A 144179-nucleotide genomic window follows, 5' to 3' on the forward strand; every position below is an offset into this window, starting at 1 on the left:
TGTCTCTGAGTTATTTATTCATCAGCAAAAAATTGGTGATACTTAGTGGAATACCACATATTTATACAAACACCATAAGAAAAAAAAAATTAGTAAATATTCCATTCAGCAGTTACACAAACTTTAAAAACAGCAACCAAAAAAAAAAGTTTTCTTACTTAAAACTACCTGGAAACCCAGAACCAGTGAAAAGTCTCATTTCAGTAATGTGAGACAGGGGTTAGTATGAGATTTGGGGATAGAAAATTTGAGGAGGAGGAGGTTGCTTCTGACTGCATGCTCTGTAACTGATGCAAATTGGAGAAAGTCAGGGTTCCAGTCAACTGACAGATGGTATAATGAAATCAAGATACATACTCAATGGAAACATTGAGAAAATGTTAAACATTGATACACACTTCCTTGACCCATGGTTCCTCCTTTGCTCATTACTTCCACGTGGGTTCAAGATTTCAGACTGGTATCGCTGTAATAGCGCCATGGGATCAAGACACCCTTCTGGGATTTGGGATTTTCCCTGGCACTGAAATGAAAGATTTTGTGGCAACTCATACAAGTATATACCACAGTACTCATGATAAGTGGAAGGGACAGCTGTATCTGACCCATGTAATAATAACTGCATATATTACTATTTTCCTCTCTGGAATTTCTCTCATGAACAGATCTAGATACTTATTATTCCTTCACCTCCTTATTTATATTAAACTGATTAATAATTGAAAATATTTTAGAATATATATGTACATCAAAAAGACACTGAAACAATTAATGTAGGTATGTTGATTTATAGCTTATTCGCTTTAGCTTAATGAAACATATGTTGTCTCACACTTCAATTATCTCATGCTTGTTTTCCTCTTACATATGTAGTTTTAGTTGTAAGTAGAACAAAGTATTCTGGAGAAAGGAAAATATAAAAATTGTAGTTAGAAACTGGTTATGGATAACTTAGAATAGAGAATACACTACTAATAACATGTTCCAAAACACAAGTGGTCTGCATTTTAGCAGCTCATGGGTATAATCTGATATTTTTTTCTGAAGTGTGAAAGAAATAGCACACATGGGCATACATAAAAAATAATGACACCTAGATGATGCTCGCAGTTCTTTTTAATTGTGCTCAAGGACAAACATCAATTGTATGGTCGTCAAAATCTTTTCAGGTCATTATTTCTAAAGGATTTTCAGCCAAACTTGGTCAAATTAGTACAAGACTTTTTTGCCGTGCCAGCTTCTTCAAAAAACATTTGCTGCTCTTTTGTTCTCAGGGAAGCAGTGGGTGCATCAGCATCTTACAGTCCCCACAGCTGTCACGTACCAAATATTCTTAAACTCCTGATATGACACTTCCAAGCTGATGATAGCTACACACATCCTACACAAAACTGAGGAGAACTGATCATTTTGCAGGCAGTTCACAAATGAGCCATCTGATGGTCAAGTAGAACGATTCTATGATTCTATGGGTGTGCAAGTCACAAGAACAAAGCTGACTCAGCAAGCCATAGGAGCATAGATAATGTTCCCCAACCCCAAAGCTAAGGGAAAGCGTGACAGTCCTGTGTGCCACTAATCAGTTCGCTCTCCAGCAACAGGAAGGAAATACTGGTAGTGCCTAAGAGCCACTTCTAAGGATGTCCTCTAACTGAAAACACTTAGCAATATTAATTAATTTGGTATTACACATAACAGTATATTGTACCTACTTCTTCTCTGTCCTCACAGTATGCACAATATCGCATACATTGTAGTTTCTACCTCTGTATCTTCTTTTGATAGAAGTAGTGAAATATGAGTTATATCTGCAACCAGAACCTAACTGAGCTACTCTAACAGTTAAAACCAGATGGTATGAATATCATCACTGCAGTTGCCTTAAGTAGGGCTGGATATGGGGCAGCTGAAAAGATGGGCAGGGTATTTAAGCTGGCTATCTGGAGACTACCTGCATGAACAAAAGCTTGCCATTGGTCACCATGGCATGGCTGCTCTTCAGTCCCTACTGGTGATCACCAAAAATGAGTGAAAAAGTTGATACAGTGAGTCTAATAATCTGTCCTTACAGAGCCATACAAATTTATCCTGTTATTCAAATCAAAAGGAGTTTTTAAAATATTTTCCAGCAAGGACTGGATTATCAGTACCTCTCATAAACATCCACTAAAAAGTTAAAATTCTATTTATTTGAAGGTTTCAATATTGGTAGCAATAAAAGTAACTAATTAACATTCCATAGGGTACTTCATATTCAATTGCCTGCTTAGTTGAGAAACACTATAATTTTCTAACTTTGAGTCCTTTACATAGACCAATAACAGAACACATTGGAGATCAGCGTGTAACATCCCAGTCAGACTTGAACTCTGACAAGAATTATCTAGAACGCTCCCAGAATCACAGCTCTGATTCCTGTAGTTTTCTGTAATCGTATGAAGCAACTCTTTCTTTGTAATATAAGTCCATAAATCTGAGAAAAAATCTTTTAATACTCCAATGCTAGTCACCGCAGCAGCTGTTTTGCCACATAAGTACACCCGCCAGAAATAAACTAATTATCTACAGCACCTCTGGTGTCAATCACAGCATCCATCTTCATAGAGGAAAATGTGAAACTGCTTACAGCAAAGAGTCAGACAAGCTAGAAAATTTGCTACTAGGAATCCCACACTACAAATATATAAAATAATACAGGGAGTGTAACCTGCAAATAACCTGACAGAAATACAACAGTCTTGAGATAAGAATTATGCAGAAATGAGTACACCTTGGTAAAAATGAAAATGCCATTATCAGGATAAAGAAATTCAACTGTAATAACCAAAAGATAATCTGCAGAAAGATTCCAAAGTGTTTCTGAAAGAGGTGTAGCAGAATTGATGGGTAACATTAAATACAATAGAAAGAAAAAAGGCAACGAGAGGTTTTTTTTATCTTGATATAGGTATATTTAGGGAAAAAAAAAAAGTAAATAAGAGTAGCTCTTAGATAACAACGTGGAAAGCATTCTTTTTCAATGAAAGCATGGTTCATTTATTCACAATCAGTGCATTAGTGTCAAGCAAATTAATGACTAATGGCTAAAAGAGCTTACTGGCATTGCTGGAAACTACCAATTGCTACTCAGCCAATGAAAATCCCTTGTTAGCTTTAAGTGAGACAAAGTTTGTATGGAAATGTATCACTTTTGGTCAAAATATCCGGTGCTTAATTGGAAATAAATTAAAAAAAAAAAAAAGACAAAAAGCCCACCAAAACAAAAAACAGAAGTTGAGTTCAATGATGTAATTTCATCTGCTGTTCAGAGTGAGCTGTTTGCAAGGGTTCAGATGAGGCTGTTAGCTGTTGTTGGGTGAAGTGTGCCCAATTATTGCATGTAAAACAGCAAGAGGCCTGTAGGAAGTGGATGTGAGGTTAATTGTGCAACATCAGAAAACTAGTGTTTCTACTGTGTGTGTAATTTTTAATACCCAGTACTTCCCTTTTCCTATCAGCAAGCAGACAGGAAGAAGCAAAAAGATGCAAAGATAAACTGAAATTGTGATGTTCTGGTTTTGTGTGACACTACTAAGTAAGATGATCTAATGTGTTTAATTTGGTCATAACTTTTCATGCTGAACCCCAAAGAAATAGTAATTATTTTTTATGTAATGTCATGTCTCAAAAGGGAATCATCATACTGCATAATGAATTGTGTTTGCAGGGCAACTTACTTGCTGACAGAAAATACAACCCCAGCTTTAACAGTATCTGTTGATGAAGTAAGTTAAATTATATCTATTTACTGTAAAAACTACATAAATGAGGCCAGCTATTCTGAGCTGGAAAAACAAACACTACATAATCTTCCAAGCAGTGAGAAAGGATAAATGCATGCACATCATGGACCATGGTTTCTGTCATGATCTAATTTTTCAAGTTTGTAATCAGCTTGCCATAACACGTCCAAACTGTAATGAATAAAATCAAATGGGCAGGAGTAGCTGCTAGAAAAGAAAAAATGCTATACAATGCAAATTTCTCAGATACAAGAATACTATTTATTCTACTGTTCATAAGATATTGCTTAACTGATTTTTTTTAGTTCTCCCATCACAAAGCAGCATTTAATCAGAGTTCAGCACTCTACGCTAAATATGCAGAGATATTAGCATATACTAATCTATTACAGTTGTTACAAAAGTGACACAATCAAAGAAAACGCTCTTGGGGGTGTAGGGAGGCGAAGAGTGGCCTCAAGGCTGGCTCTCAAAGGGGAGGCTTCCCTCAGAGCCAGGCCATGACCCAAACCTCAGCTCTGAGTCTCCAACAGCCTGGTCACACACCAACCTCACTAAGGGGCAGTTGCCATGTGATTTTGGAACAGTTTCTTTCACAAAATAAGTGTTTGAAGATACAAAATTTACAAAGTCTGCAGATTTTGTAGTATTTTCATTTCAGGCTACCAACAGCAGGAGTTGGGAGCACTCCACAAGAAGCATGGTCCAAGAAGAGCAGGAAAGGCTCATCTTGCTACTGCTGCAACAAGCGAATGTTGTAAGTAGAACATCCAAGATTAACGATTTTTCTCTCCTCGCTTTGCTGTTCGAAAGAACAACCAGCTGTTGTTCTGTCTCGGGGTTTTTCCAGTATGGCAGCTGAGATGCTGCAGGTGAAAAAAAGGACCCAAGGCGAGCGCCTGGGCGCAGAGGGTGAGTGGATGGCAACCCCACCACGGGCTGACGGACCGCTAACGGCTACTACCGTCTCCAGCGCGCGACACCGCCCCCACCCGCCGCTCCTGACTCAGGTGAAGGTCTGCGTCTGGCGGGGGGGGGAGGGCGGAGCCTCCTGTGACGCGCAGATGAGTGCGACAGCCCCTAGGTGACGTCACGCGGCGGTCCCACCAATGCGAGGGCGCGGCGGCGGTTTTTGAACGCCGGCGAGCGGTGTCAACCGTCCGGCTGTGCGCGGGGACGCCCTGCTGCCCGCGGAGACTGGTCGCGCGAGTAGCCGTTGCTGCCGTTGCTAGGCAAGCCGGGGCTCCACGGGAGGCGGGAACCGCCTGCTGCTGGGGGCTGGCGGCTGTTGGGGCGCGGGGGTGGCCGGGGCGGGATCGCTATCCCCTGAGGAGCGAGCGCCCTGTCCGTGCGTGGGAGGTGCCCGGCGGTTGTGTACGCCTTTCTGAGGAGGTACGGCTGGTCGGTGGGGTGGTGCCGCGAGGGTCTTCCTTTAGTGTTCCGTGCTTCGGGGGACCCCCCCCCCCCCCCCACCTCCCTCAGTACCCGTGGTACCTCCCCAGTGCGGGTGCGTAAAGGCGTCGGCCTGGTCTTCGTCGCGGCCGCCGTTGTGTTTTGCAGTTTAAATAAAGGGCAATAGTGACAGTAGCCGTGTTGCAAAAGTTGTTTTGAAATTGGCCACCTCTGTGTGACTTTTCATGTTTGTGCGAATGTTTGTTCTGTATGCGTATATTTTATATTTCTGTATGCATATGTTTTATATATTGAGGGTAGAAGGCTGCCCAGGGGGGTTGTGGAGTCTCCTTCTCTGGAGACATTCAAAACCCACCTGGACACATTCCTGTGTAACCTCATCTAGGTTTTCCTGCTCTGGCAGGGGAATTGGACTAGATGATCTTTTGAGGTCCCTTCCAATCCCTGACGTTTTGTGATTTAACTCAAAAGGCTATAAACTTTACTTGTTTCCTGTTCTACTGTGCAACACCAGCTAAATCAGTTCTTCACCCTTTATATTTCTGAAAGGTAGAAGATGGCTAAGTGCTTGAAAAAGCCCTTCAAAGACAGTCTGAATGACATAAAAGAGCGAATGAAAGAGAAAAGAAGTCAGAAATGGACAAGACTGGGTAAAATTAGCCAGATCTCCACTGTAAAGTGCAAAAGAGCAAGTAAGATGCTAAAATATCTTCAATAGTTTTAATAATTATTTCTGGTTTTGAACCAAGTTGAAATATTCACTATTCTGTTGCAGCCAACAACTCCATGCAAATGAAGAGCCTCCAAGCAAACAACAGAGCTCTAGCTCAGGCTTTGCAAGAAGAAAAGCTCAAACTGAAGGATGCCCAGGATACCATTCTTCACTTAAGGAAAGAGTATCAAGATCTGATGGTTCGGATGTTTGACTTGCAAAAAAATCATAGGTTCCAGCAAGCACAAGAATTTGTTGAGGTATTTTTAATAATAAATTTATGATTTAGTGAAGCTGGATATCAGAATCTGTGTGAATCCACTGATATCTTTATGATCTTAAATGTTTCATTAAACATTGACTCAGTATGTAGAACAAGTTGTTTATATTTTCACATAATGTGGTCATCCACTTTTTTTTTTCTGGCTACTCTTTCTTCTTTAATTAAAATCTATCTTCTTTGAATTTTGGTTTTTTATCACGGATGAAGATACATGACACAATTATCTTCAGGATTTAATCATCTTGTTATACTGTTAAGAAGTTATTATATTGGTAGTTGATACTAGAGTATAACAATAACAGTGCTATTTTCCTTCCTTTTTTTCCCGTAGAATCAACTTTCAGCCTTGAATGTGGTAATTTCAAAAGTTTCTCAGAATTTACTGGACTCCATTGACCTACTTGACCCAGTAAAGGATTTGTGTTCAATACATGTAGTAAGTACATTTTCTTCTTGAGGGGCAAGAAAAATTGTCTTTACCTACAATATGCTGTATGCTCACCCAGGGAAGCCTTGGACTTTCCATCCCTGGAGGTGCTTAAAAGACATGTAGATGTGGCACTTAGGGACACGGTTTAGTGGTCGGCTTGGCAGTGTTACATTAACAGTTGGACTCGATCTTAAAGGTCTTTTCCAACCTATATGATTCTATGATTTTTGTTAATTCTTACTCCTTCCAGCATAGATGCACTTAGTTCTTGAGATTTGAGCCTTATGACATGGGGTCCAGGCTGTGGGAGTGTGTAATAGGTTGTTAGTGGGACCGAGGCTCTGCTATGAGGTGATAGGGGCAGTCTGATTTTTCTATGGCTCTGCATCTTGGACCCTGTACTGTCCTCATAGTTCCTTCTCCTGTCCACTGTCTGATTGGGCTGGTGATTAATGTACTGGCTTGCAGGAGTGGAGTATGTGAGATGCCTCAGCACTTTGTATCAGCCAGCCAGAAAGAATAAGAGTCAAGGACTTCTTTGGCCTTTCTGTGGGTAACTTGGCTGTTGTCTAGAATTTGTATATGGTGCAAGTTTGTTTCAGCTATTTAGTCACAGTAAGATTTATTTTGTTGACAGAAAGAGAGAGCGCTTTCTTCAGTTCTTGAAAATAGTTCCAGTGTCGTAGCACAAATACATTCAGTGTAAGTATCTTTTATTAATACCTATTTATATTTGAAAACTGTTATGGTAGGCTTGATTTTCTGACTGGACAAAAGGAAGAAATCCACTGTAATGAAGCAGTGTGTTGTCAGAAAATATATTGCTGTTCAGTAAGTACTACCTTTGTATTTTCTCTAGAGGACCTCTGCAGTGTGCTGATGTAAATGATAAAATAGTTCCAAGTTGGATGGAGGCTGATTGTGATAGAAATGAGCTGGCTCGTGCTGCATCGGAGACCTGTGAGGAATCTGACACTGTCACTTCTCTAATCAAAATAGTTCCAGACAAAGGTAACTAAATCAAAGCTATCAGACATTGCCCTATTCTGAAACAGGAAAAAAATGTGAGTCCAAGTTTAAAATGTAATTTCTGCATTTGAAGTTAACTGTCAAGTAATTTTCCACTTATCATAAAGGTTAGATAGCATTGGCAACTGGTAAACTTCTTGAATGAAGATGCCTAGCAAAATGGGGGAGGAATTTGAAAATACTTGTCTTCTGTACAGCTGCAATCTAGTTTTATTATCTGCCAGACAGATCAACAGAGTAAATTCATCTTTAGTCATGCTTTATTGTTTATGAAATCAACAATTGCTAACATAGCAAAATACTCAGAAAAATAAATGACCTGTAAATAACCTTTCCAAACTCTAAGAATAGTCTTAATTTTTGATAGGTTCAGAATTTGTAGATGACCTTTCCAGACTGTTACTATTTAGCTTTAACATGACTTTTTCTCCTTCAATTACAAGGGCAAACATTTGATTTTCATCTGGACAACACAGGGTCAGAGCTGGAAAATGTTTCTTCAAGTGGAAAGGATGAATTTGGTAATGCACTACCAAAAGGTGTATCCACCAGGCGTCACTATTCAAAGATGGGAAGTCACTATGAACTTTGCACTAGTGTCTTGGACCATTCAGAAGCACCTGATTCAACAAGAGAGCTTTCTAAACAGGATGAAATTAGACTTAAAGAAAGTCTAGAGAAGTGTACAGTGGAAAACATAAATTCAGATATTTCTCAGCTGAATGAAAACAAAGTAAGTTCAGAGCTGGTATTGAGGCGGATAAATTCTGAAACTGCACAGTCCAACTTGGACAATAATTCTAATCTTAAACAACGTGAGTGTAAAAGCAGAGAAGACTCTCAAGTAAGGAAAGAGAAGCATAAGAAAGGAAAACTGGAATGGCATAAAAATACTTCCAGACAAAGGCCGAAAAAAAGACAGGGTAAAGAGGCAACCAAAAAAAAGTTGGATCTCTTGGGTGGCTCTAGTGATGCTTATGACTTTCATTTTGAAGAGAGTGTCCATGTTACACCTTTCCGACAAAATAAGGTGAATGACACAGATACTAGTATGGATGACAGAGAAGACATATCTGAATCTGATACCATTGAGTCGAGTGATACTGGAGAAGATTCAGATGACAGCCTCTATGAACCTTACAAGAGTAAATCGAAAAAAAGGAAAAGTTCAGAGGACAAGGAAGATACACCACCAGTCCATGCAAGGCGAAGGTCTAAAAGATGTTTGGCACAGCGTGAGCAGAAAATCCATAATGAAAAAGAGACTGAAAGCAATAAATCAAGTGACAAGTCTATTAGTAAGTGTAAAAAGTGTTTTGTATTTGGCTTAGTTTTATTGAGAGAGAACATTGTTTAAAGGATTTAAGCTTTTTTAATAAAGAGAACACTTATAAAAATCATTAGATTCATTCTTCTGTCCACTTTATTTCCTCAGCAGAAATTGGATTTAAATATGTTTTGTTTAAGAAATTGATCAACAATTAAGTAATACTGTATTTTAGGTGTGCTTAATGATGTATTAAAGCTGAGGAAAAAGAGGAGAACAAGAATATAAGCTGAGAGATAAGTGGAATAACAAATCATGCTTTACCTGGCACTACTTAGTGTTAATTTATTTTTTCCAAATTGAAATCCTGCATATTTGTTGATTCTTTTACCTACTCTTACTTAAGTGAAAAAATGAAGATAATAGTTATAGCTGAGAGTTACTTAATATGTTTGTTGACATATTCTTTTAAGCTAGCTTGCCTGAATTGTCTTAAGTGTGCCTAATTTTCTAACAGGGCAGCCTTCTGAGCCATCTCGTTTTCATCTTTGTGATGTTACCAATACTGCTTCATTGCTCCCCAGCACTGGGAATGCAACTGTTGTCCCAGAACGTGAGGGACCACAATCTCCAAAACGCAAGCGAAGCTGTACTCTGGCTGTGAGCTATAAAGAGCCAAGTATTGCAGGGTAGGTGTCTTCCTTTCCAGTTTGATATAAAGTTCATGATATTACATTACATATGGAGAATTTAAGGTGATTGTTTAAATATTGGAAACAAGTTCTTAACAAAACATTCAGAGAGAGGTCTGATGTTAGTAATACAAAATAGTTAAGGTGAAATTGTACTTAATAGCTGAAAGTTAGTGTTTTAAGTGAGGTGGGGAAAAAAACTTAATTTTGCCTTTTGTTGTTGTTTACAGGAAACTCAGGAGAGGAGATCCATTTACAGATACAAATTTTCTGAATTCTCCAATTTTCAAGCAGAAAAAAGACACCAAACGCCGTTCTATTAAGAAACAATCTCTGTCAAAATACAATGAGAAATTTGTTGGTTGTCGTTGAGATTTCCAGTCGTGATGGCAAAACCATGCTCACTCCATGAAGAAAGGAGGTCTTTTATCCAGGAAATTATTGTTGCACAATATCTTGCACAAGTATGTAGTTCTTTCTGTGTCTAACATTAAGGTTATAAAATCAAGGGGTTTTAATTTTAATCCAGTGACTTGTTTTTAATGATATAGAAGGCACGAGACTACTTCATAACTAAGGAGATTCCATTCAAATTCTTTTGGGAGGAGTAAATCAGAAATATCTGAAGGAAAAGATCGTGAATGTAATTTTATGACTTGTACCCTGCTTCATCTTAGAGTGGTTGGCAAAGGCAAACTTGAGACACTTAAAGTCAATTTTTTTAATTAGCATGTTTGTACAGATCTTGTTTTTGTAATGGTTGTAGTTTCATATTGAAGCTCATAATAAACATCTTAGCATTCAGAAAGAGCTCAGAGTTGGTTGGTGCTCTTTTTGCACAGTTTCTGTATTTGCTTTAAGGGCAGCAATGTCAGCAGTAGGTATACTACAAGCCATTCTCCGCCTTCCCCATCTTACCTGGCATAAGCATGGTTTAGAAGCAATATTGCCAGTTATATTTTGAATATGTAGCTGGAGCTCTCAAAAGCAGTAGTTTTAGGGTTGGTTGGTACTGCTGTAAATCAGCTTAGGTTGCTTTGTTCCTGACTAGTTATCTGTGAAGGCTGGTGACAAGTGCTCTGCTTTGGTGGAGTGTAAACTGCTATTATGGGACTTCACATGATATGTACATGGATGTACATCTCTTGAGAGGGGCAACGAGAAACAGGTGACCAGAAACTGACCAACAAAGTATAACATCCCATTCACGTGAATACTTCATATAAAAGTGGGAGATCATGAGGATCTCATCCCTTTTTCCTTATGGCTGACATTAGGTGAGGACCTTGCTGGTTATCTCTGCAAACTGAGGCCTAGTGACAGACTGAAACCAGCTCTGGTTGGCTGCAGAGTCCAATCCAGGACTTTGGGTGCTGGCTCTGCAGTTGCTGGGACTTTCAAGATTGGTTTTGTATATTTTGTATTTTCTCTATTCTTATTAATAGCATTAGTAAAACCTTTTTAATTTTTCCAACTCTCTTCTCTCTGTCCTTCTTTCCATCCCAATCACCTGTCCTTAGTGGGAAGGGGGAAGAGGGAGGGACTAAAGAGGGAAGTGGGGGGAGAGGGGGTTAACAATACCTCTACTACAATTTTATTGCCACCCCACAATCAAAACCTTGACATATAGTGAGTGCTCAGCTCAGCACACCATCCTCCCAGTCAACTCAGAGGCTTTTTTGCAAGTTTTCTAGTGTACTGGGAAGCTGCACTGACTGTGCTTTTGTAGATTCACTGTGTTCAGTTGTGAAATTGCTTCAGCAGGCATACTTGTAGTGCAAGAACTAATTAATGAAAATGGAGACCAAAATAACTAGGGTTTTGTACATATATAATTTAAAACTATTCTGTACCAGTACAATATATTAATTTTACAAATGTAAAGTTCATCAGCTGTTAAAGCATTTGCAAAACGACATATCCTACTGTAACTTTATTGCACAGTATCTATGAAAATATTAATTCTTAAATTAGAAAACAAATGTTTCAATATAGAAGAGACAATCTGATCAAAAGACAATAAGAAAATCTACTTTGAAAATAATAAAATTTCACAGGATACCAATCTTAACAGGTGCATCTGTAGGCCCAATCTACAAAACAGGATTATAGCATCCAGTACTGGCTATTTAAAAAAAGAAAAAAAACAAAAAACAAAAAACAAAAAAAACCACCTCACTGTACCTTTGTTATAGATCTAAATGTAGGTCAGACTAATCTCATACAAAACACTATGGCAAGTCTAGTGTTAACATTCTGAATACCTTGTGTACCACATTTACTATTAATACTTCCAAGTAGCTCCTGATATCTACTTGCTGAATCAACTTGTGACTTAACATTCACAGACATTTTGCAGGAACATATTCTTTGACACACGACAGGATTGGGGGTTTTTCAGTCTTAGAACTATTGAATTTTACCAGTGTAACATCTGTAAATATAAAACACCAAGAACAAAAGTTAAATCTGTTTTTCACAAAAGCAATTATAATTTAAAGTTACAAACTCTAATTAGAAAATGCCAAGTGACAACTTTTTGGCTTGTACTGATCTTCATTAGGAAGTTAGGTGTACCTCTTAAATGTAGTGTAAGCAGCAAAATATATATATGACATATATATAAGTGCTCAATTTGAAGATATACTAACGAGTTGTAAAATGTTAATAAGTTCCTGGGTCTAAATAATCACAGTTAATAAGCATTTACAATAAAGCTTAGTAGAAAATCCAGTTTACCACAGCGCCAAGTATATAAGCTATAGAAGCTGTCATATGTTGTCTTTTTTTGTGTACAATAGTTTTATCTCTGATGAATAATCTAAAGAATTTATCAGTGAAGAATAGTAAATAGGATAGACCACGAAGTGCATCAGAAACCTTAACTCTACTAAGCCAACTGAAATTGTCTAGTAGATGTTAATCAGATTCTCTGAAGTTATTTCGGGTACTTATGTCCTGCATAAGCCAAGTCACTATGACATCACACATCTAGCCAGATTTATTTATTTTTTTTAAATAGTGGTTATGAGATTACAATTTGCAGGTAAAATCTTTATCAAAACCCAAAATGACTAGAAAAACTTGCATCTATCAAAGATTACAGGCAGTCCTTTTCCAGAACTGGCTGCTCTTCTTTCACAGCTTCTCAACCAGCTGAGTGTTTCTTTTAAAAAATAATATCTTATAAAAAGACTCTACAAAGAAACAAATATTTCAGACCCTCCCAACTGTTGTTTTCCCTTACTGTTTTATTTTTTACTGGAAAAAAAAAATAAAACTTTATCAAACAGGTACTGCATTAGGTAAGCTATAACATTTGTTGTCTGAGAATTTTCTTCATATTCTCAAACATGTGCAATTTCCCACATGCTTTGTGGGGTTTCTGAGGTTGATAAACCTATTAAGAACATACGGTAATGGGCACACAAAAGAAATTTTCTGTAATTAAATACATTATAAAGCATTTTAATAAAATAATTTTTGTAACTTCAGTATAATACATGTTTGCAAAACTAAAAGGGTTTGTAAAAGTGCTAAGTATTAAACAGAAGTTTCTTGAAATCTTAAAGTCCCAAAACTCAGATATATAATGGCTTCCCCTGCCCATAAAGTAGGCACACTGATTGGTTGTAAAAAAAGTGTCACTTATCAATTAATCCAGCTTCTTTAATTTTTGTGTAGAAGAATTTCTCCAGTATATTGGCACATTTGTAGTATTCACTCTCGGGGGGGTTGTACTCTCTGCAATTTGTAAACACTCGCTGCAAGTCTGCCATGAATAATTTCTTAGACACGTAGTACCTATTCTTGAGTCGCTCACTCATTGTTTTGAGATCTGTACAGGAGAAAAATAGATTAACAATGTTTGATTCAAATACTTTTTGCATGCAATATTCCTTTAGACTGATTTGCCATTTAACATGGACTGGCAAAGCTAGGATTTGGAATTCCTAATCACCTTCATCTAAGGCTTGGTCCCTTTTTTATCTTCAACACCAACTGAGCCCTGGAACTAAGCAATATTTCCCCATAAGAATCATTTTATGTAGAGTTTATTTCTTCTTCCTTAAAAGATTAGGCGCCATTCTTTTGTGTTGTCATACTCCTCTGAGATTTCACAGGGTGTTAGGTGTCCCTAACCCTCCTCTAACTCCTCAGTGAGGCAAAGCTGTTGGCAGCTCTGCTGGAGGCGTCCTTAGGAGCGTATAAGCAAACAATTCAAACATCACAAAACATGTGTGTTAAGCTAAAATCCTCACTTCGCTACAAACACAACAGAGAAGAGATATCTGTCTATACTACAAGCAATACTTGCAGCTTTGAAAAAAGATTAAATTTTTTCCTCACTTATGTATCCCTTTTTAACAGTCCTGTGAGAAAAGATCTCTCCTGCTTTCAATACATCATACAAAACCTTTACTTACAGAACATTCTTTAAGAAATGTTTTCCTTTATACTAAAACAAATCATCCATAAAATACATACATAAATAATCCATAAAATACATAAATAATCTCAGTGTTGTTCACATGGTTGCTTTCCCAGTAATTTTTATCAGGCATTTAAAAATTTTATCTACATTACAAGTGTTCTAGGAGTGAGTACAGGAAGAGAAGTAGTGGGAGGTGTGCTAGATGCCTTGGCTTTTCTCACCTTAGATGCTCTAACAACTACTTTTTTTTTTAGCACTGCTTGAGCCAAGCTTCAGCAGTACCTTTGTGAAACCATAACAGAAACAGCTGAAATAGAGCAGACTTACTGCCAACAAGTATTGCAAGGAAAGCAGAGGAATCAGACCTTAAAACTTAAGATTTAAAAATATGGTTGTGGGCATTTTTGGTTTGGTTTGGTTTGTTTTTATGGAAGATTTGACTTTGGTAAAATGGAGAAAAACCCTATCAAACTGACAAGAGGGGATTATTTAAGAAAAGTTTGATGGGTGCTCTCAAATACCTCTTCCAATGATATATAAATTGCCATTCACTAGTGTTGCACAATATTTTGCAAAAGCAAAGGCTCATTGAGCTCCCATTAAGTCTGAAATTTAAGTGCCTACATTTAAACCAGATGTCTATAGACTATATTATCCAACTGAGAAGGCTGTTCAGCTCACCCTAAAGCAAACATTGCCTGGCTGGTCAGTTAAACTGCACTCTTCTAACTACAGTGAAAGTTTGTCTCCATCTGTCACTCACTTGTGCTGCTTTTGTACTGCAGATGAAAAGGAAAAAAAAAATCAAATGGTATTCCTTGAAAATAAGCAGCTGAAAGAGCACTTAAAAAAGGATAAGACAGCACTTATACATGAGAACTGACCTTAGAAGACACAGTAAAAAAATCTATAGCCATACCTCTCAAATATTGTACTATTTATTCTGTATGCAAACGTAAAGACAAATGCTGTATCTTGTACATGATAGTGTAAGAAAAGACAATGCTGTTTCTTTTTAATTGAAAGTATGTCTGAGAGATTTTTGTACAGTATCAGCATGCTGGCATTGAGAGCAGAAAGCAAGCAGAAGTTGATCATGAATCAAAATGTGGTTTAGTTGTTCTGGGTTCCCTAGCTGAAAAGACAAAACCTAAAATGAGAGCTGCTACCCCCACCTTTGGTGTGCACCTGAACAAGGAAAGGGCAGACAACATGCCTACTTTGGGCTTGCCAACCCAGGCAGAAGTTCTTTGTAACCACTGTTCAGATTAAAGAGCCATCAAGAACTAGTCTCTGCTCAGAGAAGCAGATGGAGAAAACTCTGCCATAGCAGGGATGCAACATTCTTTTTCTTCATTGCTAGAAAACACATTTGTGTCAGCGATACAGGAAGTGTACATATATGTGCTATTTGGAATCGAAAAATTGAATGTAAAAAATCTTTAAGCCAAATTGGTATACACAGGCTAGTAGCCTATGCCAAGCAATATGAACAAACACTTTCATTCACTGAGAAACTGACAGTAGCCTGCAATGAACATTAAAAGGTTCAGAAACTATAATCAGAAAGACAGAAGTGAGTATTGTATAAACAATTAAAAAGTAGCAGGATTCAGTTTTAAATCTGCTGCAATACAACTCAAAACAAGCTTCTGTTTAGAACAGCACTGAATCGTCATTGAAATTATATGACCCAGCAGTCAAAAGCAAAGGAAAACATTATTAGCGGTTGTGTACTTCCCTTTGCAAGTAATCCTGAATAAACAATAGCTGCATGATTTAAAAATAAAAATAAATAAGTAAATGAACATACCACCTTGGACAACTTTGGCAGATCTAACATACAAAGATAAAAGTTATCTTACAATCAGTTGCATGAAGCATTTTCCTAAACTTAAATTGGAACAAACTGTTAAGACTTAATTAGAAAACCCTCGTACTTTTGATTTAGGATCACTTTATGTGATTTAGAAAGCTTAAATATGTTTTTCAAAGCAATTTGAAAGCTCAGGTGTTTTTGAAAGTTTGTCTTGAGATTTTTTAACATACTAGTAGGATCTGCAATGACCAGTTACCACACACAAGAACGTACTTGTACAACTTACATAAACCAGCTCAGTTCTGAAAGTTTGTAGTTGACTGCACTGTTTAAGAGCTCTCTAGGGCATCCTAAGATTTTGCATGTATATGCTATACATGCTTCACAAAGGTCACAAAGCAGTCATAAATTTCAAATGACAGCATCGTACTCTTGGCACTTCAGAGCTGCAAGCTATTCAGCTGCAAGAAATATGTATCTTTGAACATAAAACAATCAGATCACAATTTATCTGCTATGTCTCCAGCTATAAAGATTTTTAAACTCTATACTTAAAAAATGTTAATGGCATTACCCATGGGAAACCTTATAACTTCATAATATCCAGGAGCTTCTGTTCTCTTCACAGGTTCCATGAAGGGCCAAGCGCTTTGATGGCTCTTTGGTAAAGAAAAAAGTAAGGTATCTAATATGGAAACTCCATATTGGAAAATATTTTGAAATCTTTACAGAAGGTAAACTAGAACTAGCACTCACCTTCACCTGCTGCAGGATGGTTTTTAATGTGCTGTAAAGTTGATCTGAATCCTTGGGCTCTTTACTTGAAAGAAAATATGAACACAAAAATATTAGCTTGAATCCCTTATCTTCATTCTTATGATGTGCATCTTGCCTAAAAGCAGCTCCAAAGTTTTGTGCATTTTGTGGAAGAAATAGATGTTTTAAACTAAAACCCACCTCCTGCCCCCAAAACAAAACAAAGCCAAACTCACTTAAGAACTCACCCCCTGCAGATTATTTATCTATTTTCCAACGGAAGGAAGGAAATATCAAATGACATTGTTTAAAGACTTTACTCAAAGGAAGCTCCAAACTGTTTAATCATTTTACTTTGTGCAGCACTTACCCTCTTTCTTTTCCGCTTGGTTTCCAGCCAGTCTCTCCTGTACACCAATAACATGAGAGATTACATGGGAACTACAGTAGGTCAAAGCATTATCTAAGTTATTGCAATTCTAAAAAGATGAGCCATTTCAGCACTGCTGCAGTAAAATGGGTTCATTTTAATAAAAGCTGCTCCTAACGAATAACACAACCATCTAACCTACAGCCCCATCCAATTTCCAAAATGCCTCTAGCTCCAGACTGCTGAAAAGTTTCTAAAATATTCCTACATGAAACACACATTTTCTCAAAAATTCAATACATATTTTACGACAACCTCTGTAAAGAATAATGATGTCAAAGTTATCCAATTTGATTCCTCTGAGACAGAGAATAAATCGCAGAAAAGCACAGTAGAAAAAAATCCCCCAAAGATGATAATTAAATGTTCTAATTCTGTTTTGCCCTGTACGTCCCTGTTTAGCACAGAACTCGTGTTTGTACAGGACTGCAGTGCATAACAGTGGTGCCAGAAGGAAATTGCTGACTACACTGCGATACAAATCAAAGAGGAATAATATATAAATAAAATTACAGACATGTACATAAAAGAGGAACAGCCTGGGCTGCCTTGGGGAAGTCTCAAAGACAGCAATTGTAATGGAAACACAACAATCTTCACAGAAATCAAATCAGCATACCAAAACAATTGCATTTTTATCAAGAAGAAATACATGACTACATCAGTATTTCTAGACTTGGACCTTTCCTGGGCTGTTCTCCTTCTGTTCTACGTTAAAAGAGGCTGATACATACTAATTCCAGGAATGCTTTCTATAGGAATCTGCCGTACTCCATCTTTGAAGCAAGAAAGGCCAGGATAAACTTTTCTTATCTGAGCTTGTTTCCTTTCTATGAGCTTTTTAATGATCTGTAATAAAGCAGCAGAGAAAATAAAAAATAATTAGTTTGCTCAAAAGTAACCCAAAGGATTATTGCAGAACTGTGATGAACAGGAACACTCTCACTTCCTAATCTTACAGTCTTTATGGATGTACTGAAGCTGGTAACGGGTGAGGTCCCTGGCCAAACACTGATGCTGCAGATGAGGCTACCGAGCCTCTCAGCTGCCTGTCTAGGCACAAATCTGGAAGAAAAGGAGTCATTGTTTGCTGTATTGATCATGAGCTGCACAGCTCCTGGGAAGTTGTAGCAGAGGTAGGAAAGGAAATTTCCTGGAAGCAGATTCATCAACTGGCTCTCATTCTAACCACTGGTGCTTCTAAACTGCTTCAGCAAAGCTTGTCAGAAATTTCAAGGCATGTATTTCAGTGCACATCTTTCAACGCACATATCTTTCCACATTTCAAAATTTTAGAAATACCTGTTCACCTCGAAGTCTCCATGTAACTGTAGGAGCTGCTTAGATATCAGTCAGAGATAACTCTTACCGAAGATTTTCTCTTGAGGACGTCATCATGATGCCAGTCTTTGGAACAGAAATTCTACTCTGTTTGTAAATGCCAGTAAATGCTTTTCCAGTTCTGGGGTACACTCTGTTCTGCTTTGCAATCTCATTACCTCAATTCTAAGTAATGTGCTTTGGTGCTCTTGATACACACTTAGAGGCTTACCTAAGCTTTGTGTGTCCTCAATATGTCACTTTCAAAATTGCTTACTTCATAACTGGGAGTAAACAAAAGCACAGACATTCAGACCAGCACAGTTTGAAAGACTGTTTTCTTTGTAAATAACAAGGAAGGACATATTTTTATTTCTAAGGACCTTCACTCCCTCACACATGGTATTTTCTCTCAAATAAGAGGAAAATAAAAAAATCAGATTTTCAACAGAGGTTACAAATGTTAAGAGAAATACCATATACAAGAGCACCATGGCCAGATTCCAGCATAATGTCAAAATACTTCCAAACTAATTGTTAAATCCACCTTAAACCCTTCTTATAATTTAGTAATTAGTGCCTCTTCCTGATTAAAACAAGCTGTTCAATCAGTAACACTGATTACTCACAAGTCAGCACGTCACAAGCCTTTGCATAAAGGGATTTTTCACAATTTTCAGAATGACTGTAAATGAGCTACAACTCAGGCAATGCAAACTCACAAATGGCGGTCTCTGACTAGTACCCAGCATTGGATGACACGGTCTTAGCAGCCATAGGCATATACTCTCATGTTTTAAATAAAAGTTTATATTACGTGAAAAGCTTCACTTCTAAGAGGACAGGACTAGAAAAGTCTGATGTCTGGTACCGGCCAATACCAGCAACAAACCAAATCAGTATGTAATCCATACTGTCAACATTCAAAATTCTACTTATATTTAGGTACCATCTTCATTGCTTTTGGTTTGGTCAGAGAAGTGAACATGCTTCATAAAGCTGCAGACTGGGAGGGCTATCTCTAAATTTCCTTGGAAGAAGGAGAATAAAAAGCCTGATCTGTCTGTTATATGGAGATATGAAAACTTTCCCAGTGAGTGAAATTAAGAAACCTTGTAAACTAAATATATAGCACTCAAATATTTTCTTTCTTTCTGCAGGCATGGGCCAAATAGTACTGCTGGAGGGCAAAATATTGTCTTGTGAAGATGCATTTTAGCAAAATAAAAATTCATTAATTTGACCATCCTTGAAAGAATAAATTATCCTTGTCATTTCTATTTCTTTGATAACCAAAGGAAGGTATATAAAATCAACTGGAAACATCTTAATTATTTTGCTAATAAACTGCCTTATTATATGGACTATTATTATGGAACGAATAAGTAAGAAACATCCTATGTAAATTTCAAAGAGGGACAGTCTGGAATTTAAGACAGCCCATCCTTAACTTGTATATTAAAACAGTGGCAGAAAAAATAATCTTCTTTCTTTCCAGTAAAATACAGGACATGCAGTACAAACACTGCATTCAAAAGTCACTCTAATGAACACCATTCTCATGGGGGGAAGGAAAAAAAAAATTGACAAAGCTGCAGAACAAATCAATCTCACAAGATTTTGCTTTGTTATCATCTATGACAAAAATTAGCTATGAAATACTCCTCCATATATCAGTACTTTTCAACACTTCTGTTATCATAAAGTTAGTAAAGTAGAATGTAATTCTTCAACTGCAAAGTTCTGGCACTGGGACTAACTAATAAAAGTATACATTCCAATGTTTTAAGCAGACTGGCACTTACTGAATTGTTTCTAAACATTCAAATAGATTATAATGTTCAGTGTTTCATTTCAGCCTTTACCTCTTTTTGCTTTTTAATGATAACAGAAAACTCCGTGTAGGGGATCCTTGGATTTAATTCACAACCCATTAATGTGGCACCCTCATAATCCTTGATGTAGCCAACATATTTTGCTTTTGGTACTTTAATATCTTTGGAGAAACCCTGAAGAATAAAAAAAAACAAGTCGTCATGATGCCATTTTCCTTTTATATTTCTTTTAACCGAAATACTATGATAACTTAGAACCAAATTCATCATAATGTTAAAATACAGACAATACAATGGACAAAGAGTTACAGACCATGTTTCATAGTGTTGCCAACATCTCATGGGACACACCTGATACAAGAATAGTTAATTGCTTATATGTACAGGAAAAGAAGGGAGCTAGTAGAGACAGAGAGATGGAGGAAAATATTTTTACTGTGGACAAATTTCTGGGATTTTTCAAACAATTTGCTATTTTAATATTAAAGAATGCCAGTCCTATAGTCCTCAGTCAAGGAATGTCGCTGTTGAAGTCAATGAGATGACAGTAGTTTTATAGCCAAAAAAAAAAAGATATTTTTTCTTTACTTTTGTATCTCAAGTGAAAAAATAACAAATCCTATTAAAAGTTCCAAAGTTATACTACAGTCTTTATACAGTTCAAAAGCTAATTGAAAAACAAACCCACTAAAGAATTAACAAAGACAATAAAAAACAGTGTAGGACTCTCACTTTGGCTGCATTTTATTCTTCTGTTACAGTGGTATCTATGAAATCTCAGTAAAAATCAGGAACCATACAAGGACTTCTGCTTGACAATTTAACATCAAGGCTTCAGATTTATATGGAGACTGAGCACTTCCAAATTCGGGTACGGACACTTCAGACATTAAAAGGGTCTGTCTCTACAGATCTAATAGTAGTATTGCAAGCCCAGCTTTTATTCATTCTGAATGCGAGAAGAGTGAATTGTATCAGTTTTATATACAGAATTATAGAACAGCTGAGGTTGGAAGGGACTTAAGGAGGTCATCTAGCCCCATCCCTGCTCAGAGCAGGTTCTCATCAGATCTGGTTGCCCAAGCCCATGTCCAGTCTTGAAGACTGCCAAGGACAGAAGTTCCATGATCATTTTGGGCAACATCTTCCAGTATCTCACCACCCTTCAGAGATGAAGGAAAAAAAAAAAGTCCTTCTATCTAGTTGCAATTTCCCACAATCCAGCTTGTGTCCTTTACCTCTAGTTCTATTGCTGTACATCTGAGAATGGTCTGATTCCATCTCCACCCTATGGCCTGATCAGATAGCTGACACTTGTCAACTTGTCAATCTGTCAAATCTATTTGACGGATTAGACATTGCAATCTTTCCTGAACTTGAACCTCATGTGTCAAATCAGGAGGAGCTGTGAGCACAGGTGAGGTAAGTTCTAGTCTGCCACAGGTATGTCTGGTACTTCTTTAGACTTTTTACAGAATCAGTAAGGGAATTAAATGAATGAAAAAGTAACCAACTCATATTCAACTGGGTTTTAGATTTGACAATTTACAGGCTATACCATACACCTATATTCAGCTGATTCCACCATAGTCAAATGCATTATAAGCCAATAACACTATACAAGATGAACACAGAGGACATTTTGTAGATAAAAAATATACACATGAAATTGCATTATGCATTTTATCCAACACTTTGTCATGACTAGTTGTTTAGTTCATCACTCCTAGATGTCAGCTATGTACACCAAATAATTTATTACATTGACTTACTTGTTTTTTGAAGTAGCCAATAGCATATTCATCTGCATATGTGAGAAAATTGAGAATGTTGTGTTTGATGTGATATTCCTTCAGATGGTTCATTAGGTGAGTCCCATAACCCTGTGTGAAACATACAAGGAAAAAGCCATTACAAAGCCTTGGGGGACTGTGCATATTAAAAACTGCGGAGCAAGGGTTATTACAGGCTGTTTTTCAAAATACAGCCTTTCCTCTACATCCCGTTTTAAAGATTTTCTCATAACTAACTTAGTGAGGTGTACTCAAGCCTCATAAGGGTATCTTTGTGACCCAAAAGGGAACACAAAATATCACAGCTTCTAGTGTCTTGTTCACTTTTAACCTAAAAGAGACCAAAACCCAGACTGTCTCTACAGGTAAAGTGTGGCTCTAAAGAGGTGCGTTGTCCTGAAAGTTGTAAATCAAGGTGCACACATTTTTTTTCTTCCTTTTAAGTTAGATATTGACCATTAATAGTCACATACAAAACTACCTATATTGTAATAATAATTAGCCTTATCACGTAAAAATTGCAAAGCAGTAGGAATATCAAAATAACTCCTTCTAGGGGAACCCATTCTGAAACAAGATCTCTGTTTTACTGGGTTCTGTGTACCTGTCGGAGCAACAACCTCTGTGTCAAAGGATTTATAATCTGAACTTATCACAGGGCATAAAAGGGAATCATGAAAAAGTTATTGCCATAATAAGCAGCAGAAAATTTTTGAGTCCACAATCAAATGAATGCCTATGCATTCCGACTGCACACAAGAATAATTTCAATTTTTATTCAATATCAAAGTAAACAAAAGGTACCATTTATTCACATTTCTGAGTAAGCTATAATCTTCCCTTTCTGCTGTGAGGTTAAGAAACGTAAAACAGACAGGAAAGCCCATAATAATGTGTTGGACCTGCATATGTTCCAGTTTTGACATCACAGCTAACAACTGGACATGGAACGTTTTCAGGTACTCTGTTCTTGAAAACTGAGGAAATTTTTACTTATGCACATAAATCGGAAAAATAATTTAGAAAATACATAGTTCTGATTGAATTCACAATTTAATAGCTTCAAACATGTAAAAAGCCAGATGAAAGCAAGTTAGTTTACTGTTGAAGCTCCATACAAAAAATTCCATAGTGACACATTTTCTCTAAAATCCTACCAATCTAGGTACAAAATTTCTGCATTAGCCTTTCCTTTCCAGCTCATGTTTGGAGTATCTGGTAATCAGACCTCATATTCAAAATTAAGACCTCGTAGGTATAAAGATCAGTACTTCTGAATTCGACAAAGCTCTTAAAGCCATATGTTGACTTGTTAAAGTGGGACACATCATGCATGGCATCAAATACAAAGAAGCAGTTTCACAACTGATGACACATTAAGTGGTACAGCATTTCATAGAACTCAGAAGATAATTCAGAGACTTTCTAATTGCAAAATTGAGTTCTCAAAGTCTTTGAAGAGGACAAAACATTTGAAGCAAAATTTTTAATGAAAAATGTTTTCCTTAAATGCAAGGTAGCAGTACATGAACAAGCCTTACTTCCCTTCTCATCAGCAGGGTGAAAGGAACATCCTATGAGAGACTGACATTTTATTTACACCTGAAACATCGCAATTCATACCAATAATTCCAAAGCATTTAATTTCGGAGGAAAAAAAAGGTCAACTTTGCATCTCATAGAAATTCCAGCAATTACGATGACAATTACTTCAAATATTTTCTGCTTGCCTATTATTTTTATAACCTTCAAAGGATTTACTCATTCACACAAACATTTTCCAAAGTATGACAATCCTGAAGGGAAACTAAGCCACATACAGTAAAATTTAAAGTAATTTTGTAACATAGCATCAAACTATCTCAAAAACAATACAACTTTTAAATATCACATACAAAGCAAAACAGTACCCATACTTCTTACTCTAACCTGAAATTGAATTAAAATAGGAATTTATTCTTCCCAAGAATAGGGAGTTTAACCATGTGTGAATGTTTAGTTTTTCTCAGTTACCTGTTGGGAAGGGTCACCTTACTCAGACAGGAATGTGGGAACGCAAATTTTCAGAAACAGGCAACTGATACAGCAAGATGCCCAGAGGGTAACAAGAAAATGTGAACTATGTGTGCCTATGCAACCTAGGAGGTTTATTTGCTCTATTTTTTTATGCTTCATTTATCTATTTTATTTGCTCAGATTTATTTTCTCTATTATATTCTGAAAGGCTATTCCAAGAGAATCACAACACACCTTTGGCAGCCTAACTTGTGCACTGCAGTTGGTTGTTTTGTTAGAATAAAAACACCTTTTACGAATTAGTCAAGCTTAGAATAGACATAACTTAAGCATATTCCATTGTTGCTTGCATTTGCTAAAACACTTCGGATGCTTTTATGACAGGCCACTGCTAAGTGCAGGGGAACGCTCCTCTCTAACACCAGAGTTCAATAAAATCAAATATAACCCAAGTATTAACAGTTGTCACAGGTTTTCAATCCCACTGTGTTACCTTTCCACACCCAGAGCTCTTCCCGTCAAAACAGGGCACACAATTTCTGCATGTTCAACTGCTACAAACGCTGAATTAACCCACATCTCAGATAAAACAGTTTCAACTGAAAAACAAAGCTATAGCACCATCTAAAGGCAAAAATCTGAATCAGATTGTCAGAAATAGTTTTAGTCCCTAGGAAAGCAAGGAGGAATCTCTTGTATTCATAGTGTTTTATATCCTTTCAACACAGTTGCTAATTCTCAACACTAAGAGAACATTTTATTAAATTAACTCAAAGAACAGTGTACAGAACAGACTATGTGCTTATTTTAAGATGGAAGATTAAACTTAATTTTTTTGATGTATTGCATTTCATTTGAAGTCATGTGACACCACAAAGTGATCAAATACAAATTACTGTCACACGTAAGCAATACTTATTTCAGTCAATCATAAGGTCTTACACTACAAGGAGAGACAATTGCTGATGACAGAGGAATAAATAATCCAAGAATGCAAGACTACTGGCCAGTATTATTGAGGAAAATGTATTTACTTAATTATGTACAAGTAATCCTATTATTATTCTGATGATTCTAAATCTGCCCATTTGTTTAGTGTATTATATTCAGAATGATTGTATCTTTCAAATTCTATTTCTGTTTCGCAACTCAGCAATATATTCAATGTGACTAACAAAATTAGAAGCATATGCAGTAGTGAATGGGACTCAAATACATTCAATAAACTCTAGCAGAGAATTATTTTTACCTTGACTTGCTCATTGGAAGTCACAGCACAGAAAACAATCTCCGTAAATCCTTGGGAGGGGAACATCCGGAAACAGATACCACCGATAACACGACCATCTTTTATTAATGCAAGGGTCTTGTGTTTCCTGGGTAGACAAAAATGTCACTTTAATTCATGTGCATAGTACATAAAGTGCCATTACGTTCCTTTTTTCAGAAACTTGATTCACTTCTTTCCATGATGCTAATGCAATTGTATATACCTCTGTTAAGTTAGCTGCTGGTATCTACAGAAGAGTTGCTATTTTAACATCATGCTTTGAATTTGCCATAAAATTCATCATACACGCAGCATGGTCCTGGTCTTGCCAAGTACTCCTAGTACTAAGGTAATGCCCAATAAATAAGAGTTGTATTACTTTCATTGACTCCCTTGCTAACAGTTATGCCATTGCATAGTTCTCAGGATGATTTTACCATGACTAAATTAGAAATTAATAGAGTTACAAGACAGTAAGGCTTTCTAAGGGATTTTTGTTTCATTGCATGCACACTCTATAGCTCAGCTATCAGTTTCAAATGCATCTGATGAAGCAAGAAATGATATTTCATATTTAGTGGAAACAAGACCAGAATGAATATCCATATCTGTTGTATTTACACTGACTACCAGGAAAGATATAACGAGGTGCAATCTGAACTCCCATGTCAAGGATTAAGAATGTTAGTGTCATCCTCAAGGTCTGGAAAGATTTATACTGCACCTGTTCTCTAGATTATTCAATACATGGTATCATACGGATTCCAGTTATCTTCCACTTGACGTAGGTTTATGTGTAGCCGATAGACAGCAGAGGTCCCCAGTGTGTGTCCCTATAGATTCATGGCAGATGCTGGGGCACTCTGAGCTGTCCAGGTAATGTGCTTCACGTTCTTTGGGTCAACTGTTTGGCACAAGCACATAAAGGAGGGCATTTTCTTGCTGTGGCAATATCCATACCTCTTTCTCAAGCACAGACTGCTCTCCAGACAGTTATCTCTGCTGAAGAGCACTTTACCACAGTCCTCTCGGCCTACTAGAAGAGATTTTTCCCAGCAGGGGAGAACGTAGAGAAATATGAGAGGAGGCCATGGCTCAACATCCATACTTCAAAATTTTGCTTTGGTGGTCGGTTATGAGAGAACCTGTCTTCGTCAGCCTCTGCTTGATATCACAAGCCTCTGCTTGATATCACAGTGCTGCTAAGGCTTCTAAACTCAGACAAGATACCGGTGCTGCCGCTCTTTCCCACCTAAGTGGTGCTTACCCCCACACAGGAGAGGTAAAAGAGTCTAGACTGGTGCTGGCCTTCACAAGAAAAGTTCTGTTCCACTCTTAAAAAGATAGAAGGCCCCAAGATCAGTCTCCTGTGCCTGGAGACCAAAGTCCTGTTCAACAGTCCCCAGCACTGGGCTGTTTGTGCTTCAGACCCAGCAGCAGCAGTGTTTGCTGGCACCAGAAGAGTGTTGCTGAGGGAATGTTAGTGAGCCTAACAGCAGAGGAGGTGGTTCCTGACATGTTTTCATAATCACTGCAGCTACAATACCAGGCACAGAGACTGATACCACCAGTGGTGGAGAAAGGCTCTTCCAGAAACCGTGCTGGGTAGCTGGCTGCAGTCAGCTCAGTCAGAGCTCCTTGAAATCACTGCTGATACACAGCAATGAGGCCACAGGCATCCTCCACTGTGAAGCACTGCGGTCAGCATAGCAAACACTAGGCTATCCTTGGGCATGGATTGCTCAGAGGCAGAAATTTTGGGAGAACATCCCAGTTGAGAGGAAGCAGGCTCTACAGGAAACACAATGGTGAAAAAGTGGACACTTCTGAGGAGAACCATCCTTTGAGCTTGAGCAGCTAAAGCACAATTCAATCAGGACACAAGGGTGGGTGGAGGACCATGTGCAACCTGTGGCTGCTGCTACAGCTACCATGTCTCTTTTCAAGTGCCTGTGGTGTAGAGTCACACGTGAAGCAAAACAAAAAACCTACACTGATAAAGAGAAAAGCAATGTGCTTGAGTGGGGAGTTATTCAAAGCTTTTTCCCATGCTGACTTAAATGCTGCTGTTCTTCATAAATCCCACAAGTTCTTCTCATTGAAAATCTTCAGTCTCTGCTGTCCTGTAGTTCATGATCTTCACAGAAGATGGAGTAGCCTGCAAGCTAGTGTGGGCCTGAAAACCACTAATAAGCAACATAATGTTGGCCTCAAATTGCATGAGGGGAGGTTTAGATTGGCTATTAGGAAAAACATCTTCACCAAAAGGGTTGTCAGGCATTGGAACAGGTTGCCCCAAGAAGAGGTTGAGTCACCATCCCTGGAGCTGTTTAAAAGACACATAGATGAGGTCCTTAGGGACATGTTTAAAGGTGGACTTTGTAGTGTTAGGTTAACAGTTGGACTCAATGATCTTAAAGGTCTTTTCCAACTAAGACAATTGTATGATTCTAGAATCGCTTTCTGACTTTCAGTTCTAGCATTCAAAAGTATATGATAGGACAGAGCCTTCCCTCCAGACTCACTTCCCACAACAAGAAGCCACTTGTCATTACTACAGCCACTGTGATGGTATTTGGATACAATCCAATTAGACTGACCAGGAGCTACAGGGGCTTTAAAAGATGGGAAAAGGATAGCACAGGCAGAGCTGCCCTCCACGCAACCTCGTCTGGACCCTTCCTGCACCACTGCCTGCACATCAGTGGTACTCACGGATCAAAGACCAAGCGTGTGATGTACTCCTTTGGCATTCGAGGCAGTTGATGGGAGAAGACGTTCTGCAAACCAACCAGCCACATCATGATCTTCTTGTTGGGCTTCTGGTTCAGGGAGTTGCCAACCACGTGGAATTCGATCACCCCCCTGCGCTCCTCCAGCCTCGCCGCCTCGTCCCGGGCCGAGTGCGCTGAGAGGAAGTTGGTCTGAGCCATACAAAAGAGGAACAAAATCATATTTTTGAGATTTCACATCCTCTGACAGAATGGCCTTAAGGAACAAACAAACAAACCCCCCTTTTTTCTCCAAGCTTTTTACAAAAATAGAGCTGCCAATTATTACAATTTTTTAGCAGAAGTGACACAAATAAGCTGGATATAGGTCTACACTACGGTGTGCAAAGGTTTATTAAAACTTATTTCAGTAAAGATTAGGTAACAACAGTGACGGTTATGACTCAACAAGGTCCAAAATCTCTTGGGGGACAGCACTTATCCAGTTGAAACCTATGCCACCAAGTCTTCACATTTTATTTAGTCTAGTCAGCTTGGACAAAAGTAGTGCATCTGCCTACACGTATTGGAAATCACGTATTTTTAATGGGAGTGCAGGAAAAGTCATATTTTTGCATCTTAGTAATGCTTTCCACTATCTATGCCACTATTGTAAGAGCCTAAAAAGAACATTTTAATTCCTATTGATTATCCTGTTACATATCTAGCAATTGCACCCCTATATTTGAATGGAGATGAAATTAACGCAGACAATTTATTTAACTTTTCTTTTAACAATCGTTTCACAACGCCAAAACATCTCTGCATGCACATACTGTTTACTTCTTAGAGCAAAGTTTGGCTGCTGGGTTTCTAGCCACTGCCAGCCCCAACAGCCAGACTGGCACAGCATTTGTAATATGCAGAGCCATCAGTAACAGTATATAGTTTGAGTAAGAAACGTAGGTGGTTCCAGATCTTCAGCAGTCTCTAGCTAAACCTTGGCAAACAAGAGCTGCTGGCAAAACATAGCCTGGCAAAGGGAACAGAAGGAGGAAAAGCCAGCCAAAAAAAAAAAAAAAAATAGTGCAATTCTGTACATGGCACAATTCTGCAATTCTGTTTGTTTTTCTCTTCCAGCAGAAAAAAAAGAGCAACTGTGGAAGACAGAGCAAATAACTCTTTGTATCAGCCCTTCTGCATTAGACAGAGGTTTTAACTCTGGATCTTTCATTCTGCTGCAATATCTGAACACCATTTAACGTGTCTTATGAGCTACATCTGTGATTAACAATAAAGATCATACTCTGGAACTGTTCTGTAACAAAAGTACCTTGCAAAATAACCTGAGATCTACATTTTTACTGTCACTATTTCCAAGTATCTTCGCAAACAGTACACAATGCATTAAAAAAATGCACAACCATTCTTCATGTTAATGATGTATTTCATCAATAATTTTTGCTCACCTAATCATACTCTTTGAAAGTCTCTGTTTTTCTTACTGACAGCATGGTAAGTTTTATGGACTCTTAGCTTATCATACTCTATCCACGTGAAACATTTATTGAAAACAAGGCATTTGCAAACAGACCAGGTCTATAAATTTCTCACCTCTGGCCCAAGCATTGCTGCAGGATCTGTAATTGTTGACATTACTTCATTGATTAACTCAATAGGAATGTCTCCTACAACCCTTGGTTTTTTTGAATCCTCCACAGAATAGGGTTCATTATTTTTTCTCTTTTCCCCTATAAAACAAAACCAGGACAAATCAGACTAGCTGTGAAGTCTAGCAGTTCTGTTACTTCCTTTAATTTGTATGCCAAGTTTGGGGCTTTTTTTTACTCCTTGCAGAAAGAGACAAAGAAATGCAATCTGAACAATACTTATCACTGCTGCAATTGTCTTTGCACTGGGATATTAGCATGAAGCAGGATGAGTATACATCTCCTTCTCCTATACCTCTGTAAATTCATAATGAAATTATTTCCTCTTCCTTTTGCCTCAACATCCTCTGCAGTGAATCTCTGTGCTGCTGTCTGGGAAGGTCAGTGGTAAATAAACAAATTATAGTGCATACTTTTGGATAACATGAAACCCCATTTGGGGATTCACTGGAATTAAGTATCCATTATAGATCACTTCCACCTTTTTTCTAAACCAAGCAGCTCACACAGTCTGACACGTCACACATATATGACTTAGAAAATCCATGTGAAGTTTCCAAATCAAAATATACCACGTTAATTATTAACTGCCCTATTAAGGGCAGACCAACATGTAATGTAGCAAAAGCAACAAATTCATGAAAGAAAAGTCCACCAAGGACTAGTGGGTACAATAATCGCGATAGAGTCAGCTGCTAGCTCAGAATTTATCCAAGCAGCCAAATACTAGGAAAGCATACAAACAGGAATATCACCCCATGGTTATCTTCTTCTTCTATCCTTTCCTTAAAGATCTGGTACTGGTCATTGTCAGAGGCAGGATGCTGAATTTTGCCTTTGTGATCAGGACTTAGCAGTGATATAATTCCACATAATTTTAAGAACTTCTTTCTGAAGTTTAGGGCCCATTATACCCACTATTTTAACAAATATTGTACAGATCATTTTTCCACAGCTATAGCGCTCTAAATATATGAAGATCGAACTGTTCGCTGCCCTTTTCCGACTTTCAAGCAGGACATTTTTTTCTTAGCAATAGAATTTTATTGTTAACCTCCCTTCACTGTGAAAATTGTTTATTCCTATTGTTTATTTCTTACTTTTTAAACAGTTATTAATATATGAATGGGCCCTCCTTCTTATTTCCCAAAGGATTAATTTCTTGGTTAAAAACAGAATTTTTGAAGCAATTCGTCAAAAGCTTTCTGGAAATCCAGGTATACAAAACTTTCCAAATGCTCATCACTTCCTTCATAGATACATACAATTAATGAGTTCTAGAAAAGGCACACTGAATTTCCACACATCATATTACCCACACATTTATTCACTGCATTCTTAATCAGTTTATTATTGTTTCTTCTAACTGTCTGAAATAGGAGACTTAAAATTGACAGTTTCCCAAATTCTCTTAGGACCTCTTTGAAAACTAGTTTTGCATCTATGTGTTTCAGCTCTGTAGCGCTGAGGGCAATTCAAATGACAGCTCAGCTGCACAACTTAATAATCAGTTTTGTCAATTCCATATTTCTCTCCACACTCTCAAAAGAAAAACCAAAACCACTCTTCTAGTGACTACTTACTACTCATTCTGCTGATCTGTAATAAAAAAAACTTCTCATTTCCACTTTTAAGTTCATTTCCCAACTTGTTCCTCAAAGAAAGCTGCAGTTTAGGAGCCACCTTAAGTCCCTCTGTAGCAAACACGGAGGCTAGGAATTCATCTAGATTTTCTGCTTCCTTGAGGAATTACTTTACATGAGCTTGTGATCATCTCTCTGACCTACAAACTCTCTTGACAGGCTCATTAATCCTGAGGTGTTTGAAAAAGGATTTATTAGCAGAATTTATGCATTCAACAACTTTTTTCCCCTCATAACTTTGCTTTTATATCTGACCTCACTCAGGTTTTAAATTTAACCTGTCTGGTGTATTTCTGCTTTTCTTTATTCCTCAACAGTATGAAATTTCAGTACCTTGAAAGATTTTAAAAAGAAAAAAAAAATGTGATGTCCTCTTCTACTCTGTCTTTATTTAAACGAAACCTTTCTTCATGGCTCATGATACAGGTACTTCAAGTAAAGTGTTTTTCAACAACCTCTGACACCGGCAGACTATTGCCCATTTTAAATGAATTTAAACAAACTATTTTTTTTTCAAATACAGTTGCCATTTCTGCTAATTAAACATTACCACAGTGGAGAAAAAATACATGTGCGTATGTCTTCCAGCAAAAACACCTCAAGGCTGCTATTGCAGAGTGAAGGCAATGGTCACCATATACTGCAACTGCTGATAACATTGCCAGAAACCCAAAAGCAAGTCTCCCTCTTGGTTACCTAGGTTTGGGTCAAGGGCAGAAGAAACTTTGCAAGCAGGACTCATATTCCCACTGTTGGGCTGCTCCAGAGACGAAGGACTTGCGCTGTATGAAACAGATCTTGCAACAGGAGGAGGACTGATAACTGCAATGGCATAAAAAACAAACACCAAAAAAATCAGGACATGGAACCCATTATTACAGTGCTGACTGAAGGACTGTCCCAACAAGGGACACAACTTCACACCTACCACATGCCAAGTAACAGCTGATGTTGTGCAACAGAGCAATGTCATCAGTTCACCAGAAGAGACATTAGAGCTTTATTGCAACATATTTTTCTAAACTTCTACCTAACAAGGGACTGTTATTACTGCTGCATGACAGAGTCAGCTTTACTTCACTGAACATACCAGGCTTCATTATTCTGCAGTGCAAGCTAAGAAAACAAACTTCCTTCACACACCTGCCAAGCCCATTGGCATTCAGCCTCATGAAAATGCTATTTGTAGGAGTCTATTGAAAAGCAAAATCTCTCCATTCAGCTTCAGCTGTCCACTTTCACCATGTTCAAAGACTGGCTGTACAAATCAACTTCAATAAAGGGAGAAGCTGTTGCATCGGTTAAGAGGATGAAACTATTATTTTAAAAGGCCATAGACTAACATCTCTCTCTAACATATTACAAAATATATATGTCCCAAATCATTCAGTTTTTATTTGTGTCAGGACTTTTGGCAGGCAGCTCATAGTCTGGACACCTGCAGTCTTTCTTTTTGCATGCCTCTATCCTGGTGTCAATACCAGCAACAGCTCTTTTGTTCCATATTCACACCAAGAATCCAGTGTTTAAAAGGTACGCATAAAAATGAAACACTGCAGAAATGTACATGATAGAATGAACTCTAAGAGCAACATGATTTCAGAGTTGCAATGAATTTGTACCTAGGGTATAATTCACCAGTTCACAGTGCAGACCAGGAATTTCTCACAAAAAAAGCCTGTATCTGTCACAGTGGAATTTCCCGGCTACACTTCAAAATCCACCATCAGATAAAGTGCTAACGTGATGGTTTTGTCAATTGATAACCAACAATTGATTCAAAATACTGAATTGTCACAAAAGATTGAATTAAATGCCTCCAGTCTTTGCTTCCTAAAATACTGAAAACTGAAGACAACTCCTGAGCTGCATAAGTGGATTTTAAATACTTTGGAGCAGAATGGAAGAGGAGAAGGGGAAAATGAAAAAAAACCCCACGTCATCAGTGCCTCCCTGCAATTTTAGGGATGATTTATACCTCAGTATCCTAACTGAGGAAAAGTGAATAAAGCTACAGAATAGTGGATGGGGCACATGAATAAGAAACAAAGCAAGGAAAAGCTATAGAAAAACAAGAATAAATCAAAAGCACATGTGCAAAAGCAATGGGACATCTGATGTGGAAAGTCACTGCCTTCCTACTGCCAAGTCCCTGCTGCCACAGAGCTGGACAACTGGCGAGGGTCCTCATGGGAGAGGACCACGGTCCAGCACGTGACCCACCACAGCCATTTACCCACTGACCATTCTCACTTGTGCACACCGAGTGCATTCGTGCTGCTTGAATACTCAGGTGATTTGCCTCAGCACCCAGCATGCTCCACTAGCACCTTCAATTTGCTGTATTTCATCATAAAAATGGGATCTTTATGTGAGGAAACAACCAGAGAGTCAGACACCTGTGCTTACTCAATGCAGACTGATTTCAGTATACCCTGCTATTTATAAAGCTGCATACTTAAAGCTCGTTCCTTAGAATTCATCACCTGTACAGGTTTATCTTTATATTCAGGTGCTCCCCAGCCCATCGCTAAATGCAAATTACCTGTCTGGATTCCCAGCTGTCCAGTTTGGGAACTAGACACCATGAAATCCTGATCCCAAATAGGAGAATTCTGGCTGTACACTTCTTCTTCCAGCATTGACAGAAACCTAGGTATAAAACCAGGTGAAATATTAACTTAATAGGATCACTCAAAGCAGGTTCTTTTTTTGGAATAAACATTTGCAGCCTCTTTTTTTTAAGATTTAAAAATATTTAATGAATCAGTAAGAAAATTGTTGACCAATCCTTAAAAAAACAAAACCAACAAAAACACACATGAAATCACAAGCCAGAGCAGACATTAAGTATTTGAATTCAGCAGAGCGCTTACAACTATGAAAATTTATCTTTGATTATAAGCAATATTTATCTAATTTGTACTAATAAATGCAGGAAGAAAGAGTTACAAACTACTTTTACAGAACGAAACTGTGCACTAATAGGAAAGCTATGAGTTGACAGATGCCAAGGTACTTCTGTTATATAACAATGACAAAATATGTCTATTTTGATAAACCAGTGTTTTGGAGATGCGCTCGCTTTCTACCTCTTACAGATTTATAAAATCCCAGTGTTAGTTATTAACAATGCTCTTAGGAAGATACTTTCATTTCTTTAAGTCTGCTACTGTAAAATTTAATTGCATGTTTGTGCTTGCATACCAGTATTTTTAATCTTTGGTACACTTACACAAAGTGTGATTTTAAACCTCTCTTAGTATTATTACATGTGAAAGAAATTCCATATATCAGACTATCAAGCACACCTGCCTTCACAGGGCTAATACATCAGTTCTCTCTCAGAAGCAAGACAGCTGCTTATCTTACATTGCACAAAAGGAGTTTTCAGAACAGAAGCTGACACGGCACATTTTTACTCTCTAGTCATCTATATGTACAGAAACTGACCAGCTGAAACCACAGGACTGTTGAGTCAGACTTTCTTGAACAGGATAAGGATTTTCAGGATCAAGTCCTACTCTGGTATTTTATATATAGGACATTTATACCTAAGCACAGCAATGTGCAGTGTTTCTTGCTATCTATACAGCTGATTACAGCTAAAAAGTTTGCAACAGCTATTTGACTATCTGTGGGGGAGCAGAAGCACGAATTAAACCTTAGCAAAGTTTACCTTCACAGGCAGCACAGGGACTCTGCCTTCAGACCCCTCAGTGACTTCTTCCTAGGTGCACACAGGTGTAACCTGTTGTGATGGACATGGTATGCACCTCATTATGCCTTAAACAGCTGTTTTGTGTAACTTCCAGCAGTGAGAAATAGATAAGTGCTGTGAAGACAGGACTTAAGTCTTCCTTGAGGCCTCCTAATTCTTTGCAAAATGAAGGCATCATTAACTGTATCTCTTCCTTGAGTCCTCATTAATTTGGCTTGAACAAAGGCAGCGTCATTCAGCAATCACTGACCAGCTAGGGGGAATAACAAATCACCAGCTATCCCTCAAGGACCAACCGACTCAATTCTGGGCATTTCTGGACCCATTTCTGGAACAATTTCCTCAACTAGCATGAGAAGCAAGCAAAGGAAGGAGATGAGCCACCCTCTCCTACCCTGCATGCAAATTAACCGAAGTATAAAAAAATTCTCACTTGGGACACTAGTAATGAAGTTTCATCGCACCCACCACCAAGAAAGCTACAGAGATCATCGCTGGATTGATGGACCCTCGGAGTGCTGAAATCTTACCTTTCTTCTGGTATCTTAATCTATCTCTCTTTTCTCTCTCTCTTTCTAACTTTATTCTGGGCCCATAATGGTAATACAGTTGTGAGTTTTGAGTAGTCTTGTCAAGTTTTATGATATAGTTACAAACTTTTGCCAAGCCACTATTTGCTGTAATTCCACTGAGTTTTTAGTGAATTTGTGCTTTAATCTAACCTCTTGAGTATTTGTCATTACTCCCAATTACTGCACAGAGCATTTAAAAGTTAACTCTGTCCTCACCCCACTGACTGGTACAGGACATGTGTGGGTGCTCCCTTTGCCCAGGAAGGTGCAGCTGGGAGCTCTGAACCAAATCCAGGCACCGGCTCTGAGCCACAGCTCCTCCACAGGGTTCACTCTTTATCACGTCAGCAGAGAGACAAACGCTTCAGACAAGTACAGCCCATGAAAGATTTAAAGTATTATTCATACTTCCCACAGATCATCAGCAAACAGTGCTTGTCCTTTTTTTTTTTTTTTTTTTCCCAGCAGAACATTAAAAGGAACTGCAGTGAATAATAATGCTTCTCAAATTACTTATCTAGGCTGTAAAAGGCAGTGGAAACATTGGGGGGGTGCACACCTCCTTCTGCAAATCTGCTCCTTGTATCAATCCAGTGTTAAATCCTTTTTTATACCTATATCAGGGCCAGATCATGATCCTATTCCCAGATGTACACAAACATTCCTGTATCCATAACAGTCTACCCCAGAGACAGTTTACATTTTTCAAAGTGGTAAAAGGCACTATTAATAACAGTAGAAGCAACAAATCCTGGCTTTACCCAGCTTTGGAAAGCTCCTGTTGTTCTTCATTCCCCTGAGCACTAACCCAGCTCCAGCCTCAGACAGTAGCTTGCATAGCATCAGTGCCATCAGCTCCCCTGTAGGTTCAGTGCCTTTGTTGTTAGGAGGGACAGACTTTTAAAATATGGGCTAGAGAGCCAAGCCACCCTCACAAAACAATTATATTTTTGAAGTGATACACTATTTTAACAGGAAAGCATACAATAAATGATCCTGTCACTGCCATCACCCTTAACCACCAGCAAAATGTTTGAAATTAAGGACTGTCAAAGTTGAGCATGTTTCAAGACAAGTCATTCTCCCTCATACAGCAATATGTAATTACTGTTGTTTAATTGTGAGAGATCGTCATCAATATTCCAACACTGGAAGAGGTAGTCAATATGAAATTCATGGGTTTAGGATTCAATGATGCAGTTTTATATTCCTCTTCATCAAATTAACACATCTCTTTTGGGGTAAGGTGACTACTTTGTTCCCCATTACAATGTTGAATTAAATAGAAATTCTTAAGTGTATACAAACACCAGTACAACACTCCCTTTTTCAGAGCGACATCACAAAAGCAGAAGCAAGCATATGGCTTTGGAGATCTGGACCTATGTTGCTATCAAGGACTACAGAAAAAGAAAGTGACCAACAATGCCTGCTAATAGGCAATAAGCACAATCCCCCAGCAAGATGAACAATCATTTTGATAAAGTAAAGCCCTAGCACAAAGGAAAACAAGCAGTTGTGTATGTAAAACATGCTAGTTCAAGCTATGGCAGAAAAGAAAGCAGCAGTATGTACTTGTTACTGAATAAATGGAGAAATTTTAAGCTGCAGGTAATTTTTCCATTTCCATGCCACAGTTGCATACTACTGGTTACCCTTCAATGCAGGCACATCACGATCCCTTACTTTGGAAAATGAGTGAGGATTAGTGTTCGTTTCTCTTGAGGAAGCTTGTCTTTTTCTTGCCTGGCCTGCTCCAGCAGCTGCCGTCTCATTACAGTAAAAACGGAGCGAAGCAATGTCCTACCAAAAACCTGGGTGGTTTCATACCGAGGTAGACTGTCACAGAACTGAGGGACATTGCAATAACAAAGCCACCTGTAAAGGGGAAAAAAGCCAGATAATTTTCACCATCTAACATATGAATTAATGCACTAAAACCACTACCCACATCACTTATAACACAGCTGAGAGCTCTACAACCGTATAAATCAGTTCTATAGCAAGTCTGGACAGAGTTAAGCAGCATTTATATTGCCCAGTTTTTTAAAGAAATGACAGCCAAGTACTTTTAAGTCTCCATATATTCTTTCTCTCTGCAGTCCAGTTTCCACAAAGTGTTCATTCCAGACAATAATTATACATCACATAAAATTCATGTTGATGTCAGAGATTCACTCCACAGCTCATTCATTCAACCTCCTACGGCTCTTGCCTGCAACTCCAAAGGCCATTAGCCTGGCCTGTATTTCCCCTCTTTAAACTTTTACATTTCCCCACACAGACACAAAAGGGGTGACACTTTCAACTAGTTCCATCCTAATCCAACTGGACTCCCACCCTGTTCTCCCACCAACTGCTTTCTTCCCACTACACTCTGACTTGACACACATTCATTTACCAGTAACTCCCTCCATAATGAGTTTTGCATTGAGAAGTACGTATGAAAACAGAGCATGTCATGTTACTCTTCTTGGAAAAGGGATTATGCTACTGAAGAAGTAAATCAGGAGTACACTATGTAGGTCATGATATCTGTTAATTTTATAAAAAAGTCTTCAGTATCTGCATGTAAGTGAACAGTCACTGCTATCTCTAACTCTAGCCGAATCAGACCAGAACCATTACGAAAGCTCCAATAATTAAAAGAAAATGTTAAGAACTGGATGCAAACAGACTGTGCTGGGTCCTGCACAGGTTTTTTCATCCAGACCCAAAGTACAGTCTGTCTCAAAACACTCTCCTAAACTCTTGTGTCTTAATCTTTGCAAACACGAGAGTTGCAAAAGAGTCACAAGATGCAGTCGTTCGCAGACCTCTACTTGCTGTTCTTGGCTGATAAAGCACACCTCTCAAAACACAAGGATAAGTGTGCAACTCTGATATAGTTTCACTGAAATCATCAGGTTTCCTAATGAAGCTCGTGACTGCAAGAACTCATGAGGTGCACCCACGACACACAGGGGCTTCCTCAGCACCCTGAGCAGCACCTGGAACACTGCGGAGGAGAGAAGCTCACAATGGTAGGTTAGGTCAGGTGGAAAGAGGTGACACTCTGGGTTGGAGGGAAGCTTAGCAACTGTGGGCAGGAAGGTTTGTGAAACCAGAGGTGACAAAATTATTAACAACAAAAGTCACCAAGCAGAGCCAATGCTAGCTATTGATTCCTAATAGAAGTTGACTCCAACCAACCCTGCCTATCTGACATCTGTATCCCAAACAAATGGAGGTCAAAGAGCCACCAAATACGGTCTTAAGAGCCCCATGGATTATGAGCAACTGCCCTTTATGCCAGGTGGTTATTTGAGGTGACAGGTCATCTGAGGGCATCCTGGTCAGACACAGACACAGCGCAATCTGCTGTATCAACACCCACAGTCTCAACTCACGTCAGGGTTTGCTGTCTCCTTCACGGAGCTGAGGCTTGTCAGAGGAAGGGCCACCAGGAGAGCAGGCAGAAAGCGGTGCTCATCCTCAGCCAGTGTCCCTGGCCGTTCCTGGGAACACACGCACTGACAGGGACGTTGGGCAACTGCTGCCTGTGCTCGGGCGGCACCTTAACTGTTGCCGGCACCATCAGGAACCTCAACTGCTGCCACTGCTCTAACTGAAAGAGGTGTTGCACTATTGTATTGAGACAAGGAAAATTAAGAGAGACCCAGCTTTTTTATCCTAGCTCTTCTTCCCCCAGTGACTAAGTCATTCCTTTGAATTCTGACAATGTATTAAAAGTTCGTAACAAAAAGTCGCATTTTAAAGAACCTAATAAAATCTATTAACCATTTAGCATTCAAGCACTTACAAAATTATTTTAATTTTTCACATCTTCCATGACTTTGTTTCAAACTGTGATGCTTTACAATGCTTAATGTTATCTTCATTCTTCTTTTTTTTCTTTTAAGCTGAATAACAAATTGCCTGATTTTTTAGTACATGAAATAAGGCTCTTACATGAGGCTTGTATCTTAAGAAGACTGAGAGCAACTTTGCAAACACAGGATGTGTAAGTGTTAGAAACAGATGTTGGTGACCTCTGCTCCCTGTTCTTCGTTGATAAAACACACCTCTCAAAACATAAGAATGCATGTGAAAGTCTGATATAGTCTCACTAAAATCCTCAGGTTTTCATATAAGCTCCATGACTGCAAAAAATCACAAGGTGTAACTATAGTATGTACATGCCATATTTGTAAACAAGACACATAACAAGTAAAATCAGCGTTACCTGGTATAATTCACTTTATACCCTGCAATATCATCGTTGGGTGATCTTAGTCTTCGTTGAGAAGGTGTCTCCAGGTGCCAGTAGTTAATGCGGTTTAGAAACATTTTAGCCAGTTCCACTATCGTTTGCCTTTCCTTTGAGGGTAAGTGGCTAAATTTGTACTGCACAAAATTATTCACACCCTTGAAACAGAAGAAAATTATGTTTAATTATTTAGCCATAATTTTTGCAGGAGTGTCCTTGAACATTCCTCACTTTACGTTTATTAATCCTGAACTTCCATTACATGGGGAAGAAAACAAATACTGGAGACCATGAACTCCTCACTCAGCTCCTCGTGTGCTGGTTCCCCTGTACACATCTGCAGGTTCATTCAGATGTTCTTATTCTATCCACCTTCAGAAGGAAATATCTTTATTTTTCCTTGCTTTTCAAAGTAAAAACTTTTGTCAGCAAATAGAGAAAGATATGGGGGGTTTTCCTCTATATGCTCACATAGGCACAATTTTGCTGATTACCATGCTGCATGATTTATTTCCTCTCTAATTGAGTATCACCAGAAAAACCCTCCAGCCCTTTTTCAGTCGTAGAGAAGGCCTTGTGGACTTCTAGTTAAGCTTATGTCTACACATCACATTATTTCTTCAGTAAGTGCCAGTAATTCACAAGTAGGTCACTTCATTGCAGTCTGTATACTGTCTACTTTTAAAAAAACTACTGAATATTTAAAAGGTGTGCCTGAAAGTTCTTCAATGCATATACATTATAAATCAGTAATAGTGCTGCTTAGCAAGTAATCTTGTGTGACTGAGCTGCTGAAATACTAAAAATAGTTGAAAATATTTGCCTATTTTAAGGGAAAATTATTTCAAAATAAACTGAAAAAAGAATTAGCCTTACATCTCTATGCTTCAATTTGTCAAGCAAATTAAACAGTATGAAGAATGTTACCAAAATTATATTGCACATAACCTTTTTAGTAGTATATTTTAAGGCCTAGGAGTGCATGGGGATTACATACACTTAATCTTTGTTTATACTCAAACTAAAGAATAATTTAAGGTGCAGACTTCCCAGAAATTCAGCAATGAAGTGTTTTGATTTTCCTAAATCATAAGAAATGAGAGTTGCAAGAAAATAATTATTAGATATAAGAGTCTTCACATTTAAATTGTCCTGTTTAACAATACAGCATCCATTCACACACTGATGAGAAAACACTGAGCTCCTGTTTCAGCAAGGTATGTGAACCTCTGCATAGCCTTGCTGGAGTTAATCAGCCCACTTGTATGCCAAAAGTGCATTCTCAGGAACTTGCTTAACGAAAACCTGATTTTGTCATGTGTTCTTTATCCACTGAGAATTACAAAAGCCTCAGTTATTCTTTGGTTTTGGCTTTGTTTTTTGTTGTGTGCCCTTTGAAAGAGAAGGCTATAATGTCACTGAATTGGACTGTAACATTTTCATTCATTTACAGAAGGCAAGAGTAATTTTAATATTTGATTTCAAAGCTTCAACAGCATTTTTCATCACTTCAAACAAAGAAAGATTAGAACTGCCACAGATAAAAGTAATATTTAAAGTTCATTTTCTAAAACCACAAAAAACTCCATTTCATTAAAGCACAAGACAAATGATGAGAGAAGTCGAATAATCTAACTATTGTACCAACACTAAAGAAGAAGCGGAAGACTTGTACACTCTCCTACTTTGTCCTAAGGAAAGAAACAAAACAAAACAAACCACAATGAACAAACAAAAAAACACCAAACCACACAACAGCAAATAAAATAAAATAATAAAAACAAACAAACAAAACACACACACACACACAAAAAAAAAAAAGACAACCACCATCCAAACCCAGATGTTGCTTGTTTACCTGTTCAATGCTAGGTTTCTCAAATGGGGGACTTTCCAAAGATCCTTCTACTACAGGTTTTCCCATCTGTAAAATGCACTTCCTCAAAAGCTGTTAAAAATATACAATTTTTTTAAAATTAGCATATTTGCATACACAGAGTCAATGGAAGTCACAGGTGCACAACACACTGCAAGCAGTGTTGAAAATGTCCTGGCTATATATCTGCTTACTTAGTCATCCACATTGATAGCTACTTTACTGTGAATTGCTGCATATCTTCTTTGAAATGTCTACAAGAGGCCTCTCTGAGCAAATGTAGGCAGGTCAGTCAGCATCTATGTCAATTGACTTTTCCCCATGTGTCAGTGAAGAGGGTAAGGCTTGCAGGTGGTCACATGCATAGTTTATGAATGGGACTCAGAGTCAGCTCCTGAACCATCTGAATGTGTTTTGGAATAAGGTACGGTACACTGTAGGTACCACAATGTCTAACCCACACCAGAGCATCACACTAGAGGAAAAAAAACTCTCACCAGATGAGGTCACTCATGCATGAGAGGCAGTGAAACTGCCTTCTGTGTGAGAAAGTGAAAAACCTGAGAAGATACTACACAAGTTCAGCTTACTTTGAATAGGTAGAAATAAACTTGCTTGGTGTCTGCATCTTCTTCTTTGTGGACACAGGTGAATAGATACTCCACATCCAATACAATCCCCAGGAGCCTGTTCATTTCTTCTTCAGACACATTCTCCAGGTGAGAAACATGAGCAGCTAAACAAAATAAAAATCCAAACCTGTGAAAAGCCTACTGAGAGAACCAATAGCACAAGTATTCCCCAAGATATCTCGAACTAAGCCTTAATAGTAAAGGCACTGATCCTGTAATAACCTATTTAAACAGAGCATGAGGTAACTGAAATAGGTGTCACATTGGAGCAACTAGTAAAGATAGTCCAGTGGTGGTAATTCTCACAGCAGAGGAATGACTGCTGGTTGGAATCACGGTGTCTGTTACCTAGAACAGACCACACAAGTCCTGTCTGCATTAATATGCTACAATACATAATGAATATATACATTTTTGTCCAGAAGTTAAGCTTTTGAGACAAGGTTTCTTGACTAAAAATAAATCCATAATTCCCATAAATTAGGTAATCCAAGTGTTGATGCAAGTAGCACCTTATTCTGTGAAGACTAACAAAAAAATCAGCTCCGTAAATAGGTTTTTTGTTTTAAACTGGACATTATTGGCTAAGTCTCTTACTTTCGTATCATGTAAGGTCAGACTATGCTTTGTGCACAGTACATTAACAAAGCTTTTAGAGATTGCATACGGTCATTTGTTCAGAATTTTACAAAACAGCAACTTTCAACATACCACAATTTCCAAGTGACAAACTCCCTTTTATCATCTCCAAAAGTAAATAAAGTTCCACATTTGTAATTTTCAAACACTTGAGGTTTGTACACATGAAGAGGGACATTCATTTCAAGCTAGTTTGAACAACTGCCTCCAGGAAAAGAGAAGGCAATTTAAAACAAACAGCCAATTCCCAGAAGAAGATGCTTTCATTACAAAAAGCAACAATCTTTGCTTACTCCAGGCAAATGGTATGTATATCCTTTGCTCTGAAAGGACAAAAAAATATCCTCTACAAGAAAAAGAAAAATATTTAAAAGGTTTGGCATATTAGTTTTTACACATTTTAATAATGGTTATCGATATTTACTTCTTAGATAACCACTATATTACCCTAGATGTGCCAGTGTGATTAGGACTGGTAAGAAATTTTCAGCATAAATCTGATTCTTTCAGGGGAGAGGAACTGGGGAGAAATAACACTTGACTTGAAAACTATCACATTTATTGCCCACCCAGCAAAAATAGTTTGTTTTGGAAAGTTTGGTACGACAGCTGACAAAACGTTTAAATTCAATAAATTTGTGCAGCTTCAAGCAAAAGGGACACCATGGCTCAGAACACTCGAAAGATGCCAACAATCATTTCCACTTAAATTAACATTTAAAATATAATGTTTTAAGTTCTGAGCATATTATCAGAACTGAAAGGGTGACGGCCATCATGGGCTTTCTTTAAGGAGAAATATTCAGCATTCTGGGCAGAATAAAACTATTCCATTTCTGTCCTTGAGTCAGATGTGAAGTTTTAATATTCCCAGCTGTCTGTTCTGATCTCGTAACAGTAATAAATTCCCTCCTAGACAAGCACTGCATTAGGAATTGATAACATACAAAAGAAAACCTTGCATTCAACTAACAAATGAATAAAACATCAGCATAAGAAGCCATTTCCATGCACTTTTCATAACACTGAAAGTTACCTTGACTACTTAGTGGCCATATTAAACACTTTATTAAACTAGAGAATTATTACCCATACTGTGTATCTAAAAGTAACGTAAATGTATCATCAGTATGTATTTGCTGCCAGTTACTATTTACTGCAGTCACCTACATTTGTACATCAGCCCAACAAATGATCTTGCTTCAGGTGTTCACAGCCCATTCCTAAACTGTTGTGGGAATTCATTAGTAAAATGGCTTGAAGATCAAAACATACCCCCAAAAACAGATGGCTCAAGCAAAACTAATGTTTAGGAATACCTTTAGAAGAAAATCATAAATTAAAAAAAAAAAAAGGCAGGAAAAAAAAAAAATGAACATCCTACATTTTACATCAGGTATGGATTAAACCAATAATGGAATTTCCACACTGCTATTTCAACAACTCTCTGAGGAAGAGAAAATACAGTACAGATGATAATCTGAAGTCTGCACACATTGTGGTCAGTTTGGTTTTAAAGGCATTCAGCAGGAACACAATGATTTAGAGGAGATGAGTAAGAAAATTATCTTGGAAAACACCACTGAAAGACATATTTATGCCAGTAGTATGAGGAAGCAGACAGCAGCTTATTTCAGTTATTTCAAATTAAACATCATCCTCATTAGCTGCAGATGGCAGAAAAAGAAACTTTACCTTCCCTAAAACCAGCAATAAATAAAAATATTGTCCAATAAGCTACAATTTCATTGGTACTGGTTTTACAGTACTGATTTTCCCTAGTTCCCTAGCTAATGAGCAATGTAAGATTTTTTTAACAGACCAAAAATAGTCTCAGCCTTTAGAAGAGCTGAGTTTTTCTACAAAATACATAGCCATCCACAAATTCTGCTGAAGAACAGGGAAATGAGAGACATGACATCTCAAATGATTAAAAAAAAAAAAAAAACCAAAAAAAAACAACCAAAAAACCTCTTTCTTCAAAGGCCAGAAATGAAAGGGATGGGTAACACAAGCTACCCTAATTGCAAAACTAAAAGCAGCACAGGGAAGCTGCATGATGAAAGGTTGAAACTAACTTGGCTAAAGCAACCAAACTTTCTGTGACACTGTGCATTTATTAATCTTCTCTTGCAAGCAAACCCAGAGATTTGCAATATCAGGAAAGAAATGTGCTGAAAAGCCCAGAAATAGATCAAATGTGATGAGAGCATAAAAAGAAAACACACAAAGTACAATATTGTTTTCAAAAGTAATACATAAATGATGCATTGTGAAAATTTTCGACTTCCTTTTTCTTATTTCACTGTCCTAAGTTTTGGACATCAACAAAAATTAAATAGCAACTTCTTCTTTTCAGTTAGTTCTGAATTTCATTTTAGCTAAATTTTTATTCAATATTTGCTAATGTATACAGAAAAATCATCAGCGCTTATTTTGGACAAGGACAAATTCCTAAATAAATAACACAGTGATTCATCACTCGTTTTTCAGGCTATGTTGGTAATGAATCATTATTTATCATCAATCTGAAAAAAGACCCGAACCTCACAACAGTATTTAACAGTGGATTTTGAGCAGTTGTTTTCAAGATACAGAAGCGGTCTGCACAATAACTTAGACAAAGCTAAGAAGTACAAGCTCAGTATTATTTTCAGTGACACGGAAAAGGCACAGCTCTTTTTATAGGTAAGAGTACCTGTTTTACCATTGTTCAAGAATATTTTATTTTTTATCCTATGGTAAGAAAACATAATACAGCCTAGAGGAGAGAGTCAGTTTTACAGTGAGAGTGGTGAAACACTGGCCCAGGTTGCCCAGAGAGGTGGTGGATTCCCCATCCCTGGAGACATTCAAGGCCAGGCTGGGCAGGGCTCTGAGCAACCTGATCTAGTTGAAGATGTCCCTGCTCATTGCAGAGAGGGCTTGGACTAAATGAGCTTTGAAGGTCCCTTCCAACCCAAACTATTCTATGATTCTATGATTGTAACTAAAGCATCTGACAGATAAAACAATGTGAGGTTAATGCTTATGTGACATGAAGTATTAAAATTGTTATGGGTAGCTTAAAAGTGCTTTTCCATTTTAACAGTTTTAAATGCCAGAGTTGTCGCAAGTTGTACCTTAGTTCAACTCCTTCAAAACCCACTTTAGGGTATTGTAAGTCAATTGACATTTATGTCCAATCATAACCCCCATTTCTAGGTCTCTCCATGGCATCTTGACTTCAGTCCCACAGGAGCAGAGAGGTCTGGGGGGAGCACGCGGGTCATGGGGGCCGGGGGAGCCTTACCCAGCGCGTGGCTGCAGCTGCGGCACGGCTCGGCCAGGCTGACGCCCGCCTGCCCCAACTCTGCCCGCGGTGGCGTGGGAGGCGGGTTGGGGTTCTTCCACCCATTGCATTTACAGGATTCCTCAGCCTGAAATCAAAGCAAAAGGGGGTATCGATCAACAGCATTTAGAAAAAACAAAATCAAACACAAACCAGGAGCTTGCTGACATGGAGCTATTTCAAAAGCAACAAAAAGTTACATTATTAATTTCAAAAGCAACAAAAAGTTACATTATTTATTTCAATTTTTTTTTGTTTGATATTTGTTTTGGGGTGTTTTGTTATTGTTGTTTTGTCTGGTTTTGGCTTTTAATCCACCACACAACTCGTCTTTATTTTTTAGAAATAATCAGAAACAGAATAGCACCATATCTAGAGAGATTAACATGGTTCTGGTAAGTAAACCGTGCTCAGAAAAATACAAAAACTCTGGCTAATTCCTTAACAGAAAGCCCTAGCTCCTATATGAAAGAAGTATTCAAACATTTACTAGTATATTGACACGTACAGATCCTGCCACCAAGACAGTTTTAATGATTTAAACACGAACAGGTTATCTAACAGGCAATGTGTTTATCATTGTCTTTTCAGCTACACCGGTAACAAAGAATCATGCAACTAAAAACAAGTCCATGACAACCCAAGCAGGGTTAATGACATACTGAAACAGGCAAACAATAACTGCAGTATTGGGGAAAGCTGGCTACAGCAAGGCCTGGCCACAAAAGCAAGGGGTGCCAAAGACACTGACCCTACCAATGAAACCTGCTGCTCACCCTGGAAGGTTTATTTCCACTCAGTGACTGTGGAATACCACCCACAGACTGCAGCTAAATGGGGTGACCATGAAGGAAGAGGCTGTGACTTGCGTAATCATGTTTCAAACCACGCAGAAGTTCTAAGTCCCAATTCTAGTTATCCAAAGAGCAGCCTTATAGGAGGGGATTTTCTTCTGCATGTCCAAAAGATCTTAGTTATTTTGATGGGCAAGTACTACTAACATCATTTGTGCTCCCATTTGAAGATCTGATTAGAAGAAAAGTGTGTTTTTTCTACTGTTCACAGATATCTGTGTACTGGGCTGTAATAAGATACTCATGAATTTGTAGTGCCAGGGCCTCAGTGAGGAAAGTATGCCAACTGCTGCATAATACTTATGACTGAAACAATCTTGGTAGGAAAAATTGTGATGTTAATATATCCAGCATTAATGTGTCCTTTTTCAAAACCAATTCTGAATATATTTAATGCAATTTATTTCAGGAATCTATTTCACTTTCCTTTTATGTTTCCAAATCCCATCCAACCCAGGAGAAGCAGAAAGTTTGACAGTTTGACAGCTCCTAAGACTGACAGCTTTGGAGATTGATGGTAAACTGTTCTTCCAAACTAGTTTAAATATTCAGCAACCTGACCACCAAGAAAACCGCTGCCTGCAGTTTCCTGCGCACCACATGATGTTTTTACCATATCTAATACTTTAGTCTTTCTCTGGCTGGGCTCCTCTGGCAGGCACCAAGGGGTACCAGTGATGCTGTCAGCACCCACAGCCACCAGCATGACTCAAAAATCCACCTGCAAGTGCCCAGCAAAACCATTTCCCATGGAAGTGGGACAACCTGCATCACCTGAAGCCCCTGGCTCTCCAAACTCAACGCGTGGATGCAGACCCCCTGCCACCCACCTATTTGTAATGTGGCATCAGGAAGGTTTCAGTATTAAAGAAGGGGAAGATTAAAACTATTTTTTTTAAGTCTCATAAAATGAAATCTGGATGGATTTGTATTGAATGTTATTTTTCTATCATGTTTTCTATGAGTAATCTGATTGGCAGAGAAGTGGAGATGGCTCAGTGTTATTTTACAGCAGAAACTGTCTCTTACAGTTTCACAGGCACTGAGCCAGTTCTACATTTGTTATCCAGACCTACATGACTTCTTAAAGTTTAATGACTAGAAAGAGAGATCAGTGATTGAGTGACACCTGTGAACCAAGGACTGCCCTGGTGTGGGGGCTTTGCACATCTATGAGATTATGTGAAACCACACTTTCAACTAGCATCTTGAGCTAGACAGAATAAATATCAAATAAGCTATTCACATTTGCTTTGTGGGAGAGGCAACGCTGCCATGAGTTTTTGCAGTTAAGACAAGGATAGAGAAACTTTCACAGGAAAAAAAAAAAAACACCACACACACACCTGTCAGAAGATGAGATTATTCCCAAAGAAAATTCAAGAGATGATCACAAAGAAGTTCTCAAACAAAAACTGATTGAATATTATTTTAGGGAAGTAAGGTGAGATCCTTCCCATGCAGCTGTCCGCACAAATGTTCAACACTCTAAATGACTGGCATAATATCATGCTTATTATTAAAAGCCTTAAATCATACCACAATAAAACATGTCCAAAAACACCCCTCAAACTAGGCACAAGCTTTTTGAGAATATTTTTCTCCAAGTGGAAGCAGTATTTCACAGAAGCTCACCATGCAATGTTTACTATCAAGCCTAAAAATTATAAACAGTGAGTAACTACACAAACTTTAGTGTCACACAATAATTAACAGCAAAGATGCAAACAAACAGATGCATGAATCGTGGTAACAGCTCAGTTAAACTGCCAAATATAAGTATCAAGCCACCCACAGAAGAATAAAAACAGCGTGTTCAACAGCAGATTTTTTTCTGCCCTCAGTAGTATTTCCTCGCCAGATCTTTCTGAAGCAGATGTTAATTTGTATTGTTCAAATTATTCCAGAGACCTTTCTCAAACAACTACTAGGGTGTTTTTTTCGTTAATCTCTCTATAAAACACCAGAATCAGCATAAATGTTCTGTTAACCACAGGAAAACACAACCCGAAAAGGTCCTCTTTAAAACTAAGCTTTCATTGTAGATGTTGACAGTGCAAGTATTTTGCAATGAATACGCAATGTGCATTCCTCAGTGGCTTAAATTGCTGAGTTGTTTTAAGTCTTCCAAAGCATTTCATTCAGTCAGTCCTTTCTTTGACTATCTTCAGCTTTTTCCTTTCTTCCCTCCTTTTTTTTTTTAATGTCACTCATCTGCTTTTCATTAGAAAATAAAGTCTGACTTCACCTCCACAAAAACTTAGTTTAAGATCAAAACAGTTTTGAGGGGAGGAAGGAAAAGAAGCATTTGAACTAGTACATCCAGTCCTTGGAGCCTTCTTTGCTGGGACATCTGCAGAGCTTTGATAAAGCCACTGGAGAAAGTTGGGGACTTCTGCCTTACTGAAGCCTGCAAAGTAATGACTGTCATCTTTGCGGGCCTGGGGATGACAGACACCACACCTTAATAAAATTGAATGAGTGCAGTATAATAAAACACAATCATTAGACACTGTTGCCTACCCCCACCAAGAAAAAAAAAACAAGCAAACAAACAAAACCAAAAACGACAGTGCAGAAATTATGTACATTTTGCACCATACAATATAACTGAAATAATTTTTGGCCCCTTCCACGTTAGGCGGAGCATTACAATGCGGGAAATCAAGCTCTCCGGGAGTTCTGGGCAGTGAAAACTGCAGCTGTGGGCAAACTGAAGTTCTGAAGTTACTGTTTCCTTTAAAATATTGAATATACTGATAGTAGGTCAAAAATGGACAGTGAAAACATACAGTACATTTTAACAGATATTGTTAGTATTTTTTTAAAAAGGAAGCACCTGAAAGTTACAACATTGCACAATTTGGCCCCTTTTCAGTGAGTTTCACGTGTCTAAATAATCACAAATAAATGAAAATATTACAGTGACTTATGGACTAAAACATTCCTCCATTTTTAAGATAGCGAAATCAGCATAGGAGCATGCAAACTCCAAACTAACTTAATTACAATTTAAAAGAACCCAACAATCTTAAAACTGAGTTTCAAGACAGCTGTTGTGCTGGGCTCTTCACAACTCCAAATCATGCAGGCTGCCCTGTCTGGTTACTGAGGTGCAAAGCAGACTCAACAGATTATACACACACATTACAGATCTTTCTATTTCCAGGAAATATAATTACTCTAGAAAAAAACATTGATCTTCCCAACACAAAAGCTGTGTAAAATATCCTGTAAGTTTCTTTCCTGCAAGCAGTAATCTCAAATTGACGCTTTTAACAAAGAATATCACACAAACCATACCAAATACATTGATGAACCTAAAATACATATTTTTCCTACTCAGATGTCCAGTATCCAGCAATCAGACAGTTAGACACTGCTTGGGGAGCTACTCATATGTATCAGGAAATTAGCTGACCCATTTGTCTTTAACAATACAAAATAATTAGTTCAATGTTCAGCTCTTAATCAATCCAAGTATTTCATTCCCTGTATTTTCCAGTTTCACTTACCAAATATGAAAATTATCATAAAAAAGCTTTAGATTTCTTGTATGTCTCCTATACACTCCTGCAGAAAACAACTTTAATGCATTTCCAGTTGAGCTTCAAGGAGCTGTACTTGCACTATACAGAGCCAAGCAGTAATACAGCCAAGTCTGCCTCATTTTAATCTATGAAAGCCAGGAAAAAAAATATTTCATTATGGAAACAGTGATACGTATTTACCCTATGAACTCTGTTTTATGCAGAAGAGCAGGAAAATGCCATAGAGGTCACCCTAGGATGAGATGCGGGAAGCAGCGCCTCTACCAAGGGTCAGCAGCTGCTCTGGAGCCTGGGACCCAGACTTTACTTCGACGTCTGCCACTTGCTCACTTGCTGCAGGGCCTCAGCCAAGTCATTTCATCATAATTCTTCTCACTCTCTGTTTTGTTTATCTAAAGCACAAAGTCTTTCCTCAAGAAGGATTATTCCCTGACACTTGTGCAAATGTCATAGGCTACTGGGCTCTAATTACATTCATAAGCATCCAGGCACTACTGTAAGATACACATAATGAGAAATAACCAATTTTACAGAAAACTTAGTGTACTAAAATAGTACATATTTCAACTTATTTATAAAAAAAACTCCCAGTGGGACTGAAGAAAGAGTTGTGTTTTCACATACTGTAAACCAATAGGGAAAGAAAATAAGCTGAGGAGACTTCCTCCTACATCTTCATTAAATATATTTATATGTGTAAGTCACACAGTGCTGCTTTTATATAGAAGTGCTGCAGGCTTGCATGCCTAATGCTCAGTTTCACACTGGACAAAACCAAAACGATGTATGCAGCCATTCATATGTGCACAGATATAGCAAATGCCAAATACAAAACCTTGCACAGCAAACAGCACTACTGTGGACTTCCAAAAGTCATGAAAACTGTGTCAACTCCTAATATATCCATCATTGCTTAGAACATGCTTTTTTCCCACCACCACCCCACAAACCTGGGCATTTAAGAAAGTTTGTTTGGTTTGTTTTGTTTTTTACACAGCAGAGCCTGTTCTCCCCCTTCCATCACAACCTTTTCTCACAGGGGAAAAAGTCAAGTAAAGCAGCTCAACAGCTACAACTTTCCTGTCCTAATTCTTTACCAGGAAAAAGAAACAAACCTCACATTTCTCTAACCTGGGCAGCAGCTCCCTAAACTTCATCCTTGTTCTGCTCAGAATATGTGCACACTGAAGATGTCTTTGCCAGCAGTCTTTGTCCATGTTTCCTGTGAAGAGAATGGATCACTGAAGAAGGACCAGGAGGTCCTCTCAGGGACTGAGCATCCCACCTCAGAGCAACACCTTCCACCCTCTTCTGCTTAGCATTTCTGCTGTTACCAGTGATATTCATTCTTTACATGGCCACCAATCACTCCATCTACACGAGGGAAGGTGATAGATGCTACGGATGTCATTACGTATTTTCTGCACTCCAACTTGTACAGCTCTGTGTAGATTTACACAAGATTCGCATACAACCACTACTTAATGCATATAGATGTTCCCTTCGGAGGTGGTGTGTTTGTCTTCTCTCACTCTTCTACACTCACACACAGAAATGCAAAATTAATGGAAGAGAAGTTGCAACCCAAAGTATGAAAAAGTTGGAAGTTACACTCTGCACTGCTACAGTTTCTTGCAAACCAATGTTACAAGTCAAGTAGTGTCATTTTGGAGCACCTGCCAGGTGTTCAGGAAGAAAAATAACACATTCTTCCACCCTGCTGGATCCTTCCCCCTATATCCCACAGGAGAAGCCACTTGATTAGTTTTCAAGGAGCTTCCCGTCTGCCTACTTGTTTGTTTTGAGACCTGAAAGAAAGCTGCCTGCCACTTAATTACTTCAGTGAAATAGCAAAGGTAGGTTTTGCATTTTAATCTGTACACAGAACAGCATTTAATGCTGTGGCTTTGCCTTGATCCTGGTGGGAGGAAGAGGCCCTGCGATGCCCTTGGCCCATGGGTCCTGCTCCATCCATCACTGGAGTGCCAATGGGGCACACACACAGGGCTTATCACAGAAGAAGGACAGTAAGGCCACCCCAGCAGAGCACCAGCAGCACGAGCTGTCACCACAGTGCACCCCACCACCAGAGCTCTGTGAGAGGGAAAGAAGGGCTGGCAGCAGGCTACAGCACGTCCTCCACACCTCTGAAATTGCACTTGTCCCCCTTCCACCAAAGCACCTGTGGAAGTGCACACATGGCGCTGGTGGGTCCCCAAAAAAGCCAAGGGTTTGAAAGGAGACAAGGCTGCCTGCACTTCTTCACAGCACAGCTACCTCTGTGGGGCAAAGCACCTCAGAAGAGGCTTTTACTTTTGCCCTCACGAAGATCATCTGGAGGTATATCAGAGGAAGAAAAAAGAACCAACCACAGAATAAAAAAGCAATTCACACACACACACTCTAAACAGCCCGTGACACAGCCAGCATCATTTAACAGCAAGTCTTTGTAACTTTACAATATGGGGGTGCAAAGGGGACTCAGCACTGGGAAAGCTTCAAACCATGCCACCCAGCCTGCAATGAGGGTCACAGGTTTCAGGTACACTAGCTGCTCTTTTAACTTACTGACACGGGTGTAATCTTGCAATGTCCTATGTACACACCAAAGCTGAAGTGGAGGTGCCTGCACACATGGAAAGAGCTAAAAAACTGAAATGTGTGGCTTCCTTAATTTGCCCTCACATGACAGCATTGCGCCACACCTTCAGCATACAGTTAAAGCTCCTCACACCACCAGACAGGACTACGAAGTCACAGTATGATGCTTCGCCATGTACGTTAGCATTTATTTTGGCCTTTCACTTACTGTTTGCCCTTTCGAGGCTTCCAAAGTAATGGAACAGAGAAAATAAGATGCACATTTCTCCCGAACAGCTATTTTCAATAACAAAAGCATTACTAGCAGACTTGACATCAGCACTGCCAATCTGAATATGTCAGACCTGCTGTGCATCCAGGAAATGCCCTGACAGCAGCACTGCAGCCAGCGGCCCGTGCTCCAACCGCACTGGTCCTCCTGTGTGCACCGCATGTGCACGTGCACAGATGACAATGCCAGTTGTTACAGGCTTCCAAAGGCAGGAGCGACAGCTCTGACCTGGCTTCCTCCGTCTCCGACAAACAGGCAAGTCCTGCTTCTCCCAGCAATTAGAAAATTGCAGGTGGAGGGAAAGTACTTGTGGAGGAAAACCCTGGGCAGCTCTGCCGAATATGAGAAGCGAGCACCAGGCAGGCACTGGAGAAGAGATCCCCGTTGGGGCAGGGTTCAGGCGGGCGGCGGTAGCCGCTGCCGACCCGGGCACCGGACAGCGCGACGTGACCGGCGGGGATACAACTTTCCCAAACCCGGAGGCCGCGCCCCTTCGCATCTCTGCCAAAGCGGCTGACGACGGTGCCAGCTCGGGGCAGCGGCTTTTGCGATGTCAACAGCCCTGCGCTGCGAGGCCGCCGCCGCGCCCCGGCCGACAGGCAGCCCCCGCCCGGGGCCGGGGGTGCGCTCCCGCGGAGCGGGGACAGGGCAGGGGCCGGGGGGGCCGCGTCCCATGGGCAGGCGGGTGTCCCCGCTCCCCGCCGGGGTGTTTACGCGGCTGGCAGCTGCGGCAGCGCAGTCAACCCAGCGCTCACCGCCGGCACCAGAAGCCACCCCGCCCGCCGCCGCCTCCCGCAGAAGGACGGAGAGACGGGCGCTGGGGTTGGGAACCTCCACTGCCGCCCGGCTAGGGCAGGAGGGAGGGCGGCGCTGCCCCCACAGTCCCGTCTTTGGCGCGTTTGGGCTTTACGTTTCGACTACCGGCCAGAAAGCTCCGGGGGAGCAGGATTCACCGGCACAGCCACTTCCGCGGGGAGCGTCGGGCTGCAGCCGGGCCGCCTCCCCCGCCCGGCACAGCCCTTCCCCACCGCCTCCTTCCCTCCCCTCCCTTCCGTCAATCCCCACCCTCCGTGGGCGGGTGGGCGCCCGCGGCCGGGCGGCCGGGTACCTTGCAAGCGGAGTAGACGCCCAGCTTCTCCAGCTTCTTGGCCCGCGGCGCGGCGCGCAGCTGCGCCTTCTTCCCCGCGGTGCGCGCCGAGCCTGGCCCCCCAGGGCTCTCGGCGGCGCTGCGGGCCGGGCCCCCGGCGGCCGGGGAGCCTTGCTGCGGCCCGCCGCCGCCCGCCGCCCCGGCACCGCCAGGCTCCGCCATGCCCGCGGCGCGGCGGCAGCCGCCCGTCCGGCCGGCCGGCACGGTGCGCCCGGCCCTAGACCCTCCCCTTCGCCGCGCCGCCGCCGGCTGCTCCCCGGGGGGGCGGGAGGAGGGATCCGCCGCTCCGCGGGCGGCTCCTGCCCCGCCGGGCGGGGGCTGGGGGGGGCCGACACCCGCCTCCCGCTGCTGCGCACCGCGGGGGGAGCGCCCGTGTCCCTGCGCAGGGTCGGGCGGCGCCCTGCGCTCCCGCGGAGAGGGTGGCGGCAGCACCCGCTGCGTGCGGGAGGCTGCAACGGAGCCATCCCGGCCCTCCGGGAGGTTGCGGAGAAAGTTGCCCTAGAAAGAGGCGACATGGCTGGCTGCGCGCACTGCGCTGAGCCTGGGCCGGCGGCGGTGGCAGCGCGGAGCGGCCGCGCTCCCGAACCACAGTGAGCCCGTGGGGCTGCCACAGGCTCAGTTTTCCCTCGTGGTGTCATTACTTTGTTTGGCTTAACCATTGTATTTCTCCACTGTGCACTTTGCGGCAGCTCTTAAAGGATTCATTTTTCCCCCAGATGATTTCTGATTCAGTATAGAAATACCCTTCAGTTTTAAATACAGGAGAATTCAACAACTCTGCTCAGTTCTTCGCATCATGTTTTGGGGGCTGGCTTTTTTTCCTTTATCCAGAAACAAGTGTTGACAGCACATAAACTTAAGTCTTAAAGGGATTGCCTTTTAATTGAAAGCTAAAATTAAGTAAATGATCCAGCCGCAGAAACTGCACTCGATGGACAGAAGCAAGTGCTTCGGTTTTGAGGCGGTTACACTCCGTTGCACATATGTAAAAACGTGGTTGAGCTGTGAGAAACCACAAATGGCAGTTCTATAGCACAGCACCACGGTTTCAAAGGTTGGGATTGAGACTGGGTGTTTGCATGTGATCTACAGCTCTTTGATGTGCAAACCTGAAGCTGCAATATTAGTTTGGAAGGGAACCCCAGCCTATTGAGCTCTCACAGATGCAGGGCCTTAACACCTTGCACGGGGAAAGGAAAGATGACTCCAGACTTCTGCAAAGTTAGGAGTGGGGAGGGGGATAGAGGGAAAACACTCTCCCTGTGATCTCCCTCTTCCCTCACCTTCTCATCTCCTGGGGATATATTCAAGCAGGTTATATGGTCAGTTGGTTTTCACATTAGATGATATGGGTGAAAATGGAATAAAAAGCTGTAGTATTTTCATGGAAAAGCAGGTCTGGGTTTGGTTTTCTTTGGGGGGGGGGGGGGGGGGGGGGGGGCGAGTATTAAAATCGACGGAGGGTTGATGGAGGGGGCGGTCGGGACCTGCACCCCGGCTTCCGGGGGACCTCGGTCCCGGGGAGATCGCGGTGGAGGCTGGAGATGGCTCGGGGCTGGCTCAGGGCTTCCCAGCAGCTGTGACAGCGACCCAGTAAGATGGCTGCTGCCATCCCCTGTGCTTTAAGACGGACTGTTAAGGTGGAGGAGCCGCTGCCCTGGGAGGCGGCTGTCCTAAGCTTTGCAGCAAGTTAAACGGGGAGGGAGGGGTGAGAAAAGTAGATTTATTTAAAATTTAACAGATAATATTTTTAAATTTTTTTAAAGTGACTAAATCATGTTTTAAAATAACAAATAGCCGCTGTATGGTAACAGCCACCTAAGAACATCTTTGCTTGCCTTTTTTCATGCCGGCTACGTTTCTCCTTTGCTCTCTGACTTGAAAATGAAACTGTTACTGCTTAGTTTCACTTTCAGCTTTTCAACTACTCTTCTTCGGTAGCAAACGTTAAAAGCGAAGAGCGCATCTAGAACAACAAATTGGCTCCTATGGACGACTTGATGTCCCTGCCTGAACATAGACGCTTAGTTCTCCTGGGAGCTGCTGTGGCTTTTAAATCGCCCAATATGCTCTGCTCTGCTCTTCTTTTCTCTTCTCTCTCCTCTTCTCTTTCTTTTCAAATCACCAGCTTCTCCTTTAAACGGTAAGCTAATGATATTTAACCCAGCGCTAAGTTTGCACAGCTGCATGTAAATGAACTAGAAATTTCAATTCTGAAAGTACGTTTACCATTTTCACACAGATAAGTAACTCCGCTGGTGTTTATTAACGCCACTCAGCATGTGTTTATGTCTGAAGCTGCACAGGTGAGTGTTCACAGGATCACAGCGTAGGCGAATGACCTTATTCTTCAAGGTCCTTAAAAAGCTGAGAAGTTTTTATTTCCATTAAAGAATAATCAAAGGTGGATGTTGTTACAAAGCAGATGCTGACTTTGGTTAAATTCACGAATATTTGTTTACATTTCATGGTGTGTTTATGAGGGTCTAATTGGAAAAACACTGCTGTATTGCATCCAATAAGGCACTGGTTAGTATAAAGGCAAATAATATTTTTATTGCGGTTCCTTCTTGAATCCTCAAGAGCACAGCTGTTCTACTATACCCTTTTTTTTTTTTACCTTTTTACCTTGCTGCTCACTAGATAATGAGAACAGTAAATCTACCAGCCTGTGGCTAGGGATACAGTTACTATAGTAACATTTATAAACACTAATTTCACAACACATGCCAAACTATCGCCTGCTACTGCAGAGGAACAGCTTAGAAAGAAATCACTCTCTAACTGCAAATAGGTAGGTCTTTTTTTTTTTTTTAACCTAAAGCCTGATTTAAATAATTGCTCTCATTCTAACTCTGTGCAAATATATTAAAAAAAAAAAAAAAAAAAAAGGCAGTGTGGTCTGGTGTTGAACTGCTTCCCGTGACAGGTAAAATATTACATTCACAATTCTGGCAAGAATAAGGAATGAAAAGATCATTAGCTGGCTGGAAACATGGGCCTATAACCTGGGCTGTATTGAGTTGTGGTGGCTTCAGTGAGTCTAATTGGGCCATGGCAGGTTACACTACATTAGGAAAAAAGAAAGTGCTTTGACATATGAATATATACATATAATTTTTTATTTAATATATCCAAGCTAGCTTTTTCTGTTGACTGAGTTTACCAGCAAGTACATATTCATTTTATAATTGTAATGCATGAGTAACTCTGAGCAACAGAACACAACAGAATCACTCTGGTGCTTATTTTTCACCATTAAACACACACTATGAAGATATTAAATTAGTTTCAAACTCCAAGCATTGTCTGAAAAACAGTTTTTTCAGTTCCTGTCCTTCGGGGCACATCAGTGGGTTTGCACAAGCCAAGCTGATTCTGAAGCTGGCATTTAGCAAGCGCTGGTGAGAGCAAACTGAGCCTACCTGCCTGTGCTTCTCAGCTGGCAAACTCAGATGAGGAGCCCCATGACTTCAGGAAGACTACTCATCTCCATCAAATGAAGCAAGCCAGGAGTTGGATAAGACCCGAGTGCCAGCTCCTGTGATTTCTCTGGTCTCTCACTGCTGACAGCCTTAAGGAGGTGCCTTCTCAGAGCTGGTTCTCCCAGCCAACACGTGCATCTTGCATTTGCTGCTCTGGCCCAAAATTCACTGTGAACACCTGACAGGCTTAAGTGCAAGAGCATGTGTGTTATTCCAGTAAGGGAGGCAGGTGCATTCTTGACGCCAAGTCACAAAAGAGGAAATTAAAATGCAGTTTAGGGTGTGCCTGATGCCTGGTTATTACCTAGTTATCACTTAGGGCTTTTGGGGCCTATCTTGGTCACATAAATTAAAGAATGACTCAACTAACAGCAGCCAAGTGCCTAACGCTGCCTCTCTGAGAGGGACCTCCCAGCCCACTGCTGAGCTTCGGGGCCCACCCCTACCCCTCATCCCCATCTCCCAGCTTAAGGGGAGTGAGCCTGCCCATCCCTGCCCTCTCTACCTCTCCTTTTTTTCAAGATGGGACTTTCTTCCAGCTTTTCCACCTGTTTTTCTTCTTGCCATTCAACACACAGTATCACAGTATCACAGTATCACAGTATGTTTGGGATTGGAAGGGACCTCAAAAGATCATCTAGTCCAATCCCCCTGCTGGAGCAGGAACGCCATTTCACAAATGTGAAAAGAGGAGCTCTTGCCCTTCCTGGGAATTTCTCCAAGTATAAAATCCTATTGTGTCCTTTCATTAGTGCATTTCTTGTGGGTGAAGTGGCCTCCTTCTTGGCTACCACATATTCAGGACTGCTATGAATATTTTGAGAATCACAGGAAGTATTAACAGTACAAAAGTTTTGTTTGTTATGCTGTCTCTAGCATCCTGTCAGCTTCCCATGGTGCTTACATGTGACTTAAATAATACAGATGGCAGACCTTCCCATTAGGCCTTTGTCTGTTATAAGGAATCTCACAGACCAATTACTCAGGTTTTAAAGGAAAACAATGTGGAAAAAAAAAAAAAAAAAACGCAAAAGAAAATGGAGAAAATGTCACTGCAACACTCATGGCTGTTTTAATAACAAACTTTTTGTTAGTGATGGAGCACTTAGCCAGTTATATTCACTTCTTCCCCTGATGATGTTCTTCTTGACTGCAGAGTTTTGATTTAACACAAACCAAGTGGGAAAAGGAAAGGCAGGGCTCACCCAGGACAGGACATTTACTGCCTTTGTCAGTACAATGTGAATTATGTGTGCCAAGTTCAGAAGCTCTTTGCTAAAGGTATCTAGCTATTTGCAGTTACTACATAGGCTAACACTGTGTTATTTTGTGGCAGTGAGCGCTCTAGATTACTTCATGCAAGCATAGGATGTACTATCTGTTTTTCCCTTACCTTTTTTTTCTTCCACCTCTCCGCATTTTGTTGTCTATTCCTTCCTCTAACATACTTTTCTCTTCTTCCTGCTACTTAATATGTGGTAGAAATCACCACAATTCTCTGGAACCTCGCTCAGTGTATTTTGCCTGTGCTTTGACAGTTTTGCTAAACCACCCAACTGATGGGGACAGACTTTTTAGCAGGGCCTGTTGTGATGGAACAAGGGGTAACAGTTTTAAACCAAGCTAGACATGAAGAAGGCATTTTTTTTTACAATGAGGGTGGTGAAACACTGGAACAGGTTGCCCAGAGAGGTGGTAGATGCCACACCCCCAGAGACATTCAAGGCCAGGCTGGATGCGGCTCTGAGCAACCTGATCTAGTTGAAGATGTCCCTGCTCAGTGCAGGGGGGTTGGACTGTATGAGCTTTGAAGGTCCTTCCAACCAAAACTATTTTATGATGCTACTATTCCTGTGCAGGGCGGGTTAGTTGGTGCTGGCAGCCTTACAGACCCCTATGCAACTGGCACAGGCTCACCTGACAGCAGGTGGGAGGGAAGGGGCTTCCTTTCTGCTACCTGCACTTGAGTAGCCACTGACCAGAACCCTTGATATGATGCTGATTTAAATAATAGAACTCCACATTGAAAATTCTTTTTATTTCTGTAAGATGAAGTTACACTGGCCTAAGCACATCTGACTGGGCCAAGCCCACTCCCAGGCCTTCCCCATATCTGTGTGGGAGAGCACCTGGAAATGCTAAGAAATATGGACACAAGCACCATGGCTACTCACTTGGCTAAACCTCAGAAACGAAACAGGTTAAAACCCTTCATTTAGACCAACTGTAATTGCAGTGTGTATGGTTAGGAAAAGTAGAGGAACCCCAGGAGTACAGCAGTAACCCCAGCCGTGGGTTTGTGGTGTGGAAGAGGCAGGGTGTCTCCAGGAGGAGAGTGCAGGAGGCAGTTGTATTATCTTCACCCATCTTCAACTTTCTGTCACAGCTTTCTCCTTGTGGACCCCTAAACCTCACCTGTCCTCTGTGCTTCCCCTCCTGTGCTGAGCACAGTGGGCTTGCCACCCCCCCGCAATGCTTCATACCCTCTCTGCACCCCCTCGCTCTGCCCCACACAAGTGCTCGGTGGGCTACAAACTGCCACCTCTGCCTCACCAAGACAGACTCAGCTACCAAAAGCAGGTGCAAAGATACCTGGGGTGTGGAAAGTACTGGTTTTGCTACTCTCATTTCCCAGTTTGATGCTTCTTCCCAGCTGCAAAGCTACACTTCTGCCCAAGCAGACAGTGTTACAAATTATAACTTGCACCTAAGAAGGCCTAATGATAGAGGCTGTTTCCACTTTATAGGATGACAGAAAACCAGTGGGCCTGGATTCCTAAGATTCTAGTTTTGGACAACACTTAAGAAGATAAATAAGGAGACTAATTATTTTAATTTATTCTATAATTATTTTAATTATTAATCACTTCCTTCTTTCTTGCCCATTATCAGGTCTAGAGGTGGGAGTGTTCCCAAGTCCTGAAGGCAGGCTCTGCCCCCAGCATGCTCCTATGACTCACCAGGTTCATCTTTATCTCTTCCCACACCTTTCATAACAAGACTTCCTTGAAGCTGCATCAGTTTCTTCTGAGGATACAGTAAGTAGGCTACTACACACACCTAAACTGACTCACTTGGGAGATGTCTTGTTCCTTTTGCATCATTCCTTCTGCAGATGATTTTGGAGAATGAGAAGACCAGCTCTGCTAAAACTGGTGGAAGGCATAGGGCATGCATTGTCAGATGAGCAAATGAGTTTGTCTTTTCAGGTGAAGAGTTTTTCCAGAGGCCTTATGTGAGTTTAAGAAAGGCTACATAAGGGTTTTCACATGAGATATTAGTTCTTTGCTGCTTGCTCCGGGCCAAAGGTGACCAGGTAAAACTGGGACCTGGTAAGGCAGTCCCTGCACAGGTGACAGTTCTTGCCTGTACCCTGGCTGGAGCTGTGTCATCGGTCAGCAGAGGAACAGGGCTGAAGGCATGGAGACAACAGAAGCCATATTGTGGCATCACAGGCATGTAGGAAAGGGGGGGTGAAGAGGAAAGCACTGGCTGAGGCATGAGCAGAGGAAAGGCATGGCAAGAAGTGAGGAAGAAGGAAAAGACAGGCAAGCCAATGCTCATTCATCAAGAATTTGCAGCAGTAAGGCCTGTTTATATACATTAGCTGATAATAGTGTGATGAGAAGCTCAGGGAGACTGTGACCTCAATTTTGTATCACACAGCCCTCCTCTGCTTCCCTGTCACCTGCAGGCAGGCAGGCAGGCAGGCACCTTCCCAGTGCTGCTTTCAGCATCAATAATAGTCACCATTTTCTAAGAGCAAATGTAGCAAATAATAATAAAACAAACCTCATGGAGGAACGAGGTCAGGACTAGAGATTGTGCAAGTTAACTGCTGACTGACAAAGGTGAGGAAGAAGCACACTCTGGGTGGAGACAGGAATGACATGTGTCAGAGGCAGATGACTGCATATGGGACTCCTCTCGATACAAACCCTGGGTCCTCAAAGCTGAATTAGTGACATCTTCACTAAATAAAAAATGAGATCGTAGTGCCAAACTGCAGAAACAGAAAATAACCTCACCTTGCTCTATGAACAGCAAGCAACTCCAAGTGCCTGCAGCTAGAGAGGGTTGCCAGAAATATGAGGTTTACTGAGATGATGGCCTCCTCTGCTATACAAGTCCCTGGCCTGCAGTCTTGTCCTCTCCCGCAGTTCTGTTCCTCTTACCAACAGGGCAGAGAGGTGAAACAGACTCCCTTCCCTAGTAGCAGGAATAAGCACTGGCCAAGAGGGTCTCTGTTGTGACACAGACAGTACATTTGATCTTTGCACTTGAAAACACATACAATCTCAAACTGTGGTTCACTCCCCATTCTTCTTTTTTTTTTTTTTTTAAGTCTGATTCTGTTTTCAGGTCAGAACATTCAACAGTGCTGGGTTTTGGCTCACTAAGCAGGCACAGGGAAAGTGCAGTGAACTAAAAAGCTGAATTTTATCTCTCGCTTTCTGAGGCTGAGAGCACTTCAGCTTCATGTATTGTGCTGTCAGTTAAGCTGACAACAAAAAACTTGAGAGTCTGTCTGCGTTCCTGATGAGGGAAATGCAAGGAGAGAAGGAAATACAGATTAATCTTGTTACTTCATAAGAAATCAACAAAGGAAATATTCCATTTTTTTGTTTCCTTTTTACAAAGTTTTCAGCTATTGACATATGCAGTGTATGCATACTAAAAATACATATATATATATATATATATATATATATATAAATGAGGGCTACCCTTTCAATAATTGTGAACAAAATTATTGCAACTGAAGAGTTGCAGCATATCTTCTTGTTTTACATGAGTTATTATGAATTTTATCCTGGTTACTTACACATTGTAATGAAGTGGGACTGTTTTGGTGCTCTGAAATTGTGATTTGTTAGCACTTACACCCACTTAGAGATATAAACATCTATAAATTATGTTTGTTATGAATTAAGTTTACCAAGGTCAAACTAACATTTTGTTAAGTTTTCAATTTCTTTGTCTCTAACGCAGGGAGCTATTATATATACTAAATGTAAAATAAGTTCATATTTAAAAGGCTGACAAAAAGCAGCTTACCAGATCTTGTGTATATATTAGTCCTAATTTTTCTCATGCCTGAATGCATCATCATGATGACAGCAGTGAAAAGGCTTGTGTGATCTCCCAGTCTCAAATTCAAACTAAGCAGAATAAAGGAAAAAGGGATCTGCACAAGCGTCTATTTCCCTGCTATTTTGATCACATGCCTCGTTATCTTGCCTCACTAAAGTGGTTGCAGCATTTCTAGAGGAGTCTGCTGCTCAACTCTTGTGGAGAGATGGACTCTCCCATAAACTGGTCCTACAGCAGATTGAGAGCCGCAGCCAGCTGCAAGCTCCTCTCTGCAAGAACAAGGTATCCTACAGTACCATTAGGGGTTTTTTTAAGTGGTATCACCTCTACTGAAGAGATCAATTATAAAATTTTTAAAAGAAAATCTACCTCAGCTGATCAGAGGCATTTGATTCTTCAAGACATACTGATCTGAGCTGGCAGAGGCTTTTTCTTTTTAATGCTCCTGTAATTCTCAAAGAGTTAAAGGAATTTTGTTAACAGTCACAACAGGAAAAAAAGTGCATGCCTTGAAAAACAAATCATAGAAATGCTTATAACCCAGAGGTGATGGACAGAAACAATGACAGAGAAGAAAATGCACTTCCCAGCTGAAATTCTGGAAGAGACAACAGTTGCAAAATAGCTGAAGTGTGGTTGTATCAAGTTTGAAGAGAGAGCCCCCAAAAATGGATGAGGCTGAAGCAGGATGAAATTACCAAAGGCTACTCTTGTGATGATGCTGTGGGATATTACTGCTGCAAAAGCACTGCTGTTTGCCCTGGTGGTGGATTAACAGCAGCTGACAAACTGAAAGTCAGAAATCTTTGTCTGGTATTTCTTATCCTTACACACAAATACTAAACACTAAATAGAATAAGCATAGTGAATTGAAATGTAAACACTATGTTTTCATACTTAGTAGACAGATGATGTATAGGCTGGCAAGCTGAGTTTCTTGCATGGTGTCAGGATTTTGTGTTACAATGGTGTCTGTACCTGCATGTTATGTGCTAATTAAGGGGAGAGGATGTTATGCAAGCAGTTGTAAGGCTGAGCTGCACATCACTTTATAGGTGAGAGCAGCCATTCAAACAATTTTAATTTAATCTGCTGCTTAAGCAATATAATATCTCCTCTGTATGTTATATACATGTTTTCTTATCCATTTCAAATGATAGGCAGAATTATTAGTACTGCTACCAATAGGGTCACCTCATGTTTTCCGTAACTTAAAACTCTGCTTAGTTCGGACGGTTCATACTGAAATTTCCCAAGCCTGATGCAGGATCATTTGAAAAAAGTTCGAGGTAATATGGTTTAGCTGTTTCTGAGAACGTAATTTGAAAATTGTTTGTTTTCTTGCATAAAACAAAATTCCAATAGCTATCTTATAGAGAAGCTCTAAGATTGCCAGGTTTTAAACTAGGGCTTAGAAATTTGGCTGAGATAGAGACAGAGGTGCACCTTTCATCATTCTTCTAAATTCACCCAAATCAGAGTAAGTTAAAATATTAAAGAGTTGTCAATTTGCTGGGGAAGAGTAGAGACACACTAGTGTGTAGGTGCTGAATTCAGGCAATCCCTTAAGCATCGGCTGGCCTCTATCAGGCAACACCTCACCAGGACTTGCTCTACACCTTCAACTCTTGGGTCTGTAGCACCAGGTGTCAGACGTAAGAATAATCTCATTTTTCATACTGGTTCTCAGTACTCCCTTTAGTAATAATGGGAGAAGACTGAAGGTGTTTTTAAACACACATATCCACACCACCAGCAGTAGGAGTGGTATTTGGAAGTAGATATGCAAAAGAACATTAAGTGTGGAGTATGGAGAGTCCCAGGACTTGAGAGACAAGACAGCATTGAGGAACAAGAATGAGATGAGACTGGGCTGAAGTTGGGGCTGGACCAAGGAGCTGAAGTGGGAGAAAGGAGGCACATGGGGACAGAAGGACGAGGTCTGCTTTGGCTGGGGAACAGGCAGAGAGGTTTATGCAGATGACACCCTTTTTCCTTGCAGTACATGGCCTTGACTCCACATTTTCAGTCTCACTGCTCTTCCATGAGCTCTTTTGCAAAGTGCATCTCTCCCTCTGTCCTGATGGCTGGAGAACACAGAGGGCACATGCTGCTGCTCGCAGATCTCAAAGCTCAAGCAGCAGGGCTGCTTCCCACAGAGACCTAAAAGCTCAAATGCTGCTTGGCCCATTTGATGCCACTTTTGTTCTTCATTATGCTTTCTTGATTTAGAAACCGACACATTGAAAATCCATCCTACATGAAAGGAACATGAACATTGCAAAATCTAGCTCTTGTAAGCAAGAAATACAATAGAATATTGTCCACATAAATCTAATTTATCTTCTGCGTGCCTAAATACAATGGTATAAAACAATTCTGTGTTTTCCAGTTGGCTCTTAAAAGTCCTCACAACCAAAACTGATGACAATGGAAGTGAGATTTGATTATATACACCAATGCTTCTGGCCCTGTTTCATGCAAGACTGGGAGATCTTTTTATCTTCTCGAATATGCCTTATTTTTTTGTGCAAGTAGGAATTACACTCCACTGCCATGTCTGGAAAGTGATGAATAGATACAGAAAAGCTGATGAGAAACTACTTCATATTTACAGTTCTGACAGTGTGGAGGATCAGGGCTATGCACAGAATCATAAAGAAGAAACAACTGATTGAGACCTCATGAGGTACCAGAACAACCTCAATTGTGTCATGAATTCTGTAATTCCAAACTCTTCACTTCTTGAATTTGCTCTAATTTTTAACAGTTATTAGTTACAATTTTCTATATCATCTCACGTGGGTTTTCCAGTTTTCTTGATCACATACACAATAGTAGACGATGCAATTCAGAGTTTATAAGAGAGTCAGAATAAGGCTTAGGTAAACATAGTGTTACCCAACATTAAAATATTTAAATATAAAAATATGAGAACTCTTAACATATTCAACTCCCTTATAGAATGACATGGGAGGAAAAGTCAGAAGACGAAACAAACCCACCTGATTTTGAACGTTCCAGAGATGAAGATGATCAGCTGGAGAAGGTCACAATTGAACCAGAGAACGATTCAAAGCACGTTTCAGTTCTTTGCTCTGCGTGTCAACAACCAATATATCCATACCACCTTTTTAATCACAAAAAAACCCACAAAGCCCTAACTTTGCTGGGCTTCGATAGCCCACAAAGAAAGACTGACAACAAACGACTTTTAGCTCATAGACAGAAACTTATATCAGAATTGACCCAGATTCCTAAATATTCTGAGAAACAAAGGCAGAAGATTGATTATTCATTTGAATTCCTTATGGATAATCGCACTCCTACATCACATTGGGATCTTCCTGACATTACCAATCCTAGTACTTTAAAGAAAGTAAATAATTCTTTAATAAATGCATTAGCAATTTGTCAAGATAAAAACTCCACATGGCAGAGAGACATGGAAGACAGATTTATTGTGCTCGACAACTACGGAAATAGGTCAGATACATGTTTTCTGGGGTTAGTTGATGGCTCTCATGGTGTGGCAGCTGCAGAAACAGTTGCAGCAGAGCTCCCACTTTTATTTCTTGACCAGCTTGCTCAAATGGATTCCTCCTACAAAAAGAGTAAGGATGAACAGCAAATTCTAGATTCTTTTGCCACAGTAATCAATGCAGATTACAAGAAAAAAGAGAAGATTTTCTCTGATAAACCAAGCAGTGGCAAGACCAACAACACCAATACTTACGAATGGATTCACAAAGCATATGCCAAGTCCTTTTGGAGAATGGATAGACTTTTACGACTGGGAAGGAATGAGGTTTCCAAAGTTCGCTGGAGTGGCTGTTCAGCTGTTACCTGTTTGGTGGAAAGAATCCCCAGCGAGGAAACAGATGTCACTGAGGAAGAAGGAAGAAAACATTCTGAAAACAACATAGACAGTCCATTAACCAGGACAGCCAAAGGTGCTGCTGGGTTACTGCACATTGCTAATGTAGGTACGTGCATTCCACACTGGGACACTTTTTTTTTTTTCGTCCACCCTATAAAAAGAGAAAACATAAGCTAATCTAGAGATCTATTTGCAGTAGATATTTGGAGACAAAAAGCTGCAATTGCTTTAACTTGATAATATGAAGGAGACAAGATAATTCCCTTGCAACTGATATTGGTATCAGACAATAAATATTATGCTTATCTAATAAAGTACCTTCAATATATTGAGTTAAAGCAGTAAAGTCAATTCACTAATGCAAAAGACACAATTAAGAAACATTCTGTAATACACAAGTGACCTCTGCAAGAGTAGTAAGGACAGTGGTTTTTTTTTAATTCAAGAGGAAATTTAAGGTGTCGTTTTAGGGCAGACAATCATAAATCTGATTTTAGATCTGGTAAATCCCTTGTGTCAATGAAACGTGCTTAAGATAGTCTCCATGAAAAAAAAAAGAATAAAAAGAATAAGTGACACTACATTTTTCTACCACCAAACTGAGAGCATGATCTGTGGGGATCATCTGAATTATTAATTTCTGAAATCAGAATTGGTTGTTGTTTACTATTATTATGGAAGATCTATTCAACTTGTTTCCTTATGAAGGAGAATCCTGCTTTGCCTTTCTGTAGTGTAGAAAAATCAGGCATTAATTACAATCAGAAACACTGATATATTCCTTATTCCTCTCCACCCAGCCCTGCTGCAGGCAACACTAGACAAAGCTCTTGCAGATATTAGCAGCTCTACTCATTTTATGTTCCCACTTGGTGATTTGTGTTACCAGTTAAGTTCCCAAGTACATAAGGCAGCTGTAAGATTACAAGCAAGGCACTTGCTTTCCCATAAAGGAGTACACATGCAGAATTATACAAAAAAAGCTGTTGGGTGAATAGTTTCAGATTTGTATCTAGTTATATTCTCCAGTGTCTTTCAGTCTCTGCTTGAAGCACATGCCCAGCACTATAATACTTTCCTATTACTCTCCCTAGTATTAGTAAGGACTGCACTAATACTGCACCTTTCCATCAATATGGGCACTCTCTCCTCCTCAGGTGAGTGTATTCACAAAACTTGTATGACTCATTCATCTTTCTTCATCTGGAATTTGACCAAAACTAGTCAAAAGGGCCAAAGATCAGTAGGAAAAGGTGATAACATTCAACAGGTTCCATTTCTTCAGGAGGAAAAATACAAACCAAAAATCAACAACAAAACAACAAACAAAAAATATATTCCACATCTGGAAAAACTGATTCCAGATTAAATAAAAAAAAAAAAAAGCACTTGACAACGGTAAGCAATCCTCTGCCAGTCTGAGAAACACTATAAACCAACTCAAACATGCACTGACACCATAATAGGTAACTGTGGTCTCCTCCCTTCTTTTTCTCTCCTCCATTTCCCAACACTTGTTGCTTTATCCATATTTCTCTACCCCCAACAAGCATTTTTGCAACCACTAGAACTTTATTGTTACTGGCACCAAAATTGGTAGTTTAGCATTGGCTCAGATATTTTTGCAGGAAATGGAGTTTACTGCAATACAGGAATAACTCACATAAAGGTTATAAGCTTTTCAGAGCTAACAAATGCATTTGTTTTCACCTAACTGGGGAAGAAATATATTTTTATTACAATGAACTTAAGAGGTAGGATGAAGGTAAGAAAATCTGGTGGAGAATTCACCCAATCTAAGTTCTCTGGTTCTTGTTACCTGCCTCTATCCTTCCCTCCCAGATAAGGATTTATGCTGGCTACAATCAGAGATACAGTAAAGTCAAGCTCTGCTTGAGTTAAAGCTTGAAGTTGATCAGAGATGCTTTAAGCCCTTTATGATTGAAGTCCACATTTTTGAACCACTTCTAAACACATATTTATTTAATCTAATACACTTAATTTTTCCACCAAATGTATCACATCATAGAAAAAGATTTGCACAACATCAACCTTCATTCCCACCCCCCCGGGAATGTGTTCTTACATTAGTACAGACATGTTCCATCAGCACCAGGTAAACAACTGAAGAGGATGAGCAGGAGATGGTGGCACTGGCCAACTTTGCCTTCTTCATTTAGTCCTGCATTGACAGATCAGATAGTTTTTGTCAATCCTTTTGCTCTGTCTCTGGTTCGCAGACAAGAGACTTGCATCCAAAAGCGACTAGATTTTGCTCTTTCTTGCAGTCAAACTGTTCCACATGGGTCATATTATGCTCTTTGTTAGGCTTACAGCTGGTGGTCTTACTCCGAGGGTTCAAAGGAAATTTTAGGCAATCTTCTAGCTCTCCATGGAAATCAGAGGAAGCAGGAGGGAGCAACCACAAGAAAACATTCACACAGCATAACTTACGGCATCTACATTCTATAATCAATAAAAAGGGTGTGTCTTTCAGTTTGACGTTCTGAATCACATTCTAGAGAAATGTGCCTTCACACAGCCTACACTTAGCTGTCTCCTACACCAGACAATGCCAACACTTCCCAAAAAATAGGACTACTGTATAAGCAGTACCTACTTATAAACACTTTTCATAGATCTGTGCCCTAGTCTAGACAGATGATATTAAAAATACAATTTAAATGATCACACTGCAGCCAGCTTAGTATCTGGAAAGATACCACCCCGCTCAAGTTTCTTCTGTAAGGCATCACTTTTGCCCTTATGCCAACACATGGAAGCAGATCAATAACCTCCCCTAACACAAAAATGGTCTTCTCCCCATGTAGCCACAGAGGATCTCAAACAATACATCACTTTGTTTCAGAGCTGCTTTCTTTTATGCTCTGCATTCAGTTTTGACAAGACTAGTCACATGCAGTGTTGCGATTTCCTAACATGTTTCATTCTCACCCTGCAGATTTCAAAAGTATTAAGGGAAAACTAAAGTACCTATTCCTATTAAAGGAAATGAACTAGTCCTTGACTTCTCATGATGGATGTGAGAACTCTTATTCCCTTGGGTCCCTTAACCAAGGAAGAGATTTAAGGCATCACATTAATAAACTGTAAATTCTACACACGTCCAAATTATTTTCAGGTACTAGAAATTTTATACAGCTAAAAATAGCCTGAACCTGAAACTTCCTGATGCCTTCATTCAGCCATAGTATCATAAAAGCACACACTCTCCTAGAAAACAAACAAACAAAAAACCACACCACAAAACCAACACTCCCCTCCCCACCTCAAAGAACAGTATTCGAGAAAAATATGCACTTCTGCTTAAAATACAGTCAAGAGGCAATATTTCCATCATACTGAAATGCCATTTGGGACTCCTCGTAAGAGTTCAGTTGCAGTCAGAAGAATAAGGTTCTGGAAGAGACTTCTGAATAATGAGAGAGGAAAAAAAAACACCACAGAAAACTTTGCTGTAAAATGTTAGTTGACGGATATATTGCTGCCTGTGGCAGTAGATAATTGACCTATGACTTCATTTTTTTCCCCCAGTCCTTAGCAAAAGGCTGTTAATGTAACAGTAGTATCCTTAAAAAAAAAAAAAGATCAATATGCTAATTCAAAATATCTTATTTCAATTTTAGGTAACGCACATGCAGTCTTATGTAAAGATGGAAAGAGTCACTGCCTCTCAAAAGAGCACAGTACTTCTAATGCAAGTGAGAGAAAACGCATACTTCAGAATGGTGGAAACATCAGCACTAATGAACCGGACGGATTAGTGGAGGGGTACCTGAGAACTACAAGGGGTCTTGGACATCATGGAGATCCAGTACTGAAAAGATCCGTTATACCTGTACCTCATACTGTATCTGTCCCTATTGATGATACTTGTCAGTTTCTTATTTTAGCTTCTAATGGGCTTTGGGAGGTTTTGGATTACAATGAAGTACTTGCTTTAACTCTAACAACATTCACTCAGTATTTGAGAACACATGAATGTGTCCAAAAAAATGGACCTTCTCCATATAAGTGTCAGTATTTGATGCCGCTCAGTGAAGACAATTTAAATGACTCAAAGGCTATTAAAGATCTGCAAGCTGGAATAGAGATACTGTACTTCACAGACATTTTTCTCACTGAATCAAAAGGCAATTTGGAACGAAGTAAGCCAAAATATTCTAGGATGAGCTATTTGCAAAGTGAAGATGAAGTTCCTAAGGAAAGTGATTACCACAAAAATCAAGCTGATCCAGAACTGTCTCTTTTCAGTCACAACAAAATAAATTCACAGAACGGAGAGAGAAAACAGTCTGATTCTAGCACACAAGGTAGCTCTGAAGCACTGAAAGAGTTTCAGGACAGAGAAGTTAATCTAAGTAACAGTTTTCAGCCACAGTCACAGATTGCAGTGCAAAAAGAAACAGATACAGACACTTTCTGTGCAGCAGGTCCAAGCTGCAACCATAAAGAGCTGCAAGAGAATGTACTGGCAACAGGGTCTGAAGACACAAAACAGCCCCCAGAAGACATAAAAGCATGCCTAACCGACTCAGGTCCACAACTGGCTGAAAAAACGGACGCCAAGATTTTTTGTGACAAACTTACAAGTTGTGCTGGTCAAGAACTGCAAAAGACTGTATCACCAATGGGTTCTAAACCATCACCACAGTTTGAAGAGGACACAGGAACATACCCATCCAATTGTGAATCGCAAACTGCAGGAGGAGGCAGAGTCACCTCTGAGACACTGTATGACAATGCAGCAAGCTACATCAGTGAACGACTTGTACAGACTGCATTAGCTGCAGGTTCAAGAGATAACATTACTATTTTGATTGTACTTCTAAACGGATGTGATAAGATACCCAATTACCTCAACATTTAAAAAATCATCATAGGATAACTGGAGTGGCACAGTAGATATAGGACAAGCTTACATTTAGCTGTGTCATGAATTTACTTGTAATAATATTAAATGCTGACCCATATTCAGACATCTTGTCTGAAACTGTTCAAATACAATAAAACCTTCTGAAACTCGCAATAAAAAACAGTAATAAAAAATCTATTTTTTCTTTTTTAAACCATTTTTATTCAAACCTGAGCACCTCAATATAAAACTAAACACTGGTGAACTGTCATTTTCCTTGCTAAACCCAGATTACCGCAAATTTAAAATCTGCACAAGTAAGTTTCTGCTATCAGTTCAACATTTAAATAGACTAATTCATCTCTTCTGACACACCTGGTAGATTTCATATAATGAAAATAACTAAAAGAATTAGTGCAATATACTGGACAGATCAAAATAAAACGTACTTTGGAAAACAAAGTTGCAAAGTTCATTACTGACAGACAGCAGTACTTATGTTACAGATACAGGAGCATCATTTATTACTGTTCTAGCCATAGAGGAAGAACTCAGAACCCCCTTTGATTAGAGAGGAAAAAAGTTAGCTTTAAGTAACTGTACATTCTGTATACCTTTAAGCAACTCTTAAATATTACAGAAAGTATTAAACAAATGTAGACTACAATGCAGAGTACCTATTTACAGTACATTAATACCCAAATTTAAAATCAAGTTGGATGTACATAATCGTTAGTGCACTATTTTTTTTTCCTTAGAGGAAAAAAACCCATAAAACTGTAATGGCCAGCAATGATCAAAACCAAGAAAGAAGTCACAGACACCAAGTTTGTTGTGGTTTTACTTGAAGAGCTCTTACAGTTTGTAGAGGGAAAAAAAAAAAAATCCTAAGTCATAAAGTTGAATTTAATGGGCTGTACCCTCTGAACAGATTAGAAATTAAGTTAAACTTGATTTATCACTAATTCCTTTAGATAACTAACTGGGTTGATACAATTTACATACAGTGTACCAACTAAAACTCCACTTTCCTGCAAGCATAGGGTTCTCAAAATTGTTAATGCAAGTATTATTTGTAATTAAATTATTAAACTATGGAATGTATAACTAAATAGTATATACCTGCAGAAACAACTGGTTGCATCAATACTGTGAATAAGTAATTTTTAGACCCTGTTTCTAAAAAGGTTTTAAAACACAACTGAGAATTAAGAAAAGTCCCAATCCTATTTATTATAACAGTAATCAGTACTGAGGCTACAGGAACTGGCCAATTAGGTCCACGGAAAGTAGTTCTCCTACACCCCTAATGGTAAGTGATTTTTAAAACCTTTGAACTGAAGGAAGTTTATTCTGCTTCCATCTCCCCTCTACTATTGAAACATTACAGCCAGCGGTGGATACATGCATGTTAAAATTTTAGGTCAAAAGAAAACTGTATCATGAACTTGACTATTATTGTAAGTCTCTTCGCTGTTTGGAAGCTGTACTGGGCCAGGTTAAGCACTCCAATTCCATGGTTATTAACAGTTAGGAAGCAGAAGAATATTCAGAACAGTTTAAAGCAATTGATGTTTTAGTTACTACAACATTGACTCTTGGGTGGTTGCGTGGGTTCAGTAAGGTCTACTCCTCTTCCTCTGGCAGAGTTGGCTCCTGCATTCTGTGGTTCACTCTTGGGCAATTTTTTTGCTATAAAATGAATAAGAAAAAGAGTTAAAACTGAGTTTGTGTACTGAAATTATTTAATCTTAGTGCAAACAGTCAACATTTTATTACTCCATAAGCATATAAATATAATCACTATAAAATCTGATTTGACTCAGTGTGTTGGTAATAAAAGAAGTTAAGACACTTAACTACTTAATGATTAACTACCTTATCTATGATTGTCAAGAGTGAAATACATTAGTAACCTGAGCAGTACAATTTATCTGCACAGGTATGCTATGCCAGCAAATGACAGCTCTTGTGGGAATTCACCTACACAGAACAGGCTTTAAGATCACAATGTTAGTGCCAAAAGATACAGAAATAATGAAAAGGCACAAAATAGAGACAGAATGGGCCTAACTACTGCACATCTACCTAGGCAAAGTATTTGCATACAACACATAAAATGGCCCTCAGCACTAGATCAAGTCTCTCCTCTTTTTTCAAGCTGCCTCTTCTCTCCAGCTCTTATGAGTCAACTGACTGTGATAATTTCTTTGTTGTCCTTGTAGCTCCAGGGTAGCTCCTTGGTGACAAATGCTACTCTTCTGAGCAGCAGCTCCTCCTAGCTTTCTGTCCATCAGAAGATTGCTAAGTCCCACATAAAAAACCACTTCAGTGAGGTTGTCTTGCCCATATTACCAGGATCCAACAACCATCCCTGTTCTACAGTTCGGCTGCATCCTTTGACTCCAAAGTGACTACTTTGGCCAGCTTTTTAAAGAACAACTTTTCCTAAAAGGAGCAAAATGCAAGTATTACTACCAGAGCACCAGCACAGTACACACCAAGATGTGTTGCGGTGTTACATAACCCCAGGGTGCTAGGTAATCTCAACCTAGGCTCCCTTTCTCACAGAAGGCTGGACCAGATGATCTTTTGATGTGCCTTCCAACTTGAGCTGTTCTACAATTCTGTGACAGAATCCAAGAGTTCATGTAGTACTAAGCTTTTGCGACAGTACAAAAGGACAAAACACCAGTAGAAAAATGCCCTCGAGCACTGGCATTTTGGATTCTAGATAAACTCAGGTTAACTTACAGTTCCAGAATGTAACTGGAAGTTCTGAATGAGCTCTAAAGCAGCCAGTTTACAAGCAGTTGTAGCCTGTATCCCTCAGTTCTGTTCATGTGTTCATTTTTCATTTTCTCCCATTTTTTTAAGATTTACACATGGTCCTGAGAACTGAATCCATGCTGTGCAAAAGGCCATTTCAAATTCCATGCAATACTTGTATTCTATTCAAGTTTTCTTTTCAGAGTCCATTGCTGCACAGATCTCTTTCTCATGTACCGACAAAAGCTGAATTTCACTCACTGATGTAAAAAAATTGACAACCAACCTTGCAGACAAAATACCCAGGTACTAATTGGGCATTATTTTCTCAAATTTACTTTGTATACTTCATTGAAATATGGACAGATAAGAATTATTGTTGAAATTAAAAAAATACCATATTTGGGGATCGATCTTTTTTTTTAAAAAAAAAGATACACGCTGCACCTTTAAACAAAATTATTTTAAAATTTCACTAGAACAGTGTAATTGAGCATTTCTGTATGATTAAATACAGACCTATCTTGATCATTTATGAGAAAAATATACTTTCCATTAATACAGTTATGTTTTTTTTTCCCAAAGTATTTATAGTTAATATGAAGCAAGTACTTCTTATAAAGTGTTGCTATAGTGATGATTTAATTTGCATCTGCTGGCAGTTTGAACCACACCACAAATTACCTTCTGCTTTACTGACTTGAAAAGCAGAAGATTAAGAGCTCTTTAGAAAGATTTAATTTTGATAGCAAAGCCGTTTTTCACAAAAAGTGGGATACAGAGGTAACTGTAGTGCAAAATATGAAACAGATTTAATAAGGTTATTTGACACTATACATCATTATTCCCCAGTAGCAGAGCCACTAGTGTCATTAAGGTTATTACTAAATAGGCTGGTAGCCAATCTAAAAATGCATGCTTTCTTTTTCCTCCACTTTCAGTGTTTTATTGTCAATGAAATACAATTTTTTGTCTAACAATGTAATTCAGAAAATTTCTTAGTAATTTATGTTGACTATTACATATTAACATCTTTAGAGAAATGCCTAAGATTATGTTAAGGCTAAAAAACATGTTAGTAAATTTACTTTTCACATGAAGTATCCTTTACTTACACTTGGATATTGAATTTAACCACACATATTGTTATCTTTGGCACAACTTTTGGATCGCTGCATTTGGAATTCAAACACATTTATCACAAATGTGTTATTAGGAAATATTTTGTTTAGACTAAAAGGAACACTTGACTTCTTTAAGTAAGCCCATTATTATTCTCCCATTTTGAAATGTTTCCGGCTTCAATTACCACTGTCTCAAAAAAGATACATTATTCCAGGCTCTGCACCTAAGGCAGTGCAGAATCCACTGAAAAAAAACGTATCATCAAAAAGCACAGATTTATACACTTACATTCTTACACTGACTTGCTTAACAAATGCCAAGTATATTTTACAAACAAGAAAAGCTGTGTAAAGCTTTTAATTGTTACCTATACCACGGAAGAGGCTTTTTTAATACAACAACTAAAGCTCAATTTTGCTTGAATTTGAAGCAGTACAAATTTTCATCATGGAGTCAAAACAGGTTCACAGAACTTGCTGACATAATTCAAAGGTAACCTAGCTTAGCTATTCCAAGTTAATCCAAGTGTTTTGGTGCTTGAAATAAAACCTGTGCAACTGTGCTTCAAGTAAATTTATCTGACTTCTGAACACCAAAAAGGATCTGAAAATGCCTAAGGAAGTTTCAGCACCATAAATGATTTAAGTGAAAAACAAAGGTCCTGAGTTAGGAAGACTACGGTGGTACATATCTCATTAAAACAATTCCCTTAAATTTTCCATTTGTTCATAAACTCACCAATTGCCATGAATATTTCATTTACGTTCATAGATGTTTTGGCAGAGGTCTCCATGAACAATAAGCTGTTGTCATCTGCATAAGCCTGTGCTTCCTGAAAGTTAAAATAAGAATGCATTACTTCATTTAAAAACAGCAAACAAACAACTAAACAATCAAAATCCAAAACACAATCTTTACACATTGTACTTTTAATGGCTACTAAGGAACAATTTCTATACCATTTTGAAAGTTTGCTGGAACACTCATCTGACAATGTGTTATCCATCAGCTATGAAGAAGTTACAATTCCATCAAGCAGTAAAACACCCAGGAATGCAATCTTAAAAAACATTACTCATCTTAAAAACATCTGGATGGAAAAATCTCAGGCAAAACTAAATAATAAATAAAAACGTTTCTTAAAAAGACATCCCTGATCTGTGACAGCAAGAACAAATAAGCTCCAGAAAATCTATTTTTACCCTGGAAAGAGGCAGTTTGTGATCCTGAATCTTTCAACCATTGAGGCAGACGGATCAGAACAGTTTCATTATCCTGAGAGAAATTCACCAACAAATAAGCAGTATTTACTATCCTACCACATTATCTCCATTTTCAGTCTGAATTTTGATCTGAAATACACTATCTATAAAAAGTTTTCTAGTTTTGGCACTTCCTGTTAGCCAATTCATCTGAGAATCCCCAGCTTCTTATGATTATGTAACTGCCTTTGCATTCAATAGGAAATCTGTAAAAAGCCAAACTACAGAATACCTGTGATAAAAAAAAAAAAAATCTACAGCATACTATATTCATTAGGCTGACACTTGCTAAGATCTAGGTGACTATATCTGAAATAGAACACTAACAAATAACCAGAAATCTAAAATGTGCTTTGCAAGGAAAAAGAATGTCAAACCTGCCAGGAGCCCACAGAACCACACAAACAAAAACCCCAAACATTTGAAAAATATTAAGATTGTAATTGCATGGATAAAAGGTAGCTCTACTATGGTAATTAAATTTGATTAAGTTTTTGACTACACACACTTATGTATTTTTTGTTAAATACCACTATTTTTCACAAGACACAAAGCTTTTCTGTCACACAGCTTTATGTTACAGTTGATATGGAAGTACAAAATTAGAAAACTGAGCCGTAGAATTCTGGCAGAAAAATACCTAAAACACTGTTAACCTTCATAGTCTAACTCCTATACACAGCAGTATCTCACTCAGTGACACCACATACAGATCAAATCTTTAAGAAAATTAATTTCTAATACAATCTTAATTCAAATTCAATCAATCAAGAATTTGCAGTAGGTTTTATTTGCTTCGAAAGCTATTGTCCGATGACTTGGTCAAACGTTTTAGAAGATAAAACACAGCAGTGAGAACACAGATCTATCCATTAAACCAAAAAAGAATGCCATGAAAAACACAATTAAAATTTAAACACTGCTTTAACAGTATAGCCTATGCAAGTCCAGCACAAACAATCAGCTTCCTATCACACAATAATCAAAATTCTCCTGACAAGTTAGAGAGAATGGTTTGCACCAAGAGTTACTGCTATCTCATCCTTTGAAACTCTAGTTACTAGTAATTTTGGGTAGACGACAGGGAGAGGTCACAGCAAAGAGCAGAAATTCAATTAGCTTTAAAGATACGCAAATACATTACTTATTCCTCAAAGTCAAACAATTATTCAAAAAAGTCTATTGGTACATATCATTTGTACAGAAATAGATTTTTCAGTGGCATGTGTAATTTAATTAGTCTCAGTTGATGTTTATATTTAACAGCATGACCTCTATAACAACTAGCTAGGTTATGCATATAAGCTCCTCCTACATTTATTTACTTTCTATTCCAACAAAATGTGGGGTTTTGTTTGTTTGTTTGTTTGTTTGTTTAATAAACAGAAGTTACGTACATACCTGGAAATCCACAGCTCTTTTGTTAGCTAGATCAGCTTTGTTTCCTGCTAAAGCTATTACAATGTTAGGACTTGCTTGTCGCTGAAGTTCTTTGACCCAATTTTTCGCTCTGGCAAACGACTCCTGTTAATGATTGCAAAATGATGCAACTGAGTTTTATCATCCTTTTGTACTCACCTATTATCCCAATCTCTGTTATCTATACTTCAGGCAAAAGGCCAACGCAAGGCTGCTACCTTTGTCCAAAGGCACACTCCAGCTTGCCAACTGAGCTTTTAAAATGAAACATTCCTACCTTAGTTCTCAAATGTGCTTAGTTGGGATAATGCTGAAAAAGTAAGTAAAGATAGGAAGATCTTTATGTAGACAAAGTAAGGAAAGAGAAGTGGCTCAGAGAAAAAAAAAAAAAGGGAATTTTAATTTCTCCTCTAGAAGAATAATATTTATGAGAAGCTATATTGAAATAGTCTCAAAATACTTTCTAATTACTGAGAACTGTTCATTACGGCACAGGGTTTCTGCGTTTTTGGGTCTTAAGTCTCATTTTACCAAACAAAGTGATGCTTATCTGATTTAAGTTAAAAGAAAAAGAAATCAAATAATCTTAGGTTTTGGTCTCAATGGCTTGTGTTACCTTTCCAGTCCTCACCTATAATTTGCAATAATACAATATTAAAATAATGTCCTTCACTATCAGAAATAAGCTCACAACATTGTTTATGACAGTTTAACACCTCAGTTCTGCTGAACTGATTTAAAGGTGGGTTTGAAACACCTCTACAATGGCATTTGTCTTTTTCTTTAAAAAAAAAAAAAAAAACAAAAACAAAACCCAAACCAAAACAACAACAAAAAACACCCCACACCACACAACAAACAAACAACAAAAAAAATCCAAACCCCCCAAAAATCAGAAATGGTCTTTCAGCAAGAAAAGTTTACAGATACAATTAAACCTTACGTAGCTAAATATGAAATAAGTAGCCTGATATAGTTGAAGATGTCCCTGCCCACAGCAGGAAGGGATTAGACTACATGACTTTTAAAGGTCCATTCTATGAAATGCTGAATTGATTCACACAAGTTAGTCAGAAAAATCAAGGAAAGATCAATTCAAGACTGCTAGCTTCCAAAGCCCCCTTGTGCCTCCTTAATACAGTACTTACCTCATTTGTAATGTCATACACCACTATAGCTGCTTGTGCTCCTCTGTAGTACATGGGTGCTAAACTGTGGTACCGCTCTTGCCCAGCTGTATCCCAAATCTCAAATTTTACCGTTGTATCATCAAGACATACAGTCTGGGTCAGAAAAGCAGCTACAAAAGATACAGAGGTGCTGAAACCAGAAGTCTGCTTATACCTCTATATTAATATAAAATTATGTTCATAAAGATGCAAATATAATTTCTTTGAACAATTCCAGCCTATTATTAGAATATAGCAGGTTTGAAGCAAGCATTAGCTGACAGACCGTAACTCTGATCAACACAGAACAGTTAAACAGCCAGCCTTTCCTCAAGCTAAACACAAAAGAAAGCAATAACTTTTTTGCAATAGTGAATCTCAGTTAGTACAAGCCTTCTAGATACATTTAATCCTGCTTCAACAGACTATACAGAGTACCAGTAACAGCATCCCATCATGCTATAATCCAACAGTTCAGACTTTTACAGTTCTACATATTTACATTACTTGAATAGTAACTGAAAGCCTTGATTTTCAGCTCCTGACAGCTCCACCTTAGCTAATGGGTATGGAAGAAAGAACCACTTCTCAAAAGTTCTTGTTCTTAAAGCAGCCATGTTTTTGATTTTGCAAGCAGTAACTAGAATTTCAGCGTAATTTTGACAGCCTGCAGTTTCAGGGGAAATGGCATCCATTGCCACTACAGCTCAATGCGTGACCACAAATAATGGTCTTATAATTACAGAAACCAGCAAGTAACTTATTCCAAGTCTTCAAACAGTTAATGCTAACAAAGACTGTCCATTCAGGTAATGGTACGTATTAGAAATAAAGAGGTGAGTACTCACACAATATAGAAACCCATATTACAAAACTGAGCTGGAATTTCAAGAATTTATTGGGATAAAAAAATCAGGAACAACAAGACAAAAACCAAACAAAACCAAACAACCAAACAAAAAAAACCCCAAACCAACAACAAAACACCAAACCCAAAAACCAAAACCAACAACCACCAAAACCCAAAAACACACACACCTCACAAAAAAAAAAAAACAGAGCAGTAAAAACCAAGATTTCCTTCTGAGTTCTCCTAACCCTTTGAGTTTTAACTCAGCCATCTGTTCTACCTTAGCTTTTGAAGTTTAAAAATAAGCACATAATGATTACAGTTGTCTGACAAGCTGTCTTGATTACCTGCTTTATAGTCATGTTGTTTGCCCACTTATAATATATACACAGAAAAAAACACAACAATTCTAAGAATTTAGAAGAAAGCTTGAGCAATCCAGCATAAATGCTTGCAGTTGTTTTCCCAGTCATGACAGACATTCAGTGAAATACTGTGGACTTGCTTGCTCTTGGTCCTTCCACAAACAACAAAAAAATTTAGACCTTCTGCTTGATGAAATGCTGAGCAAAACCCCCTACTTGGCTGAACTGGGAACTCTCATCACTAAGCATACTGACAGATTGTGACTGATTTAAATCTAATGTCTGAAGAGGCAATGACCCATAACCCTTGCATACCTGAGATGTCACCCTGTTCCACATACTCCATGTACAGCTTATGAATCATTCCAAGAGTGCTGCAACTTCCAACTCATTACAGTAAACCAAAAGCAAGTCAATCTTGCTTTACAAAGGACACTGTAACTAACATACAGAAGCTGACTAGTTAAGTGGTCAGGTGTTCATGCTTCAGGGGTATTAGCATCCATCACAGATGAGCAGGCAGGTTGGAGAAGGTAAAGGCTTTGATGTTCCAATGTTAAATCACCATTAATCTCTCTAAATGCTAAGTGTCCAAGCACTGGCAAAACAGGCTTCTTTTGGTAGCTCCCTAAGCAGCCCAGAACCAAAATAAAAGAGAAAAAAAAAAACCCTACGTACAACCTGTATCAGACTAAGGGTTTCCTCCTCAGAACCAGCTCAGTATTATGTTTCTCCAAGGCAGAGACAAGATGTCAAACAAGTGGAATTTGAAATTCTCACAGACATTATTCTCTTAGATGGAAGAATGTATCTACACTCCATAAACAAAGGGATGTACTCAGGAAGATAATTAAAACACAGGTTTTATTCAATAATATCCTCTTGTTTTTTTTGAAAGGAGCATTTCAACCACCACAAAATGCCAGCTTATTTCTGCAAACAAGGTAACTTTCTTCTATCTTGCAAGGCTATAGTAAACTGACTATTAATCAGCTGTGCTAATTATCTGAAAGCCTATTAACAGTCATAGTTTTGTCTTAAGCAACTAACAGGCATTGCTACACTAGTCTGAAGCGGCAAAAACACACCACACCATCCAACTTGTCTGCCTTTAACTGCACACTCTTTCAAGTGTTTTTATTCAGATTCACAATGCACATAAGCCTCTCTGTCAAAATTCTGTATACAAAGAAAATTATGCCTTAGGCAACTACAAGCTATAGAGTTAGACAGCTTTCTATATAGATATCATTTTCTGAATCTCCACACTGCTGCATTTAGCATCTCTCAGCTATATTATATTGAATTACCTTGTTTCTATTTTATATAGAAGAGATGCAAGTTAATAAAGAGATTACACTAAACTCTGTATATCTGAACTTGAACTTAAGCTCTTGCTTAAACTTTGTATAGATTTTAAACAGTGTAACAGGATTTGGGTTTTCCTTAGTTCTACCTGGGCACTAAAACAAGAAAAAAAAAGGAGGTTGAATGAATTGGAGATCATACAAACTGAACAAAGAACTTCACTTAATTTTAATAGGTTTGGGTGTTGTGTGGTTTTTTTGTTTGTTTTTTTAATTGAAAACCACACTGATATAGGGAAGCTGATTCACTATAGACGTTTTCAGAATGCTTTCCATATCACCACATAGCTGTAGGAGATAACAGGGAAACCTTTCACACTAACACCTATCCTAAAGCCACTATAAAATGCAGAAAGACAAAAGCAAACATTAGTAAGACGGTTAAAGGAGGAAAAAAGTGGTTCTCTATTTATGCTGGCAGATAGACAAAATAAATCCAGGTAACAGCTAGCAATAGGGTAAAAAAAATGACGCAATAAAATTAAATCTGTATTTATTTTTCTAAGCTTTGTAGACTTTTTTTTTTTTTTACATTTCAACAACTATCCATCTATAGAGAGACACACCACTGAAAGAGCATCACATAAATATTAAAACGAAACAGACTGATTCATGCAAGCAGTAACAGGGACTACTAGAGAATATTTATCGGTCCACAAAATCCAGATTTTGTTTAAGTGTGTATGCTGTTAGGTAGTTTTAGGATAATTTTAAATTTATCCAAAGAGGAATACAGCTCAAAGCACAAAAAACTTCAACATAAAATATGACAGAGGAAATCTGCTGGACAGGGAGCATAAAAATATGTTCAAAATGTAAAAACAGCACATTAAATTATGTGATTACTAACAAAAAAAAGGAATATCCAGAAATGCAGTAAGTTCTCCCAAACCAAAAGCAGGATGCAAAAATGACAACACAATTTTTTTGGAAGATGCAACACTTTGTGTCCATAGAAAGCAAGTTCTTAATTCTTATTAAGCAATTGTTTCATGCATTAAGCATACAGCACAATCAAAACAACCACAGATCAACCCACACACAATATGTAAAATAAAGCCCAGTTTTCAAAACTATGCAGTTCAAGGATGCATTTGCTTTTTCCACTTGACATGGATGCTTGCTACTGCCTTGTGCCAACTACAACTTTTAGCTTAGAAAGTTATAGTTCTCAGATTGATTCTTGCTGTCAATGACCCATTCTAGAAGTTCCACTACATTCAAGGTTGTCACGCGCAAGGACAATATAAACTCAAAGTAAAACAAATTAACAGGAAAACTTTCTTACCTCCAATCGTACTTTCTTGAAACTCATGAAACTGTCCTTTTACAAAACGAAGCACCAAACTAGATTTTCCAACTGCAGACTCTCCTAAAAGTACTAGTTTGAACTGGCAAATTTTATTTCCAGCATTTGGCCCATTGGGTCTTGTTGCTCCTCGATTAGCCATGCCCAAATTAGAAAGAAGTCCTTTGTTTCAAGCTCTCGAAAACAAGTTCCAGGATTCAGATCTCAGTCGTGCCTCTGCCAGTAACAACCTGTTTATGAAAAGACAATGGACAGCATTAGATTTACAAACCAAGTTAGAAAAAATCTAATTCACCCACGCAACATGGATTATATATAACTTGTCCTAATATTTACCGAAGTCAATAGTCCAGAGCACAGCCAAGATCACTGTTAAGATGTCAGCTACAGACAAAATCAGGGACAAATGAACCAGTTATCTTCTTCAATGCCTAGTCCTCCCATTAAAGTTTCAAATTAGGACATTAATATCCAATCATGTTTCTTCTTCCAAGACTTCAGGCTCTTCTTTCTTAACATATCAAGGCTGAAGTATAACAGACAGCCTGTGATTCTGACTGTCACATTATTAGTAAAAAAATCACATGACAAGAAATAGCATTTTTTCCTCATAGTTTTACTAATGTTAAGCAATATTCTGAAGTCAGCACCGCTCAAGTGTGTTAAAAAATTGAGCAAATAGTGAAAACTCAATCACCACATCAAGTTCTTTGCAAGTATCAATTAAATTCTATCACGTATATTAAATGCAATTTCCTTAAATAAAAGTACAGAAGATCTTGACATACAAATCACTAATACCTTCCCTAGATGACAACTGTCCTTTGAGAAGCAAAAATACAAAGTGTTCTATATGTACAAAAATGGATTTTCTTGACCACTAACAATTCCAGATGACTTTGTGCAAGCCATCAGAGAATTATCTTTTCATTTGGTTTGTTCAGCCTGGAGAAGATGAGGCTAAGGGGAGACCTCACTGCAGTCTACAGCTTCCTCACAAGGAAAGGAGGAAGGGTAGGCACCAAACTCTTCTCTTCAGTGACCAATGACAAAACCCAAGGGAATGGCAGGAAGATGCGACGAGGAGGTTTAGGATGGATGTTAGGAAAAGGTTCCTCACCCAGAGGGTGGTGGAGCACTGGAACAGGCTCCCCAGGGAAGAAGTCACAGCCCCAAGCCTGACAGTGTTTAAGAAGAGACTGGACAATGCCCTCAGACACATGGTGTGAACTGTGAAGTTGTCCTACACAGGGACAGAAGTTGGACTCAATGATCCTTGTGGGAACCTTCCAACTCAAGAGATTCTATGACTATGATACATTGATATTTCCAATACTAACACGTCCTAGCAGTTAATATTAACAATAGAGATCTCTTAAGAACAAGTATGAACAGTGTATTCCTTAGTCTACCTACCTTTCTTTCTAACTCCTTAAAAAACAAAACAAAAATCACATTATTTATTCATATGGACAGGGAAGCCTTTACCTCCACTGGTATCACTTCTGAGCCTAAAATTTATGTCCTTATACACTTAGCAGTAGAGATTAAATCTTTCTTGCAGGTAGGCATTGCTGTTATGAAAGACCAGCATCACAACTTTCTGTATTCTCCTTCCTCCCACTTTCCAAAACAAAATTCCCAGTGAGCCCATAGGAAACACATCTAAGTGACAGTCAGCTCTCAGTGAGAAAAACATCTGCTTCTGTATTCCCGATAAATAAAAACCAAGCCAGCCTATAACTTTACTCTATCCTTGTTGATTATTTTCCACAAAAGCTGTATCCCCAACAAGTGTGCACAATTAAAGTACCTAGGATACAAGCAAGTTAGTTTAGAGCACATTCACCTGATACAGAAAATGGTTTTAATGCACATATTGCAAAAAGGTAAGCTACTACTTTAAAATTACTTCTTGGTCTTTCTTCCACATGGTAAAGCAACTACATTTTAAAACCAAGCAGTAGCCTTTAGTCATTTTCCCACTTCAAACCACTTTGCGCATGTATCAGGCACTTGAACATTCCAGTTCGCTACACACCTAACTCAGACACTAAGCCTTCATACTTCTTTCTACCTCTACCTTTTGTAAACTTAACGCAAGTAATGAAGAATTTTCTTTTCTGGATAGTGCTTCTAGCACTCCATCAGAATCCCATCCTCCACTAAGATACTCCCTTACAAACTAATTTCCATGCATAAGAAAGAAATCTTAGCATTATTTCTTTACCAACATAACAGTTGGGGGCAAAAAAAAAAAAAAAAAAGTATTTTATCACTCACTGTAAACAGAACTTGAATATAGGTCTTAGAAAAAAAATACTTTCAACATCTTAACGTGCCTATTTGCTTATGTTGCTCCATTTCCAACACCTCTCAAAATAATTTAGCTGTTTCCAGTAGGATATTCCAACACTGTGTTCATCCCTGTCTGTCCTGAGTTTGTGTCCCATTTTACTATTATGATATTCTTAAAACAATATTTTTTTTTATTTGCACAACATGATCTAATAAATATCTAATTTTAGATTTATGTTCTTATAAACATGTAAAAGTGTACCATGGTGAAAGAACATTTCTATGAAGCAAAAAAGCCCCTGCATATCCCACCACACTTACTATGAATACTATGATAACTACATATTAGAGTTATTATTTTTGGTTGAATATTTTAGAATACAGGAATGGATCCAGTTATTTTAAAAATACCAGACCTTTCATCCTTACAGCATAAACCAATTCATGTGCAGCTGGTGTACTGGTTCTCAGGCAAGACTCCTCGCCTGCTACCTGTGCTGCTGAAATACACTACAGAAGCTGTGGAGCAATTTGGATAAAAATGGATCAGTGACAACTGTTAATCTCTCCTAATTATACTACAAGCAAGAAAGCAGCAAGGCATAGCCAAAATACAGGTAGCTCAGAATACTGTTATGCATTAGTTTATCTTTTTCTTTAGAAAAGTAAGGAAGACAATCACGTTATTTCTTCTTTACAATGAAAGACATCTGTTTGCTGCAGCATTCTAGTGTGTTTGGATAATCATGAAATAATGAAAACCCCTTTAATCTTAACTCATCCCATGTTTTTCTAGACTCTGCAGCATTACTAAAGACATAAGGGCTAAATCCAATGATTGTGTACATTAGTTCTCTTTGGAGAAAGTGATTCTAGATGACACACAGTGAGGAAATCAATCCACCACACTGGTAACTTGCTATGACTACATTTTTGCTTGCTGTCTTCCATATTGAGAACAAAAGGAGGCACAACAGAAAAACAGGTAAGATTGATTTAACTCTAATCATATCTATTTGTTGCAACTAGCCATTTACAGCTTTTAGTTCTTCAGATTAATGTCACTTTCAAGACCCCTTGCAAAACTCCTTTAGGACTCAAAGCTGAAACAGATTGTCAAGAAAAATACCTAATTCAATTTTTAGAGATATCCAAGCTACAGAAGCTGCAGTTATTAGAGAACTTCAAAGTTTACACCCTTAAAACACCTCTCTCCCCTTACCAAAAATCATTCTAAAGACTCAGACACCATGTACAAAAATAACCAGCAGTCAAGCTGTTAAGAAATCACACTACCTGTGAGGAAGGCCATCAAGTCCTGGAAACACACTGCAGACATCATTCATTCAATAGTCCCATTGATATATCTAATAACTTAATAATAAAACATACTACGGTCATACGACCCATTTTTTAACAGCTCAGGATTAAAAACAAAAACACACACACCCACAAAAAAACCCCCCACAAGACTCAAAACCCAATAGAGCACATCCAGATGACTTGGATATATTAAAACAAGTCACTAACACCTTCTATAAGTGTATATGGAAAACATAATCTCTTGAAGTTTCAGATGGTATTGAAACTGTTCAGTAAGCTTACAACATGGCAGCATACAAACATGAAACACAAACAAAAAAAATTTATTAATCAGAAGAGAAGCAGTACTACAGTCTAATGTAGCCATTACAAAATGGGTTTGGCCTGTTTTTTTAGATTTGTGTGCTGAACACAGATCCTCACAAGGATTTAAAAGTATATTTCAATGCTACAGATCCCATGCATGCTACAAACTCCAAGTCACATTCATCCTCCAGTTCCCTAAGTAATCTGTAAAACACTAGTAAAACAACACCACACAAAAGAGGAATACTACACTCAGTACCCTACACACTCTGCAAATTCAAGTCTTTTTTGACAAATCACTTGCAAGATAACTTTGAAGACTCACTTGAAGGGCTTAGGAGCCCTATCTATTTCTTACTCTTAGCTTTGGTGAAAAACTCCAGGAAAAGGTCCACTAATGTGCTCCCCCCCCATTTTTGTATGCTAATTAAAATTTGGAATCTATTGATGTCTTTGGAACATGTGAAGAAAGAAAACCTTGAAAAGACATTTTCATTCATCTACACAAAAGCAAGTATGCAGTTTTTGACTAGAACCCAGCTCTTAAACAGATATGTATGGAAATTATTTAAGGGAATTACAGATATAAAAAAACTGCTGAGGAAAATACTATGGAAGTTTCTTAGATGGATGGCAATTTTTTGGATGGGAAGATTTTCTTTAACGGAGTTTAATATGAGAACTCCAGCACATACTAAAAAGCAAGACCCATTTTGCAGTCCTGGGCTCTACAAATACATGGGTCCTTCTGGTAAGTAGGAACTTTCTCTCTTCTCATGAACATCCCCCAAAGGGACAGCAGCTCCATGGTGAAATGCCAGAACAAAGTTTGGAGCATACTCCAGTTAATCCTACCAAGTACTTTAGCAGATGCTGGGTATTCTCAGCACTTAAGATGAGAAATTTATATGCTGCTATATAGTCTTTGTTAGTAGTGACTTTTATTTATGAAAGAGTTACAAGTATTTTAATAGATGACCACACAAATTTTATTACATTTCAGTCTGTGTACAAAATAGCAACAGTCCCAGCCAATACCTAAAAACTCCCAATTTAATGGCATAATTCATAGGTGTCTAAGTGTTCAAATCAATGCCTATTTTAAACTACAAGCAAGTTAACACAGACATATCAAAATAACAAACACTACTGACAAAAACCTACCTACTAAAGAGATTAAGACATCTAACACTGTTACTACAATGAATGTGATTAAGTGCATTATCAAATACAAAGACCACAACACAAACTCAAGATACATTTAAAACTAGAACATTCTGCTGCTTTTATATTTCAGAGCAAATGACAGTGTTTCTTAAAATGAACACACTGCTATAGTATTTTCTATTAAACTTTTTCACACTTCATGACCAGTGACAGATCATACAATGGTGAGGTTGCAACCATTATCTATTTTTTTTTGTTTGTTTGTTTTTACACTGGGCTATCTTAAATGTTCTAAAAAGAAGTATCTAAAAAACCTTTCTTGTTATTCCCTTCCAGGTTTGGCAGAGTTAGTGTGACATCTTACTGCAGTATTCAAGACCGTGATACATACAACTCTCAAAATCCTTGTCACATATAAGACAGTTTATATTGAAACATAATGACACAGTAAATTTAACAAGTCAACACAGTCACTGCAAAAAAATTATAGCCTTCCAATTAAAGATAATAACCATCTCATAAGCTCACATGAATGATGTATACTACCAATTGCTTTCAGATAAACTGGTTTATCATGCAGGAAATGTAAGTAATGATGAATGTACTACCACTGTGTCCAGCCATCCCACTTGAGCCAACATCTACCTTTTTCCTGACATTTCTTGTTACAGAATAACAATACCAACATGCAATCTAGCCTGCTTGAAACTCTGAAAAGTCACTACCAAACTGAAAAAAAACCCAAATATGACATGTTTTTTACTTAGTTTGAATGTTATGTGGAAGAAGCTGATTAACTTCAGCTGCTTAATTAGCTGTTCAGCCTCTCTTTTCCATTCTCAGACTCTAAAAGAGGCATAAGGTAGGGGAAAAAAATGTAAAAACCAACAAAAAAGCTGAGAGAATAACCTTTTGTGGTCCTGTTGTTAGGAACATTTTGATAGTTCTTACACAACTCAGCCTTCCTCCAATACATAAGAGGGCATAGGCTTGCTCCTCCACTATACTCCAGCTTTATGTCTAGTTCTAACTAAGAGCATACCCAGTGCACTAGGCCTGTCGTGATACCGCAGATGGCGACGTGTTGTCTGAGCACTTCTCGCCGTATTCACCGTCCTCCCCCACCAGCCGCAAGTGAAAGGGAAAGCGAGAGACCTATCTCCCAATCTCTCCTACCATCTCCCACAAGCAACTTGAAGGGAACAACCCTGTCCTTGTAGCTGGACACAGACAGTGATAACGCACTACAGGAGAGCCCGCAGCGGGGGAGGATCCCCACTCTCTCCTACTCACTGGAGCCCCGCGCCCAGCCCTCCAACCCCCGTCGCCACCACCACCACCACCTCCCCTCCCCCGCGGCTCCCTTCCAGGCACAGGAATAAGGGGAAGTGAGAAAATCGGGGGCGCCATTTTGAGACGGAAAGGGAGAGACCAACCTCTTCTGCTCGCACGGCGGGCTACCCACCTCAGCAGCTCGCACCGGGGCCCAGGCTTCCCGCAGGGCCCGGCGGCGGCGCCCGGGAAGGCGGCGGCCGGCAGAAGCCCGAACAACAGACGCCCCCCTCCCCCACACCTGGAGATCCGCCGTCCCGCGAGCGCGGCCCCTCACCCGCCACCGCCCCCTCACCTGGCCCGGCCGCAGCGGCCGCGAGCGGGAGAGGGGGAAGACGAGGAGCCGGGGGAAGCGGTGGCGGCGCAGCGGCGTTTGTCCGTCCGGCGGGGCTGGCGGGCGAGCCGGGGCAGGGCGGGCGGAGGAGGGGGAGGGGAGGCGGCTCAGCCCGGCGGGGCGCGGGAGGGGGGTGGGGGCGGGGGCGCAGCGCGTGCCTCACCCAGCCCCGCCGCCGAGACTTCCGCCGCCTCGGCCCTGACCAAAACACACACTCACACACACGCACTTCCGCCGCCTGCCTCCACGTCACGGCCCGCACGCGGCATGCGCTTCCGGTTCGCCCGCCTGTCACGTGGTCCCATTTCTTTCCCACCTTTTTCTCCTTCCTCGTTTTGTTTCCTCTTCCCCCCGCCTGCCGGGCCGTCGCTGGTGGCAACTCCGTCCGTTTGATCCGCAGGGGGTCCCGTGCCCCGTGATTCTCCTCAGCGCCAAGGAGAAGAGTCTCTGGGAGCCACCATGCAGCTGGCCCAGTCCCCCAGGGACCACGGGTGCAGTGCAGCCTGAGGAGGCCTCCAAGGTGCCAGGGGTGGGAGCTGGGTATCACACAGAGCCACAAAATGGTTTGGGTTAGAAGGGACCTCTGGAGATCATCTATTCCAACTCACCTGCTAAAGCAGGTTCACCCAGAGAGATCACACAAGAATGTGTCCAGGCGGGTTTTAAATGTCTCTAGAGAAGGAGACTCCGCAAGCTCTCTAGGCAACCTCTTCCGGTGCTTTGGCACCCTCGGAGTAAAGAAGTTTCTCCTTGTGCTCAGATGGAACCTCCTATGCTTCAGTCTGTGCCCATTGCCCCTCGTCCTCTCACTGGGCATCACTGCAAGGAATCTGGTCCCATCCTCGTGACATCCACTCTTGAAATATTTATAAACATTGCCGAGATCCCCTCTAAGCCTTCTCTTCTCTAGGCTGAACAGACTCGGCCCTAGGCCCCGCTCTGGGCCCCTAATCATCTTCTTAGTCTGCCACTGGACTCCCTCCGATAATTCTTTGTCCTTCTTAAACTGGGAAGCCCAGAGCTAGCCTGTAGTTTCCTGGGTTGCCCTTCTTGCCGTTTTTGAAGACTCGAGTGACATGCAGAAAAGCCACAGTTTAATGGTTAATGGTTTTAACTAGTTTTCAAAGCTATGAGTCAAATGAGTTGAAAGAAGGAACTACACTGGAAAATCTTGAGTTACAATTGGGAATTTAGCTAACTTTTTAAAAAAATAAACAACCATTGATAAAGCCTTAGAGATAGACTCATTTTTGGAAGAATACTGAAACTTAAGAGAACAGATTGCTAACACAGAACAAGTTGTGATGGCTTAGTAGGTGGATACAATCTGACTTAGTACATGCAAATATTAACACACCTTACTCTAGGGATTGTTGGACAAGCATCATTGATTTTCTGTATTGCTGGTGTATTTTGTGAAGCCTCTGTAGTCCTGTGTGCCTTTTTATGTCTATAAGTGAGGAAGAATGCTGAAAAAAATAGTAATAATTTGGGGATGGCCTTTAAGAATGGTTAAAAGACTGGAAAAAAAACTTGCCTCACATTCGAAGATGTGAAGACCTGCTGACCTTGTAAGAGAGAAGAGTAAGGATCCCTTGGTCACAGGCTAAGTGAACTGTATAGGAAACAAACCAGTAATGATAAGTATTTCTTCAGTCTATCAGATTTAACAAGATCTAATAGTTGACATTTGAAGGAACTGAAAACCAGAACTGGCAAGACATTTAATAAGTTTATCAATAATGATATTTAATCATTGGTACAATTTAATGAAGATTGTTTAGATACTCCATCACTGGAAATACTGAATCAAGATTCAATGTTGATGTCTTCTCAAAATATGCTTTAGTTCAACCACATTTATTTAATTGAATCAAAATTAAGTTAGGTAAAGCCTATAGCCAACATTATACTAGGGCTGAGGCTCCACTATGTCATTCATTCATAAAATATGTGACTTTACCGTTAATTGTTCAGTCCTCTTGCCAGTGCAGGCTTAACTTCTCCTGTTTTAGCTGCTACTTTAGAAATATGCTGAGAAAAAAAAAAAGGTATAATCAATCATGTCACAGCATTTTTTTTTTAATCATCTCCACTCTGTAGTGCTGCTTTAGAAATATCTTGCTTCTTGTAAAATATTATAGCTGATGGCCATGTAGGATGAGAAGGAAATCAACAAATCTCATATTTGGCTGATTTGGTGGTTTTGAGGGTTTTTGTCGTTTGCTGGTTTTTTGTTTGTGCTTTTGTTTGTTTGGTTGGTTGGGGGGGTGGTTTTGGTTTTCTGTGTGTGTCTTTTTTGTTTTGTTGGTTTCGGGGGGTTTTTTTGGTGTTTTTGTTTGTTTATTTTTTTTCTTTCTTTCTCTTTTTTTTTCCTTCCCTAGTATGGACATTTCAATACTTCAAAAATTACTGAAGTGAATGGAATAAAACCAGACTTTTCATCTTTTTCAATTCTTTTCCGTGTACTTTTCCGTTGTTAGCAGATTGATCTCAGAGTAATAATTTCACCATTCTGCTTTACTAAGTAAAAGTTAATCACTTACATAAATGGTTTTTGTAAGGCCAAGATGTAATTTTTAAAAGTGAAAAAGACTTTGAGTCCACCAGTGATGTAGAATGCCAGACTAGCTCCAGAGAAATGTGTCTGAAAATATGTGAGTTTTCTGAGCTGTGAGCTTGCTGAAGCTTACCGTAAAGACTGTTTTTTAGAATATTTGTAAGAGTTGGCCCTTAAATCAGGTAATACTGCCCTAATGCACTGTTTATTTGCCACAACCTTCTGTCTGGTTTCAATATGTTCAATTGGACTGCAGGATTTGCTGAGCAAAACATCAAAATTCTGATAAGCAGATGTTTTTTACTTTATAAATTATCAGCATATATCCAAGCACCATCCAGCATCCAACTAACCTGCAGCTGCTTCCTCGCTCACCTCCCTGCAATGAGACAGAGAACAGAATACGATGAACAAAAGCAAGAAAACTCGTGGGTCAAGATAAAGACAGTTTAATAGATGAAGGAAAGAGATGAGGGGGAAAGGCCATATGAAGGAAATTGCTCACCACCCCTTCCCAAACAGACCAATGTCCAACCAGTCTCCAAGCAGCAGCTGTCTTGGAAGCCAGCTTTTTCTTCCTCTACCTGCAATTTTTATTGCTGAGCATGATGCTATAGGATATAGAATATGCCTTTGATCAATTTGGGTCAGCTGTCCCAGCTGTGTTCCCCTCCCAAGTTTTTTTCCCACCCTGAGAGTCCCCCCTGGGTGGGGATGATGACAAAGTGGGGAGAAAGGTAAAGCCTTGACCCTGTGCAAGGACTGTTCAACAGCAGCTGAAGTATTGCCGTGTTATCAACAAAGCACAAATAGTCACACATCCAAAACACACCACCATAGAGGCTGCTGTGAAGAAAATTAACTCCATGCCAGCCAGACCCAGTACATACACAAACAGTTTTGGATGAAAAAAGTAAAATACTGTGCTGTGAATCTTTAGAATGACTTAAATTTAGAGATTAAATGCTCATGTCATGTGTGGCATTTTATGTTTTACTTAGTCTGCTCAAATGAAGAGCCACCGATGGAAGCTATGATCCTTGTCCGTTTCTGTTTCCAGCTGCAACCTTGTACCTCTTGTGATACGCTACAGCTGCAGAGTTTGATCAACCACTGTTGTAATGCAAAAAGTTTCACCAAAAGACATAGTTTGGCTCAGCTGACTGAACCAACTCATCTGTGGCTGCAGATTCACTAGATCTGGTGCAGATAAGAGTAAAGGAGCATGAGTTGAGAGAGGACGAAGAGCCAAGATCACTTTTTTGGCAGTAAAGTTTGGTTAGGTGTAATGTGAAACCACATGCTCAATTTACATAAGAAGACTGAGAGAAAATACAAACCATAATGCAGTAATGTTCAGAAAAGAACTGTAACATTCCATATGTAGGGATCAGATATTCCATACTTCTAATATAAATAAGTAAATTCTTTCTAAAATCAGCATAATCTTTCAGATTAGCAAATGTATCTGAAATTCAAGGCTGAGGGAATTTGCGATGCAGGATTTATATTCATGTGATACAGTTGTACTAATAAAAAAGGCCAATGGAATAATGTATTGCTTTTGCTTGAGAGATAAGACAATTTTTCTCTTGAAAATCCTTCGAGCAGTCTTAAGATAACGTTGTAGTAGGCCATTTTGCTGAAACTACTAGCATGAATGCAACTCTCACATGGTTTTTGTCTGTTAAGTATATAGGCAGTCTGTGTTTTGGATTATGTGATGGATGCACTCTGAGACTTGGATCCTACAACAGCAGAGCTATGATACTGGTGTGCTGCAAGAAAGCGTGTGTTACCTGCATGAGGTTCCTGCTGGCTTGGTAACTCTGCGACTGCAACACTGAGCTATAGTATGTTTGTTTTGCTTTGTGAAACTCCCAGATTGTTCACAGCTAGTTGACACTGACATACAGGGTCAGCAGACAGCAAAGATTCACTGTGAATGTATGAAACAGAGGCAGGAGAAAGTGTGGCAGTAAGCAAGTGACCAAGTTCCAATTACTGTATTTTGGACTTGACTGGTCTGTGAATGTTAATGGTGAAGATGAGTTTCTTCTGTTGTGGTCTGGACAAATAGCTACTTAAGAAAAGCTCTGAAATCACTCAGATAGCTCTACCAGTGTTCATGTTTTCATATTTTATCTCATCTTGGGTCATACACCAAATACCAAAGTGAAACTGTTGGATGATGTCAACAAAACAAAAATTATGTTAGTATGTCATGATTGCACCAGATGGATTTCTTCTATTTCAGCATTTCTCTGCAAGAGTGTAATAATATGCTCTGTTCAGTCTTTTTGTGTTTAAATATGACTCTAGATGTGCGGTAATAAACGGAAGTTGGCTTTAGAGGACATGCCAAACTCTCTATTCTGTTTGAACTTCTCTATTTTTTTAATGTGTCCATCTGCTATAATATTCTTTTTTTTTTCCCTGTTTTCTATCTCTGCTTATGTATATTTTCTCTATACATCCATTGGTTTGGTCGTATCATAGCATATAGAAAGTGTGCAGCACATACAAAGCAGGAATTTTCTATCCATAAATGAGTTGAATAGAAAACATGAAACTAACCAGGCAATAACAACAGCAAAGTATATCAGCATGGTTACCATCCTTTAAGAGTTTCACAAAATTTGCAGCATTTTACATTGAGTTCTCTGGCCTTCAGAGACCTTAAGGCATTTACAAACTAGGTGTCTTGTCTGCCATAGTCAGAATGAGAACCGTGTTGCAGAACATGGGGACTTTGTGCTTCATAAAGAAAGTAAAATGCAGGGGTTTAAGCAGTTTCCATTCCTCAGCTTTAGTGTGAACAAAACAGAAAGAGGCACTCTGTTGTGGGAATTGGATGTCAGCAAATAGTGGTAACTTTTGAATGAGGAATAGTGCTAGGTGAAAAAGTACTGCTGTAAAAGGGAATATTTTTTTCAGCTTTTTGCAAAACAGATTTCTCTAGATATCCATTTTTTTTTTTCCATAGGAGATGACAAAATCATGCTTTAGTCAAGAAAGTTTTTGTCTTATTTTCTATAATTGAGTTAATTTTTTTGTTGCTGTTAATTCATCAGCTTATCCTTACCATTTATAGATCTTTCCTACCCTACAGATATTCTTCCTGCAGACCAACTAACTTCCAGTCTAAGAAAGAATGAATATGTCACTGATGCCTAAAATGAGCAGGATTATAGGGAAAAGGGGCACCTCTCTCATTAGAAACATCTGCACAAAACTTTGAATTCACATTTTTTATCTGCACTGTGGACTTAAGAAAACACTTAGAAAATAGAAGTAAAAAACCCTAGCTTTTACTACTGTTTCTCGCACTGTGTATCCACAGGTAATATGCTGAGAATGCACTTAAACTGGCTTTGACCAGGCTGAATCTTGTCTACTTTGAATGCAATTCATATCATATGAAGGCAAAATATTTCCAAATATATTCACTACTATTTTAGTTTCATTTCTGTGACTCAAAGATTCACATTTTTAAGAATGTTATTTTTTTTCTGATGGGGGTGAAAATATAGATACATTTTTTACCACTTAATAATAGCTTTTATATATAGGAGGTGAAAGAAATGTGTTCTTCTGTACCTTTTCGCTGGCCGGTTTTCTACAGTATCCACAGTAATTCATAACAGAAGCAGCTCCTGCAGATAAAAATGTTTTCCTGCTTTCTCTGGCACCTTGATGTGTCTCCCATCAAAGCATCCCCCTCTTCCACAAAGAGGCTAGCAAAAGAGAGCATTTCTAAGAGCCGGTTTTTCGTCTTAGGGGGTTTAGGGCCTGCTTCCAAGAGATGTGGAAAGATAGCATGTATGTTGTTACTAGCTTTCAAATTGATTTATAGGGGCCTGCATCTCTGCTGCAAAACATGGAGGGGCAAAGCAGAGAAGGCTGAGGACTTCTGCTTTACTTGTTTCAGTAATAGTTATTGTTTTTAAATTGCAAGGTCCTGTTTTTCTGCTTTTGATGGAACCCACTCCGTAGGGGCTGAGTGGATTCTTCCAATTAGCAAGTGTGGCCACCTACTGGGGAAAAAAAAAACCACATGTAAAATAAGTCCAAAATAACAGAATGTACAAAATGGTAATAACTTGAGCACAGGCAGATAGCCAGCTAGAATTGCAACAAACACAAGAATAAAAACCTAAGTCTCAGTTTCCTGTGTCATACTATTAGAATATAATTTTTGTGATGCTATACTTAGCTCTTCCTATGTATAAATAGTTCCCTCTTCTGACAGCTTTGTCCTTACCCAGTTACTCCTCTCAATCAGATCAAATCCATCCCTGATTCCTAACACCTGCAGGTTTTTTTAAATCACAGTTTAGCCTTTACTAAATAGAAATTGCATCTGACAGAAAAACAGATCACAAGGCAAGAGGTAACTGATCACTTTATTAAACTACCAACAATTATTGCTTTATTTGGCAGGAGCACACTAAGTAACAACGAATATGACTGAAGTATAAATGAACTGAACATGGTAAGAGTTTACAAGAGCTTCCTTAGTTCCCAAGTGGTCATGGATGTTAGCAGTGTCACAGCTGGATAATAGCTGAAGATAGCATATGTTACCTGGAGAAGATTAAGCTATGTTCCTGTGTGCAAGAAGCTACCTGACCATAATACTGACATCTACTGTTGATGCCTCCAACAGCCAGAGCTGGTAGTCAGGCATCCCTACCACCTGGTGGCCAGGTCATGGGAGAGCGATCACTGCCCAAGCTTCCTGTCTTCTATTTGTAGGAAAGGGTCCTGAGAATTCAGTTTTAATTTAGTTTCCTTCATTTTAAATCCTAAGGAAACATGTTAGAGCTGAGAATAAAATGGCAACAGCTGGTAATGTTTGTTAATTAATTAAGGTTAAGGTCTGTGTGTTTATCTAAAATTCGTTTCGCCATCATAGGACTACAGAGAATGGAGGAGGATGTGATTAAATTTAGATGTTTTGCTGGGAAGAAAGGGAAAGTTTACTAAATGTCACCTGAGAGTAAAAGTCTTTGTAAGAGCTGACGAGCTTTAAACAGTGGTGAAACTTGTTTAGTCTTACCCATACTGCATTTCTGAAATAATCCACATCTGTTTCTGAAAGGCAAATGCAGTGGTTTAAGTAGGTGATGTGTTGACTCATGTAAGACAAACTGTAAGAACCATTCACCTGTCCTGATACATGGGTGGTGCTGACAGGCTTCTCTCACCCACCTCTGTGCTGTTGTGTAGATGGGAGTTGCAGTTTTCTCTAGAGGAACAGTCTCAGTATAAAATGTTTATGTTTATACATGTGACAACATTTGTGAAAGGGGCTGTAGTTTTTATTGGAATAATTAATAAAGATTTAAAGTTTGATCAGACTTTTGACCACGTAAGACCTTCTTTCAACCCAAAGATGACTCAACCCACCTGTCTGAAAGCTGATGGATTTTCAAGGACTTTAAATAATTGGTCTAAGCTTTAACTTTTCAAGGACTTTAAATAATTATGACCATGAGCCAGCACTGTGCCCTTGTGGCCAGGAAGACCAATGGCATCCTGGGGTGTGTTAGAAAGGGGGTGGTTAGTAGGTCAAGAGAGGTTCTCCTTCCCCTCTACTCTGCCCTGGTGAGACCACACCTGGAATATTGTGTCCAGTTCTGGGTCCCTCAGTTCAAGAAGGACAGGGAACTGCTGGAGAGAGTCCAGTGCAGGGCAACAAAGATGATTAAGGGAGTGGAGCATCTCCCTTATGAGAAAAGGCTGAGGGGGGTGGGTTTCTTTAGATTGGAGAAGAGGAGACTGAAGGGTGACCTCATTAATGTTTATAAATATGTAAAGGGTGAGTGTCGTGAGGATGGAGTCAGGCTCTGCTCAGTGACAACCAATGGTAAGACAAGGGGCAGTGGGGGCAAACTGGAACACAAGAGGTTCCACTTAAATTTGAGAAGAAACTTCTTCTCAGTGAACAGAACACTGGAACAGGCTGCCCAGGGCAGTTGTGGAGTCTCCTTCTCTGGAGACATGCAAAACCTGCCTGGACACATTTCTGTGATTCTGTGTAATTGGTACAGCTGCAGTTGAACCTAATTATTCCTTAGATCATAATAGTTACAAAATAGCCTGAATGCAATTTGTTTCCTGGATTTCTCAAGGGTGTCTAACAGGGTGAGGGATGGCGAGGGAGGCGGCTGCGCCGTCTGTCCCGCACGATCGCTCCTGTAGCTGCTTCCAGGTGACGCGGTGGCGCCGCCCGCCGCCGTTACCAGGCGAGCAGAGTAACCGACCGCCGCGGCCCCGTGCGGCCATGGCGGAGCAGTTGCGGCCAGTCTACGAGGGGAAGTTCACCGACAGGTTTCCCGAGCTGTCGGCCGTGAGTGCCTTCACTCGACGGGTCCCGCCGCTACCGCCTGCTCGCTCTCTGCGCCTTTATGTGGCCGGGGTCTCGCCGTGGGCTGGGGGAAGAGGCTGCAGGAGGCGCAGCTTGTGGGGCTGGCGGGCGCACCTCGCTGTGGTCACCTGTCTCTACCCTCAAAAATGCGTGTGGCTCTTGGTTTTTTTCCCCTTTTATCGAAACGGGGACAGTTACACAACGTCTCATGCAAGGTGTCAGATCCCAATTTGACTAGCTGTGCTTGTTAGTACAATGGGGTTGGTTATTCCTTGTTTTTTTGATGGTGTTTTTAGGCTGGAAAGTTGTTTCCCACTGGCGAGACGGCTGCGAATTGTCTCACTGAGGCTTTACCCAGGGTGAGTTTATTTTTCAGACACTCCTTGTGAAACTTCTGTCATAATTTCCCATTAGTAATTGTGCTTTGAGACAGACATTAAAAAAAAAAAAATCAGTGAAACCCTGGTGATTTTTTTTCTACATCACCTCTCTTTAGGAACTACAGGTAGTTTCTACAAAACACGTATAATATATGTAATAGCTGGTAGAATTGTAAAACATTTCTGGCAGTTTTTTTACACTCTACATGTTTTACATGATTTATCATGCCTGCGTAGTTGAGACTAAATAGAATTTTTTTGGACAGTTTTTATCTGGTAATACAATTATAGTGATTATTATTAGGAATTATTATTACTTCTGATGGAGGTCCTTCTTCATGAAGGATGCCCCTCAGAATTGTGCTTGCCACGGGTTGTTCCCCATACCCCTGAAGAATGAGAGAGCACTGAGATACAAACACTCCTTAATTAGCGCCTCTCCCTTTAAATGGGTAATTAAAAAAAACCCACAACAAACAAACAAACAAACAAAAACCAACAAAACAAAACCAGAAAAAACATGCCCCCAAAATAACCCCAAAATAACACCACAACAAAACCAAAATGAAGAAACAAAAAAACCACAAAGCCACCAAAACAACAAAAAAACCCCCAACCAAACAGAAAAACCCATCAAAGTTGTGGTTAAAGTAATTTCTGAAATTTTTTCATGGGTGGTGGAATCGTCAATCAGGCTGAAGGTTTCTGAAGGTAATAAATGTAACATCTACTTTTCATGAAATATACATGAAGAAGCTATTACCCCTTTTAAAGATGGAACCAGATAGTTGAAACTTACCAATTCTCTCATTACTTTGTTGCTGGTTTGATAAAATTTAGGCCGGGCCATGTTGACCTTATGCTCAGAATATTGGCTTCTTCAGGAGTGCATGCGTTATAGCCTAAAAAGGTCTTCATATTTTTTTCTTACCTCTGTGGAATCACACTGAAATTACTACAGTATATTTTCTTTTCATTAATATTTTGTGAATATCTGGTGTAAAATTGTTTTCGCTTTGCCTTGTACATAGCCCATTACTCCAACTACTGTGCGAAAGTTTCGAAATACAACAAATCCAGCTCCTGGTGTTGAAAGAATATTCTACGGCAGAGCAGATGATCCTGACATTGCAGCTCACTTGACACATGGCGTAGAGTCACGTACTTCGCCCAGTGTAAGAATGTGACTCATTTACTTTTATTTAAGAATGGATCACTTAAGAACATCCTTAATAAGTGCAACTGATTTCTTCATAGTCAGGGATAAAGCTACATTTACACTGTAGCATTTCACAACTGTTGTGGATTATCTGAATTCTGAGGTCAATTCATAGGATTTAACTAGCATAATTGAAACAGGAGAACACTTGTAGTTCAACGACTTTTCTGTTATCAGTGAGTTAACTTTTGCAATGACTACTGAATTACTCATTTCAACATTTAAGTAAATGAACAGTCTTCTACCCACAAATTGCGCTGCTTTCTTCTTTACTGATTACAGATGTAAACCTGTTGAACTCTTAATGAGAGCTGCTATCTGAGAAGGTGCTTAGAGTTCAGTGTAATGATTATGTATCCTTTCTTACCATTGTGTTGAAACTGATTTTGTTAGCTAAAAAGTGATGTTTTGGATATGTCAGACTATTTTGTGTGTATATAAATGCTGATTTTTGTCACAGTTATTGTTCAAATCTCTAAAAATAATAGTTGTGTTAGTAAAATACACTTTTATGATGCATTTAATCGGCTAGGCTTGTAAATGTATAGTTTTCAATTTTACAAATGAACTTGGGGAAAAGAGGAGTTCAGTTCTCAAAAATGGGTATTGAAGTTGAAACACGTAAGTCCTGATATCAGAGGATGTTGGATAGGACATTTATTAGGCATATCCAAAATAAATAAAAAAAAAAAATCAGGTTCTTAGTGCCATTTCCTGGAAGTTTTACATTGAGTGGCTTGATTTGTTTAGCCTGTACTGTCAGTGGAAGACTGTTTCACTTTTCATTATTAATTAAATAGTAACTGGAGGAAGAGTTGGAATCTCAGTGAGTTCTCTAAGTGTGGATTTGGATCCGTGTTATTTGCCACTACTTCTTTCTGTATTCCTTTTTATAGCGTTCAACAAGAGTCTTATACTATACCCTCTCTAGACTACCCATTACTTTGATGGTTAGCCTGAAAAATCAAATTATTTGGGAGTATCAAAATACCCTGTTTTGACATTTTTGAACTTTTTTTTTTTAGATTTTCTTTTTCCCCTTGAAGTTTACCTGATTTTACAATTAACTTCTATTTACCCAAGCCCAATGTCTACACTGAGAAGAAAATTTTGTCTAACCTAGTGCTAAACTTTGAAAAACCTGCTGAAGTAATTTCTGTTGATGTATCATTTTAGGATGTAATGTTAGTGTATATCTTGAAGTATTATGTTTAAATTTTGCATTGGCATAACTGGGTGTAGCTGTTTAGAGAACAGATAGTCTTAACCACTAGACAATAGATGATTTTAATCATAAGCACCAGGAGACTTTGATCCAAAGATGTTACAACTATAATAATTTTCACACTTAAGCTTTTGGCCATATTGTAATTTGACTATAGTTTCTAGTATTCTCTGAGAACAGAAAGGCTGCAGGCTGAAATTTTATGAATTAACAAGTGGAAAAACTCACATAAAAGTTCTGTCTCACAATATGTATTTTATTTAGCTGGAGATTTAGCATAGCATTGGTTATTAGTGGTCTTCTCTCAAAATACAGTTTGTTTTGCAACTTAGTAGATAAACGTATGTAAGTATAATCATGTAAGATCTCAGAACACTTAACGATCAAAGTTTTGTTCCTCTGTGTGTGAGGGGTAGCCGTATTGAGGTGTGAATGATTAAATTCTGCTGCTTTTCCTGACTCTTGTGTTTTTTGTGATATCTTTAGGTAGCTTCATTGATAAATCCACCTCCTAAAACTAATTTTCAACAAAAAATACAAGACAAAAAAGAAGCAATCTACCTTAGTAATCGTGAAGCACCCTTGGGCAGATCACATGATCAATCTTCTATGTTACCTAAGGGCTTGGATATCATTAATACTACATTTGGAACGAAAGTCATCAAAGGTAGGAAAATTTAGCTTTAAAACATATTTCTTATTAACACAAGGTAATCTGGAATTTAGTATCTAGCACATATTTTGTGCTTGCAACAATTCCATCTTAATAGAAAAGTTGTTATTATACTAGTTATTGAAAGGCATAAAAATGTACTAGTATTTTTCAGTTATGCTGAAGAAACAAGGAACTGAGAATACTTGGTAGCTAATAAGGCTTTTGGCCCTGTTCTTTTTTTATTTCCCTGGAGATGTGTTTAGGTAGGTGAGAACTTACCTTCCTTTTTTCAACTATTCTAATAGGTCTAATAAAAAGATATTATCTTTACCTGTGAATCTTTCCTCCATAGACTGGAGCACATCACGTGTTTGCTGAGCATGTAACTGTATTGCAAAAATTATGGTCATCTTAGTTTCTCTGATAGTTTTATTTTTATTCCTTCTCCCTAGTCCCATGTAATTATGCTGTATGATTTCTATAGATTGAAAAGAAATGTGGTAAGAAGTATCATTCTTCCACAGTATTAGCACCTTCTCTACTAAGATATTGTTTAAAATTAAGATCCAGCCGAACAAAACACCAGCCCCTCCTTACCTACCCTAACCATATCTTTATTCCTTACTTTCCAGATGCATCAGCTGGAGAGCTCGTAAATCCACCAAAAACTTTTGAGGAAGTGGATAAAGAAGCCAGAGAAGGACATGATCTGTACATTGTGTCACATGATGACTATTATGCAGGTAAGTTCAAAGGCTGATAAGATACTGCATAAAGTTCTGATATAAATAGAAATAATTGTTTCTCTTTGAGTCTTTGACACATATTGTATGCTATTTTTTGAGATATAAACTATTACTTTTTACTACTCTATTTATGAAAACTTGTAATTTTATTTTCTTTCTTCCCCACCTTCCTTTGGTGTTTTAGTGGAATTGTTCATTATGTTTCTGTCTCTTTCGCAACTTCTATCCACAAGATCATGGAGAGACCAAGCCAAAATGAGACAGCAAAAAAAGGTGTCAAATATGTGCCCTGGTTTTGAATAATAACATAAAAATTCCATGCTGCCATACAAACAGAGGAAGCCCTTATCAGTAAGCGTGCAGTGAATAATATTTTTTGAAAGTTCTAATTGCCATATCTTTCAAAAGGTGATTAAAAAGAACTTGAAGAAACAGAAGGACATTTTTTTTTCTGTGAGAAGAAACGTGCTTGCAGCCCACTTACATAGACTACTTATGTGATATTCTTGTATGTGAAACTTCATTTTGTGGGCAAGACTGGATTAATAGATTAATGAACAATGAGGGTAATGTCTTGTTTACAGTGAAGTCAATGGTGGAATTTCCATTGAAATCAACATAGCAAGTGTACAATGCCTCAAAAACTTTTTTTTTTCCTTTTAGCATTTTTGGTTTTTAACAAATAGTAAATTAAATGGTACACGTCTGTGCTCGGGTATGGACACCCTCGCTATTTAGGCTGCCTTGTATTTTTTCACTAATTCTGTTGGGTTTGTCTTTAATCAGACATAAAAGGATATCCAACTGTTTTACCACCAAAGCAGTTTTTGCTTTATATTTTGCCTTTTATTGACAATGAGATTATTTCTAACTACTTAATAAACATGAAGAATGCAATTTAGTTGTCTTTAATTGAACATAATTGTTAATTAGATATTTGCTATTTTTTCTTCATTATTTTGTCCAAGATTGAACATACTTGGAAGTTTTGTGTTCCTGAGGTGTTTAATGCAGGTTGAAACACTTTTTCCACAGGAGAGGCAATAAATAGGAAGTATGACTCTCCAAACTTCAGCAAGTCTTTTCTTTATGGAATAGAAACCCCTCACTTTGATGATGGGCGAAATGTATCCAAATGCTTAAATTGGCTTTGTGATCTGCAATCGTAAGTTGCAATGAGTTCACTAGTTAATTAGTGGTGTGAGTTCTTAAGAAGAGTGAATCTTTCTATTTGAAGATAATTTTACATCTCACAATCCCGTCTTTAACTATATTGAATTGAATAGAAAATGCCGGGAGACATTTTCACAATAGTTTATCTAAATCAGTTCTACCGTAGTATAACAGCACTTGGCATGTGTTTAGCATTATGTAAAAACACCTTTCATTTTATATAGAAAGATTTTTCAATTACTAAATTTGTGTTTGTCTTGCAGAGGAGTTGCTCTTTCCTTCTAACATATATTAATATATTTTTAAAATATTATTGAGAAAATGGTGAATATTGTTAAATATGTAAGAGTTATTTTCATAATTTCTAGGAAGAGAGCAGCACAAATCATATCAAAACGAAGTGACGATTTCAAGGAAAAATTTCAGCCCCAGCTTGGAAAAGTCCTTGATCCGTAAGTGAGCAAAGATAACTTCCAAGAACAAAATTCACTCCCATTTGTGAAGTCTCCAGTGTCTTTCTCTGTCGTCGGTAAAAATTGTAAATGTGCACTCATTGCTTCCACTACATCAGTCAATTACAGAAAGCAATTTTCTACTTGCCCTGATTAGTCTGCTAAACACATAGGTTACTGATGAGGGCTGTATTGTGTCTGTATGGTGAGCTTAAGTCTTATTTGTTTAAATAGTCTATATCTGAATTGATCAGATTGATGTGCACCAGGAAAAATTACAAGCATGCTGTAACGCTTCCTTATTTTGCATTTAGGAAGGTTTGCAGGAATAGAAATGTCTCACCTATTGTTTGGGGATTTTACTATTTTTCTTACTCTGACCCTATTTCTGGTTATCTTTGTTACGTTAACTGTATTCTCACTTTATTACTTCCTTGGAAAAGGACATGTAATTAAATGGTATTATTATCTAGCTGCATATATCAACCCTCAGTCATATCGTTACAATGATTCATAAACATTGGGTGATCTGGAACAGCTTTTTAATTTTTACAAAACGGTGCTTATGAAGGGCTATAGTAGTCCTAATGTACAGTGTGGTCAGGATCCAGCTGTGCTCCAAATCTAAGACTCCTGAATATATATGAAGACTGCCTTTGCAGATGCTCCGGATTTCTGCAAAATTGTATCTGGAGTTTTGCAAACTACATTATTTGCGTTTAGCAAAATTTAATTTTAAGCTCAAGACTGCAGGCTTAAGTAACACTGGAGAACTATGCCCATAGTACCTGTAGGGAGTGAATGCAAACGTGAGCCAGTTTCTCCTCTCCCCTTCTCTGTGTCCTGCCTTACTGTGAAGGAGACTTGGAGTGTGAGCACCGTGAGGCAATGTGATCAGCCAGGGAATATTGGTTGCAATGCAATCTCAAACCCGGCACTAATATTACAAGACAGATACAAACTAATTTTATTTAGTGAATTTTACACCATCCACATCCCATGTGTAATATGAAAATGATAAAATACACGGTAGTTTTTAGATTACAGTGCTTCCATCTCTCTGTGGGTTTGTTTGCTTGTTTTGTATTTTGGAACAAAGCACTGATTTTTCTATTCAATTTTGATGGAGAATTCTGATTCGTGTAACAGTTTTAATTATTAAATGTAGAGATAAAATTAACATTGCATCTTTTTCAAATTAAGAAATAAACAGTTCTTTAATATCAACAACAGCATCTTAATGTTCTGGTAAATAAAACAAGGCCAAGTTTTGCAGGTGGATATTGGCTTGGTTGCTGGTTTTGGTGGACACAAGTTCAAGATCTGGTTTGTCTTAAATTTTCCGCTTTGACTAGTATGTTATAAGGACTTCTCTCACACATTTCTGTCTTTGTCTTAGGAAAAATAGTCTCTGCTAAAATATTTCTTTTTCTTTTAATGAGCATAAATGTTCAAAATGTTAATGTTTACATTTGGTTGTGTTATATTATGAATAGTAAATGTTCTAGACAGGTTTATAAAGGGATACTTTTTTGGAATAGCAACTTTGAAGCAAAGTTTTAATAAAGAAAGTTCAGGTGGACTGTGTATCATCCTTAATTATATAACAGATGATTACATATTTTTTAATAGTAGCATAGGCTTTATTTTGGCTGTTAATAAACTATTTGGCAATTAACAAAGAAATGTGCTTGCTGACAGTATAGCAGAAACTATGAATGTTCCCCCAGACCACACATTTGGAGTGTTACTGCATCCGGATGAGTGTGGTAAGTTCAGGGGTAGAATAACATCTTATCTTGTTGATGAAACTATGCTGAAGTAATTACTGTTGGTTGTGTAGTATATAATTTTCCTAAAATCCTAGAGGTGAGGTACAAAATGTACAAGTGACACTAAATTTGTGGAGGGAAAATTTGAGAAGAATCAAAATTGCTAGCAGAAAAGAAATGAATGTCAGAAATGAAGAAACTTCAGTTTTTTGGTGTTTTTTTAAGCCTCGGTATCTGAATGTAAACAAAATAAGAAATGGCAGAAAACTCATATTGACATCTAATTGACAAAGTTAAAATGGCTATTTAAATCACTTACGTGTATTTTCTCTCAATGATTTTTCCAGCACTTCTATTAGAAAAAAACAAACAAAAGAAATAAGCATTAAATAATAATAATAATAATAATAATAATAATAATAATAATAATAATAATAATAATAATAATAATAATAATAAGTTTTTGAAGGTAGCAGGGATACAGGAAACACAAGGAAAATTAAAATTTTTTGCTTTTTATTACAACAAAACTTTGAAAAGTAGTAAACTCAAATAGTCAATGTTGGGATTGATGGTGTTTTAATGTTATGTTTAATGACTAGGGAATACAGTGAATATTTAGGCAGCAAAAAATGGAAGTGGCTCAAAGTTATTTAATTATTCAAGACCAGAGAAGGCTTCTTCAAATTCTGCATAAGTTTTTAGATATAGAGTTAAATATTTTAGATATAGAGTTAAATATTTTAATTGTGTAGGTACGCTTGTCCTACAGAGAGTAGCAGAAGGAAGCGAACAAAATAATTCGTTAGTAACAAGTAGAAAATAATGCATGTATATTGCTGTTATTATAGAAGAGGATTAGGTGAGTTACTGCTATTTGCTATTGGACCTTGGGAACTGGGATGAAGATTGTAGCTCAGTGTGCCAAAGTGTTTAAAAATAGTAATAAAGTTAGAATATGTAAAAAATGGGAAGAGTAACACAAAAATAGTACATTGTCTTTCTAGAAATCAATGATATATATAATTCTCTGAAATATTCAATTGACTTTTCCATTGGTTCATGTGAATATCCTGAAATACAACAGACTGGAAGTGATAGATTAATCTGTGTTCTTTTGTGTTCAGCTATCTGGACATCAAGTAACTTAATACTGTCAGAAGCTTTTGGAAGCAATGGATGGATTTTTGAAGCCTTATTAAGATATTTCAAATTTTTTATATTAACTGCACACAAGTAGAGAAATCATCATACGGAGCATTTGATGGTTGAATGAAATGCCCATTTCAGATGTTTAGCAGTGCTGAAAATCAGCATCTTGAGCTTGAAATTCTCCTTTTCCTTAAGAGTGTGAGCCTTTTTTTAAAATGTCTGTTTTCTGTATATGCATGACCAATTGAGAAAGTGTTTATTTTTTATAGGAGTTGGTGATCTTATTCACTGCCGGCTTCCCTGTGAGTTCCTCCGTGGTAAAGACAGAGAGCGAGCTGTCTTGGCTGCAGTTCGGCAAAGTCTGAAGAAAGTTAACTATGAGAATTTTGATATGTTACTAGAAGCATTCAGGCATTATGATAAGGTTAGTGCTTTGAATAAGTAAAAATGTAAAGTAGTGTGTGAAATTAGCACTCCTGTGACAACCTGAGGATACAGACACAAAGAAACACAAGTATAGTAAGTCAATACAGGTGAAGACTATAAAGAAAAGGTAACTTTATAGTAATTGTATGTTTAATATGCTGTGATATGCTATTGAATTAAACACAACTGTATTTGGAGTATCCAAGTTAATAGCAAGCAAGTGACTTGTGAGCAGGAGTATTCTTAGCATTTTTTGCTCTTCAAAATCAGGTATTTCTTCCTAAAATAAATATGGTTGAAGGGATTATGTTCGTATTTTCTTCCAAGCTGTACTTTTTGACTGAGTCACCAAGCATCAGAATTAAATACATTTCCTTTTTTTTTCTTGCTGTAAAAAATATAATTGGCATTTAATATATAACATTAACTGTAATGTATACAGAATGACTGATGCCTTACTTTCAAAAGAAATCTTGGCTTTACCTAAGCATTTATGATTAGATTGTTATCTTGTCACAATACTCTGTCACTCTTACTTTCTTTTGATCTCAAATCACTGTATTACTTGTTGAAAACTATTTATTGACACTTTTATGTTTGGATTTTTGATTTCTGAGTTACTCAAGGTTTCTTTTTTGATTCAGCAATGTTACTTTTCTGAAATGATGTGCCTACACCTATATATATATACATTTGTATATATAAACATGCATTCCTTTTGGTGAGGCCTTTTTAAACAAACTCTTTTATTTATAATAGAATGGTGATGGAATGATAGACAAGGAAGACCTGCGAAAGTCCTGTTTTCAGCTTAATCTGAATCTAGATGATGAGCTCCTGGATTCCTTGTTTGACTATTGTGATTTGGATAAAGATGGTCTGATTAATTATCTGGAGTTCGCAAACTTTCTGAACTGGAAAGACAAAATGGCTGTTAAAGAGTTTGAAGAAAAAATAATTACAAAAGGTAAATGACTTAATACTGGGAAATTGTGGAGATGATCCTATTCTTACAACAGCTATTGATAGAACATTGCTGACAGAGTAGGTGCTCTTTTAGATGGGTAGCATTTAGATTGTATTTAATCCTTGCCTATCACCAGCAGAGCCTCAGATACAAATGTATTTCAGCACCCTAAAGTTCTGTATTGCATGCTGATAATGTCCCACAAATCAGGAGAAAGTAAAAAATCTCATAGAATCATTATCAGATATGCAGATTAATTATCTTATGTGGTCTACTTTATAGTTTTTCAAGGATTCAGGCAATGATCTGCAACGTGCTGATAATAAATCCTGGTTGTACCATAACTTCTGTTTATAGGGAAAAACTTAAATGCATCTGTTCTGCCTGAAGACACAAAGACAAATGAGGAGCCACTGCTGAAGCAGGAAGATCTTGTGTTAAAAGAACCAGGAAGCTCAGAAAAGACACCAAAAACACTTACAAGATCAACAGATCGTGTATCTGCAAATTATAAAACAACTTCTTCTCAGTATAATGCCGTAGTAGGTGGTCTCCCAACAACCTGTAAGTAAAATGGACTGTACTTCTCACTTCTGAGTGTTGTTTAAGACAAAATTGAGAAAAAGTTTAAAAACTATTGCTACAGGTTCTACTAATGTACTACAGTGAATTAATTTATCTAATCTAAATTTGTTTAGGATTGTGACTTGGAAATTGACATGTCTTGAATGTTTGGCATGGTTAATCCATTCAAAACATGAAAGTTAATATAGATGTCTCTGAGAAATTACTAGTGATTTTAAGAGAGCAATATCTCGTTGGAATCACCTAAAATGTTCTTAGCTGAAAATACTGAATAAGTACTAGAATATTACTGAAAGATTTCCTGTTGTCATGCTTCGTGATGTAGCTGAAGCGAGGAATTCTAAAACATGAAAAAAGAGATGAGGAATAAAATTATATAAATTCTTATTGACCCTATGTGAGATAAAGTATCAAGTTTGTTCTTATTTCACACAAAATATTTTATTGTCCCTGGCACTATCTTTCCACACAGACTTTTCCATGCTACCTGTTGGTTGATTCCCACAGGTTATCGAGTGTGTGGTGTTCCAACTATTCGCTCAGATATTCCTGCTCCTCGGATTCGCCGTGTCAATGACAGAACTAATTATGGTGATGAGGCAAATGCTTATGGCTTATTGTTCCCTTCTGTCTTCAGTCAAAAGGGAGTGTATGAAAGCAACTTTTTTAAAAGAAGACCGAAGGAAGAGGTATAGTATATTTCTTCAGAATATTCTTCCAAGAGGAACATATCTCTAGGAGTGGCAAGTCATATTATCAAATAAGCAGGTTGTAAAATTCAGTGTTGGAACATTACCATCTTTCTTTACATTCATTCAACTATCTGAAAAATTTGTACTCTTCACATTCATAATTATTCATAAAGGTGGTAGATATTTTATTGAGATCCAACTTCAATAAGTAATATAAGGAAGTATGTCAGGTTATTGCTACTTACATGCTTAAATGCTGTGTCACTGAGGGTTGCTAATTAAGGCTTAAGAGTCTATAACTCATCATTTCTGCAGTGAGAGGAGCAAAGCAGTTGTGAAATTTCTGTCCTCGCCTACATTCAAATTTTTGAGCAAGGTCGCAAGTAATGGTAGAGTTAGCCCTGCTTTGATTAGGTAGTTAGGTGGATGATATCCAGAGATCTCTTCCAACCTGAGTTATTCTATGATTCTACAAGTAGATGTCTTTAAAAGTTCCACAAGAAGTTCTTTACAGATGTGTAAAACTAGTTTCTGTCACAGAGACATGTTCAGTGGAGAATTTTACCCAAGACGTCTCTCTTCAAACAAACTTGCAGGTTTTGCTAATGATAAATTCAGCAAACTGCTCAAATAGACATTTTAAGTGCTCTGCTGAGTCAGGGTCATATGCTCAGATCTGCAAAAGATCTGTGAATACAGTAATTTAACCTGATTTATCTTGATAACTGCAAACAGAAAAAAAACAATGAATAAACAGGACCTAACCTGGGGCTTTTAGAAAATTTTTCCTTTTCCCTGAATCGTCTGGTTTTGATTTTTCCAATGTTGAAGTTGCAGCAGTATTACTTTATTAACTAAAACCAATTTTGTACACCACAGCTTTCATCCCAAGAAGATTCAGATTTATGTAAATAGGAACTTCTTTGGTTAAGGTCTGTAGTTTTTATTTAAGAGAGGGAAAATATACTTTGGCAAATAGAGTCTGGATTTTACATAAACTAAATAGATATTGCTAATATAAATAAAATGCTGACCAGAATTACATGAACTGTGTTACTTTGTAGATTAAACAAATTCTCTGCAACATGGGCATGTACACTTCAGATGAAAGGTTTGAAGAGATATGGAAGCAAGCTGGTATGACACATCAGAATGAAGAGGTTTGTGTAGAAAGCATCATGAATGTACTGGATGAGATACATGGATCACACACAAAACCCAGTTGCTAATTCTAGTCTTTAGGCATTGCATTTATTTAAATTGACACCAGTCATGATTGCTGAATACAATAAACATTTTCAATAACGTGTGTTTACGGAAGTGGAGTTCACTGTTTCTTGTCTTTCTGAATAGTGGGTTCACCGCATGTGTATGAATCTTGCTGCAGTCATTGCAGTTAGTAGGAACTGGTATCCACAGGAATAAGAGGATACCACATGTTTATAAATGGAATGCAAATATTTATTTTATGTTCTTTATATTTTTTACAGTGTGTCTAAGTAACAATACTTTGAGTATGGATACATTTTTGAATTTATCTTTTCTTTAAATACTCTAGTAGGATTTGGAGGATGTTGCCAGCCAAAAATTTTACTGAGTCCTACAGTCTTTCTCTTTGTTTTAAATACTAGGAATGCAAGTGCAATGCCAGCTTAGGATTTCATTGTAATGCTTTACTCACCCAGTTGTTATGATTCCTGTTCTGCCAGTGCTCTAGGTGCCTGTAATATACTAGCTTGTTATATGAGATCGACAAGCCAGACCCTTTTGTACATTATTATTGTGGCATTAATAGTCGCTGTCCTTCATCGAGTAGAAAAAAAATTGCTTCCTGGTATCTGTAGGGAGCAGGTGGTGGAAATGCTGCTTTACGAAGGCAGCTTCTTTCCTGCTGTGAATGAAAGTTGTTCTGCGCTGTTGTTGCCTTGCCTTCCCATCCTTCTGGGAACCCTGTGCATGCACTGAAAAGCATGCAGGAGGCAGACTGTGAACATCCCACGTGAAATAATGATGAAGATTAATGTACTGGTAATTTCCATTTAATTTATTGTGTCACAATTTTACCACCTCCAGTGACATTCTCTAAAGCTCCTCTTTTGCTTGTGTAAGGTAGGAGGGAAGAGTCCTGTACCTTTGTTGTGATATGCTTCCAAAAACATCAAATAGAATTACTTAAAAACCAAAACATTGTTTTTTCTCCTGCAATAGGAAATTTTAGATGAAAGGTTTAAGCTCACTTCAGGGGAAAAAAGAAAGTTACCATATCTGCATGTGTGTATATGAGATCTGTTGTGTTTGTTCAGCAGCTGGAAATTCTGTGTACCCTATTTCTTGAAGCTGCTGTAAAGATACCCACTTCCATTCCTCTACTTTCCATAGAATCTTTTCCTTTGTCAGTGAAATGGAATTAATGTTTTTATCGGGCAGTCTGCTAAATAAGACTGGGAATAAAGAAAAGTGATAAATCATAATTTATTTTTTTGTATGTTTCTAACCACAGACTAAAGGTTTTCTTTTGATTATGGGTTTAAAATGAACTGGAGGTGATGGTGACCTGAGCTTACCTCTTCTGAAGCTTTAAAGGATTAATCACTCAACAGAGCTATAAATTCTACTTGTAGGTGTTTGTTTTTCATCACAATATACATAGGAGGCCCCTGAAAGAGTTAATCACTGTGACACAGACAGTTACTTCTGTGGTGTTTCCCAATCCTTTCCTTTTGTGAAAAGCTTTATGTATATGAGTCTTTGTGAAGATTTTTGTATTTAATTTCTGTTTCACGTCCCAACATGTGTGAATTCAATGACATATTTATAAGCTTTAGAGCTGAAAGTTGTATTCTGTGATTAATTTTTTTTTTTAATGCTTCCCTTGATATATTACAGTTGACAGAAAATAGAGTTTACTTTTTTCTACATTGCAGTGTGATTGCCTTTAACTAGGTATAAAGTTGATTTAAGCAGAACAGCACACTACCTGTCACTAACACGTGGGCTGTATCCCAGGCAAAGTTTTCCGGAAAGGGTTGGCAAAACAGCCTCACTATGACTCAAAAGCCGTGAGTTCTATGAGTAAATGCACAAATTTAGCGCTTGAGTGAATTTGTTCTGTTAACAGTTATATTACAAAATCACAGACTGTAAACATGTTGACTAAGACTTTGTGGACAAAACTAGTAAACAGTCAATCCTGATAAAGGTAAATATTTTGGTAAAAATCAGAGAGTTGTAGATATTTTAGGCTAAATTTCTTCATAGAATTTTCAAAGAAAGAGACACTGTATAAAAGACAAAAGATATTCGGACATTATTTCTCCAGTAATCTTTTGGTTCCCTACAGTGATTATTCTAAAGAATAGCACTTTTAGTAATTATGCATTTTTAATTGGTTCTGTCAAATGAATTGAACTCGCCTTAAGTTCATCTTAGAGCAGATGTATTGGTTTCCAGCGACAGAGTGGGGAGCTCTTCCTTTCTACAGAGTTAGCAGCCAGTGTTTTCTTCTCCCCAAAAGCCATGCCAAGGCTACTGATTTTCAACATCTGAAAACACTTACCTGCAAAAGATAAGGCTGAAGATTTGAATGTGCAAAATTGTTTGTTATTCATTCCATATTTCTAGCTCTTAATATTTAGAATATGAATTAGCACAGACCAGCATGCGGCTAATGTGATTTATTTGGCAGTGACTTGTGCTCTGTAAAGCAGATGTTAGACCTGATTATTCTTTTTATGGTTCTCTAATGGAAAAATTTGTCTACACAATGACTTGTGTTTGAGATGCTGAAAGATCCTGCCCACTGTGTCCCATAGTAATGTGTGTACAAACAGTTGTAGACCTTGCCTTGATATTGTTACTATACAACTTAAATGTATGTTTTTAAAGAGTTAAGTATTATTTTTTTCAGTGATTTACCCAACACAAGTAAACTTCCTGGTCCTGGAACTATTTCTTAGAAGTGAATAGCCAGTTTTGTTTAGTTGTTTTGTTTTATAAACAACTGTATGTAATTATTTGGGTGCTAAATAAATGCTAATAATCCTTTATACTAAGAAGAATACTTCAAATGAATGTCTAAGCAGAAAAGGATGTATTGGGGCAGAGTGCCCAGAAATATGATTTAAGTCTTCATCTTGCCGACAGATATGAGCAGATAGGATGTTTTTGGAATGGCTTATGCAGCCTAATTAGTTGGTATTTGCCATTAGGAGGTGTTTCTTTGGAAACTGGTTATTTGCATTTGACAGTCTATCATTGGGCACCATCTGCCTGTGTGGTTCCACCTTGCTGAATGGCGAGAATGCTTTTCTAGCCGATGGGTATGAGTTTAGGTATGCCAAAGAACCACTAACTGCTACATGGTTGAGTAGCTGATGTAGGATCTGTATTTCTTTATTACTCTTTAAAACTATATTAATTTCAAAAATGCCAACCTAGATTAGGCAAACCTGTAGGTAAGATTTTTGGCATCTTTGATCAGGATGAATCTGTGAAGGGAAAGGTAGTTAAAACCATCTCCACTGTGTTCCCATTTGCTAAGATACATGCTTCTTGATTTCTGCCGAATGTGTGAACTTGTGCTTGCCAGATCCACATTCTTGATTTCAAAAAGTCATAACCATAGAAAATTTATATTCCTTGGGACAAAAGCAAGTGCAGCTATGTTCTGAAATTATACTCTAGGAGATTAGATGGTAAGTTCTGTAATATCTAAATAGTAAATCTTTGGTGTATTCTGCATGTTTTCCTAACTCCTCATTACGGTGCCTAGATGCAAATGAAAATGTCAAAAACAAGACCTAGTCTGAAAAAAGAGAAGGGCCTGAGTATCACTGATAGATTTTTATTAATTTGTTTTTTGTGAAGTATGCCTTCCTCTAATAATAGAGATCATATGTTCTGCATCTTAAAAAAGGCAATAATCTTGCATGTGTTGTATACTTACTAGATAAGGTTCTACCACACAGTCAGGTCAAAAGCAGACAAAGTAGCTTAAGAACATGTACTTCTAGAAATAGCTTTTCTATCAGTCTTGAAATTTGCTGCAGATTCTAGAAAATACCAAGTATTTCTTTGAATCTGAGGTGGAACGAAGGACTGAAATAAGAGAAGAAGGTTTTCAAATTATATGAGTTAATAATGCGATGATTTTGTTTTCCCAGCAGTTTTCAACAGAATATAGAGACATACATATGCAGTCCCATGTGGATACTTTACTAAAAGTGTCCTCCCCACAGTAAGTGACAAGGCTAAATGCATAACAAAATTTAGGGCAATTTTCTGCAAGTGAGATAAATATTCTGTTTGAAGAAACAACAAACAAATGCATTTCTAGACACTGTCAGTGATACAGATGTTTACAGACCTTTGTCACTTCTCTAAGTCCTTGCTGCGGACTGCTTGCCTACCTATTACCTGTGTAGAAATTATTCAGTGTTCTTTCAGCATACTACTTTTCTCTGAAGTTTTTCTGATTCTGCAGCACATTTTCTGAGATACAGTGAACATGGATTTAAAAGTGGCAGGTGGGAGCTTTCTCTGTGCTGTCAGTTTATTTCCCCTAATAACTGTACTAGGAATTATTATTGTATTTTGCACATTTTGTATGATTATAGGGCAGTGAAAACAGACTATGTCAGTAAAGCACTACTGAGTGCAGCAACCTAGTGATACGTAGTTGTATGCTTAATGCAAATCTGTTCCCCTATGGCCTACTTTGCTCTTCTAAATACACTGGGTCGAGTGGATTTGATTCCAGTCTGTATGATGTTGTGAGAATAGAATTTGGTCCAGTTTATACCCCTGGACAGTCTACGTGTTTTCTTTCATAAAGTGCTTTGGAAATGTTGGATGGAAGGTGAAGCCTAAGATTAAACTGCTTTTGCTTTAATAAATACTCAGTTTCAATGCCACCATGGTATATATAGAAAGGTAAATTGTTAAGTTGCTAGTGAGAGATGTTCATTGTACTGAGATGTAATTATTTCTCTGCATAAATTCAGCAAAGGGATCTAGCCACTTCATACATCTATAATAGGCCTAGATTAGTGCACAAGCTCCTGCAAATCTCCTGCAAATAAAGATCAGATTCAGCCTGCTAGCTTTCTTAAATGCCAGGTCTCTTGATCTAGGGCCAAAGCTAATGCTATCTGCCAGTGTTCTTTTTGTTGTTCAGTCTCAGTGGGAGTGTAGAATAATGCTGTCTCTGTACTTACTGGTCTTCTTCTTCCACTGGATTTATATGGGTAACAAAACAGCACTCGTACAGTGATTCACTCAAAGTACAGTACTGCTGAAAGCCAAATGTGAATGGATTCCAGACTTCTGATCTCTCAATAAACATTTCCTTTGAAGTCCTTATTTGCACCCTCTATAGAATGGAAAGCAGTACAAAGAATTTCTGGGTAAACAACAAGATAATGATTAATTACCTCATTTGAACTGGACTTAAATTACAGTTAAAATAAATAGTAACATGATGCATAGGGTGCTTCCCCTTCCCCCCCGCCCCTTCTTTTTAAGTTTGCTTTTGTCCTTATGCTACAGGCAGGGAAACAAAGGCTTATATTGCTATTTTTTTTAGGACAAGTGTTGTGTGCTTGTAGCTGTGCAGCCGTCTGCTGAAGACAGTAGGCAACTGTCCCTGCATACATGCAGGCATACCATTGTCTGTAACAGACCTGGTTTTCTTTTCTCATTTAATCACACAGGTGATTAAGTAAACCAGTTAACCTTTGTTAAATCGTCAGTTAACACTTGGTAAACCATCACCAATGTTTAATACATCCTTGCTTAAGTTAGTACACAGTTCACCTCTAAAGTTGCTTTGACATGAAACCTAATACCAGTAACACAGAGAAAAGATTGGGACCAAAAGTGTAGATATCATAAAACTTATCTCTCACTTGAATAATAGTTGTTTCTTAAAAGGTGGGTTTTTTTGTTTGGTTTATTTATTTTTTTTTTAATTGCTGGAAACGATAGCAGTAGCTTATGTTGTTACAGAAAGTGACAGTACTTCATTACAGACTGTTTGGAGTTTGTTTGTTTGTTTGTTTGTTTTTTCCTTCAAGTCTTTTGCCCCATTTATTTTGTTTGTCAGTTTTTCAGTCCAGACAATTTATTTAGGAATAATAGTGGGGATAGTAGGAACACGCTGCCTAATAATGTTTGCAGGTAGTCAGAGATATGCTAACAATGCTCCAGTGTCATGATTATTGGTCTTATTATTTGAGAACAAGAAGAACTGAGAGATTATTGAATAAAATGCTGCTTGACAAACATTTGTTCATAAACTAGGCATGGTTCAGCTGAGTGATGATTGTTCCCATTCTACTGCTTCTTCGCTGGAGAATTAGGTAAGCAGAGTGCTGTCCTGAAAAGAGCTTTTTGTGAATTGAAGAGCTTAGGCCCTGGGGCTTGAAAGATGTCAAATGTCATGTTAAATTCTCCCCCTGGTTAACCAGTTAACAGAATTGGTGGGGGGAAAAAACCCCTGTTTGGAACAAATGGAAAATAGACTAATGTTTTGTATGCTGTTACAGTTTCTGTGGATTATTCCCTTCTTAAGTGCCAAAAAAAAAAGAGAAAGAGGCAGGGAAACACAGTCTCTCCTCTTTTTCATTATTCCACTGAAGAAAGTAGAACAAACACAAGAAGAAGAAAATCGGAGAAAGTGGGTAAATTAGAAATGAGTAGTGCATGAAAAGACACAATTTTTCATTTCAATGAGGAGAAAAACTTGCATCAAAATGACTTTGTTTGTTTTTCTTTGATAAGAAGAACAAAAGCCTGAAGGGGTTTTTCAGTCAGCTCCATCCATTTCTGCCAAAGAGCCTACATGGAAGAAAGCTGTGATTCTCTAAGGGGAAATGCCTGAAAGTACGTTGACCCTTGAAATACAGCAGAGGGTTTGTGAGGAAAGATCTGTTTTACCTGTCTATAGAGTAGTAGTCATTCTTCAGTAGTAAAAGATGATTTGAAATGTTGAGAAACGTTGTGTATTGGATTGTATTACAGCAGTGTGCCAATACAATGTGTGCCTGGCTCCCCAGCATGTGCAATATACAGCAGCTTTTATGGAAAGAGTTTTTATACAGGATGGTTGTACTGCAGATCATATTTGTTTCATGTCTAGATATGCTCTCTAGGACTGTAAGTCTGATTATAAATTCCTGTAGTGATACAGGAAATATCAGTTTAGAAGTATATGAAGGTTATAGATGGGTTATTGAAAAATTCACTAATGGGGAATTGGTCTTGTTTTAACCAAAAGCAGGACAATATGCCTTCCACCTATACATACATTTGATTACCATGTAGGACAATTTTCCTTGAGAAGGATTTTTTTAGTGGGTCCCAAGGACAAGATAAAGGGCAATGGCCACAAACTGAAACACATGGACTTCCATCTGGATATGAGGAGAAACTTCTTTACTCTGAGGGTGCCAGAGCTCTGGAACAGGCTGCCCAGAGAGGTTGTGGAGTTTCCTTCTCTGGAGACATTAAAAAGCTGCCTGGACACATTCCTGTGCGATCTCCTCTGGGTGAACCTGCTTTAGCAGGTGGGTTGCATTGGATGATCTCCAGAGGTCCTTTCCAACCCCAACCATTCTTCAATTCTGTGAGATTAATTCACTTGTGAGTTTGATTTACTAGTTTTTTGTTTTGTTTTGTTTTTTAACCAAAGGCCTTGCTTTGCAGCACAATGTTGGCTCAACACTTGCTCTTGATGATTCATGTGATTTTTAAAGCTATTTATTTTTACCAGGTGGCAGTAGAAAAGACTGTAGGAAAAAAAAAAAAGTCTGTCTGTGGAAAAAAAAAAAGCTTTAGATTCAATTTTCCACCGCTGTAGCTTTTTAAACTGAATATAGCTGAGGAGAAAAAAACCAAAAGCAAAACCAAAAACCCAAACATGTATTTTTATTTTTCTCCTGGCTTTGTGGCGATTTCTGTGCCGCACCCGGCGGAGCGGCCGTTCCCGCGGCAGGGGGCGCTCTCGTACCGCCGCCGGTCACAGTGTCGCTGCTCGTTCCGGTACCGCCGCCCCGGTACAGACCCGGCACAGTCCCGGCAGGGGAGGCTCCGGCACAGGAGGCTCCGGCACAGGAGCAGCAGCTGCTCACCGGCGGGTGGGAGCGCCTAACGCTGCGTTTTCCACAGTGAATAGCGCCAGGTGATGTACGTCGCTTCTGCTGGAGCACGGAGTAAATGACGTCCCGTTCTCCCTGATGAGTCTTCAGGGAGAGCGTTATTTTGGAGATGTCTGATACTGTGCGCTCATTCTGGTCCATATAACCTTGCTCTCTGAGAGAAATTAAATTCAATAACTCCGACTATTGTAATGTGTAAATAAATGCCATATAATACTTTTCATCCTCCTATACATCTGTGTTATTAATTTGGTGTTTGTAGTGTTTTTATGACTTGATTTCAACACACAAATTTAGGCAAGTAACAGATTCTCAGTCAGCTTCAGTAAGTATGAAACCAACTTGCAAATGCTTGTACAGATTACCCTAAAATATTTTTTTGTCTGTGAGGTTTAGTGTGTATCTATAGTAGCCTTATTTTATAGCTCAGAGATCTTCAGGAAACATCACATTTTGTCATTGATGCAAATAATAATGCAAATTTATATTAAAAAAATCCTTATCTCTTTAATGGTTAAGTTTGTGATTTGACATGTGGCAGCCACAGTGAATCATGATTAAAATGGGAAAAAGGAAAAATCCCTAAAGAATCTCCACAAGCCACAGGATGTTTTATGGTAGTGTTGCAATAACAATTTACAATAACCTAATAATTACAGGAAAATATTAATTAGTGAGTGCATGTATTAGAGAAATATTCATGTCCTAGTTATTAATATACAGGTTTTCAGCAATCAAAAGGGGGAAAAGATTTTTTGTTTGTGTTTTTTTGGTGTTGGTTTGGTTTTAAGTGTCAATAATATAAGATACACTTGGAGTAAAAGTATGGAAAAATTACAAATGGTTACTATATTTCACTGCTGACAAGCCTGGTAACAAACATGTTTTGAGTTAAACGTTGGGCTATGTATAGGGTTTTCAGCAGTGAATCGGTTTCTCTGTTGCTCGAACACATACTGGTAATGCGTTTTCTCTTTGATTCTCATATCCTCTCAATGCTAAACTTACTTCATGATAAAATGTACTCCAAGTCACTCAGTAACAAATTTACTCTAAATATCTGCCCTCAGGAACTGTTGCAGAGCAGGGGAACGACACATTTCCAGCCCTTCAGTTTGAGCTATATTAAAACCTATCAGTCTTTCTCTATAGAAAGCAAAATGAAACCAAAACAAATTGAGCTGAAAATCAATGAAATTGTTCCTGTGTTAAGCAACACCTGAGAGTATATGATTTTTTTCCTCTTAATTCCCTATTTGACAAATCTATTTTTCAAATAAAAACCTAGACTTTGACCCAAAAGACATCTTTCTGTAATGTCATAGAGATGGAAGAAAGAAACATCTCCTGGTTTTATGAGGACAACTTGTTTGTTTGTTTTCTGGGACCACTTGAATTACTTTTAAGAGGTCTGGTATTTCGAAGGACAGGCTATCAGCATTTTCTGAAAGTAAAGGCCATTAAAGTAACTAGAAATGTAGGCACTCACAGGCAGGAGACCCTACAAGCAAAGTAATATGTCTTTATATTACTTTACCCATCATCTTCCAGTGATTCATACTCTAACGTTGTTACAGGGTTCCTGAATTTAACTTCTTCTTTAAAAGAAGTGAATAGGCAGCAAGTCCTAAATTGGTTATGACACTCTTGTCTAATGGCAAAAAAATTGAGCCAACATCTTAGTTCTCCACTTGTGCATTACTTTTTCTGATGAATATAGGGGAAAATTAAGTCAGTCCTGATCTTGTCAAGGTGCCAGATGTTTTATTTTTTTCTTAACATTTACTTAGGTGTTAGTGAAAATTCTAAAAATTCAGCAGAAAGAGCAGCTACAACTGTAAGAGTATTTTGACTTGATTTGAATCTACCCTTAGGGTTGAATGAGAATGATGCTTTGCTTGCAAAAGCGCATCCTCTCCAATGCCACCCAACAGCAAAACATTGCAGGCCTTGCAAAGAAAGTCTCCATCTTAGCAAGAGCTCTTGCTGCTGGCAACGCTGCAGAAAGTGATGATAGTGACACAGAAGTTGATGACAGCCTGACACTGCATATTAACCTGTGGACAAACAGTTCATGGTCAGATCATAGGGCAAATTGCTTGAGCCATGTTCTGTACTTTGTTCAATGTGTGGGCTTGTATCTGGAAATGAGATTATTTAATTAAGGGCTATTCACCTACCCACTGTTTTCTTATGGTACTTGAAAATTAATTAAAATGCTTTCATAAGTATAACTGAATAGGTTAAATGGAAATTATTCTCTTGGAACTAGCAAAATTATGTCTTTCACTTATTTGTGCTCTTGAGTTAGTTCCCTGCCAAAGCTTTCATCTCTGACTAAAATCTCAGAACTTCAAATTGATATTGAATTTTAGTTCTCCCTTTTTTCTGCAAACTCTCATTCCTGACATCTGTTCCAAAGTTCCTACTACAGTCTCATGATGAAGGCTTCTCTTTACAAGTTTTCCCTTTCAAACTACTCCTTAAATTTCACTTTGCTTTCTCTTCTGGAACCGCAAATTTACTGTGTTACTAAAGACTTTTCTTCTTTGCTTGAGTCTATCTTGCATCAGATTATTTTATATTGTCCTCCAAAAGTATTCTAAAACCTTTTTCCCTAACTGCTTTAACATAATCTTCCTTTTCTTCCACCATATTGTCTCCTCACCTGTTTGCTCCATTTAAAATGATGCAAATAAAATGACTGCACAAGTGTTGTATGATGAACAATGTGTGTCCACCCCCCTTTTTTTTAATGTCTATCTCTAAAAACATTTATTTATTTATTTCCATGAAGTTTAAGTGTATCTGTCAATGAGGCTAACTCAGTCTGGTAGTTTGCCCTTTTTTTACCTCTCTGATTCTTGCTTCCCTTTACTCCTTCCTTTACTTGTGTTACCCTTCTGTGACTACTCCCGCTACTATTTTTATGCCTTTCCCAATCATATTCTTGACACAAACCACAAACCTTATATTACTGTGTATCAAACAGATCCCTTCCCTAATCTTAGATCCTTCCCTATACTTAGATCCTTCCTTCCTTAAAATCCAAATACACCTGTTGTTTTTCAGCAGTGAAACATTTTAAAGATAGCTGAAGTACTTTAATAAATAGACCTCTGTTCTCTGGGCTGCATCTGACTCCATGTGTGTGTCATGTATGTGGAGACATCCTTGAGGAGGGAACAGGAGCTTTCTGTGTCTGTGGATAGGCACAGATGGTGGCGAAAGTCAGGAGCCAAAGCTCCAAAAAGGGTTGGGATCTGAACTACACTGTCTTAACATAAAACCAAAGGTGTAACACAGGGTTCAAAAACTATGGGGAGAGGTAGATTTTTAAATTGCATGCAGTAGAGCTGGTCAGAGCTAGAAGGTGCTGCCTCTCATAGATGTTTACATTGATTCTTTCAGTTAAATCCCCAAACTGGTATGAGTCAATAGGCTTACTTGGAAAGTGCTAAGAGACTTCTAGACAGCTAGTAAGCTACAGAGGACAGCAAATCCTAGCTCCCAATAACTAGAAATGCCCAAATTCAGGGAAAATAGGAGTGAGATGCTGCCAAACACTTCTACAAGAAGCAGTATTTTCCAGCTCTTGTTATCTGCCTCCATATTTCATATTTAATTTGTAAAAGTACAGTTACGTTAGACTTGTAACCCTGAAAAACTTGCCAAATTCTGTCACTGTTTGCCTTAGACAAATTTTAAAATATTGGAAAATCATGGAAGGTATTTCTTAAAAAATAAGTAGATATATGCATATGTCTTTCTGCAAATGAAAAAAAAAATATTTATCTCATTGCCAGTGTTAATATTACTACTCGTATATAGTTGTAGCACAAAGGAACAAAGTAGGTATGTTTCATATGATTTAGCGAAGACAAATGCCAGTTATATGTTACAACAATAGCAGGGTACTGATCTGAAATATTCAGTTTCAGAACACTTTCTCTTCTCCACTTGGGACAACAGGTTTTTGTGTGTGCATGCATATGTATGCAGGCTGGGAAAGAAGATTGAAAGATTTTGCTATTACTTGCTGCTTCCAGCTACTTCAACCTTTGAAATTAAAGCAGGATAGTGCACAAATTATTCTTTCGTTTCCTGAGCTTCCTGACTCTAATAATGCTGAATCAAGCTCTGACAGTTTGTTAAGGATCATTTTTAGGAGTTGATTCTATTGGCTATGACAGTTCTGCCATTGAGCATTGACCTCTAACTCTAACATTGCTTCTGTAGGTATAAAGCAGAAAAAAATCCACATAGACACAAAAGTGAATAACTAATGCAAGGAGAAACAGACCCTGTGTACAGACTGAAATAAGTGTTTGTGTAACTAAGTGCAACTGGTATTGGGCTGAAATCTGAGAAAATATAATATAATAAAATATAATATAATTTTAAGTGTATATGTTACTAGATGTGAGTCAAGTGGAACTCCATTGCAGATGGTGCAGAAGCTGGCTTTCCTCTCTACTTACTGTGGCTTTTGGACTAAAACATAAATAAAATATGTTGAATTTGGGTGCTTAAATTGGATACCAAAATAATGAATTAATTAATCGAGCTCATGCTTTTGTAGTGGCTGTAGTGGAGTGACCAATGTTTCTCTGTCTTGAGGGTGGTTAAGCTATGGGACATGTGAGGCCCTCACTGATCTTGCCTTGTGAAGAGTGTATCTGCTTTGTCTAAAACTCTAATGTACGTTTTATATGTGATTTAACAGACAATAAAAATTGAATAAGTCAGACATCTGTGCCCAAAGAAAACAGAGAGAAAACGATTATTTTTCAAAATGATTTATGGCTAATTTCCCTAAAGAAAAAGATAAAGAAACCCCAGAATCCCAGTGAAAGCTGCTAGATTTTTTTTTTTTCTTTTTTCATCTCCATTAAAATACTTTTAAGCAACATCTTCTGTTGGAATCTCTGCATGGCATTTCCTTTAGGTTTTTAACTTCCCGAACAGCAAGCAACATTAACAGATGCAGTGGACTAAGATTAGTATTAATCCACAGGTGTAAATGCTCTTCCTAAAACAACTTTATGAAGCTATTTCTGTTTTAATTTCTTTAATATCCATTTTGTTTTACATGTTACTGCAATGATACTTCTTTACTTTTAGCTTTCCAATCACCTTTTTAAAGTTTATTATAGAAATTCATAGTTAAGTAAACTTATGGGCTTGCTGCAATACTTAATGCTGTGTTTAGTCACCTCCATTTTTACTATACTCTTGTTATTCCACCGTTCTTCAAAGCTACATGCTTTAACGCAAATACAACAGGTTTTTGTACTTGAATGACTCATTCACTTATTGCTAGATAAGGTGAAATTGTCAGGAAATGTATTAACTTTCAGTATGCTTTTTTGTATTCTTAAAGACAGATGTTATTGCTAAGTATTTGCGATTTAAAATGATAAACAAAGCTGTGTTTACTGTACTTACCCCATTGTTTTAAAGCCTTAACACGATTACGTTTATTGGTCTGTATGTCTTGGGTTGATGCATGTCTGAGAGATGAAAAAAACCTTTAAAGTAAATGGAAAAGTGTTAGTACTTCAAATGCACTAAGGTGTATTTGATTTATATTCTAGTTACTCAAATTTAATGAGTATGAGAAACGTAGAACAAAAATTAACAACATGGATAAATCAGTGATTTTCAGCATAATCTTGTGTAATAATACTCTAAGTTTTATTTCTGGATTTTTGTTATATCAAGATGAATCTATCTTTACATTAATAAATACATAAACTTCTATAAAATGTATCTAGACTCAAAGGACAATTTAGCAAAACACTGTCTTTTTTCTCATGAAACAGTGTTTTCCACAGCGAAAATTGTGTTCAGATATTGCTTGTGACTGTGTGATGGAATACGAAGAGAGATTATATTCTATGTGAAATGTATTAGTGGAATGGAAAATAATGAAAGCATTGATACAGGAGCAGACAAACTGATTCAGTCCTCCCTTTCACACACAAATGATATCTTACTGTAGCAAATAGTGAAAGGAGCACAAAATATTTTAACTGTGTTCCTCTTCCTCATATGTGTTCAGGGAAATGGAGACCAAGAATGGGCAGTGTTGGGGGAGCTTTGATAGATGAGGACTCTAGAAGGAAAGTAAAATTGCTTATTTAGTGTGTTTTTACAATTAATGGTTGTTTTCAAAATATGTTTTTGTAAAGCAACCAGTTAGATTAATAGAAATCATTGCTGGTTTAGGCCAATTGTACTTTCTCTTCTCCAAACCCCCATATTGCTCTCTAGTCTCTTTTGCTCTTTCTACCAGGTACATGTACTTCCCTTGCCCTGGACACTGTGTCAAGGTTTGAGTAGCCTGCTCTCAGCCTGAAAGGGGATATGATAATGTCTTTCACCTGGGAAGAGTTACAGCTGCTTGCATTAACTGAAAATAACACTCAGGTGAGAAAATGAATGCAAGAACAAAAAAGCTTTTCTTCCCCCACACCTCTCTTGTTTCTCCACTGCACAATTAGGTTGGGATTGTATTCAGGTGGTGTTGCTAATGTCTCCTGGTATTCTGTTTGTGTGGAGAAGAGGGTAGAGAACTTCTAATTTATGTGGTGTGGTGTAGCATAGCTAGCTTTCTGCTTTCTCTTGCTCTGCTGATTTGGTCATTTTGTGGTAAGATCCCAGCTAATGCTCCAATGATTTCATGTTGAGACAGAATGGTGAGAGGTATGTGATTTTTTTTTCAGTGTTGTTAATTGTTGTGGTATCTGTGTGGTTTGTGTGCTTTTGTTCAAACCACAGTCCTAGAGTTATAAACAATTTTACATTTACTTTTTTTTCTTTTTCTTTAAACAAAAGCTTTTTTAATTCTTATACCTTTAAAGCAGTACTTGGAAGAGTTACTGGAATGTACTATGCAGCAAGATGGTGGAGTTATTCTTCCTACTTGTTGGTGCTTTTATAAAATATGCCATGATGTTTTTCAAACTGGGCAAATAACCCTTGAAAATGAGATTTACAAGTGATGTAAGGGCTTGGAACTTAAGGTTAGAGTAAGGGTGTCAAACTCATTTTCACTGGGGGCCACATCAGCCTCATGGTTGCCTTCAAAGAGCCAAAGGTAATTTTAGGACTGTATAAATGTAGGAGTAGTTACATTGATATAGTCTTAAAATTACCTTTGGCCCTTTGAAGGCAACTCTGAGGACGATGCGGCCCTCAGTGAAAATGAGTTTGACACCCCTGGCTTGGAGTAAGCATATTTATTTATTTCTTCTTTCCCCCTGTACCCAAGAAGCTACCCTAACAAACATGAAAACAGACTTTATCAAAACTTGTTTGTTCTCTTCAGAAGTTTTGTTTGTTTACCATCAATGTTTCTGAAACTCTGGTCTCAATGCAACTCATTCTCTGCAACCTTGTACCCTCAGTATCAGTACAAAACACCACCATTGGGCTTTCATAGAGTTTTCTATCTGCTTTATAATTTCACAGATATGTGGTTTTGGCCCTTTTCTTTTTGATATGAAAAACCAAAGCTGGTTGTAATATGTTAGAGATCTACTTTAGGCATGTGTTACAAATCCTCTGTTCTTCAGTGCTGTCCAGGTCAAGAATTTGGTTCTGCTTGCAGTAATGCTGATTATAAACAGGCTGTAAACTATCCTGTCAGAAAGATGAGAGCAAGGCTAATCTTTAGATGTAGCTAAAAACCCAACAAAACAAACAAGCAAAAAAACCCAAAACATGACAAGCATGGTACAAATGCCTATTAGGGCTTGATTGGTGCAAAATCAGACAATACTGCTGTCCTCAGTGGTATCCTGGATGAGGAATTCAGCTGTACAGAATGGCTGTTTATGATTCTCAGTGCTGTCCTTGAACATGGGGGGATGCATGACAACTCATGATTTAGAGCCTATGTTTACAAGATTTGAGTACTGGTTATTCAGTTTAAGAAAGAGGACTGTAATTCTTGAACGGAATATAAATAAATAAACTGTTGAAAACATTCACATTAGGAAAACAGTGAACCTGTTAGCAATGATTGTATATAAAACAGAAGGTGCTCAGACTATTTTTAGCTAGTAATGATGAGAAAACAGTAAACACATAAATAAAAGGTGATTGCGGAGTGTTCTGTAGATGAGGTTGCAGAAATTCAGCTGGAATGTTCCTTAATTATTTTAGCTTTGTCCTTCTAACATCAGACATTTCTAACCAAGAATAAATGTATTGGCTAATGTCAGTAACTGCCTTAGTTTTTAAATCCACGTGTACTGAATAGTTTTCCCTTTTTCAGGCTAAAAGAAAAAAAAGAGTATTACTATTGTCTTCTCTAGATAAGAAATCTACAGAAGAGTTATTTTTTGTTCTTTTGTGCCTCCCCTCCCAAAAGCAGAAAGGGGGAGGGGAGGAAAGAATGAAACTGGTTCCCAAACATTCTTTCTGAAGTTTTGTACTTGTTCTTTTAAAAGCTTCCTAAGATGAACAATTGTAGCTATATATTTTGTATCCTGATTTTTTTCTCTGCTCAGAAGAAAAATATTAGAAATCCTTTCTTGTAATTTTGTTCTGTTGAATTCTGTTCTCTATTTTTTTGCCTATTGCTAGTTTTTATTTAATGCTTCAGAGGAAAAATCATGCCATACTGCTGCAATAAAACTGGTGATTTGACAGTTCTTCCTTTGTGTCCCATGAGGCAGAAGAGAATAGGATGAAATGGTTTATTCCCCTTTCATTGCACATAGGTGCACAGGGAAGACAGGCAGCTGCTGCTTCATGCAAATAAATCTGCTCTAAGGGCAGAGCTGCTGCACCTTGCCCATCAAGGAATAATCCCTGTATCCTTTCTACAGGTTCTACAGATGTTAGCTATGCACAATGCCTCCTACACCCCTGGACTATGTACCCAATTCAATGCTTAGGGGCTAAGGCTTATGTTTCAAAAATTTTCCTGCATGAATTACATGGTGAAGAGGTCACTCTGACTATTTTCTATTTTATTTTTCCTTAACACTTACACGTACTTTTGCCTCCTTGAAAATCAGATCTGATGAAGCTAAACAAAGGTTACTAAATAAAAAGCTGGCAAAAGGCATTGCTCCTCTAAAATGGAGGAGGTTGTGCAGATGGGAAGCAGTGTTGTTGACTAATGCACTACTTAAACAAGATTGTGGGGTGTGCTTTTTTTTTTTTCTTTTTTTAGATATATCTTAAATATTTTAATGGTCACTAGTAAAACACTAACTGAGCCTCTGACATTCCTTGAGGTATTTATCCTGTCCATGTAGCCTGAAGTCAAAGGTGCTGATATCTGCCTCCTGGATCTTCCTAAACCTTCATTCCCTCAGTGACTTGTGTGAAGTCACATGGGTTAGTGGGTGATAATATGGGGAGTTCATGCTGGAATCTTCTGAAGTACAGCCTGGAGTCCAAGTTGCTGAGCCATGCTCTTTTATTACAGAAAGGACAAATACTGACAAGATAAGTATTGAAACAGTCCTAGAAATAAACGTCAGTCTTTTTACATTCATACTCACGGAATAAAATCTGCCCAATGTTTCAAAGTTGTTTCAGTGATTAAGATGCTGCTGAAAAAATACCAAGAAACATTCATGTTCTCTATTGGATTGTGTTGCTATGTGAAAATGATACACCTTGAATAAAATTATCGACTCTGTGCAGGATTTCCAGAGCAGTCAGGTGGTTGATCAATAATACTTCAAACAATCAAAATTGTTCCTCTTCTCCATTTTCCTCCTTCTGTCTAAACATCAGTGCAGTGAAAGAATGAACCAATCTGGTGTAAATTAGAAGTTGGTCTTGTGTTTTGAAGCTGCTAACAAAGAGCACCTACAATGCGATGACCTACTGCTGTTAATAAAGTGAGGAGAAACTGACTAATCTTAGTTTGTCTCCCCTGACATGTTCAGAAATAAGTAGAATATTACTTACATCAACACTTAAGCCACTAAATTATCACTACGTTTCATGTACTGTGTATATGATTTAAAGTCCTGGAATATATTGGCCAAAACCTGTTTAAATCTTTGTTCTTGGAGAAAGGAGGGAAAGAGAAGAAAACAGATAATTTGCTGCAATGTTAAAAAGATGTAGAGTAGTATTTTGCATTTCTTCTAATATCTACTTTTCATTAGACACATAAAATGATTTCTCAAGACAAATTTAAATGCTCTAAATGAACATTAAAAATGTTGTCTTCTCCAGGAGTATTTTTTGTTTACTTGCGAGACCGTCAAAGTGCTCTAGGAACTTTACAGAGAGCTACTGGAAAAGGGAACTTCCTTGCAGAACTTGCAGTGTATTGAAGGAAGCAAGTGGTGGCCATGTTCTGGTGGCTATGCCTTCTTTTCAGTGATGTGGACTGGTACTCACATTCTCTTTGAGGATTGTGGGTGTGTTGTAAGGATAGGGATCAGTAGGTATGTCGTGCAGAAGTTATTTTAAAGAAGTCTTGTGGTTTGCTGAGCAGCCTCAAGAGAGAAGTAGGCATAAAATCATTTAGACTGGAGAAGACCTTTGAGATCATTGAGTCCTACTGTAAACTTAACACTGCCAAGACTACCGCTCATCTGAGTGAATACAGGTGCTAGAAATCGCAAACTAATGGAGTGAGACTGCAATGGTCTATCTCTAGCTTGTATTAATTTTTCCCTTTCTTTCATGTAGTATTATCTGTCACTGAAAAATAACTCTTACAAGTGAAAAAGAAATGTAATCTTTGACAGGGCTTTCAGCAGCTTGCCATAAATTTAGTACAAAAAAAAGTAGTTAAAACTGAAATGTGTGCAGGCAGTAGCATTTGCCTAGTGATGCTCTTTTCTGAGCCAGAGGAATGGTCTTTTGGCCTTTTTTTTTTTTAATTTTTAAATACACCGTTCATCTGTGCAGAACAGGTTTGAATATGGAGTTCTTAATGCAAGAGGATATTTCTGGTAGAACTACACGATCTTTTATTTGTATTAAATTATTTGAGTAAGAATAGGGAACAAAACTTCTGTTCTTGTAAGTACCTCTTGTCTTTGAATATATCACCTTTGAGTAAGACGTTGAATTGCAGTTGTTTTGTTTGCTTTAGTATGCTGTCATTTTTTTTTTTCTTCATGTGATAGTCTTTGGTTACTTGAACAGCCTCTTTCTAAATTAAATGGATGCACTTTTTTTGTAGGTTTTTTTTTTTTTTTTTTTTTAATAAGGAAGCAGATATGAAAAGAACTCAGTATGCTCTTATCCATCCTAAGGTAGATTTGTACAAATAGCTTGTTAGGTGTTAAAAAGTTATCTAGATTGTTACAAGAGTTCCCCATGAGTTTCTCATGTTAATTTCTTAAGCAAATAAATGACCCAAAAAATTCCCATAATTTTCATAGTATTTTGACGTATATGTTGTTAAAGTAAAAACACACATTTATTTCTAATAATAGAAAGAAAAAGTTTTACTGGCAATATTTCTTGTAAAGCAAACCTAGAAGAAGAAAACAACCAGCTCTGAATGGATAACAACTTACAGGACAACTCCCAGGAAGCGAAGGTGCAAAAACCTCTTTGACCAAGTTTAGCAGCTGGCGGTTTCAAAGCACCATTTTCCTACTTAAACCACTTACAAATGGCTGGCAAAGTAAGAAGCTGTAATAGTTCATGCTTTCCTTCAGCAATGACCTCACGGTCCCCAGTGCAAGAGGAGGAACTTGTGTACTTGTGACTTGGCTGCTGCACTTCAGTGTAAATTGATGTTGACTGTGGGTCTCTGACTAAGACAATATGCTGCAAACTGGGACAGCTGGGACCTGAGTGCTTATTCTGATTTTTTGCTCCTGCTACAAGGATAGTAACTGTGAGGAAGCAAGGTATGGGATGAACAGCTGCAGATAGTAACACAATAAACTGCCACAACCATATTTACCAGTTAAATATGTTGAATCTGTAATATTCATGTTTCTGCTATTTAGTGGCAAGGGTAGATGCATGTTAGTGTATATCAAACAGAGATCTTCACAGCGCTGTGGAAACTTTCCAACTGCTACTATTAAAATTTTTTAATGTCCACAGAGAAATTCTACTAAGAAATGCTACAAACGTTATTACTGGTTGTGGTTTTCTTTCAAATAAAAATCTTGTAAGTCTGGGGATGTTCTGGGAAATAGGAAGAAAAAGTATGGTCTCTTCAGCACTCGAACAAAATAGACAAAATAACCTAGGTAACTGGGCTGGTTGCCTAGACACTGACGCCAGGCAAGATGATTGAGACTGATAAGGGATGCAATCAGACAGTAATGTTAGCAAAGCTAATGCTGATCAGCATGGTGCTATTGAAAGCAGGTAGCCTGTTGTATTTTCTTTTGAATTAGATTGGAATTGCTAAATGAGTTGATTTTCACTTAGATTTACATATGACATGGAGCTTGGATACAGTACCAATTTCTTTAAAGCAATGTACACGCAGACAGCAGATTAACAAATTAGAATTATGTCAATGCATATAAAAGTAACCAGGTGTGGAAGTATCTGGTTATGTGGATATTTTCTAATAGAATTATCTGAATTTGAACTTGGTATTTTTTTTGTTTTATTTATTTTTTTTTTTTTTTCTAAATGGGTTTTCTGTTGTGCAAGAGTAAAATTGCTGACTTAAACCAGGAAGAGGAAATAACAAAAACTGTGTGCTTCTGAAATGGAACGTGCAGAGTAGCTGAAAGCAATAAGGTTTTAGGATACAGTTTATTAGCAATAATTATTGCTCAAGAAAGTATTTTTTGGAGACTAAGTACATGTGCTAAACTGACATAGAGGTCTGCAGGTAAATACCTCTGTAAATGTGTTTATAAAAGCATCAGTGGAAATATCTGATCAGATTTTCTCTTATAAAGATATGAATGTTGTATTACTGTATGCATTATGAATTGCCTGCTCCCTAGTGTGTGTGTAAGACACAGATCACCGGTGTTATTAATAATGCTTTCATTCATTAAATGGTAATTAGTAAGTAGCTGTTCAAACAAAGCATGCACATATTTGTTGGTGTAGCTCACTCCCATGTTCACTGAAGTGTTTTTGGTAGAGCCTCAGCTGATGGGCCAACCCAAGCTGGGTGCTCAGATGCAGAGGGAGGTGTCTGTGCCCCAGGGGCTGCAAGGCAGCTGCTTGAAGTGTCCTTGGTTGCAGCAGGCTTGTAGGTGTCCCTGTGGCTTTGTCTCCACGTGATCTGGTTTGCACAACCCCTGGCCAATGCTGGTATGTGCTAGTGGCCTCCTACAACTTGAGCAGAACCTTGTGGCCCAAGTCTATCAGTCTTTGCAGATTCAACAGGAACGTTGCCTTCTGGAGCTCATCAGCACCTGGGAAATCTTCACCACGCAATCTGCCTTTCTGCAGAAGCGATGGGAAAGGGAGGACACGATATTTGCTTTCCAAAACCTTCATCTGTGCATCATGTCTCATCTGCCTCTGAAAATTCAACACCACCCCTCTGAACAACTTTTGTTGTTTTTAGAAAGACTTGGAAAAAAGCAAACATCCCCTCTCCCCCAAAAAGCCTGCAAACTTCAGAGCCCTTAACTGATGCTTTTGAGCAAAACCCAATATTTTCTTGGGACTTTTGTCAAATAACAAAAATTCCTATGTGCTACTGGCAGTTTTGAGATCTAATTTATGTAACTATACTTATGCTGGGAGGTAGAAAAGCTTTCAGAGATATTGAAGCCAAAATAGATACAATGTTTTTCCATTTCAAAGAATGAGCAACAAATAACTTTGTGGAGAAGGAAAAGCTGCATGCTTACTGAGACTGTTGACTCATTGTTTGAGGTAAAATGTCTCAGTTATAAGTTACTTGTCAGTCCTTCCACTCTGTGGCGTGTGTTGTTTTGTTTTTTAAATTTTGTTCAATATTCTCGGTCTCGTATTAAAATGGGTTTTTAAGGGGTTATTACTTGCAGACTGCCAAGTAATGTTGATCCATCAAAAGCCATGTGAAAAAGGTTAGTACTATCCTAAATGGGACTGCCTGAAAAATCTATAGCAGCTGATGCATTTAGGATCAACTTTTTCACTTCTTTGTGGACTGGCTAAAACCTCAGGTAGGTGTCATGACTCTTCAGAAGCTGTTAAATGCTTTTTTTGAGTGGATTCAGTTACTTTTTTCTAAAAATATTGTCAAACTCAGGGGACTGAAATTCTGGCCAGAAACAGAACCATGCCGGCTTTGTTTTGATGACAAGTGACTGAAAGAAGCTGCAGAAAATGAACTGTACAGTCAAATGAGAGCTGTAAAAATGGTCCTCGGAAAAAGTTTTGATAATGCCTTTGGGGTAAATGCTGTCTGGAAAGAACCTTGGAACTAAGGAAAAATAAATTGTAGCATGCCTCTTTTTCCCTGAACGTGGAGGAATTTGGGCGTTGGTACACACTTTTTCTTTTCAATGAATGAATTGCTTGAAGGAAATGACTGTACATAAACATTTTCCTCCAGAGATAATTTTGAGGGAGGTAGGAAATATTTTCTGAGAACAACACAAATAAAACTTTTGTGCCACTCTTAAATAGATTGGATAAAGCTGAACTTCTCCAAATATTGCAGGAGAAGGGGTGAACAACATTGTTTTACCTTGTACTTCAGAGAAGTTACTTTGGAATAAGAAATACGTTACATATCCACATTTATTCAGTATTTAATATCCATAGATATCTTCAAGTGAGCATTGATGTTTTCAAGCTTTTGCAGAGATCAGTGAAGTTTAATTGTATATTTCTGAGATATGGAACCAGATTATACAACTGAAAGAGAGTCAGCTTAAAATATAGACAGCTTGCAAAAGATGTGAACATCACAAGGCATGATTTAACCTACCTTGAGAATATTTGCTTTATTATAATTTTAAGTGCAGGTGACAAATTGTAAAGATTAAAAATTTGTTTTTACAGAAAACAAATACAAGCTTCTTCTGAAATCTTTTCCCAATACAGCTTATGTGGAAAAAGCTATTATTGCTTGTAGCTGATTTGATACAACTTTGCTTAACTATTTTTGATTATTGCTATAATGAATATCTCCAGAAGTATTAATATAAACCATATTACGTGGAAATAAATTGCTGATACCAGTGGTCAAAGCAACACAAAGCCACTTGAACACTTGCAAAATGTTCTACTGCCTAAAGAAGACCTGACTGAAGAAGAGGACTGCAAGGCCCTTCACTGCCATGAGGAAGGCTGTGCTACCTTCTGTGGCCACCAGATGGTAGCAAGAGTGGCTGCAGTGTCAATTGCTGCCTCCCATCCCGCACCTTTCTGACCTGTGCCAGCAGCGAAAGGGAACACAGCATGTACCAGTGCCAGGCAGTATTGCCAGCTGCTGCTGTGACAAAGGGACAGGTGATGGTTTATGGTGGGTGACAGTCGCAATCAATGGACCAAATGGGAGCTCCTACTCATGAGCAGCTGTTCCATGAGGCAGAAGGGAGAGAGCTGGCAGGCAGGATGCTGCAGATGACAGAGCTACTCTAATATGCAGCTTCCAAAAAATGGACTTATGTCACTTTTCCAAAAAAGCCCTGACAAACCGAATCCCAAACCAACCAACAAAACAAACCCACCTGACTTAAAGGTAGATCTCTGACTTTTTTACCTGCTATGACAAGTTTGATAATATTTTTCCCCCTTCTATTTTTTGTAAAATTGTGCATTTTCATCAGACCTCAGTTCTCCTTTTCCCTGAACTATACTTAACTGTAAACCTAAATGCTGTTTCATTATGTGTATGTCAGAAATGTGGTACAAATCTGAATTGGAAACTTTGATAGAAACTGGTTAGCAGTACCATAAATCCTTCTGTATGCAACTAAGTGTTAGATGTTTGATTAAGAAAAATCTTCAGAACATCAGCTTCTCCAAAATCACTCCTTAAACAAACTCAAACAATATTCAGTAAGAGATTGGGGCAGGGGGGAGAGGAGGTGCGCGGCATGTGCGGAAGAGCAGGAGATACTGAGGAGGTGATTCATACATAAATGATGTTGAGGTAGATTAAATACATACAGGAGTTCTTGCGGCTCAGGTCTTAAATACCAGAGGTGAAACCTGCTGCAAGGACAAATGTGTGAGCTCTGTGGCAATCGGTGAAGTTTTTAAACCCATCAGGGTGGGTTTAACTGTCGAAGATGTGGAGGTAATGCACTGTTACCCTCCAGTGGGGTGAGTTAGTCATTCTGTGAAAACTGTACAGCTGCTTTTGACTTTAAATGAAAAGAGACGGGTGAGGACCACTGCAGTTTGGCTGGAGCACAGGAGCATCTGTGTACAGCATCAAGTAAGGGTGAGGGAAGGGGCCAGATCCATCTTCTTCCTCAGTAAATCCATGCCTGCATAAAAAAAAGCTCTCTGTAATCCCATAGATTGGAACTGCTGCCAACAGGAAAGAACTGGTGATTAATGAAAATAATCCTTGTCTTTTGAAGGCTTATTCAAAATTTGTGCAGAAGATGGAGCAGAGCATGAACTGCAGCTAAAAGGCAAAATAGATATTTTCAGTTGGCTGACATTTATTTTTATTTGCTCTTATTAGAACGGCTTTAAACATCCATTTGCTTCGGATTTTGGGTGACATTATGTGTGTATTTCATGTGTCTGTAAATAGACAAAAAAATGAGAGTTGCTGCTTGAGGTGTGTTTTGTTTTGTGTGTGGCAGGTAACCTTTAAATCTATCACTTTTGCCTGATATTAACTCAGTAATGTCCTCATGAGGGGTAAAGACTTGGGAACTTCTAAGTGAAAGAAAAACTGTTGAAATTCTATGTGCTCAAACTAAATACAGGGCCACGAAAGTCTCTTTTGCATTGCAATTGCATATTCCTAGCTTAAATTATGCATTTTCAGTGGATGAGAATGGTCTGGGTAATTTTAATGACTCATCAAAATGAGATATGGAGGAGTACCTACAGAATTAGCAGTACAATAGGCTTATTTTCCAAATATTTTTCTTCCAGTTGGGAATGTGGCTATTCTCTGCCACTTCAGATGTGGCTTCCTATCTCACTTGAGGTCATACTTGCCGTGTTTAAATCTGAAAAATAAATTGGAGTCAGGCATTGAAAGGATTCCAATTGATTCACAATTGCTCCTATGATGCTTGTAACTAGAGTGATTTTTTTTATCTACCTTTTGGTCTCTTTACTTCAAAGGTGGTGGTGAGGTGGGAGATTAAGATTGTCAGACTGTTGCTCCCTGTTTTCATGAAGTATTATAGACATTAAGAAATTGCTACTAGAGCTAATAAATTCTCCTGCTGAAGAATGCTGCTTCACTCGCATTTGGCTGTGGCTCAGGTCATCAAAACTCTACTGAGATCCAGGCCTGCCAGGAGATGGGTAGACTCCATAGTAATATGCTGAAAGGGTTGGTGGGACCTGAAGGTGGTCTTCACAATCTTCTATGCTGGTGTAGTAGGGGATCCAAGACCTGTGCTAGGATTGTCAGCTTTGGAGGACTGTCAGGATGTTATTTTTCTATGTTTGTCGTACAAAAGTCTGCTTGAAAGGTGTCTTGGGGAAGTGAGTCATAGAAGGAATGGCCCAAAAATAGTCTCTGCCATCAGTGGTTCAGCCTCATAGCTTAAAAAGAACAGGTTGGCTGTTGTTTGTTTCCTGGTCCTCCAGCTGAGGTTGTTGCACCCAGGAAGTGTGGGAACACTGGGTGGCGTTGAATGGTTGTTTGTTTTGTTTTGTGTGTGGATTTGTGGTTCTTTTTTTTTTATTTGTTGTTGTTGTACGTGTGTCTGTTGGTTTTTTTAAATTATTTTTTTTCTATCTTTTCTTTAGTTGAGTGGCTTTTTTTTGTTTTGTTTTTTTGAGAAGGCTAGTGTCCCTTTAAGGGATTATGATACTGGAAATGTGTTTTGTCAAGGAAGATTATTTTCCGTTCAAGCTAAGGGTGTGAGTTTTCCCTGAAGAGTGGTAGAATCTAAATAATAATCCAAGAAAGGGCCCTCTTGATGCAACACCTCTGGTCTCCAGAAGAGTTAGGTGCCTGGTCAAACATTTTTTTCTAAGTAGTTGATCTGTATGGTTATGTTAAGTGAATGACTGGAGACGTCTCATGTCTCTCTCAAGTTCAATTGCCTCTGTGAATAGATGAAGCCCAATGAGATGTTCCAATAGATGTGGCCACTGGAGAGAAAAGACCTGAACTATGAATAAAGAGTGGCCCAGAAGCATCCATGTCCAACAGAATTTCCATTTCAAATTTCTTCTTTCCTTTAGTTAGTAACTACTGGTATAATTCTGTTGCAGAATTTGACAGTCATTATACTTTCCTTTTTTAAAAGCTTGCTTTCTAGTACTTTATCTGAGTACTGCAAGGTTTCTTCATGACTGGAATTTATGCCAAAATACAGTGACTAATTATAAGTGTGATGTAATGAATGAACAGTTAAATTACAACTTTGTTTTTCTGTGATGTAACTAATCACAGTTTAGTCTCCTTGAGCTGAGTAAAACCAGTGTAACTTCCTGTGCTCTGTAGAGACTGTGATTAGAATATCTCAGCTTACTTTGCACTTAGGGTGTACCATGGAAGATATTTAATACTAGTCTTAAACCTAAGTTACACCAACTCATCCTTTCTAAAAAAATCTGAGAATATCAGTTGAACTTGCCTCCAAAGAAATCGCTTGCATTGAGAAGGGGAAAAAAAAAATTAAAAAAATTAAGGCAACCTGTCCTTGTTGTTAGAGTCCTATTCAACCACTGGCAAGGGTAGAGTAGCACAACAGGCCTGGTAGGATGGGGAAGCAGGCTGGAGATGTCTGGGCTAAAATTGCTGAGACATGTTTGCTGGGAAGGACAGAGCAGTGGATGACAACAGGAAAGAAAAGAGACAGATGTAATAGACTGGATGTGTCTCCAAGTATAATTTGTTAATTGCTTGGGCATTTGTCCTTGTAGGCTGAACTTGTAAGGTCTGGGAAGCGTTAAAGGAAAATATTTCCTGCTGGTTCCCACAACCTGAGATAGGTGAGGCTGCTGCAGCTCCTTATCCCCAGGTCCAGTAGTGAAACTGAAAGCATATTCTCAGCAGGCACAAACATGTATGTGGTGGTTACACAGGTTGTGGCCAGGTATTTGGAATGCTTATGTGAACACACACAGCACCAATGGCCTCATGTAGGGGAAAGGGACCTGGGGGTCCTGGTGGACAGCAGGATGATAATGAGTCAGCACTGTGCCCTTATGGCCAAGAAGGCCAATGGCATCCTGAGGTGTATTACAAGGGTGGTTAGTAGGTTGAGAGAGGTTCTCTTCCCCCTCTACTCTGCCCTGGTGAGACCACGCCTGGAATATTGTGTGCAGTTCTGGGCCCCTCAGTTCAAGAAGGACAGAGAACTGCTGGAGAGAGTCTAGCGCAGGACAACAAAGATGATTATGGGTGTGGAGCATCTCCCTTATGAAGAAAGGCTGAGGGAGCTGGGTCTCTTTAGCTTGGAGGAGACTGAGGGGTGACCTTATTAATGTTCACAAATGTATAAAGCGTGAGTGTCATGAGGATGGAGCCAGGCTCTTCTCAATGACAACCAATGATAGGACAAGGGGTAATGGGTTCAAACTGGAACTGGTTCTACTTAAATTTTACAAGAAACTTCTTCTCGGTGAGGGGGATAGAACACTGGAACAGGCTGCCCAGGGCAGGTTGTGGAGTCTCCTACTCTGGAGACATTCAAAATCTGCCTGGACACCTTCCTGTGTAGCCTCATCTAAGTGTTCGTGCTCCAGCAGGGGCATTGGATTAGATGATCTTTTGAAGTCCCTTCCAATTCCTAGCATTCTGTGATTCTGTTCCCCTCTCTGGTGGAGTAGGATGCAGGTCTGCTAGTTAGGATCCTGCCATCAGAATGCAGACGTCTCTCCCTGGCTGCCATTCTTCTGTTAACATTTCCAGATGCATGGCATTTAAGGTTCTTGGTTGGGAGGAAGCATGACCAGGATTTCAAGATAGCTTCCAGGACCAGGTGGACCATGGACCTGGACCATGCCTGGATTTAAAAAAAACCAAAAAACCAACCCAAACAAAACCCCAAACACAACAAAACAAACCCACACAAACAAACAAAAAAGCCCAGAAGACCCACAAAAACAACCAACAAACCAACCCCCAAGCCACAAAAAATCTTATCAGTGTAGATAGGGCAACAATTCTTCTCATCTCTGATACTGATCAGAGGATGCTAACCATGAAGCTGTGGTTGGTATCACAGAATCACAGGTCTTGCAGGTTCATAAAATAAATGAGGAGGATGCCTGTGGGAGGTAGGGCCTACATCTGTCAGGCTCACTGGCACCCAAGGATCAGAGCTGGGGCTTTCCTAGGTGGATACTTTGCCTTATAGGTTCTTACGCAAAAAAGTGAGCAGCAGGTATGGGAATAATTGTTGATAGCCTAACACCTAGCTGGAGGCAGACGTAATTTCCTTGTTTCCTTGTGATCTTATGATTTCTGTCCTCAGAGGACTAGGTCACTACCTGCATATTCCCATATTTGGTCAGTGAACAAAAGGAACTGCCTGAATTATGCAGATTGAAGTTGTTCAAAGGAAGGTGGAAAGAAACCTGTCTCTTTGTGCTGACATCCTACATCCCTCAGGCAGTGAGCATCAGGCAGGCTGGGTTAACCCGACTGCCATCTGTTAGACAGGCTGAGTTAACTTGCACATTTTGTTTTCCTGTGTGTTTTTGGTGTGTGTGGTGATTTTTTTTTTTTTTTTTTTTTTTCAAGCATGTCCATAGAACTATTTTAAATAGGATTTGTCAAACCCGGCTCATGTGAGGACAGTGAGAAGAGTGCCCTAGTCACCATTTGAAATATATTTTTTTTTTTTCTGTTCAGAAATTTGCCCAAGATAGCCAGTGGCACTGATATTTCTTCACAACCACAATGAGTCAAAATGAAGATAGTGGGAGGCACAAACTGTACAAGACTGTTCCTGTCCCCCATTAGTGGCTGTCTGAATCCTTCTCCACATCTCAGTACGCTTTGCATTTCAATCTATTTTCTGGCACTGCATCATAAGCCTCAGCTGTCTCAGTAAAGAGTCGAGCCCTGAAAAGTCTGTGTGTCCTAAGATCAGGGTCCTGGGGAGACTATTTGTAGTCAAAGGCTTTTCTGCAACAAAGGCAGCTGATCCTTGCAAATGTGTGAATGTGTGGTAGGTTTCTTTCCCCTGCTTTGTGAATGACAGTTCCCTAGGATTAAAGGTGTTCCTCTCCTGTGTGCTGTACAGAGAGCCAATTAACATTGATTTATTTTTTTTTCCTCCCCATAGCTGTTTTCTCAGATTGGAAAATAAAAAGGTGAATGAGTCATCCTTCCATCCTTATTTTACCTGCTACTCTTACAGTGCCTAATAAATTGTAGGGATTTGTTGATGTTTCTGATAGGGAGGTGGGACACTGCTAGGACAAAGGTAATATATGGTGCTGTCTCTCATGGGGTAAATTTCACCAACCCTATAAGTCCCAGAATAAGTGTCAATAACTTAATTGATACTAGACATAAATAACTTAATTGAATTTAACTGCTTATCTGGTCCACCACTATGTGCTTGTTATTTTCCATAGCATGTCTTCTTTGAAATATCATTAGTTGTACAAATTTGTTAGTGTTTGTTTTTTAGGTTAAATGGCAGTTCAGCAGTGTGGATAGTTGCCTATAGAAAATATCCAAGCAATTTCTTTCTTTATTTCTGTGTCACTAGAGCAGCAGCGTGGGTGGTAATGAATATTTAGAGCACTTTTATTATAAAAGAACAAAAGAAACAACACTCCCAACCAAACATACACTTTCTAACAGCATTCATTATCATTTAATTGGAAGTTTGCCAAGATGAATGCAGTTAAGCACCACGTTGCACTAAAGGCAGGGGTTAGATTCATCCCTGGTACACTTCCAATGGACGGTGGAGCTATGCCAAGAGTGGATTTGGCACTCTTTCAGCATATTTTCCTAAGGCTGTTTGGAAGCAGGGGGAAGGATGGATACTTAAATGTTAAAGACATGAGTATAAGCATCAGATTGAAAAGTGCATCTGTGGTACTTGTGACACTTTAAAGAATTCTGTAGGTTCCATTTTGGGTCTCTTTTTCTAAATATCTATGTAAATAAATGTGTTCTTTTCTGGAAGCCGTTGATAGGTAGAGGGAAGACTCACAACAGCAGTGAAGGTACTGCACATAACCCTGTAATAGTCATTCTGTACTGAAAAGTGCACTGTGGAGAAAGTGGTTTCCTAAGGCTGTGAATCCATAGCAAAGCCCCTTCATGCTTAACCTTTGAAACAAATTATGATTCATTTATAGCAATAATATGCTCAACAAAATTTTGATTTACATTCATAATATCTACTCTAATCTGGAAAACCACGGGAGCCTTGTGATGGGTATAAGTGACTTAATGAAAGGCTGGGACTGTCTAAACAACAAAGGAGATCCTATTCTTGTCAAGCGGTATGGTTTCAAAGCAGGGTACTTGGCTGCAATGCAGAAAAATTTGGTGTCTTGCCATATAGCTACTCTATGGTGGTAGGAATATCTCTTCCTTTGTGTGTGCTTCATTTATCTTTTTGAAAACTGATAATGGTCTCTTTCATATTGTCATGAGCTTTACAGGTTAAAATCTAGATAAGACCAGACAAAAATCTTCTGAATAGTCACTTGCAGGACTTCATGGAATAAGGGACTTCATGCATTGCAGCCTGTTGCTCTGCACATGGACAAATATGTTCTGTATCCTGCTCAATTCCTTGGCTTAGAAAACTCAAATATTCTTATGGTTATGAATCAATATCATGCATGTTTAAGCAAAACACTGCAGTTGTTCTGGAACTTACAGGCTATGTGTTTTATCTAGCAATTTCTTTTTAATGTTTTTGGACAACCTCTTTCCTTTTTTTCTTCTTTTTTTCCCTCCCTCTGTAACAAATCTGGGACCCTGCTTCCCACATATGCACTTCCTGGCATCTCCCAAACCCCAGTTCCTAATAAGGAGTTAATCTTCCACTCCAGAGCATCATGCATTCTTAAGTGCTGCGAGAACCCTTCCCTCCTATCTACCTGACCCTTGAAAGCCCTTGTTGTGCAAGTCCTTTTAACATTGCCTGCTGCTCCCCTTATTTGAGGAGGCCCTGGGGGTGCATTTTGTTTCCCTCTACCAGCCAAGCTCACTGCTGCTCTGTGTCATGGCTGTCTTGCCCTATCTCATTATCTAGAACCTTCCTGAGCAAAAGTTTAGCTAATGACACTCTTACACTGCACAGTACAAAAGGGCTCCTGCAGTCTTTATAAACACATGTGAAAACTTCTAGTAACTCCACAGAAAACTTCAGTTTCTCTAGAGGAGAACTCGCACGTTTTAGAGAGGGGGAATTGAAATTTGATGCTCAGGCAAGCTGGGTCCTTTATGACATTGTTGATGAACTGCAGCATCAGAATCAAAAATATCTATTGTATGATTATTGCTAACGGTTTTTTTTGTGCTAGGTGCTGCATGGGCCAGGGAAGAATTTGTGGTTTTGTCAGTCACAGAAAAATTAAATTAATTAATCCGCCTTTTAATACTGAAGTTTTTAATAGAGAAGACTTCTGAATGTTTTTCTTGACTTGACACTATATAATCTTTGAAATGAAGCATGTACTTAAGGACTTTTTTTTTTTCTTATTCACAACTTTCTAATTTTGTCTTTTGTGTATTGGTTTGAATTAAAAATCAAAGTTGAAATGCCTCAAGCCATAATTTCTTTCTATATCTATTATGCTTGCAGGTAGGCAAGCTTAAGCAAAGATATGGACTTTTTTTTTTTGTTGTTCTGTAGGAATTTTAAATTTTAAGAGGATAAAACTGGTTTTGTGTTGTTTAAAAACAATATGACTGAGGTAGATCTCCAAGACAACAGAATATCCTTTTGTCCTCAAATTATAGTCTTTTAATTGGAACAAAGAAACATCTTCCTCCTTTTATTTTCCTAATCAAGCAAGTTGCAAGTAATTAACAAACAAGACTCTGGAGACAAAGTATTTTTCTATTTAACCCTTGTCTGCTACAGTGCTGCAAAAGAATATTGCAAGGAGTTTTTTCCCTCTAGGAATTCTCTGAAGAAGACTTTTTTCCTGGCAATTCCAGT

The 144179-nt window shown here is 38.5% G+C and overlaps 5 protein-coding genes across 13 annotated transcripts; 3 read left to right on the forward strand and 2 right to left on the reverse strand.

The window, feature by feature from the left end:
* The first annotated feature begins 4904 nt into the window (after positions 1–4904).
* On the forward strand, positions 4905–10418 carry SGO1 (shugoshin 1). Of its 2 annotated transcripts, none has more exons than XM_065831168.2 (9): positions 4905–5014; positions 5745–5887; positions 5971–6167; positions 6522–6626; positions 7258–7322; positions 7480–7631; positions 8093–8947; positions 9434–9605; positions 9839–10418. In XM_065831168.2, exons 2-9 carry the CDS (start codon positions 5752–5754, stop codon positions 9978–9980), a joined length of 1824 nt encoding a protein of 607 aa, XP_065687240.1. In that variant the 5' UTR covers positions 4905–5014; positions 5745–5751; the 3' UTR covers positions 9981–10418. The 2 variants fall into 2 exon arrangements, with proteins under 2 accessions (XP_065687240.1, XP_065687239.1); XM_065831167.2 differs by lacking the exon at positions 4905–5014 and adding an exon at positions 5038–5174.
* A 1004-nt stretch (positions 10419–11422) lies between these two features.
* On the reverse strand, positions 11423–54935 carry KAT2B (lysine acetyltransferase 2B). 2 transcript variants are annotated; one of them, XM_065831429.2, is made up of 18 exons: positions 54712–54935; positions 46288–46414; positions 42315–42460; positions 41707–41796; positions 39825–40006; positions 37286–37477; positions 33852–33958; positions 32003–32128; positions 29608–29744; positions 27998–28206; positions 25262–25388; positions 21976–22086; positions 20234–20377; positions 17783–17897; positions 16989–17025; positions 16619–16682; positions 16437–16521; positions 11423–13446 (listed from the first exon to the last, which is right to left on the reverse strand). In XM_065831429.2, exons 1-18 carry the CDS (start codon positions 54910–54912, stop codon positions 13253–13255), a joined length of 2394 nt encoding a protein of 797 aa, XP_065687501.1. In that variant the 5' UTR covers positions 54913–54935; the 3' UTR covers positions 11423–13252. The 2 variants fall into 2 exon arrangements, with proteins under 2 accessions (XP_065687501.1, XP_065687502.1); XM_065831430.2 differs by lacking the exon at positions 16437–16521 and having other exon boundaries at positions 13283–13446.
* A 1574-nt stretch (positions 54936–56509) lies between these two features.
* On the forward strand, positions 56510–72114 carry PP2D1 (protein phosphatase 2C like domain containing 1). 3 transcript variants are annotated; one of them, XM_071804960.1, is made up of 4 exons: positions 56510–56893; positions 61128–61273; positions 66294–67315; positions 70857–72114. In XM_071804960.1, the coding sequence occupies exons 3-4, from the start codon at positions 66295–66297 to the stop codon at positions 72098–72100; spliced, it is 2265 nt and encodes a 754-aa protein (XP_071661061.1). In that variant the 5' UTR covers positions 56510–56893; positions 61128–61273; position 66294; the 3' UTR covers positions 72101–72114. The 3 variants fall into 3 exon arrangements, 2 of the variants coding, with proteins under 2 accessions (XP_071661061.1, XP_071661060.1); XM_071804959.1 differs by lacking the exon at positions 56510–56893 and adding an exon at positions 57478–57544; XR_011737713.1 differs by lacking the exons at positions 56510–56893; positions 66294–67315 and adding an exon at positions 57478–57544 and having other exon boundaries at positions 70857–70974.
* Positions 66772–90694, reverse strand: RAB5A (RAB5A, member RAS oncogene family). Of its 5 annotated transcripts, XM_071804964.1 has the most exons (9): positions 90442–90694; positions 83700–83950; positions 79809–79960; positions 78643–78765; positions 76718–76811; positions 69296–73777; positions 68333–68488; positions 67066–67216; positions 66772–66932 (listed from the first exon to the last, which is right to left on the reverse strand). In XM_071804964.1, the coding sequence occupies exons 2-6, from the start codon at positions 83860–83862 to the stop codon at positions 73662–73664; spliced, it is 648 nt and encodes a 215-aa protein (XP_071661065.1). In that variant the 5' UTR covers positions 83863–83950; positions 90442–90694; the 3' UTR covers positions 66772–66932; positions 67066–67216; positions 68333–68488; positions 69296–73661. The 5 variants fall into 5 exon arrangements, with proteins under 5 accessions (XP_071661065.1, XP_071661064.1, XP_071661062.1 ...); XM_071804963.1 differs by lacking the exon at positions 68333–68488 and having other exon boundaries at positions 67066–67175; XM_071804961.1 differs by lacking the exon at positions 68333–68488.
* EFHB (EF-hand domain family member B) lies at positions 89888–113639 on the forward strand. Its single transcript, XM_071805509.1, has 15 exons — positions 89888–89948; positions 90065–90613; positions 90696–91000; positions 99710–99772; positions 100825–100968; positions 102724–102904; positions 103525–103635; positions 104674–104803; positions 105180–105263; positions 106965–107032; positions 108457–108611; positions 109373–109580; positions 109938–110144; positions 110673–110854; positions 111922–113639. Exons 1-15 carry the CDS (start codon positions 89888–89890, stop codon positions 112084–112086), a joined length of 2613 nt encoding a protein of 870 aa, XP_071661610.1. The 3' UTR covers positions 112087–113639.
* The last annotated feature ends 30540 nt before the right edge of the window (positions 113640–144179 follow it).

Source organism: Patagioenas fasciata, chromosome 2, assembly GCF_037038585.1.
Source record: "Patagioenas fasciata isolate bPatFas1 chromosome 2, bPatFas1.hap1, whole genome shotgun sequence".
NCBI lineage: Eukaryota > Metazoa > Chordata > Aves > Columbiformes > Columbidae > Patagioenas > Patagioenas fasciata.

Excerpts from the sequence above, each read along its gene's own strand:
- EFHB (XM_071805509.1), top strand. The coding sequence starts at position 89,888 with ATGGCGACGTGTTGTCTGAGCACTTCTCGCCGTATTCACCGTCCTCCC. Across the intron at positions 91,001-99,709 it reads AGCCTGAGGAGGCCTCCAAG|GCTGGAAAGTTGTTTCCCAC; the intron begins GTGCCAGGGGTG and ends TGGTGTTTTTAG. Across the intron at positions 104,804-105,179 it reads TGGCTTTGTGATCTGCAATC|GAAGAGAGCAGCACAAATCA; the intron begins GTAAGTTGCAAT and ends CATAATTTCTAG.
- KAT2B (XM_065831429.2), bottom strand. The coding sequence starts at position 54,912 with ATGGCGGAGCCTGGCGGTGCCGGGGCGGCGGGCGGCGGCGGGCCGCAG. Across the intron at positions 32,129-33,851 it reads ACAGCTGGGAATCCAGACAG|TTATCAGTCCTCCTCCTGTT; the intron begins GTAATTTGCATT and ends ATGCCATTGCAG. Across the intron at positions 28,207-29,607 it reads CAGCAATGCTTGGGCCAGAG|ACCAACTTCCTCTCAGCGCA; the intron begins GTGAGAAATTTA and ends TGTATGGCTCAG.
- RAB5A (XM_071804963.1), bottom strand. The coding sequence starts at position 83,862 with ATGGCTAATCGAGGAGCAACAAGACCCAATGGGCCAAATGCTGGAAAT. Across the intron at positions 79,961-83,699 it reads TCAAGAAAGTACGATTGGAG|CTGCTTTTCTGACCCAGACT; the intron begins GTAAGAAAGTTT and ends TATCTTTTGTAG. Across the intron at positions 73,778-76,717 it reads TGAAATATTCATGGCAATTG|CAAAAAAATTGCCCAAGAGT; the intron begins GTGAGTTTATGA and ends TTCATTTTATAG.
- PP2D1 (XM_071804960.1), top strand. The coding sequence starts at position 66,295 with ATGACATGGGAGGAAAAGTCAGAAGACGAAACAAACCCACCTGATTTT. Across the intron at positions 67,316-70,856 it reads ACTGCACATTGCTAATGTAG|GTAACGCACATGCAGTCTTA; the intron begins GTACGTGCATTC and ends TTTCAATTTTAG.
- SGO1 (XM_065831168.2), top strand. The coding sequence starts at position 5,752 with ATGGCTAAGTGCTTGAAAAAGCCCTTCAAAGACAGTCTGAATGACATA. Across the intron at positions 5,888-5,970 it reads TGTAAAGTGCAAAAGAGCAA|CCAACAACTCCATGCAAATG; the intron begins GTAAGATGCTAA and ends ATTCTGTTGCAG. Across the intron at positions 8,948-9,433 it reads ATCAAGTGACAAGTCTATTA|GGCAGCCTTCTGAGCCATCT; the intron begins GTAAGTGTAAAA and ends ATTTTCTAACAG.